Below are 144,179 nucleotides of genomic sequence, written 5' to 3' on the forward strand. Positions count from 1 at the left end.
AGCAAATGCCTCTGGCTTGCGGGCACGACTGTGCCGAAGCCGCTGGCCAGCGCACGGGGGTGATGCCATTCAGGGGCTGCGGGTGACAGGGGCGGAGGGGGAGCGCAGGGCTCTGCCTTGGCAGGGAGTCCCCGGGAGGGTCAGGATTAAACCTGAGGCTGCCCATGTCCCCGGGGCTGCGGCCGAGCCCCGACCCCTTCCCTCTCAGGGGAGCCAGGGGCCAGGGCTCTTTCCTCGGGGGTAGAAGCCGCCTTTAGAGAACCCCAGCCTGGCAGCGTGCTGGAGGGGATGGAGTGGCGGGTGGGTTGGCAGCAGCAGCAGACAGCTTCACTAGTGCTGCTTGGCCTTTTAGGAGAGAAGGCGAGTGGGTAACCACAAGGCAGCCAATCTGCCGAGGCACTCGGGCTGCAGGAGACCTGGAGCACTGGGCAAGCCCCGGATGAACAGCGCAGTAGTGCTTGTAGGGAACTGGAAAGCTGACAATTCCTTATTTAAAGTATTTATAAATGGCACTTGTGCATATGAATTTAACAATTAGGGAAATGAATCCTTTGCTTAGGAATGTGCCGACTCATACCAGTTCTTGTATTGCTGTAAAAAACCCCACACTTCAAATATTCTGGTTTTATATACAGATAGGGAAAAAAAAAAAAAAAGATGAAATTTCCCAAGAACACTCCACAATTTCTGAGCTCATACTGCATTGATGAAATAATCTGTTTTCTCTCATGCTTCCTTCTGACAGCCACATTTACAGGATGGATACAGGCAGGGAAACCACCCGTACCCATCCTGACAGCTCACCCCTGCACCATACCAGATGGTTCCCCCCTCCCCCCCACATGTTCACCTTTTTCCCCACTTTTTGACACGCTGGCAGTGCCACAGGCAGCTGCTTGGCACAGCACAGCTGCGGGGTGACGTGAGCCCGACCACGTGCCTGGGACACTGCACTGGCCATGTCTGGCTCCTGTAGGGCAACTGATCTCTAAAATGGTTGGAGGACTTGAACCAGACACGGAATTGAGCTGAATTTGGCAATTTCTGCTTCAGAGCCCTGCTGTGGGGCTGGTGGCGTGGCTGTCAAAGATGTACCAGCTGTGTGCTTTGAAAACATGGGCACGCCTGTAGGCTGAGCAGGTGGAGTTTTGGTAAGATGCAAAACTATCCAAATGGATAATTTTATGGTTTTGGAAATGCTACTCATGATAATTTCTGCTCTGCTATCCATTGCTAGTTAGTAATTAACTTCAAAGTGAAAAAAGGTAGGTGGCACTTAGGGACAACCAGGATGTGCACAAAAAAAAAAAATAATGGGGGGGAGGGGGCACTAATTATTACACTCAACGTATATGAGAAAAGCAAACTGTCCAACAGTGTTGCTACTGGCAAAACTCATTGCTGGCTCACCACAAAGGCTTTTTTTTACTCCCTAAAGGAGGGTACTCTCAGTAGCTTGTCACTGGATGCTGAAATCACACCCCGGGAGGTGGCACGGGCTAAACAGATGCCTCTCGCTCTGTGGGTGCAGGGTGAGGAAGGGCGTTCCAAGTCCAGCTCCCGGCGCCAGGCACTAGTAAAATTATTTGCAAGCAGTTAGCCTTGTAAAGAGCTTTCTAAACTATAAAAGTTTTGCCTTCAAAAGCCTTCTGACTTTTTTGTTGTTTCTGCATGTCCACTTCTGACCCTTTCCAAGGAGGTGCTCAGAGATCGTACCAAGCAGCTTATACATAGAGGTATTCATGCAAATTAAGTCTACTTTCCTTGCTCTATTTTCTGTTCTCTAGTCCAGTTCAGTTTCTGGTGCTCAGGTACAGCTGCTGGAGTAATGAAGAGTCATCACATGATTGGTTTAAGCAAGGGAAAAAGACATAGTGCAGAGGTATTTGTGAGAAAAAAAATGATGTTGGAACTGATTTTTCAGACACGACAGCTGATCCTTTCTGCCCTGCTGGTGTCTCATGCACTGGCTGGTGCAAAAACCAAGGAATGAGGTCTGATCTCCGTCACCCCTCCCTGCCTCAGCTTGTGCCCTGCCTGTGCCCCGGGAGCTCTGCCACAGGAACCCTCTGGCCAAGGGGACAGGTAGGGAATTTTCATCAGCATCCCAAATGCGCCTTCTCCTGTCGGCTCTGCATGTCTTTCCTCAAAGCATGGCAGTTTCCAGCGTTGCTTCTACTTTTAGCAAGACTATGACGTTATTTCCTCCACTTGCAAAGAAATCTGGATGTGGTGGTGTTGTGGTTTGCAGTGTGGAGGTTGGATTGTTACAGCTGCAGGAGAACAGCATGGCTGAGGTCGCTGGATGTTGGTGAGGTCCTGTTTAAACCAGAGGGTGTGAGCACCAAGGTCAGAACGCTTTGTTTGTTAGCAATGAACTGGACTTTGTTCAGGGGATACCTCCTTTTTTCACCCCCAGTGATTTATCTGAGGGGACAGCGTATTAAGTTCAGTGTGTTTTACACACTTTTTCTGCTTTCATGAACCAAAAATGGGAAGAGATCATGGAGGATGTTTTTAACCTGAACAAGTTCTGGCCATTTGGGGTTTGTCCTGCAGATGTGCCTGCCCCTGGCCTGGGCTGCTGGGGGGTTGGCGGAGTTGGGCAGGGGTAGCTCCTGTCTGGGTGGCTAATCCTCTCTCAGGCCATAAGCTCCACAAATTCTGTAGCCATAAGGGGAAATGTTCCTGCCAGATGAGGCATTTGCAAAATAATAAAGCTAATCATTGGTTTGAAAAGTTACTGTGGTGATTGATGAGTTCCTTTGATCTGTGGGAAGGACTGACGTTTTTGTTAAAGCTCTGGGCGGTTTGACATCGCAGTGTCCCTGTCGCAGCAGTGCCTTGCTGCTGAAGCTTCGCAAAGATGGGGCGCAGAGTTCTCTGCGAGTTCTTCCAGAGGAACGCTCAGAGCAAATGCTCGTCACCTCTGACAGCTGTGACTGTACCCAGGGAAGTAGGACGGGCTGTCAGCTGCTCCCTTGCAGCAGGGAGCAGCGTTTAGTCCCCTGGAACGCTGGGCTGCGGCCGGGGTGCTGCACTGATGCTGCCTTTGTCTGCAACGCCGAATTCCTCAGTTTCACGACATTTAGGCATTAAACTGAGGGGGCTCCCTGGCCACAGAGACCTGCCTCGGCCTCAGGGAGGAAGACGCTGCCATGGGGGGATTCAGCGGTAGCGACAGCGGGCGCAGGGCGGGATGCTTGCCAGGGTGGGATCGGCTCCCAGCTGGAATTCTGCCGGGGCTGGGGGATTTCCTACAGGGTCTGGCGAGTCCTGTGGTGAGCTGCATCCCAAGCCTTTCTGTGTATTTCTTCTAACGTTTACATTAGTCCAGCAGAATGTTGGTGTAAATGATACTGGAACTGAAACATGAACCCAGCAGAAGAGGAAGTAACTGCTGGGTGGAACCAGGGGCTGGCAGCAGATCTGCAACATGTGGCGTACGTCTTTAGTTCCCATTCTCCCCCACTGAATTTTTCAGAAAGTGAAACAAAACAAATGAAAAAGCATCTGTAACCTTGCGAAGTGAAATCTGCCCCACTTTTATTGCTTTAGGATTGTGAAATTAACGGCATGCATGGACGACGTGGGTGGGTAGAGCCACTTGGCATGGGTGGTTCACGTGTGTCACACTGTACGACGTGTCATCACAGACCTTGGTGCAGGGATCACAGTCCTAAGAAAGCAACATCCTGACTAACACCCCCAGAGCCGCTGTGAACGCTGATTTCTACTCAGCCAATAAGACACTTGTGTCTTTGAATGCAGCTAAGGAATATTACAGCAGGATCGCTTGCAGCTAAATTTTGCTAATTTGCAAAAAGACCCCAGAAAATAACAGCATAATGAACTCTGTAATTGCTTCTAGAAGAAGAATGCAAGTTCTCCTGCCCTTCCTCTTTTTTTTTTTTTTTTTTTTTTTAAATGATTTTTAATTTGCAGTGAGTGGAGTGACTGTTGCAAAGCCTGGGCACAGCACTTGTCCAGCTCAGCAGGCGCTAGATGGCACTCTGCTGCAGCTCTGCTTCAAGGCAGAAACACAGCTTTGCTCTGTGTTAGGATTATCATATCTGTGACACAATTTTACATATTTTCCTTCTGGTTTAAAGTTTGTTTTGGAGTACCTGTGCTGCTTTTTGTAAGCAAGTGTCTGAATGAAAGCTTACACTCTTTGGGAAAAACAATCACTCAAACCAAAACAAGAGAGGGGATAAGCAAAAGCAAACACAAACATCTGGGTGCGTACAGTTAAGATGGGCACCCAAACAGCTTTTTATTCCCAGTGGGCAGAAAAGCAGCCAGAGATCAGGGCTCAGAAGAGCTGCAGCCATGGGACTGCTGTGCTGGGGACCTGTGTGAGCCCCCGGTGAGGAAAACAAGATGCAGGACCTGTCTGGGACTGTGGGGAGCTCAAAAAAGCAGCTGGATGTGGTTCAGAAGCTGGGAGTGGGAACACCTTTGTCTCCACGGTGGCCAGGATGGTGGTGGGGAGTGACAGGCTCCTCCTCTTCTCAATGGGGATGGGACTGGCGGCTCCCTTGGACCTACCAGTCAGGGAGGGGCTGGTACCCCCCCCTCCTTGTGCAGGCTAAGCCAAGAACATCTCGCCTTGGCACTCTGAAACCACAACAGACACATCTGTACTTTCATCTCTCCGAATTATTAATGCTCAAGATGAAGTGCAACATTCCTTGTGGACATTGACTTTGTTAAAGGACAGATGCCACCACCAGCAACACCCAACCCTCAAGCAGACCAGCAGAGAAAGTGCCAGAAGTTGTGACAGGGACATTTGGTCAGTTTAGAGACCCTCGGTGTAGCAGACGGTGCCTGGGCGTTGCGCTGAGAGGGTGGGGACTGTGACTGTGGGTGGAGGGCGAGTCTCAGTTGCTTTCCTCAAAGCTGCCGCTGCTGCTGCAGGAATGAAACCTCATGGTGCTGATGGGGTCCGACACGTAGCCTGCAAGGGGCAGAGACAAGGTCACGTGTGGCTCAACGTAGCAGCGAGTTTCCCCCCCTTCCCCTGCAGTGACAACGTCAACAAAGTAACGTGCATGTCATTTTGAGATAAATAGGCACAGATCATGCTGATACCTTTTGCTGTCTGCAAATCTTTAGCGACTGACATAAAAACATGAATCTCAGTGTTTTAATAACACAGTGGAAGTTTGCCATTAAAAAAACCCCAACCTTCTGCCCTTTCCACAAGAGCTTTGGAGGGCTCAAAATAAGCATATTCTGGTAAGTGTTTCTAAAATATTTTAATTCTTGACACTACAAAACAGAAAGCAACTGCTCTCACCAGCACTGTATTTCCAACAAGCTGCTCCACCAATGCCAAAGAAACTGTTTCTCCCTTTACAGGGTGTCACTGGTCAGCTGCTCCCATGCACCTGTATTTTACTGCACTAACAAAAATCCAGTGGAGCCAACTCAAATTTCTTGATAACTGGGCATTGTACAGGGGTACTCGGATGCTCGGGAAATGAGAGAGCAGAGAAACTAGAACACAAACACCTTCTGGGGCACAGGGTGGGGTGGGATGGTTGGCACACATGGCGAAGGCTCCTGAGTGCCAATCGTAAAAGACACAGCTGCACAAAATTAAGACTCTGCTAATTACAGCAGTACTGACCACTGTGTCCCTAAGATGTGAGCCCTAAGCAACCCTGGTTAATCTATCTCCTCGTCATGACACACTGCCTCGGCTGCTGGCAGCAAAGTGTTTCCTGAGGGGAATCTCACTGCTATCCCGAAAGTGTTGGGCTCCACGCTGTGCCCGTCCTCGCGCAGGCCGGCTGTGACCGGGGGCAGCGGGTGGGGGAGTGGCGTGTCCGTGGTGCCTCAGGAGCGACTGTGTGGGACGAGGCACCTTCCAGGAGCAGGATGATGTTTGTGCTGGGCTGCAGCGCCCTGCTCACACCGGGCGGGAGCCTCTGTCGCTCCCCATCGCCTCAGGGCTGCCACACGTGGGGAACCTGCACTTTAATTAATGCTTCAGTGTTTCCAACCCCCTCACCGTATCCTATGGGTGATGCTCAGTGAGTGCACACACATCCTCGCGTCGCGTCTGGGAGCTGCAGCAGCAAGGAGAAGCCAGAGCCAAAGTTAAACTCTGTATTTACACCAGTCTTAACTTTAGAGGATAGACAGCGTTCTCTGGGCAGTGTGCATCTCTCTCGTGATTCTGCTGCTTTCAAGGCACCATTTAACTTGCAGTTTGTGAAACTTCCCCTGAAGAGCAGGTGCTTTGCTGTCAGTGAAGAAGTCAGGGCTGTGTTTACTTGTAGCATTTCTATTTTCAGATGCACTCAATGAAGAAAATTGTTCACTATCACAGAGGCTGTTGCAGGAATGGGAGCAGGGTGCTCTGGGGGCTTTTATGGAGAAAAGAAAACAGTGAATGTATTCTCTCTATTGTTTACAGACTACAAGTGCAAATCAGGGTAATGGAAAACATTAGGCAAAAAGCAGACAGAAAGAAAAAAAGATCAAAATGGACATGAATGGCGAGAGACAGCAGTGAAATTGGCTTCTGTGGCATAAATAAAGAGTGCAAATATTTGCGATCATTAGACCAAGCACTCTAGTAAAAAAGGGCTCAGGACTTGCTGTCTTCTGCTGTGCTTCACAAGGGCCTGGCCGCTGCCCCAGGACCCGGCAGCCTGGGCTGTGGTCGGAGTGCGGTGCTGGGTCTCCCGGGCAGCTGCGCTCGGGCCTTGGTGACGGGGGATGCTGGTTCTGCTCATCCTCGAGATCCGCGTCCTGGTGACGCTGCAGGGCTCCGCCTTGAGCTGCGTAACCCTGCTGAAATGAAGCGTGTGGCAAGGAGTAGCTTTTCCAGTCCTGTGGTGTCTGGCAGGCAGGATCTGCCCTTTCCTCGGTACCATCCTGGCTTTTCCATCGTTAGGCGAGTGAGCGCAAGGCTCAGCTTGGCCAGCTCTTGGCTCTGACCACGGTCCTGGTGCCCCGACCAGCCACATCCTGCTCCCATGCTTTGGGTCCCTTCTGTGGAATCTATGCGCCTGGGAACAGGTATACTGAAAATAAACCTCGAGGTCTTGTGAGTGCAGTCTGAAATCACTCGTTAATCCCACAGGTCAAATGTCTCTTCTCCACCAGCCCTTCATTCCCTTTTGTCAGTTTTTCATACAGACTTGAGAAACCCTGTCCAGTATTGCCTGGATGGTTTAGTTCACTAAACATTCCTGTTTCGTTCTTGTTTTCTTCCTCCTTGAGTTTTCCAGTTGCCAGGTACCTGATGAAAGCTGTGCCCTGAGCTCTCTGTAGCTGTGGAATCCACATGCAACAAGTAATAACAAAGTTTTGGTTCTTTTTTCAGTTTCGAAGGTCATTACCTCACTACTCATTATGACAGCAACACTGCTGTTAGCGTTGTACTCAGTAAATATTTATATGACCAGGTTTTCTCTTATTTTCACCCAGGGTGCTCAGTTCAGGGGAGGGAGTGCAAGAGTCATGCTGAGGCCCCTGAAAAACAGCAAAGCTGACGAGCTTCTGATATGTGCTTTGGGCAGAACAAAACACTGAATTCTCCTGGTGACAAAACAGGTCGGGGAGTGCAGATGTGAACAGGGCGTGTTGTGTCATTCTATGCTCCAGAAATATCTCTGTCTTGCCCACTTTCTGCAGAAGCAGAGGATGTAATGCCACCTCTTCTCCTCACTCACAGATCCACCACATCGACCGAAAGGACCCCCCAGCTCTGACGTGTTGGGGCGCAGCCACCGTGGAAGCAGCTGCAAGCTGCCGGGAGCCCCAGGCAAGACCTTGCCAGCTCTGGCTGACACGGCCAGCGGCCTGCGCTGAATGTTGTTTTCTCATGAGACTTTTTGGTACCTCAGCAAGGTTTTGGTTAACCACAGCAAGATGCTCAGAGGAGCGTTCTACATTAACTCACCATTTTTGTCGATTGGTGGGTACTGGAAGTTTCTTCTTATCTCATCCAAAGACAGACCCTGGGAAGGGTGTTGCCCAGCGCTGCAAATAATTAAATAAGAGGTGTCTGTTTAGATAAGACTGATAAAGTCACATCTCCAGACCATAAGAACTTCTTCTACAGAGTTGGAAGGAAAATACAGTAACATAAACTACATCAGCCTGATGCCCAGCCACTGGCATTTGCAATAAACAAAAACCAAGAGGAAGTTATGAAGCAAGAACTTGAACCACATGCATGCTCATGTGTCATCCCTTCTCAAAGCAGCTTCCCTCAAATACACTCTTTGGGGCTTCCCTGATCCTCGGGAGCTGTTACCTACAGGACTGTCCTCTACCAGCTCTTCTCAGGTTGCCGGCAGACAGAAACCAAGTGCACACAAAAACAAGAAGCCCAAACTGCAAGTGCCCCTTCTCTCTCTCTCTCGTGTCTACGCTAACCTTGAGATGTCACTTCCTTATTCCTTTCATGCAAATTCTTACATCCAACAGCAAAACAAAAGCCTAGCTCACATCGCCTTCATCCTGACCTCAGTGCCCCCCTCCCCGTCCTGCTCCAGCAGCGTGTGACACAAGAAAAGCGATTTACAGGGTATCACGTTCTGCCAGATGAACATCTCAGGTCTGATCTATATTTTCATGCAGAAGATTTCAGTGTCTGCAGGCGTTTGTCTTCTGCCTCCCCATACGAGCCCCCGAACAGGCAAAGGACTGATTCATTTTGCTCCCGATTGCAGCTCCCCGTTTTAGCCGGTTGTATTTCTGACTCTCCGCACCTCGGTTACCAGGAGCCTATCACCAGGGCAGGGCTTGCTCTGCTGTTACCGTTTCTGGCTGCTAAGTGGTGCTAAAGGGTAAAGTTTAGTCCAAGCTCACGGATCCTCTGGCAGAGATTAAGAGCACCATTCCATTTTCACCATACTCTTGCTCTGCATTGGGTAGAGACAGGAGATTGCTAAATGTGCCCTCAAAACCAGGTCTCCCAAGAGGTAGGGTAGACTTAATGGTACAATAATATAGACAACCCACATGTGACTTTGACTTAAAAAATACCGGGAGTTCTTATCTTTCTATGGCCATAACTTGAATATGTAGTTTTTAGGATGTACTCTGGTAGGAACAGCCCCAGCAGTGCCAACTCCCACAGATCTCTGTGAGGCTGAGACCCTTTCCTTCTTCCTTAGGGAAAAGGGACTTGGCATTAGTATCTCCTGCCTCTGTCCCTGTTTCTGTCTGCCTGTCCCTGCCCTTCTCAGCAGAGGCACCTTTGCCCACCGCTCTCGAGAAGAGCCTGAGATCCGTGGTGAGCGGGGGGGACGGCGCCAGCCTGGCCGTGCTCTCTGCCAGCAGCACAGCCCCCTTCAGCTGATTAATCATGTCACCATTTCAGATCAAGATGAAAAAAGCCAAAAACTAGAATCCAGACCTGAGAGACACAACATCAGAAGACAGCACCTCTTCAATTACTTTGCTTTTCTGCTGCAGCTGCTCTTGGGGATCACTGATCTCTTCCCATTTTATCTTCATCACAGGGTCTTATGGTTGGGGAACTGGGTGTTCTTCCTGTCCATAAAACTCCCTCTTATTAAATAAATTCCACTACTACTACGAGTCTAACAGAGGTGAGGGCATGTCAGAAATTAGTTTTCAGACACTTGGTCAGGCACAAGCTATGCACTCCGTGAGGGGGACCTATACCTATAAATGTAACAGGAAACAAACTTTCTTGTAGTAATAATGATCATGGCGTTCCAGCGTGACCTTTCTTCCCAAATTTGCTCATTTCTAGGATTTTCAGCTGGGTTTTCCCTACTCCTCCTAATCAGAAGGACACATCTGCCTTGTATTTTGGCAGAGAGAACAAGTCATGCTTGTGATACGAGTCAGCAAATATCTGCTTTCTGCAGGGCTTAGATTTCTGCTGAGAGGGGAGCTCACTGGAGAGCTCTGGCCCCCTGCAAGGACCAGCAAATCCCACCCTCCTATTCTGATGTGACACACTAACTCAGCCTTCTCTATTTTTCAGACAGTGCGGAAAGGTTGAACTGCCTCCAGTCTGACAAATGGTCTGTCGACCACACAACAGCTCCCGCAGGAGGCACGGCTTCGCAGCAGTAACTGCTGGGGCAGGTCCCCGTGCCCCGAGCGGTGCCCGCACTGTGCGGGAGCCCTGGGGGGCTCGGTGCCACGGGACCACCTGAGGCCTCCAGCCACCTCCTTTGGCTCTGAAACGCTGCCCATGGTCTAACCTGGGTTTTCCATCTTGCCACTGATGCCACACAATGCAATATTTTTTTCTTTATTTTTTTTTATCTAAAGAAAAACATGTCTTTCAGCTTTTCTTTGGTGAAATTTTTGAAAATGCCTTGTGATATAAACACTGTCCTTCCCAGACCTGCGGGCAGGTAGTGAAGGTACATCCATCTAATGACCACTTGACGCCGTCCCCTTGGACGGGCAGCCCTCGGTCCTTTGTTTCCTGTGATAAAGCAGTGGCACTGCGTGCAGAGCCCGTGCACAGTGGGACTTGATTTTCTACTATTTTGATGTTACTCATAGTGAAAAATGCAAACGCTTAGCTGTTGTCTTGGCAGCAGGATGGCTTCCACAGCACTCAGATAACCCAGACACTCCGCGCTACAGCAGTTACAGGAGGAGACAAGACCGCAGAAGTGCTCTCCCCGGCTGGCCCCGGCCGCTGATCGGCCCCGGAGTGTGTTTCTATCCTCTGCCTTCCCACACAGCCACGTCCCCGGTTGGGCACAATCCCTGCTGCAGGGAGCCCCTGTTCTGGGCACATGAGCCACGCGGTCTCGGGGAGGACACGCTCCATCCCGTTCAGAGCGAGGGCTCTCCTCAGCCCCATGTGACCAGTCCGTACCTCTGGGACCAGACGGCGTAAGCCCGCGCGTTCAGGGCGTACTCCAGTTCAAACCGACTGCGTAGTGCTGCAACGTGGCTACGGCCAGGGCCTCCTCGTGCAGCGAGACAGTCTGACGATGAGGAGGGAGACAGAGAACCGCTGCTGTTGCTGGAGGCTGGAGACATTAACTGGATTTAAAAAAAAAAAAAAAAAAAAGGGTGCCACTGTTATTACGTATTTACAAGTCTTTCCTCAGCGCCCTCTCATAAGTTGTGTGTCCCACATTTATAGTTTGGCTGAAAACAGCGGTGCCTGCTGGCTTCGGTCAGGTGAGGAGATCTGGGTGCTGCCTGCCAAATAAAGTGCTTAATTCATCATGGCCTGGGGCCTCCAAGCTGGGCTTGGATGGCTCTCCAGGAGATGGGTCAGCCATGAATTATCTGGCTCGTGAGCATCCATGGGCAGCTGGGAGACGTCCCTGCCTCCGGGGGGAGCCACGGGCTGGGGCCTTCCCAGCTGTGTGAGAAAGGCATCGGCACTGCCTGATGGCAGCGGCCTGTCCGAGCGTCCCCGGCAGGAACCCTGAGGGACGGGGCAGCGTGGGCACGGGGCTGGCACGGCCGTGGGTGTGCTTGTACATATGGACCAGCCGCACAGCACGGGCACCCGCCGCAGCAGGGACCTAGGCTGCCTGGCACAAAAAGGTCCCTGCCACTGTGCAGAAGGAGCAGGAATGATTTCCTGAGAGAGGAGAAGAAAAGAGAGAGGAAATAGAGGGAGGTGGAAAACTCCCCACCCTCATCGGCTACAGTACTTAACTTACTGGAGATATTGCTCCTTCAAACTCCTCTCAAACAAGGCTTTGTCCTGGACACAGTGGAGCTCAGGTCTAACTCCCCAGCTAGGTAATGCTTTATGTTTTTCTTTTTGTGTATAAGCTCTTGCCCCAGATTTCTTCCTGCATGCGTTGCTGCCTATGTATCATAGGAGTCAGGTCTCCCATGAGATGACAGAGTTTCTTATGATATACTGCTTCACTTTTTTTTTTTTTTTTTACACTTAAAAGCTTTCACCTACGCACAGAGCAACCAGCTGCTGTCAGAGCATGAAGAAATGTAATAGATTATGGGTGTCTTTTCTGACCCTTAAGCTCAAGAGCAGCGATCCATTTTAAAAGGAGGTTGTTTTTTTGTTTTTTATTTAAAACTGTTACATGCATACGCACACACACACACAAACACACAGAGAGAATACAATTTCAGGAATTGCATCCCTGAATCATTTACTTTCCATTTGACCACTTATCTTACACTGGGCTGAAGGCTGATACATCCATCTGTGTCATAGCCACAGTCCGAAGCAGGAATTGCCTTTGCATTTACCCTTCTTGTGTTCTCTCTTTTTACCTTTTTCCCAGGGGTCTTGGCCAGTTTGTCTTTTCTTCTTTTTAAACCAAGCAGTCTTGAATGGGACGCAGGGGAATAAAGAATTCTGCCTGGGAGGGCTGTGAAGTGCATCCCCACAGCACTAGTGATGCTCTCCCTTCAGCACCCGTATAAATCACTAATGACAATGTGCCTTAAAAACACGGCGTGCCAGCTAGCCGTGGGACGGAGCTCAGGCAGCTCGCAGGCTCCAAAGCCACCCCTTTCCTCAGCCACATGAGCTCCCGACCACGTGCAGACGCTCCGCAGCGGAGGGAAGGTCCTTACCTCAATGTTGCACAGACATTCCTCTAATTTTGTGACTACTTCTGAAAACTCTGGTCTCCCCTGCGAACACAACAGAAAAAAGCAGAGCGGTGTTAAAAATAGAAGGGGGCATATCTTCTGTGATTAAACTGACTCATAGACATGTGGCAACTCACAGCTCCCCTCCGCTTCCCTTCCTCTGGTTTCAAGGCACCGCTTTCGGTCTGCTCGGGAATCTGATGGGAACTGCCCGCTCACCTCTAAGCTGCGAAACGAAGAGGTGTGCGTATAGCAACTCTAACCACGCTATTCTTCTCTTTTTCTGTAACAACTCAATTTGAGCTCATAATGACTAGGTCATGAGATTACAAAAATACTAACAATGAATTCCTGGCTCTGCTGACACATTAGGTACGCCTCCTCTTTGCCCACACACAAGACCTCGGACACAACGATGGCTGTGAAGAGCTCCTAGGCAGCGCTGCACTGATGGCCGCGCACTGTCGGTGCACTCACATCACCCACGTGCCCCGTGCCCACTCCCCACCGCCCGCCCGCCCCGCTCCCGGACACGCGGCTCCATCCCAGTGTGCTTTATGTGCACCAGAGTCTACGAGGCCATGCTAGGGACAGGATCGGGCAACAACACACACACTCCTCCTTGGTACTGCTGACCCGTACCCTGTTCCCGTTTACAGCACGGGCCCCCCAGGGAAGCTCAGGCCTAGCTAAAGCGTTGTGTACAACAGGGTTTGACAGAGGAGGACTGGGAATACCTTAATTAAGTAACTGTTAAAGAAGCTCCTCACTCCCATCACCACATCTTCCTCAACAACATTGCCTGCAGGAGGTAGGTGTAATTGAAGAGCTTTAGGACAAAATCCTGCAGCCCTCACATCTACGAGCAGTAGCAGAGGGGTAATACACACAAATAAGACCAGGTTTCAGCCCTCTGTGAGAAAGTACAGTAACAAAACGGGTGTGAAATGCTTTTCCTTCTCAAAAGGGTAAGAAAGAAAATGACCAGTCCATTTTATGTTGCTTAGACTTGTCCTTGCCTGCAGTTGCACAGGAAAGGAGGGAGAAAAGCATGTCTGTTGGTGTCCACAGCAGCGTCCTGGCTGACACGTGCTCCCTGTGGCAGTGAGACAGCCCACATCCTCCTCTGGCACTGTCCTGCCCCGGCGCAGCAGGATCGCTCCCGCCGCGTCCCAGCAGGGCTGGCTGGGGTGCTGGCTGCCTCAGGGAGGGGGGGGAAAGGGGCTGGTCGGGGTGCAGACCTCAGCCGATTTCTCCTGGCAAAAACTACCCTCTGAACACAGAGTCCTTCCAAGGACAAGGAGTCCTCAGAGTTGGCTCTTCCTTAGCTGGGTGAAGGGAAATTCCATCCAAAACTTGATTGTGAGCTGATTTCAGTGGTTCCTTTTATAAAGGAGTCTATTATGAAGCAGTGTATGACCACATTAGAGTATCCCTGAGCTCTAGTCTACAAAGGGTTCAAGAAATACTGCGTTTAGTGCGTGTGGTAAGCTCTAGCACCTTCAACGGAACGTGACCGGAGCCCCTTGGAGCCCACCGGGTTATCCCACTGGAGACCATGGAAGAACTGGCTGTAACATTAGAGTTGTACTTAATAAAACTAAAACAATGTTTATTTTCTTCATGGAACTAAGCCCCAGGTACTATGGCAAATATTTTGACTCTAATTAAAGCTTACAGATTAAAATAGCTAATGAAAAATGCTGCTTAAGAGACGCTGTAATCTTCTAGACATCAGTTTGCTTTTGGAAACAGCTACTGTCAAAAGTTTCTGGAAAACAGATGTTGGAGTACCTGATAAATAGTAACAGTGACATGACACATGGGAATGGGTTTTCAGCTGGGATGAACCTTGAATGAAATTAAAGACAAATAAAAGGGTAAATTTTCAAATCTGGAGGCATTTCGTAGACATCCAGCAAAATCCATACAGATATACTCCATTTTCTGCCTTTTTTTTTTTTTAAAAAAACCCCAAAACCTGAGCAAACCTCTTGGAGAATTCTGACCTGTGAACACTCGTTGAGCCCCAAAATTCACCATTTTTCCCTAACAAATAACCTCTAAGCAAACATCTTTGCTTATGCATCTACAGTGAGATGCTGTAAAACGGATATCAATGCAGTGATGGTTTTTATCTTTTAGATATTTTGCTCATTCTGCTTGTTACGGTGTTTCACTAATGGCATTCAGTCCCTCCCCTGGAGTGGTATGCTCAGGAGACATCCCTGTGTCAAGGATTAATCTACATGCTCGATAACTAAGTGAGACGCTTTGGAAGAATTGCTTGTTAATCTCTGCAGTGAATCTCCAGTAGATTCCTATCGACTGTTTTAGGGTAGGCTGTTGGCTGCACAGCAAACCTTGCTGACGAGAGGGGGATCACGCTGCTTTACTTTTTTCTGCCCAGTGGCCCTCCTGAAACTATTCCAAGGCCCTCAGGAGTAACTCAAAAGCTTTGTTACTGAGAATGGTAGCAAAGTACCTTCCATAAAACTAATTTCACTAAGTTTTTGCCCACATCTTGTGCAAAGTTCAAGCCATCCACTGGTTGATTGAGCTCTCAATTGCCTTATAATTCTATCACACAGCTCTAAACCATCAGCAAGATTAAGTGATGTTGGAGTGGTACTGATGAGTAACAAAGTGCATTAGGATTCTGAAAAGATGGTTTCTTTTTATTGGGGCTAAATGAGCTGTGGAAATGCTAACAACATACGGTGACTATATCCATTACATAGTGCTTGCTTAAGTCAACAATTTAATATGACATCTTATTAATAAATTTAAACAGAATGTGATTTACATGCTGATGATTATTAGCAGCTACTTTATGGTTACATGGAGAACAAACCAAACCACACCTCTCCCCCACCCTAACATTAGCTCATGAAGTGCAAAGACGAGCACATTCAAGAAGCCAGGAAACACTAATAGCAATAAACAAACTAGTGATGAAATAAATTAGCTATGCTCTGCACTGCAGATACAGTGTATCTGCAATTCTCACACTGATATATCCCGTACATAACCAGTGAGGAATACAGGAAGGGGACAAAGCTCACTGCAGTCAATCAGTCACCCAAAGTCACACAAACCTCCCTCTCCCCCATCTTGGTAGAGCACTTGAGTGTGTGCTTTAGTTCACTGAACCAGGTCAGAAATCTCTCATGTATCCAGGACAAGGGCAGGTTTAAGCACACGATAACCAGTTTTTCTAATCTAGGGTAACTAGAGAACTCCAGGGCACAAATCCAGGGCTCTTTCAAGTAGGAAATTCAAAGTCAGAGTATCTGGTTCAGTAATATGAGGCTGTAATATGAAACAAGGCCTCCTGTACCAGAAAACGACACAGGTTCTAAAATCTGCCCCCATTCATCAGAAATGAAACTTCCATGTTGCCCAATGAAGGCCTCAAATGCCAGAATAGCACCAGAACAACCAAACAAAGTTTCCAAACCCAGAGCCTACCCCCAGACTGTGTTTCTAAAGCAGCTAACCCACTTTGTGGAGCATTTTCTAAGCAAACTGGATTTCCAGTCTCTGGAGCATATTTCTTGACTTCTCAGACAGTTTTGAGCCAGGTGCCAAAATTGCCCTGCAACTGCTGCAGCGGCATATGCAGAGGTGACATTATAGAGCTCACGGGGTCCCTCTCCATAGTCCTGTGTGGGAGGAAGGCTTCACAGAGCTGGCATTCATCTGGCTGCTCTTTCCATCACCAGGAACACTGCCAGAGCCCAGAAGTTACGAACAAACCCATCATTCTTACGCTCTACAAATGCCAGAACAGGAACACTGTCCTTAAGACAGCCCCGACTTGTCTGAGCCCACGCAGGTGCCCTCACACTCCAATACCCACATCTGCATTTCCATGTGCAAACTCTGTGTATAATCCACCCAGCCAGGAGATACAGCTGGGTTGTGGCATCAGAAGAGTGCTGGTTATCAACCCGACTTTGGAAGACTTGACCCTCGGTGTAAGGACAGAGACAAAGATTAGTCAGGGGAGGGTCACTGTTGTTCCTCTAGCACCACTAAGTCCTGCTGTGGCCCCAAAGGCTGCCAGTTTGAGGGCAACGGTGCTTTTGCAATCTTGCTTTAGTTAGTTCGTGTTCCCTTTAGTGCAGAAACAGCAACAGACTGCAAAAGCCAGCCCAGAGCGATCAATCTTTAACCACCGATTTGTAATCTCAGAAGGGAACGCTTTTATTATCCTTTATGCTGTTGCTATTGAGTTAACTGGGGCAATCAGACGGACTTCTCCAGTCATTAAAAACCAGCCACAATTGCAGCACGTGAGAAAGGTGCCGTGGCAACAACCTTACCGCAGTAACTCCTTGTTAAATCAGACTCCTCCTGCAGATGTTGCTGGGCTCCAAGAGGCAGTAATTACAGCAGATGCAACACTCGTTTTGGAAACTCACAGTACAGTTGCTTTCTATCCTAAAGAAGAGTTTATTGATTGTAACACATATCTGACATTTGTCTTTATCAGCATTAATCAGAGTCCCACATGAAAATTCCCAGGGTATCAACTGGGGAAGAAGTATTCATCGTGTTTACCATTTTAAGCCTTTCAGAAATTAAATTCCATATCATATAGGGGGAAAATTGAAATAATAGCAAGACCTATTCCAGCTGTCTAAACTCTTATGGGAGAGGCCTATTTTAGGATTAGCAGTGATGTAGCTGATGAGGATGAGCTGCTCCAGGCGGGCTGTGCGTGTGAAACACATACATCATTGGCTCGGACTCCGCCTGGCTCCAAGTGTTGTTGCTTTCTCCCTTCTCTGAGCAACGAAAAATGCATCCCAAAACAGCAGCAATGATAATAATAAGCAATGTAGTCATTTAAAAATATAATAGGACAGGTGGCTTTCAGTTTTTCAGACAAATATGTCATGTCATGGCACAGCCAAAAAAAAAAAATCCAATAGCGAGATGCACAGGAGAATTACACGATGCTTCTGATAAATGCTGGTGGGCCTGGGTAAATCGGGAGGCTGGAGGAGGGCTGGTCCCTGCAGTTCCATCCGGGTGGGACAGAGATGATGGCAGTGAGCTCTCAGGGGTCGGTGTGACCCCCGGGGCTGTTAACGCTTTGACACGTGGTTGTCTGAGAGACCCTCCACGTGCTCCTGCGCCAATGTCCCCTGTTCCCCAGGCCACAGCCGGAAGGGCCCCGCTCCGGGGGGGTGGGGCCTGTAGGTGACCCCTCATCTGTCCCCACAGACACTGAACCAGGGGCCACCAGACTGTGGCTTCGGAAAAGCACGGCTGTCCCCAGGCCTTTGGGAAAGATTTACAGCTGGCTGTGTTTGTTCTGGTTTAGTACCCAAGATATGTTTGCCACTGGATATTTAGAGACCTGTCAGCTTAGTGTGAGTACTCCTTGAATAAAGCAATATTAATTAAAGGAACAGACACTTTCCTGGGATTTCAGAAATCAAAAAGCAATGAGTAAATATTTTCCCCTCCAATAATCCAAAGGAACCACTTTCTCTGCATTAGAACAAGTGAAAAACATGGTTTGCCAGCTCCAAATATCACAAATAATATCTTTTCAGGATTAAAGCTACAATAGGAAACAGAGATCAAGAGCCAGAATATTTCTACAATTTGTAAATTATGTTCCCGTTTCTCTTTTACAGCTGCTTCTGTAAAAAGCAATATCTTAAGCATCTCTTCTGGGACGCTTGCAACAAGCCAGAGGTTCTGTGCCCCAGACAAAAGGAGCAGTTCCAGGAAATGGGAAGACCCTGCAGGATGAAGACAAAGGCCCCGGGGTGCTGGCTGAGGTGATTTCCCTGCCTGGAGCTCAGCGTGACAGCCTGGTCCGTGCCTCGGCCACCCGAGCCACCGCTGAACACCCTGCACTGACTTTGGCCATGACACCCCAGGCCGCGCATGTAGCTGTCGCTGCCACGTCTTTGAGCTTCTGAGGTGGCTGTGCTGCTTTCTCTCCTCAAATCCCACATAACACTTCGCACTTGTCACCTACATTCCCCTCTCACTTGTTCCTGTGTGCTGGCCCTCGCTTCTGTACAGCTGCCAAAAGCCATCCTGGAACAGCCTCTCTTTCATCCGAGAGCTGAAAGTTTTGCCTGCAGCCATACCGCTGCCTGCAGTCCCACCACCCGAGGCTGAGATCTCCCGGGAGCTCTCAGGCTCAGAAAGGGCAGGCACAGGCCGTGCTTGGACAAAGACTGCTGGGAAGCAAAACAAAATATGACAGCCCATCTTGGAGCCCAGGGGTTGTTTTCTTAGCTTCTTTTAAGTCTTCCTCTTGCTTGGGTTAATCATGGTTTTGCATTTATTATTGCTGCTCCTGACACCTGAGGCTTGCTCCCTCTCTCCCTACAGGCTGCAGGACCTGCTCTGAGTGTTTAAAAGACACAATATTTTATCTTTTATCCTCTACGCTGTCATCATATGCTTCCACTGAGCTCTGTCTTCTGTGGATGTGGCTTCCCTGTCTTTGGATAGATCAGTTCTACTAAGCCATGAGTCAGTAATCAGAACTATCATCTTTGAAGATAGTGAAGAAATTTTCTGGTGGAGGATTTTTCAAAACAGCAGTGGAATTCTGGTTGGCTGCTGTGGTATCCAGGATGCCAACAGCCCCGAGAGAGGCAGAGGGCATTGCTGATGAGCTCAGCTTAAGTGTGAAGCTTGGTAAAGCCTTTATGGCCTGAAGTACCTGTGAACACACTTGTTCTCACATGCAGTTGTTCAGAAGCACCATCAGGAGAAAGTCTGAGGGGTCGTTGTCAGGTGACTAACTGTGGGGATTAACAAACATGCCGTGGAGCTGCGGCTGCTCTGCCAAATCTCACCCAGTGCTGCCAGATGATCTGTGAGGTACTGCCTGTGAGACCATAGGCAGGAGACTTTAATTGATCTCATTATCCCCTCTCCGTTTCCAACCACTGTAGAGTACAAGAAAACTACCACAGTATTTTCAAAATTCTATTTTCCTAACAATATCCTTATCTATGCAATTTTGTCTTTTAAACTTGTTATTTAACTGGTTTAACTTGTTATTTGTTTAACGGAGACCAACAGGAGCTGTTGGTCTCTCTTGTCTAGTCTTGGCCGCCTTTACCTGGAAGCTTGAACAAGGTAGAGCAAGTGAACATGCATCAGAAAACTCCAGATGCATCCCAGTGTGAACACAAGCCAAGAAATTATCTCTCTATAGGGTCCTGAGCTAAGCAGTGGTTACAGGAAAGTGAAATAATAGTCATGTCTGTTGTTGGGTCTGACAAAGAAACATGCCACTTTCTAGAGGAAAACAGGGCTCATGCAATGCTAAAGGCAAATGAAACATCCATATGCTACAGACGTCGCTTCGGAGCATTGGGAGGGACACGGATCACAGGAGGAGCGGCTCATTCTCATGCCCCAAGTGCAGGTTGATGGAGTTGTGTACTCAAGAGCTTTACAGAAACGTGCCCGCGAATGATGAAGCAGAGACCCTGAGAGAGGATTTCCACGGAGCTGTTACTGACCTGAGCAGGCTGGGCCAGCGGGAAGATTTACAGACTACAGCACTGCGTGGCCTTGCAAAGACTGATAAAGGTGGATTTTCTTTTAGAAGAGAACAGAGAGGACTGTAAGGTGAGAATCAAAAAGAAATTCAAAATCCAGAAGGAAAAATAGGGTTTGATTTTCCATCATCATGGACTGAATGAGGACATATCTGAGTAAATCAGTGGCCATAAACAAAATTCAGGGACATGTTGTACCTCCTGTACGCTGGTATACATGGCTATAAAAAAACCAATATAGTGATGACCAGGTCCCAGTAAGAGATTGTCATGCTTTCCTAATCTTGCAGTCAGGTTAAAAGTAAAACCTACAGAGGAATATATTCGACTAACATGAGGTAGGGACAGGAAAGTAGTATATTTGGTTTGACTGAAAAGCAGCGGAACAGTACAAGACTCAAGATTTTCCTACTCTATCCTTCAGAAAACTGATGGATTTTTTTTAAATCAGCAACAAAATTATCTTTAAGAAAAACCCCCTCACACTCACTCAAGTTACTGACACACGCACAGGACTCCTGAGTAACGGTGTGCCATTGAGGACAGTGGTGTTTGAATACTAACACCAGAGGGGTTATCTTTAGCATTCTGCAGTACTCTCCGCGGAAGGGATCATGAAGGGGATCGTCTACCTTCTTAAGAACAAAATCAAGAAGTGTGCCCTGGTTTTGTGCCACTGGGATGATGGAGTAGATGGGAAACTTCTGCCAGAGAGATGAAAAAAAAATAATTATTTAAAGTGTTTTAAAAAGGAACCCAGATAATACACTGAACCACATTACTTTGAGTTTGAAAGAAGTTGAAAAATGAAGGTTTTATGTCAGTGAAAACCATTTCTGCTAGAGAAAAGAATCTGCTTGCATTACTCTCTCGGAGGCAAGACTTTCTTCCGTTCCACATCCCTCTTCCTGCGTTCCTCCTCAGCTCTTCTTCTGCTCCCCAGACAGGGTCTGCCTTCTCTGAGCAAATCCCCCCGAAAGTTCCCTTCTCAAGAAAATCATACCAATGTTAAACCATCCCTAAAAGTTTGTAAAAGAGAGCTGGACAGACTGTTCTTGCAGCCCTTTCAGTGCATTGCGCGTTATTTCCGAGTGCCATATGAAGGTGGCTGTCACCCGCCGCCCCCCAGCACTCCCAGATTATCCATCCAGGTTTCACAGAGCAGCCCAAGGGCATCCAGCCCATGGCCGTGACCTCCTCAGCTCCACCACCACCTCTTCCCTCTCGGCACCCGTGCAGGCTGGAGGAGGTCAGGGCGTCCCTCCCTCCTGGAGTTACCTCGGCAGAGGGAGAGGGGAAATGTGCCCAGTGCTGCCTCCTGCCTGGGACCAGGGGCCACTCGGCTGCCACGAGACCTGCGCTTCCAGAAGCGCTTACGTTGCAGCATCTTGTCAAAAACCTCCTTAACGTTTGTGATGAGATTTTTTTAAAAAAAGAATGAAAATGCCTTACTCCATCCCACTGCAGAGGTCTTCTACAAATATGGTGCTTATGAGTCCAAGTCTTTGCAATCAGATAACGCTCCCAAATATATATATATATTTTTTTTATGGTGACACACGGCCCTTTCTGAAAACGTTGCCCTTGATGTCATTCCCTTTCTTTCCAAAGACAATCCAGGTTGGTCCAATCCACCACCCCGACTGTGGGCTGGTGCAAGTAGGAAAAAGTTAGAGGAAAAAACCAACAACCTAACCCCTCCAAACCCCCCAAATACAGATGCCAAAGGAGCTGTATCAAAGACAGAACAGCACCTGCTCTGCCATAGTTTATCTGTCCTCCATTCAGTCCATCTCATGGATCCAACTCTATTATTTGATTTAAATAACTACATAAAGCAAAGACTTAGCCAAAGCTTTCTCATGAGCTTGAATCTTCATGTTTCCCCGGGCAGTACCTTTGTCCAGGACTGTTGGAGAACACCCAATATTCTCAGTCATAGTGAGAGCCATTATGAGCCAGAAGAATCATGATGAATCCTTACACAGTCCTCTACACATTGGGCAGCAATGGGACTAAAATGCTGCATTCCTGTACCCACCTCAGTCCCAGTCCTGGCTCCTGGTGGTGTTGATATCTCTGTATTGCAGGAAAGGCTTTAAAATTCAATCAGTTAATTTTATTGGGCATTATAAGGTACGGCTGTAACATGAGAGTGTTGTCTCCACAGTGCTCTAAGGTGACAACGTCTTACCCTTCCTGGGGTTAAGATCTTTTTCATCCCTACTAGGAAACAGTCTTACCTGCAAATACAGGAACTGTGATAAGTTCCAGACTTATTGTACAGGAAAAAACCCATACAGGTGGAGAAAAAACAAGAACAAAAATAAGTGGCAGAATAACAGAAGGGTGTGTAATGATGAAGAGCTAGCTACCCCTATCAGCTGGAGTCAAGAGAAGATGAATGCCAAAGAACCACAGCTTTTATGTACCTAAGCTAGCAAAGGGGATGGGTGTTACAACTGGCTCCTCTGAGACAGGATCACAGGGAAAGCAACTGCAAAGCACTGGTGTCAGACCCAAAATGATTATTTGTGAAACTAGAAGGCACAGGAGTTCAGAAACAATAAATGGGAAAGGTAAACGGTCTCCATTCAGGATCTTCCTGAAAATCAAAACTGTGTGAGAGAAGATCAAGCCAAATGGAAAAGTAAAATGAAAATAAGGGGACATGTTGACTATAAAATTCAATTTGCATCCAAGATTAGAATCCAGCCAGGCAGACTGTCCCGTAGTGAACAGCTGGAATAGAACATCAGTCACCAGCACAAGGAATTGCTGAATGAAATCCTGAGAAAACTGACAGCGGCTTTGAAAATACAACTGATGAAAGCAGAAAGAAAAATAAAGCAGATAACTTGTGCGATCATCAATTAGCACACTAATGTTCATGAAGATAAAGAGATGTACTCCAAAAGCGTTGCTCTGCATGTTGTGACAAGCAGCCACCACCGGGGAGCAAAACCACAGGAAGTGCAGTTATTATAACAAATAGATGCCAGAAAACTGTCAGGAGCCTGCAGTGTCTCAGTAGTAGATGTTTATCACCCTTCCCACAATATTTCCGACATAAGAAGGATGAAGGGTCAAAGGCAGAAGTCCTAAAGAACAAAAGCACCTTACCTCTGTTCTCATCCTCTCAGACTGTAAGAAGTTTCTCTCCTATTTTCAACCCTGAATTGCAGAATTTATCTCCCGCAGAGGGAAATGAAGGTGATGTGATGGAGGCCACAGGATTACATGAGCAGATACATTTAAAAAAAGGAAAGAAATGCCAATTCTTCTTCAGGTCTCACTAATGAACCAGGAGTGGTAAAGAACTCGCATGAAAAAATCCTAGCATTGAATTGGGTAGAGAGTGAGGACTAGTTTTTGAAAATACAGGACAATACTTCAGCCAAAGCCAGGAATACAAAATCCAGAGCAAAAATGTAACTATAGCAGAAATATCAAGGATTTGGGAAGCACATGAAAACATTCACGAGGAGGCCTGCCTGTTGTACATCCTGTAATTCAGCTGCTGTGGCCCAGGTCTCTACAAAGAATGGTACAATTTCAACACTAACGAACACTGTTCCCTGTTAGAGTCACCAAGTTTATACTTGAGTATGCTGGTTAACTGGCAGTTAACTAGAGGTAAAAAAGAGAAACTGATATTGCAGACAACCTGAACAGGATTGATAACACTGGAGAAGATGGAACAAAACTAAAGAAAAGAGGAACTACAATGCCACTTAATGAAAATGAATCGAAGTTGAAAACATTTAAGACACGCAAATATTCTCAGATACCAAAACAGAAAACATGCTACAGATTTTGGATAATGTGAAGAGCAAAATATATCAACACTATAAAAAAAAGTATCAAGTTACACCTAGTACAGCCAGCATCCTCAGTCCTACAGAAAATAGAAATATATTACTGGGCAGTGATACCAGTCTTCAAATTAACAGTGCTGTGCATACAGAGGACATGCAGAATCTGCAAGACTTGAAAAACAATCAACCTTATCAAGACAACAATGAACTCTAAGCAGCTGAAATGCCCCTGGAAGAACATGAAGAGGCTTTGTTACCAGAACAAGGAGACAGTAGTTTTGAGGCAGAAAATGAGATGCCTTTAATTCCTTGCAGGATAAATGAAGCTGAAAACTCCACTACAAAACTATATTGTACCCACCATCTGTGGGGTATGCTAATGCATCACCTTTGGAGGCAAAAGAAAGTGAGGAAAAACCTCGTCCTCGTCACGACAGTGCTCTTTTTCTTTCTTCAAACCTACAGACAGACTGACCCAGCTTTCCTGAATGTTATCAGCATCATTGTGGTGGGAAATTTCAACAAGGCCAAAAATGTAAAATAGTTTTTGATTAAAGTATTAGAAAAAAATTAAAGGTAATTCAGCTCAAGTAATTTTACTCAATTAACCGAGTAGTGGTTCTGGTAATGGGAAGAATCAGCCAGGAACCACACCTGGTGTGTCAGAGACAAACACCACCACAGAATATAAGCGAGAGGAAGATAAACCATGAATAGTTCACTGACCGGAGCAGCCAGTGGTATTTATGACCTGGAACATACAGCATGAATTTTATTCAATGTAAAAATTTACATTTACAGTTCTCAAAACCATGTCTGCTCTCTGTAATGTACAAGTTGCAACACTTAAAACATTTCTGTGCTTGGCTTATTACCGTTTGCTTGTCAGAAAGTACAAAATCTTTTTTTTATACCTGCATCTATTAAGTTCTGTCCTAATTTCACATCGCTGGCCAAGTTTTCTGGCCTTCTTTCCCTCATAAAGCACAGGTACCCGCTAAGTTGCTGGTGGTAGGGACTGATGTTTGGCTCCCGGGGCGGCAATGCCATGACCAGTCACTGCACGCTCACCAAACGCTTCGCTAGAGCTGCTGCTCGAAAACTAGATTTTAACAGGGAAGGAGTTCTGACAATATAAAAAATATTCTTAGCTCTTGATTTCCTTGCATTTTCAGACCCATGGGTTTGAAAGTTATCACTAAAAGATCACCTTACGAGGACTAGTCTCTTGGACCAGGCAATGTGTCCTCATTGGTCTTATCTACTCTGCATTTGAGAGGAGAAAAATGTATTGCTTTAAAAGCATGAAACACAATGATAAATAAATATATATAAGTGGTTTTTCACGAAATGCAAATACACAAGATCAGTATACAGAGTTTAACTTACGGCAGCTTAAAAAACCCCCCACAAAACAGTGGGAAGTTTTGGGTATTATGAACAGAGAGCAGTTGCCACGAAGAAGAAAGAGTCCCCAGATTGATCCCTCTTTCTCTCAGAAACAGGATTTCTCATGACTTCTGACTGCGTGTCCTATCCCCAACTATTCCCAGCACAGGGACTGCAGCAACATGCAGAAATGCCAGGGAGAGGAGTTCTGATTGTCTTCGGGTCACACCTCCTGTGCTTGTACCCTATTAGTGTATCACGGAATAGCCTCAGGACACGGCATAAAAGTAGTCAGAGGTTTATACACTTCCAGGGCAACTTGGGTCCTCTTTGTGATGTACAGATGTTATTTTTCACATGGAAAAAATCAAGAATTCATAGAAAATACCTACAAAAGTCTGAGAGCAGCAAGCATTTTTCTACTCAATAAAAATTCAAGTCATAATCAAAGTCATGTAATTACTTAAAGTTTTGTTGAATGACTAAACATTAATTTACTTTCCTCCTCAATTCAACTCTCTGTATTTCTTGACATACACCATTATCTCTCTGAGGGCTTTCTGCCATGGCACTTGCCTCGGGAACCGGGGCTTTTGGGGCAGCCACGTGAAGTCGGGCGAAGGGTCGGGGTTTTCTGTCCGCGCGAGGCAGAGGCACTCACCTCGGGACAGGCGTTCCAGCCCCTCATCAGCAGGGTGGAGATGGGCTTGGGGATGGAGTACCCGATGGGCGGGCGGATGTGGTGGTACGCCATGTCGGCCGCCGCCGCTGCTGCAAGCGAACAGCCCGACAGAAACCCGTTAGCACCCAGCAGTCACACACATTCCCAGGAGAACACAACCTGCTTACCACTGAAATACACCTGCCAGGCACAGAAATGCTGAACCATCAAGATAAAGACTTCTAGCTCAAAGAGACTGTCCAATCCCTTCTGTTTCTAAAGCTAAGGCAGCCCATAACCCTGAGTGGAAGCACACTGCTGTTAAGGCTGAGCATGGGTGAAGACAACCTAAATTAGCTTAACCCCCACCCCACCCAAAAAAAAGAAAATAAAAAGGGTCTTGGGGGGGGGGGGGGGGGGGGGGGAAGAGTTAACCTTCAGCTCACTTAAAAAATTTATTATCTTCTTTATTAGACTGGGTGACAACAGGTATACTCCAGTTGCAGATATATTGTCAACAGACTCAGATCTCTTAAAATAACCCATGGCTAGTTCTGTTACAGTATAAGACAAAAATTAGTTCTCAGTGTTTCTTTACTAAAAAAAAATAATCTACTGAATGCCTTTTTATAAGTGCAAGCCACTACTTAATGAAACAAAATTGCCAAAATGCTTTCCTAATTGGATTTACATGTTCAGCGAATTCAAATACATGGTTAATCCCTCTCATTGCTTTTGAGCAAAATTTTTTCAACTCAAAACAAATGTATTTTGGACTCTTATCAAAAGCTAAATAAAATCCTTTGTTTGCCTGACACTTTAAAATAATGTGATTGGAGTAGATGCGATATGCAGGGAAGTATAATATGGCAACCATGAGAGTATAACGAGAGCGGTCTGGGGTTTTTTAACCATAACCATTCTCATCACAGTATTCATCATAACAATGGATTAATGTCAGCCATCGTCTGTCCCCATTGCAGCTTTTGTCTGCATAATGATGTTTCAGAATGTTAATACCAGATAAATCCTGTGATATTGTAACTATATGTAGACAGGAGGGGCAAACACAGGTTGCCTAATTTTGATTCCACTCCGAGGAAGTTTTGAAGGCATGACTCAGACACTAGCGGATTCCTCTTTTGCCTGGCAGGCACTATGAAACGAGGGCAAATGCAAATCAGATTAAGATAGCAGTGAAATACTCTCCATTTTTTTCTGCCAAAGGTAATATAAGTGAAATATTACCTATTGGCAAAATCTCGTCTTACTAAAGTTAATAGGATTTATTCCATCAGTTTAATGGGGTCAGGATTAAAAAAAAGAGAGGGAGAAACACACCGTGTGCCTCTATACTTCTGTAATACTGTACATAGTTTGTGTCACTATTGTTTGGGCTCTCCTTTCACTGCCAGGTTTTTTTCTTCAGCTAAGAAATATAGATGTTAAAAAGTACTTTAGATTGGTTGAATTAAATGACAAGAATCCATTTTTCTCAAAAATGAGTAAAAGAAAAAAGAGTTTGGGTGGCCCCCAAAACTCTGAACTTAGTGGTGCTTTCCAGCTCTATATTGTGATATCCTTGAACCCCTGAGGATTTTCTGGTTTGACTGGTTGGTCAGATCCTGCCTTTCTTCTGGGTCAGAGCAACTATAAGCCATGAGAGGAATCAATGACAACCTACCTACAAAAATGTTATTTCAATTTGTTCTTGTTTATGGATCAGGGGAAGAAGTGTAGTAACTGCAGAATGTTAATCAGCATCTCCTGTATTGGACACCTGTGTGTTTACAATCACAACATGCCATTTCCCTGTGCAAGTGTCATCTTCACATTATTTTTGCTATCTGGGATGCAATGGCTCACTAGTTTCAGACCTATAATTTCCAGACTTCTATATCTCTGTATTTCCCCACAAAACTCTACCCAAAGCTTACACGCTGAGTTTTACTGGAGTGAATTGAATGCCACCTGTGGAAAAGAGCCAAGGAAGAGGATCATCAGGTATCAGAGGGTGTCCTCTTGTCCCCTGGGCCTTCCAAAACATCTTTTAAATGGCAGACTGCACACCAGGTCACTGCCAACACCTACCTCCACAGCGGACTGTGCCTAGAGCACAGAAGGATGCCCTTGCCGTCATGGCTCGTGCAAGCCTATGTGAGATACGTAACGCACAGATAGAGAGTGGGGCTACAGCTCTCAGCAAACAGGATGGGACCAGCCTGGGAACCCTTCATGGGTTTCTACCTCGCTGACAGACCCAGCTCAAGCTCCAGCAAGCAGGCAACAAACACGTCAGTGCATCTGCTGCAGAACCTGCACCCCAGCCGCAACATCCCCAAGGGAAAACGGTGTCAGCCACGACAAGGACCAAACACCTCACCCGCCTGCACGGATCTGCAACCCCCCTCTGGCTGCCTGCGTAAGCTGGGCAGAGGCGACGCGGCCTTTGCGAAATGCAGCTCTTGTGCCTCTGTGCACCGGCGCTCGTGCCCCGCGCTCGCCGGGGCTCAGCCTCCTGGCGCATCCCAGTTTCCTAAACTGGCTACGGGCTGCACGACACTGGCAGCATGGCCTGGGCCTTAGTAATACAATGATCCCATAATGATGGAATTAATGATCAACTGGTTGCCTAATTGCTGTATTTGAAGTATATGCAAACTCTCACACTGTAAAAACCTCAGCAAAGAAGTAATTTCAATATTTAATAAATATTGACTTTTGCATTCTGCAGTTACTTCTCAGAACCATCATTATTCATGTGTTTTCACCTTGTCTATTTTACAGGGGACTGCTGAGCACTCTCTAACCAAAGACATGCTGCAGGCTTTGGTTCCGCAGGGCTGCATGATGTGGACCTCAGCAAGCATTATGTCTGACTTAACGATGAAGTGATTTAATTGGGGAATGCACCTGCTTTAATAGATGTCCTATTTGATAAATTAAGTAGTGACTTTGATTCAATACCTATAAAAATGTTTATTCCTATTAATCAGATAGACATCTGATCAGTGGATATCTTATTCAGTATGGAGCACACCCTTATGTAATTGGATACTGCACTAGGTTCAGTAGAGAACATGCAATTGCTTCTAACGGGGTGACTACTTTTATTTCAGTGGGTGACATCTAGCTTTCATTATAATCAAATTTTATAATCATATATTCTTTCTGACACCTAATTATTGCAGTGAACTTCACCAGAATGATTTCCTGTACCTCTAAGCCTGTACAAAGGTAACTACAAACCAGAAAAAAAGTCAGTGATGCATAGTTAGAGTTAGTGTTCTGCAAATAACATACAAAATTTTCATAAAGAAAATCCCTTATCTTGAAATACATACTTTGAGAGAAATATGAGATTTATATTTAACTGAATAGTCATTATCTGAACATATATCTTAAATGGGGGACTTTCATATAGACTATAAAACATACAACACCCTCAAAGCTGATTTTTGCAGAATATACATATAAATCAGATGTGCACATTCAATATATTTTTTTGTGTGTAAATACATCTTTCACAAGCAGAACAGTTTGAGGCACCACAGAGACCAGGAGCTAGTTGTAAACCGTGACTATTGCATCTGAAAAATCACCTGTTTTGTGACCTTGTACAAGGTCTCAGTTTCCTTACCCATGGAAGGGGTGAAATTACACTTACTTAGGACACTGAGAGGACCAAAACTAGGTGCTGGGTGGGCTCACTTTAAGGAGAACAGACCTGGATCAAAGCTGAGCATTTCAGAAAACTGCATCCTCAGGTTTGTGGGCACCAACATGGTCTTTGGAAAATGTGTTTTATAACAGTATTCAAACAAACTGTTGGTGATCTGGAGATAAGGAAGGACTGATCACTACAGTGAGGACAAGGACAGGGCCCCTCCCTGGGCAGGGTGTCCCAGCAAAGAAAGAGGGACAGAAAAGCTTCTCTTTAAAGCTGCAGAAATAAAGAGCCAGCAAGGCCATGGAATTCAGGATATAGGGACCTTATCATTCAGCTCATGTAGTACATTTAAAAAAAAAAAAGGGGGGGGGGGGGCAGGAGAGAAACAATACTCCTATACCTTTTCTAATGCCTTTTATCTCATTTATGATGCTCCCAGGGAGCTTTAGGCCCTCTTGAGTCTTCTAGTCCTATCTAGACTGTAATTTGAACAGAGTGAAATGGTGAATTCAGAAGTAACTGAGATTAATGTTAGAAGTAGTAACCTTAGAGAAGGCTTTGATCATATGGACGATGGTGTACTAGAACTGCACCCAGGAATGTAAGGTTTGATCTTGAGTGACAAGGCCATGCAACAAGGACCATGGAAAAGGAACACAAACACGAAAATGATTCAGAACTGAAACTCAGGCTCACAGCTAAAGGTATTTGATTTCTAGAACCTGGAGTGGAATTGAGCCAGATGTTTGGCTTCTGCATCACCTTAGCAATAAAGAGGTATGAATTATTTAGAAAATGATATGATTTATTTAGAAATAAAGAGATAGGAAGAGCAGCTAATACAGTGTAGAAGGTCATATACAAAGCTGGCACACTAATTGCCAATGATATTCCTGACAGCTGCCTTTGCACACCAGAGACTGACCTTCTGAACACACAGAGGCATCCAAAGGAGTTTAATTGAGGTATAATCTCAAAATAGCAGAAAAGTGGATCTTTATTTAATGATTCCCCAACAGAAGCAAAAAATCAAATCAAGGAAGGAATCAATAAGTAAAACTTTACATGTATCAAAAATGACTTTGAAAAGGTAAGAGCAATGCCCTAATGAGAAAAATACATTAGATTTTATTTAGTATTTGAGTAACTTATAAAGCAATTGACCTAATAAGGGAATAGCATATTCATAGGTGCCTAAGGAACAGAATTAGACATACAGATATACACAGACACATGGATGTATGAGCACCAAAGGACATAAACATGTGTATGAATTAAGGGAAATTCACCTTTTTCAAGGTCAAAATGCTGCTATAGGCCATGCTTTCTCCAAAATTGTTCATAATCCTAAAATTGGTTGAGGAATTTTAAGTTACATAGGTCTGTAGCGAGTAAGAGATCTGATTATAGCAGGATAGTTCTATACTTTTCACTGGATGCATAATCTTAGCACTTAATAACAAACTTCAGTAAGATATTGTTAATATTATAGGGTGTAGCTACTTCTCTACTTCAGTGAAGTGTAAACATCAATTCATTGAGCATCTTACCTGGTTTCAGATGAGCGAATGGAATTTCCCCTGTTAACAGCTCCCAGAGGCACAAAGCATAGCTGAACACATCGGCTTTGATGGTGTACCTGGTGCACTGGGTGAACACCTCCGGGGCCATCCAGCGCAGGTTCTGTGCGTCAGCAAACACCAGTAAAACGTTAGCAGTGTTGACTGCCTCATACGTGCGCCTTTTCCTGTATTTGCGTTCCTTTCTTTTCTTGCTTCCTTGCCTCCATAAAATAACTGGTAAGTTTGCCAGGAAAACTTTTCACCTCACTTACAAAATCTAGGCAGCACATTATTGCACATTCTATGTAACAGCATTAGTACAGCAGCTGTCTCAGCCTCACAAAGCCAGGCTGATCAGGCTCTAACCACTAGAGCAGCACTAGTATAAAAGCAAAACACCCAGCCTCGAAGTCTGGAGACCATGTCAGAAGGTCTGAGCATGCCATATAATACTAATTAACTACTCGTCCAGCTGGTGGGTAGAAAAACTAGACAACGGCCTTGGGTTGGTGCCTTCTCTCTCGGGATCTCGCTGCTTCTGCAGAAGCCCAGCTCTGGGGCTGCCTCACCAGCAACCAGCCTCTCACTGGTGTGATGAGTTCAGGTGTTTTGCAGATTTCTTGCACCTGGGTAACTTAATTTACATTCTTTAAAAGACAGCCCTCCTCAGTAAGACGTCATCAAACTGCAGCAGGACCCTGGTCTGCAACAGCTGTACTCACTTCTCACACAGCGAGTAATTTAACTCCTCACAGGAGTAATTTAACAAATTACAATTTGTTAAAAGACCATTGCCAAACCCTGCTTTTAGCGTTACCCTGCCTATTCCAATTAGTCATGATGGTGACACAAACTTCCAGGACTGTGAAGCGACACACAGAACGGATGCATCTGGGCTCAAACTTAGGAAAACAACAACACTGTCTTGTAATGCTGACTCCGTGAGCAATAGGCTTGTGCTGGAGAAAAGAACTCTGAAAGAAAATCAGCGTGGAATAACTAATTCCTTATTAGAAATAGGAACGACCTGTCAGCAACACGTATGTGTGAGTGGGGAAGGCTGCATTAAAAAAATGACACTTTACTAATGATTTGTGGGACAATAGAGCTCCAAAGACAACCTTATAAAGCATTATTTTCTGTTGCAGATGTTATATATTCACTCATCTTTGTTATTAAAGAAGCTTAAAGGAAAAATAAACACTCACAAAGAAACTTTAAGAGCAAGAAAATACTATACCTGTCCACCTTTTCCAACAAAAATATTTCTAATGTAATTTTTTTCCTAAACTGAGTTTGCCTGTATGTTTTGTACTAATTATGTGGAACAAAACAAGAAACAAACCCCAGGTTGTTTTGTCATATTGTCTTCATCCAGGGATTGCAAAAATCTAGATTCTGAAACACACAGAACAAAAAGAAAAATTACTGTCAAGCCGATACAAATACCCACGTTATTATAGAAAAGTCTTGGTAAAAAGTGTTGGGGTTTTTTTGAATAACTCCAGGGTTTTAGAGTCCAGAAGAACTGTGATAGCTGTTTTTCAACAAGGATGTGTACAGACAATGGGGCTTCTGAAGCCTGCATGCCAAATTCAGTGCTGGCATAAATCTGCAAAGCTCCATCGACATTAATAGCAGTTTACAGCAGCTGAGGATCCAGCTCAGAATTTGTGACCTGATGGTTATTTGCACTGGTTAATGTAACTGTATCTAGATTTACAATGAACGGTCACCGAGCCCTGCATTAACTTGCAATCCCCCAGAAGCCTGTCAGTCTTATTTAATGTCAGAAAAGCAGCCCACCTAAAAATGACAGGATCTTGCATGAATATAGAGAAGGTGGTATGTGCTACATTCTGTGATACGTAAATAAGTCCCCAGGCAGGACTTAGATGCCTTTGACACATCAGAAAAATACACTTCAGTGTGCATCTGTATGAATAACTCTTGTCAGCAGCACCCTGGAAGAGCAGCTCCTGGCACGTGGTCCAAGCCTGGTGCTTTCTCCTCGCTCCCTATTGCACAGGGACAATGGCCATGTCTCACGTCAAGTAGTTCCTGAGGAGTTAGGTCAAGCCTAGCTGCCTATACTCCACCCTGCACAGGGAATGCACTCCTGTGCAGCTTGACTGATAAACACCAAGACAATGCACAAAATACAGATTCATAAAGTACAGCCTAGTCTAATTTTGAACACAGTTACTAAGGTCTGTAACAGAGATAATGAGTGACATTCTGCTCTTTTAACTAAAAGGAAAGAAACCGGTTCTAGTGCCATGGGGCTTGGCTGCCCACAGGCAGACTTGCAGTGACACCCTCCTCAGATCCTGAACACTTGCCCTGAAAGAGGAGGGCACACCTTCCCTTAGGGGCTTTTTCACTCAACCTCTTCCTCTAACCTACTGCTAGAACTTACACAAACTGCGATGCACCCATCTCACTCTCATCTGGGCTTCCTTCTCAGGTGAAGGGTAGGGTACACCCCAGCAACTTAGACGAGAAAAAAATAGGGGTATTCTCACCCCTAAGAGCCTTTTGTGTCCTTTCATAATAATAAAATGAAGAGCAACCTCCTCAGCCTTTTTTTTTAGTCAGCACATGTTTAGTTTTAGAGAATGTGAGGTTAATTTATAAATGTTTCATAAAAACTCCTTACCTCCAAAATCAGCAACAACTGCATGACCATCCTCATACAGAAGAATATTGTGACTGGGGAAAAAAAAAAATATAGGAAATTGTTTAATAGTGTCTTAAAGACGGTGAAAATGTTACACTTTTTGGTTCACAGCTAAACTCTTGAGGAGTTCAAATCACCTGCTTAAGTAGATAAAGTCTATAGGTAAGGCACTTTTAGGTATATCTCATTTATTGTTATAAAGTACAAATTAACTCTGAGAACACAAACCCACTATCTTCATAAATGAGAATCACAGAATCACTGAGTGGTTTCAGTTGGAAGGAACTGTAAAGCCCATCCTGTCCCACCCCCTGGCCCAGGCAGGGACACCTTCCACTAGCCCAGGTTGCCCAAAGCTCCATCCAACCTGGCCTTGAACCCTTCCAGGGAGGGGGCAGCCACAGCTTCTCTGGGCAACCTGTGCCAGGGCCTCCCCACCCTTGCAGGGAAGAATTTCTTCCTTAGATCTAATCTAAATGTCCCCTCTGTCAGTTTAAACCCATTACCCCTCGTCCTATCCCTACACCCCCTGATCAAGAGTCCCTTCCCCCTTTCCTGTAGCCCCTTTCAGTCCTGGGAGGCTGCTCTAAGGTCTCCCTGGAACCTTCTCTTCTCCAGCTGAACCCCCCCAACTCTCTCAGGCTTTTCTTTATATGTGTCTATTTTTGCAGTTGGCTTTATTCACGACATGACAGGGCATTTGAAAGGAGTCTGCTTGTGAGCCCAGTGCCTTCAAGCCACTTGGCTAGCTCTAGAAAGCCAACAGCAGCACTCCAGCATGGCAAGGGCTGCCCGGCCCAGTGTTTCGGGAGCCTCAAGGCAAATGCAGAAGGGCCCCCGCATGCCCATGGCAGCCCCCAGCCACTGCGAGGAAGAGGAGGGTGGTCATGCCTCCGCCGCTTGCTGCAGGGGGTTACGGCCGAGGGTGAGCCCTGTGGCGGGTCAGAGGTGTGTGAAGGTCAGAGTTTGCTGTTCCTCCAGTGAAAAGCAGTGTGGAACTGGGCCGGCTCTCTCCTGTAAATGTGATCTTAAAAAAATGAGGCAGCAAGAAGCAGAGTGCTGTCTGTTCTGTCACGTGGTTATAGAAAATCATCTGTGCAATTCTCACACATTTCTCTTAGAAACAGAAATAGTGAGAAATGAGGTATATTATAGAGATAAAGATGATATAAGAACCTGACTGCAATTAGACATTCACTCTGAAACTCTTCTGTAAATTCCAGTTATCAATTGCTGCTTACTTAAGAAATGAAATCTCATTTCTATTTTTTTCAGTTTGGGGTTTTTAATGAAACTGCTAAATGATAACTAAGAGCTTAGGCAGGGCTGGAAAGGTTAAGTTTAATTTGTATAAACTGATGTTGCATACTTAATTTGATGGCTCTTTGTTTACTCTTAAACTATGGAGTATGGCAGAGACAAGATTTCAGCTATTTGGGTTATGGCAATATCCTTCTAGTAACTATTAAGGAATGAGATACCGTTGAACAAGAGTTTTACCATATCCACTTTGGAGGGAAGTAAGTTCCAGCTGCCCTATAGCTCTGAATCTTTTCCTATACAACATTCCTGAGGGAGACAGAACCAAGAACTTGGAAGCCACTTGCTTAAGTATCTGTAGCACGTTGATAGCTTCAGGGAGAATACAGCGTCTTCTTCTTTTAGGGTTAGATATCATCATTATCAAATGAAAAGTAAATTCTCAGAGAACAGAGAGTTCAGCAGTGCCTGGACAGACAGAGAATCCAAAGTGTCCCCGGTGTACGCTATGGACTGTACATGTGGGCACCTTTACAACACTCTTTCTAACTTGAGTTCAGTCCTGCAGTGTCTCAGAAGCTCTGCTCTTAAATGTGGATAAAATTCAGCCCAACTCTGCTTTTCCTCCTTTGATGAGCTGATGTTTGTGCTATGCACACTGGCACGCTCGTTTCCCCCGAAGCCCTTCCTCTCGACAGTGGTCTCATCCTTGGAGATCCAGAGCACGTCTGTAGGCCATGGCCATCCAGATGCCAGCTGGTGCCGGAGACGTGAGGCCCTCGAGCTGCAGGTTTCAACCAAGGTGCAATGACTGCAGTGACTTTAGAGGAGCCTTTGTTTTAAGCTCTATATATTGCTCCGAGGGAGAAATTCTTCCCTCCTCATCGAAAACATAAGTTGGGTGCTCACGGTAAATGCCAGCCCTTGGAGCACATGCGTACACCCGCTTCCCCGCTGCAGGGGTTGGAGCATCGCCACAGCTCTATGTGCTGATATTCTCCAACTGTCGATGCATGTAGACACAGAGACCCATTGATCCCGGGACTGGTTCCAAGTCCCCTGATACATTAATTGAATTGAAGTCTCCCTGGAAATGCCAAATACATAGGGGTGGGGTTTTCCCACCATAAGTTCCTACACAGCCAGAATTTCTTCTTATTTCCATTCTGCTTAAGCAGTAAAGTTTATGGAGACTCAGCCTCACTATTTAATTTTCTATCAGCACATATTGTTTCAAACATTAATTTTCAAGTCAACAGAAGGCATTTCCAAATGCCAACCCCATGTGAAAGATTCCTGAGCTCGTTGCAGGTGAGCTGGTACAGCTGTACCAATCACATGCCCGTACTCCTGCATGAGAATACCAATCCTGAGCCAAAAACATTGGCCTGTTGTCATGGCAGTCTGCCCAGAAGACTTATCCCTGCCCCTCAGGAGGGCTAATTAGTTCAGGTTGAGCATCCCTCCAGAGGATATATTCTGCTTGCAAGGCTGGGAACTTCTGTCTTGTTCACTTGCATTTAATCTACTCTAAATCTCCAGAACTCAGGAGTTGATACTTTTTTCACTCGTATCATCTCGTCTTTTATCTGTTCAGTCCAAGTCCAAGAATAAAGTGCTCCCAAACGAGAATTCATTGTTTTCCAAGGATAATGTTACTTTTTTTCTCTTATTTGAAGCCACCAAAGTGAAAATGTGTAATAAATGCCCATTTGGTTCTTATCTAATCTGAATATCTTCTTTTTCACAATTTCAGTGTTAGAAATACTCTAGTTTGGTTTGGTTTGGTTTGCAGCTGTCCTGCGTACCTGCTCACAAGATGACACATTTATAAAATAGATAAGAAATATTTATAGTCTTATGTAGAAATCTTTTTGTAGTTATTTTGTTCATAGTTGGAAGCTTATTTTTTTAAGTCCTCTAATTAATAGGAAGGATACATACCCAGGGTTAGATTTCCTCCCAGACATTATCCATATCCCTCACTATCTTTGAACAAATAATATGTAAATAAAGCTGAATTTTCTTCACATTACCTTCAATAAATGGGTTTAAACCACCACACAAATCTCGTAATTCACCTCTGGTTCTAGTAGTTTTAGGACAAATCCAGTAGATTTAACTTTAAGCCTCAAAATATCTCTGCTAACAATCTAAGGTAAAGTTCTGGTTATCCAATCCTTTACATTCACTGAGGTCTGCAGTTGCTATGGTTTCAAAGATTTCAGAGAAATCAAAACACTTTGATAGGTGTCAGTACAAGCAATTATCTTTGATAAATGATTTTGCTGATCTCTAGTTGTCCTGACAGAGAACGCCTCGTACACGTGCTGACCAAACAAGAATTCTCCTGCATTTATTCCTTTCTTCCTAACTCCAGAAACTGTCTGGGGCAAAGATGAAGACTTTATGTTGGAATAAAAATCTAACATGTAGGTCTAACATGAATATCACGTTCTCCTGGGATTTCTTGCTGTCTGCAGAGCCTCCCCCGGCTGCAGTACACCCGAAGCCGGGGGCACTTCCCGCGGTGCAGAGGCAGCTCCAGCTGTAGCACCCGGGCTCGGGGTGAGCCGCGGCGGGGAGCAGGCACGGGTCAGCCCTGCAGCCTCGCACGGCACCTCCAGCACCTCCCGGAGCGCTGGGCTGCTCAGCGTTCCCATCTGCAGAATCCTGCCCGCTTAAACCACAGCTCCAGCCTCAGCCCTGAGCCGTCACCCTGAAGCCCTCCTTGTTGTTCCAATAATGAACAACACTTTGTGCTTGCGATTACATCCGTCAGACCGTGACAAGGAATATGCATTTCATGGGCAGTAAGGTGAAACTGTAAAAAATCACAAAGCGCTCCAGACTTATTAAGCAGATGGGAATCTGCACTTCACCTGAGACCCAGCTCAGGTCCAAAGTAACGTGGCACTCGCCATCAGCCACACTCTGCCAGCTCTCAGAGACGCTCTAGAAGGGCACACTGTGGAGCTGGAACACAAACGAGGGCAAGACTGAATTCCCACCCCCATCGACTGGCAAATCTCCATTAGCGCGAGCAGAGGGAAGCTTTCACCCTCGTACTGAGATAACTACAGGATGAATGATGTGTCTTCTTTTCATAAACAAAGGGAGGTATTTTAAGAAACAAAGTACCTTTGTCTCATGAAAGTAACATTTGTATTATTAAGTGTGGTTATTATATTGATTAGGATTTATTGTTATGTCATCATTTTTCCCCCAGCTTAATGGCTTTCTCATGGCTTCTAGTGATTCATTCTATATGGACTCTTCAGATCTGTTGCTTGCCTTCTATACATCAGCATAAATTAGGAATTACCGCTACGAGCTCACACTTACGTCAGCCTTAAAAGAGAAAAGAATCAGTCTATGTAATTTTATTTAAAAGCCATCACTGTGTTTATATTCAAATACCATCTTTTTCACTTTGTCACTGAGATTCAGTGCACATATTGAATAAAGCTGTTATACTTGATCTATGGCTAACTAAAGAAATTGTTTTGCTCTAGTATTGATTAGAAGCTGACATTTGTGAGGGCCATGAAGAAGATCAAGGGGCTGGAGCACCCCCCTGTGAGGACAGGCTGAGAGAGTTGGGGGGTTCACCTGGAGAAGAGAAGGTTCCTGACTGAAAGAAGAAGGAGCCTCAGGAGGGCAAGGGGACAGACGGGGTGTGATTCAGCTCATCTGGGGTGGCGTGGAGCTGCACCTCTTGCACCTGCAAGCACCGTACCTCACCGCTGGAGGTGGGGGTACCTCCTAGGCTGACAGGACGGGGAGGCAGCACGAACCCATTTCTGACAGCGCATTCACGAGGCTGCAGCGGCACAACCCTCCTGCACGCTCAGCAGTGTGTCGGCATCGGCTGCCAGGGTGGCTGCTGATGGGGACAGAGCTGGGCGCCTCTGGAGTGCAGTAATACTTGTTGCTCTAGTTTGAGTGAAGAAGTCTGGAGAGTCTGGCTGGGTCTGCACAAGCTCTGCTCACCAGTGGAGCCGCCTGCGGAAGGGGCATCCTCTGCCATTGCTGCAGAGAGTTCTGTGTGCTGCTCTCCAGTGAAACTAAATTTGCTAAGCATTATTCTCCTGACTAACGTGATTGACCAAAGTGGGAATTCTGTATTTTTTAGCTGAGGGAGTATCTGTATTGATAATCTTTGCACTGCCTACTCTTTGTTTCAAGAAGCAATACAGTTCCCACCCCCCCTCAGCCCGTTCTCTCCGCTACAGCCTTGCCCCAGTCAAGAAACGTGACCACTAATGAGATCTGGAAGGGAGGAGTGTGTCTTTCAGCACAGCCACATCTTGCTTCGGCCGCATGTCTATTAGCTCAGGGAGCATTTTGACTTTTGAAGGTCAGCAGTAGGACAGGGTAGTTCTTGGCAGTGTTTCAGCTTGTTTTTGAGCCCAGATCTAAGGGCCAGATTGCAGCCCATTCACTGCTTTCCCAAATGATCCTGGAGGGGCTTGTTTGCCAGAGTCCAAATCTCCAGCAAAACAGCTTGATGTAGCACTTAATAACTAACACATGATTTTATTTGGAAGGTTCAGATAGCTTCTTTCGGTGGTAGAAGTGTTAAGAAACAGTTACTGCATTGGTATTCCTCTGTCAGCAGTTTGTAGCTCAGTAGCAAATGTAAATCTGGGCTGAGCTGTGCTTTGCCAAAGGCCAGCCACCTGAACAGACTTGTTCCTGTGGCCTGCCTGTGATATACATAAATATACCTGTTGGTCACGATGGTGTCATAATCAATGTTAATGTATAAATTCAGAACCACAGAATTATTGATAATTTTAATTAATCAAATGCAACTAGCTAATACTAATTTTTTACTCAGTGTCAGGGATTTTCTCAAAAATAGACTCGCGAATAGAAGTGACAGAAACCAATTTACAATGTGACATTTAAAACAAGACTGGATGAGGATTTAGGAAAAAGACAACAGGCAACAAATCTGCCATGACCTACAGCATTGAGCTGATCTGAACTCCCGCATGACGCAGGGCATTCAACTCCTCCAAATCCGTGCTTTGATGTAAGAATTGTGGCTGAACCGGATCATATGTTTTGGAAGAAGAAGATGTGTTTCTTATTGGTGAGACAGTTACTTTGTTCTGATGTTGAAGGAGCCAAAAGGCTCCTGGCATAATCTTCTTAATGGTTATGGCATAACCCACACCACTAAGATTTAGCCCTCTCTGGAAGGCTTTTAGCTTGCACGTGCCCAGCACATGCATTAAATTTGTAAGTCAGAGTAAATCTGCAACTGGCACGTCACCACAATGATCCACAAACCAGAATTCCTCTAGCTGACTGTGGTCGGAAAGTCCAAGAAGCTCATGAACGATACATACACAGTCTTTCAGGTAATCCTCTACTTACATCTATTTTATAAATACTCCAGATGTTTCGTATCACCTTCTCAAACCCTGTTATCTCAACACAACTATCTAAGAGGAACACAACAGCACAGGAATGACAAGAAGCTCAAGGACTTCTTGCTGATTTTCTGCTACCCACTCAGATACATCCATAAGATATGTGTGTGTTAGAATTATTAACAAAAGGACACTGGAATGGAGGCATTTGCAGCAAATTGATAATATACAAACAGAGATAACACACAGACAGAGACTGGGTTAATGTCCCAAGAAAAATTAAACCTCAAAAGTCTTGGAAATAAACTCATTTAGTAGAGTGGGTTAGGAAATAAGCCCAGGTATTTCTGGAAATTTTCAAGATTGCAGCTTTTGATTTTGTCATTAATTAAGATGGAAAGCAGACATTTCATAATGTGCTGTGCAAAGAAAATGACATTTTTTTCCCCTGTAAGTAACAAAACAACCTGACTGAAGTGTTCCATTCTGAATTTATCCTCTAAACTGGACTACATTATAAATTACGATAAATCCTAGGAGCCTACCTTCTTCAACTATCAAACAACTGCATGTAAAAAGGAAAATTTTGATAATTCCAGGGATAATTTCCATGAACTACATGCCTGGCTGAAAATAAAGCAAAACCATAACTTCTCTGATAGAAAATACTTCAGGTGGACAGTTTCCAGTCAGCCCTACCAAGGTTTCTATGCAGACTGGTCACTAGAGGGGGATGCAATGCACAATTTGTAAGCATGTCGCATTACCTCTGAATTTTCTTTCATTGTGAGTCTCTGTGATATGGATCAATTATACCCTCTGGCAACACTTGTTTTAGCTTAAACGCACATGTTAATTCTGGAGAGATAATTCAAAATATATTTACTTTGCCAAAAGTATAGAGAAAAAGAGCAAACAGTTACAAAGGATGGTAAATGTTGGAGTAGATAATCCTTCCTTTTTGCCAACTGTTATCTTACATAGCACTAGAAATTAAGATATTTTTGTATGTTTCTTGTGCTTGTCAATATGTTGTGGAACTAAACCCTTTGGGAGTAATAGGCTTTATCAGGTATACACCCTTTTTTAAGTCTTACTTTATTTTTTGTGTGCCCAATCCTTAATGGACCAAAAAAGGAATAAGAAAGAAAAAAGGAGAGATCCCTTTCCCCCTCTCACAGTATTTTAATCCCCAGTGAACGGCAGTGAGCATTAAATCAGAGCAGTTTCTCTGACATCTCTCAAAGACATACATGTTCCCATGTCATTTAGGAGACTTTGCTGGTTTTACGAGCGCTGTGACACTGCAAATATGGCTTAGTGAATCTTCAAAACCTTAATCTTGAAAAACCTATCTTTCTCCTAATACCAGTCCCCATTTCATGGCTTTTGACTGGACTGTGGAACTTGAAATTAAAGCTGTTGGCAGCAGTCCTTCCTCCTCTGTGGTACTTCTTTACGGAGGGATAGAGAAGCAAAGGATTGAAGCTCTGTCAATCAAAATGACCAAAATTGAATCTAGTCCAACATGTCTTCTCTTCTGTGTTTTGTAAGGGGCTCAGTCTAATCTACTGGTAGGTTTTGCCATATGAAATTAAATATTCTGACAGAGATAAGGTTTGAAGCCAGCTTTGTGCCCTATTACTAGATTTCCTATAGGCATTTCAATTTGAAGTCAGTCCAAGTTTGGGGGATGTTTTGGACTAGATGATCTTGGATGTCCCCCCCAGTTTAACTATTCTATGATCTTATAAAGCGTAGCTTTCCAGTGGCCTCTCTTTAATCTCTCTGCATGCAAGCAGCAGTTTGTGAAACAAACTACATAGGGATCTGCTAAGGGAATTCATTAATTCCCCAAGCATTGAGTAAACACCTATATGCATATTTATACACATATGGGCTTTTACTTCTGCGGATCCATAAATGTCTTTTGAATGCACTTATTTCCTCCTCCTCTTCTTCTTCATACCATACCGAGTATACAAAATGATGTGTCATTTTACTACAATGCTGACACATTTGACGGCATATCGATATCAGAACTGAAGTCCTCCCTCCCCATATAAAATAAATTTTAGCCACTCATGCTCAGAAGAGGCTATAGGAAGACTCTTTTGATGCCAGCGTAGCAGATGTGAGCACTTTTGCAGAAGGTGGCTCACCAACAGCAACGAGCCAGCGTCTCTCGGTTCTGCAGGCTGGAAACGCAGAGATTTCAGAGGTCTTTCTCAGCACCGAGAGGATGCGTTCGGTGTAACAGAATCTCGGTGCAGTCTGTGCGCTACTGCTTGAGATAGTCCATAACCATGGTTTTCTTATGCACCATAAAGACAGACAGTTGCATTCTTAGGATGGCAGTATTCTCACATTGCCATCCACCCGAGCTACAGGACTTTCACTTGGGAAAACTGGTGCGACTCATGTTCACAAGGTTTGATGGAGTTGTTTATAATTTGGAAAGCTGAATACAAACATGTAACATCTATTAAATATAACAAAACTGAGGTCACTAAAGAGTTAGGAACAGAAGCCATACTCACAACACCCTGTGACTTCAAACTGGAATTAGGGTTTACAGAGGCAAAAAAACTAAAGCAAACACCTACACTGTCGTCACTAGGATGAAAATACAAAGCTTGTCTAAAGAGAGAGAACACAGTGGTTTTGGAAGGCACCTACTTTATGTTGAGATATACAAGTCCTATGATAATCCAAGAGAAAGTGAAGAGGCCAGTTGATAGGTGTGGTAGATCTGGGGCACTTGCAACTTTTAAAGAGAAGGTAAGCTATGAAAAGGTTGATGGATTATCTGTTCCCTGAAGTCTTGAATATGTAGTGGCGTTCCAGCTGAAATGGATGCACTAGTCAACCAGAATTACAGCCCACATTATATATACCAGGCTCTGAAATGGTTGGTCCTAACAGCAGAGGACTGGGTTTGTTGACTCACATAACGTCTCTCAATCCTAAACTGAATGATGACTAAAATGATTCTTTTTGGTTTTATTATCTGCAGAACAGGATGAACAAGAGACTAAGCACGGTGCTTGAAAAATACTCCCCATATGAGAAAAATGATGCGCTTCAATTCCTGGCTGTATAGAAACAGACTATTTTGAATCTAAACCTGTTTTCCAGTCCTCAGAATTATTTCAGGTTCATGTCTTGTTCAACATGACACTCTCAATTGAAGGTTTTTCAGAAAAGAAGCTGAACTGTAAGATATGAGGGTTTGGGAAACCGTAGTTTGAAGCCACTAAATTGCAAAAAAATAAGGGTAAGAGTTTTCAAGTAAGGACAGCTACTAGTAAGACTAAAAGGTGATCTGATTCACTCCACTCTACTTACAGCTTCTGAGATCCTTTATTCTTAACCTCAGAGTGGATCATTGCAACATCAACGCGAAATTATAAATGGTTGTACCCTGCAATGGGATTGATTCTAGGGGATATTACTCTATACAAACTTCTGATGTGAGCCATAGTACTTATTGATTTCATCAGTGTCAAAATTACTTTTCTTGTAATATTGACTTTTTTCTGCAAAACCATATACATGTGAGCAGAACAGTCTTCACATTAAAGAGTCTGGCTTTCAAAGCAGTTAAAAACATTTCTGTGCTGCCCTTCCAAACCCTGAGCAGTGTTTCTGAATCACGTGTTACCAGGCTGTACGTACCAGAGAAAACAGGCTAAATAAATCATGAGCCAATACCTGTCCTTTGACTCGTGTGCAGGAGTCCCAGCGAGCTCCCTGCAAATGGAGGATTTCAACACCTCTCCTAACTGTAGTACTCGTTCAGGGGTAGAAATACAGATTTAATAGTTTAACACAACACATCCTGACTTAAAACCCTTGTTATGATTCCCTGTTCTCTCTTCTGTTTATAGAAATATAAACCCATCAGTGTACCATAAACATAATTTCTCAAAGTGCTGAGCTGAGGCCTGAGCTGATGGTTTCTCAGCCTCATTCAGGACTCGAGACAGAGGCGGTGGCTGAACAGGGGACCCTGGCGGGTGGCTCCGGGAGGGAGGGAAGTCCTGGCGCTGCTCCAGAGCAGTGTCTCTCCAGGCAGATGCAGACAGATGTTCTCCGGGCAGGAGAGGGGCCAGGGCCGGGGCTGTGGGTGCAGCACTGGGATCCGCAGGCTGGGCCCTGTCAGCAGGCTGCTCGGCAATTCCAGCAACCTTAACCCAGAGACAAAGTCCTGTCTGTCCACACCTGCGGGGAGGCACGTCTGGGGCAGCTCCTCGCCTTCCTGCCAGCCATAACAGGGTCACATCTTCCTCTGGTCAGGACGCTGCCCCTTCACCTTCCCTCTCCTCCTTCCCTCCTGCCTGCTCCTGTCTGATCCCAGGGTCATACACGGGCCAGCCACTTCTCCTTCCTGTGGGTGTAGGGACTGGCATCACTCCTCTTCATCCCTTTTGACTTTTCTGACAACTTCACTAAATTTTATTCCAGGTAATCACATAGCTGTGACCAAACCTGGAAGGCAGCATTTTAACGGGTGGTTACATCCCCCTTTTCACGTAGGGAGACACAGCTAAAGGAAGATGGCTGACCAGAAGAGCCCATGGTTGGCATGAAGACACAGGTACTTCATGGTTGGGAGCTTTTTTTTGTTTGTTTTTTTAAAAGGAATTGCTCAAAAAAACCCTCCTAACATGAAGGATGCCCCAGCCAGGACTCCCATCCCCACTGTCCTGAAGCTGGGGGGCTCTCTCAAATCTCGGTGTGACACCAGGCAGCGTCCTTCCTCCTGGGAAAACCAGTGGCACCAGGAGCAGCGGAGAGCAGGAGAAGCCTGGTGCTGCCAAATCAGTGCCACTGAGCAGGGACCTGAAGTCACAGGTACCCCCCCAGGGATGCTCTCCTTGGCTGTGCCCTCCCCTGCTCCGAAACCCGGCATCCCCAACACCCCTTCGTCACCACTCACGCTCAGTGGAGAGGGAGCATGGTTATGGTTCAGGATGTACAGCAGAGCTAACATTTATCTCTGGGTTCTCTAAAAGGGCTCAGTAAAATCCATTTATTGTGACAGAACACTAACAATGGTTCAAAATTCATTACTATGCTAGAAGGATGTCTGGAGATGTAAGCTTTTCTTTCAAACTTTGAAAAACCTTTATGGATCTCAGTTTCCTGGGAGAGACTTTGTATTAAGTACATAAAATGGAAAATGGAAGGCAAATTTCTGAAGAACAGATACCAGGAATTAACAAAACTGAAGCTTTGATAATTTTTCTTTGTTTCTATGTTTGATCAAGATGAAGCACAGCCAGGAGCCAAGTGAAAAGGGAACTCGGTGTGTGTGTTCTAAACAAAACATTACATTTACCCTGATTTGGAAAGATCAACTCAAGTCCGTCAAGATTTTGTAAGTCAGTAACACTGAGGTAGTGATGCAGCGTGATGCAGCACAAATTAGGATTATTTAGAAGGTATCTGTGAGACTCTAATCAGCAGGGAAGGATCCACATGCCTAAGAGGAGTTAGAACATCTTTAAATGTGGGGGTTAGGAGAGTAAGTCCGCACCACAGAGCGCTGCTGTGAGCACGTTTTTGCATGCTGGGGGATGCCATTCCCCTACCCTGCACAGCCCAGCTGCACCAGTCTCTTCTCCTGACAGATCCACAGCCTGGGAACCAGCTGTACCTTTCCAGGCGGCTCAGAAATAGGCTGAAGTGTGGTGAATGTCACTTTTCTCGGAGGAAAAGAAAATCCTGAGTTTTTACATGCTAATTCATTTGTTTTTCAAACCATGGTGATACTATCACAGAATGAAAATACATATTGCTGCAGGGACAAGAGATCTGCCATAGGTGCTGGCAACCAGAAAAGCTGAAAAGAGCTGGAATAACATATCCGTGTTTAATTAGGTCTAGCTTAACTGAAACAGCACAACACTGTTTGATTACTGTCACATTTGCTAGAGAAAAGAGGAAGTTCTGTACCTGGTACAGAAACTTGGTAGGAGAGGAAACATTTAAAAATAACTGGAAAAGTGAGGTATTGCCACATTTACAATCTTTTACAGCTCTATAAAGGTTAGACAGAATCAAGCTTAGCGACAAAGACAAAATACTTGCTGTTTAAATGTTTGCTAGCGAAAGACACGTACTATATTCAAGATGCAGTACAAGAATATAGATCATGACCATGCAGGCAAAATACCCTTTGACTACTGCAAAATGTCATCTAGCAGGAAAACTGTATATAGAATCTATTGAAAATCGATTTACTGATTCAAGGAAGCTATTGCAATTGATTTAATTTTCAGCAAAGAACACACAAGAGGAAGTAGAAAACCACCAGTTGTGTGCGACAAATACAGAGCAAGGCTTTTAGAAATTAGCATCACAAACACAGAGTTTCAAACAAACTGGGAATGTGGGGAAAGATTCACAAAATGCTTTAGGTAGGTCAAAATCTTCCAGTAACTGAAGATCAAGATTTTCATACACCAGTCACTATGCCCTCACTGCACATGGCTTTTGGAGGGCTGAGCAAATTACAACATAAAAGCGTATGAATGTGGACACAGCAATGCTTACATGAGATTTATCAAAATGTTGACTGATCCAAGTAAATTTAGGAGAGTGAAAAGTATATGAAGAACAGAAATGAAAAAGTTGGCAATGGCTTACATGATGAAGGGAAAATGAAAGTAATATTGATGGTCTCAACAAAAAAGCTTAACTTGCCCGTATTAGAGCTGTAGATACGAGCAAGAACAGTCAAGTGAGGAACACAAATTTCACCAGATAATAGTTTTTAGGACAGAAAAATTTAAGGTCTCCCAGCCAGGACTCCCACAAATCACTGTCCTCAAGATTTCTAGCTTCACCTAAACCCAAACCTTGGGATGATAAATTGAACCATAAAAGTGTAGTGGGTTCATACAATGTAGCCATGACTCTTTTAGTTTATATTTAATCTGATTTTAGCACCCATATATACTTTCCTTCAAGATATGTGATTTGAGTATGACATGTGGAATTGTTTTGAGACCCCCACCAGATGTCAAACGAAAATATTAATCAAACGCAAGGCTAAACTAGAGGGACTCTGTAGCCTGGGCTGAATGTAGGCACACAAATCACACAAAACTACAGAATTTTCTGTGGTGTTTGTTCAGATTTGACCTCTCTGAGTAGGGACAAAAATCATCACCATTTCTCAATGTGGATAAAATGTATTGAGCCCTAACTTCAGCTTCAGTCTACTCAAGGATTGTATAGACCTTGAATAAACCCAGCGTAACAATATGCATAGCCAAGACTTGGGTTGACAGTTTTTATGGAAAAGATGAGAAATCAATAACCAGACCCTTTCTATGCAAGGCGTGCATAAGTCTTTCTGACAAAACAATGCTGAAATGCCCATCTTGGTGCTGAGAGTATGGACATAACTGAAAGCAGGAGCTAGTCTCTGGAAGGGTTTTGTCAGTCTGGTACCACCAGTGAACACTATAGTTACTAAGTTTTCTTCTCTAAAGTTAAAAAAAATCATCCACAGAAATAAGGCTTGGAAGGTACAGCTCACAAATGTTATTACTGCCTCAATGGTACTTGGAAATTTGAAAACTACAGATGAGAAAGGAACTCTTAAGCCTCTGTTTTGAGAAATACAGCAAGATAGATCTGACAGAAGGTTAATAATGAGTTCAGCAGAATCAGAAATTAATTGTCTTCTGTTAAGGCCACACACAGTTTGAAATGGTGAGACCAAGCATCATTCTCTTCATGAAACCATGGAAGGGAAAAAAAAAAAAAAAAAGAGCAAAGAATCAGAAGTGTGTAATCATCCTGGCTTTTACAAAAGCAAGTAGTTCTGCGAGCCTGCCAGATGCAAGGGCTTCTCCCTCTCAGGGCAAGAGACAGGCAAAGCATATTCGGTGCGTGTCCCTTTCCCAGAGAACAGGGCCATGAAAAGATCCTTCTACCTTTAACACACTGTGGGTTTAATGAAAGGCAACTGCTATTTTAAGATTTCATAAGGGATTTTATAACAAAGAGGAGTTGCAGACACCATCCCCATTACCACCAGGCTTCCATCCTCTCTTTCATCTTTCTCACTAAGCCAGCTCTGAGAAACTTTTACAGATAGTTAGAGCCATCAAATGAAGGTTAGTCGCTCAAAGGCTTGGTCCAACCATGTTCAGATATTATGGCTTAAATTAAATTGCTACTAAAATGGTCTCTTTTTTTTTATTAAAGTGCTATAATCATTGTGGCTACAATCCCTCACCATGGTATAAGTAGTAATAAGCTGATACATGTCACCATTGCTGATAGCAATGAACTTCTTTTTCCAGAACTGGAAAGCAAAATAAAACTCCCAATTATTCTTAAAATGGAAAGATAACCCCTTTTCCAGGATAAAGATATGAAAGATTCATTTTCTTCTCTGTTCTGTCAAGCCATATTGCAGATTTATTTAATGCATTATGTGCATTGTATTAGATTTCAGAACTCACAAAGAGGGTTACAAGCTATGTGAAAATTTAAGGTAAAAAATTTGAGGCTCCTGTGAAGCCACTGGCAAAACTTAACACAGAATTTCACTCTTGGTCTTTCTCTTAAGTTGTCGTAAAGATTTTCATCTGGTAATTGTGCCCGTGGGCTGACTGGGACTCACGCTGGAAACACGACTTCTGCTCTCACACTGAAAACTTTCAGAAGTTAAGCTACTCTCAGCACCGCACATCAACCACACTGATGTCCTTATAGCAAATCATGTTTTGACCCTCACAAATATGATCTGGTAAAAGTTCTGTGAGGCAATGATATGCTTTTTGGATCTCTAGTGAGATACTGTTTTGGGTTTTCTTTTGTGGAAAATATTATTTAAAATCCTTCAGTGCAGAACTATTTTTCTACCAGCCAGTAATGACAAGTTGAACAATAAGGTCTGGATCTTTGCTGTCCTAGAACAGTACCACGCACTGCGGCATTCAGACATGGGGTCTCGGCTTGCACCACGACTGAGGCAAGAATGACAGCTCCGAAAGAAAGCATCTCCCTTGGAGCTTCACAGCTTGGTGGCCCGAGAGGAACCTGTGAGGGGAGGTGGGTGTATGAAGGGGACTCAGAAAGTGGAGGATGAGTGAAGTCGGAGCCAGAGGGGTGAGAAGGGAGCCTGGACTGCAAGGAGGAGGACAAGAGGTGGTAGAGATGGATGGTACATGATGGAGAAATGAGGTGAGTACAGTCATGAAAAAAGAAAAATGGGGTAGCGAGAAGACATTCTTCCAGCCTGTCTTTTTTTCAGGTTGATATACAGGTTGCTTTCTGCACAGCAAATCCGATTCAATCCACCATATACTTAAAAAAAATGGATACTCACTGGTGTCTAGCCTAAACAGCTTTTTTTCTGTAACATTTCCAAAAGCCTCTAGGACTGGTGGAGGCACATTGCTCTTTTCAACAGCTATTTATTTTTTTTAGAAAGAAAGGTTAATGTAGAAAAGCTCTGTCCAGTGCCAAGCTTTTCCTCACAATTTAATATACTGAAAGTTTGTAGTATCAATAGTTTCTCTTTGCTCTGAATCCAGACTTTGTTGTACAAGATAGGTTAAGATCAATTTGCCAGAAGAGTAGAGGTACCTAATTAGAAAGTGCCTGCAGTCCTGACTTGGGCCAGAATTGCAGAGCTGAGTGTCCATCTCAGCGCTCAGGACTTGCAAGGGCTGCCTCGTACAAGCAGAAGAGACGACAGTCAGAGGCAGGAGGCTGCTCGTTCAGAGCCGCACACAGCGGTGCTGTGCAACAGGAGAGCCCAACCAGCCCCGGTTCCAGTGATGTGCTGAAGGCCCAGCAGAACGAAGAGCTTTGTCTTTAGCAAAAGGATCATTTTCATCTAAACTCTCATGACTCAATACAGTTCGGTATTTCACCACCCTTCACTGAAATATGTGCATCAGGAGACTATTCTCATAGCTAGAACAGCAAGAACAGATTTTTCACTGCATACACTGAGGATTCAGGGCTTCCACTCATGCCACCAAAGAAATGGAATGAGTGCACAGTCCTAGATTTTAGCCCTTAGAAGTGATGCAATCAGGGATGCTTTTATCTGCAATAAATGGGCCAAACAAACCAAGAAACAGTCAGATGAACTCAGTGATTATGGGAAAATATTAAAGTAAAAAAGGCAAAACAAAGGAAAGAAGATGAAGTAATAAGAGAAAGTGACAGTGTGTTATTTGAAAGCACAGTGTTATGCTGAAAATAAACTGAGGCTTCTCAAATGGAAAATTAAAAAACCCCAAACAAAGGGGCTAAACAAGTGTTTGTATCCGTCCTTGCAGGACAGTAGAAGAAAGTATTTGCCTGTGTGGGAAATTCAGTCAACAAGGACAGAACCCAATGAATTAAGCGTTTGGCATTTCATCGTTTCTGTTATTAAAAAATTGGAGTCTTCATAACAAGAAGATGTCAGCACACTCTGAACTGGGGAAAAATAACACTGGGAGAGCCTCCGGGGGACCCCCCACCGCACGGAGCCATCAGTCCCTGGGGAGCACCAGGCCTTTTGGGGAGCCATCGCCACCCACCTGGGCTCAGGGGTGAGGGCTGAGGGGTCTGAGCTGAGCCTGCTGCTGCAGAGGGGAGGAGGAGGAGGATTCCCTCGTGCCATGGGCAGGCATCGCGTAAAGCGTAGTTGGGAATAAACAGTCGGAGCTTCCCCTCCCAGGATTTCCCCAAATTCCGCCCAAATCGCTCAGAACTGGTTACGACAAAGTTTTGCAGTCAAGTCACTTGGTAATGAATTGCAATTAGTTCCAAATGTATTAGAAGATAATTTGAATCGTGCTTAAGAGTTTGACTGTCCTAATGGCTGCTGCTAATTAATGGAACTGTTTGAATAAGTGATTTTAATGGACTGTTTCATTTTGCATTGACTCAGAACATTTTATGGAGCTTAACATTATTGAACAAAAACTGGGGAGCAGACATTCCTTGTCAACAAAATGTTACTTGTTCATATGAAGATGAAACATTCAATTTTAAACTTTCATTTTTTTGAGTTTTATCTGATAAGTAGAATTATATTTTAAAAACTTGGAATTTGAATTAGAATTAAAAAATTAAAAACTAGGAGGAATAGAAAAAAATAATTTAAAAATGCCAAAATAAAGCATTTCAAAGGCCGCTGAAATGTGGGTTCAGGCTTTCTCAGGCTAAAAGAATTTTGATGTGACAGGGGTTTGGAAGTATTTAGTCAATCCAGAATGCATTTAAAATACTCTTCAACACACAAATTTTATGTAGTTCTACTACAGTGAAATTGCAGGATATGGCTTATATTAATATACTTAGATTAAGCCTCCATATAGTCATTATACACGGATGAATATAACACATCAGCAATATCCTTCCGAACATCATACATTTATCATACCATACAGAAACACCATATCTGCACATTTAAATAAAGTAATTTGGTATGTAATTGGCAATGGTTAACAGTAGCCATTTTTATGTGCTTGTAGCAGTTTTAACACAAGCAGATGGATGCACTCATACATTGGAGTAGACAAATATAGCAAAGTCTGCTAAAATTTGTGGTCAGAGTACAAAGCAGAATTTGTGCCAATATTGCTAACCTAGGGCTCATAAATCCCAGCAGACTGGCTTGAGGTGATATGGTTTGTAGACTGCATTTTTCAAACTAAAATAAAGAAATGTGCAGTTTCTTTTGCATTAGTGATATGATTTTCTTCTTCAGTCTGCAAGGATATTTTTTCTTTTGTAACCACAAATAGAGTTATTCTTTCATTTAAAAAATGGCTTCAAGAGCAGGTACTCATTTTTGAAAGTACCTATTTGAACCCAAGAGTTCTTGGGCACTGAGTGAGAATTCCAGCCATTGTGGTTATGCACCTGCCTGGCCCTCAAACCTCTCACTGTGGGCTGCTGCCAGAGGCAGGATGCTGAGTTCAGCGGGCTTCAGTCTGCACCCTCTTCTATACAAACATGCTGTTATGCTTTAAATCCCAAGAAACCTCCCATTTAGAAGGGACAAACTACACTTGGGGTCCCTCCCTTCACAGGTGCCCTTTGCAGAGCTGTCGCTGCAGGTGCACTCGGAGCAAGAAAACAGAACCTGTCCCATGTGCAAGCCATGCTGGTCTCCTGGAGATGCCAGCAACAACGTCCAGAAAATTGCTGCTGCCTCATTTTTATTTTTTTTTTCACAATTTCATACCCTGAACCCTGAGCTGGGCATAGTCTCCCAATCAGTTTACTACTTTGCTCAGCAAAGGGAAAAAACCAGCTCCTTTTCCCAAAAGGATGTGTGTCTTTCACAAGGAATCTTTCACTGCAGCTATCAGTGTCACTAGGAAATGAAAACTTACAGCAAGATGCAGGAAAATGTTATTACATCACTGCAGCTTTATAGGGCTGGTCACCTGAGATATAAACAAAATGAACATTTCTGTAATTTTTTTAAAAAACAACTGGTTAAGCCTGTGGAAAATGAAGAGGTGTATGTCTGACACTGAAGAAAACCCATTTTGTAACTCACTTCATCCTACGTTTAAAAAGTCTTTTCTGTGGAAGCTTTCTTGTCGCAGTGCTTGTACATATGAAGGAGCTGTTTCCAAGCAAACTACTGCCACTGAGAAGTACAGCAGCTGTTCAGCACTAACTTTCATTACCTGGTTGCTCATCTTTAAATACAACTACAGGTGATTTTGGTTAGTCCACTTCCAAAGCAGAAGTTTGTGCAGAACGGCTAGTCTGAGAGATTTCTGAGGCAGACACGACACAAAAAGTTTACACTCAGCAGAGAAGATGCTTCTCTGTGGAAGCGTTGATGCGAGGAAGCACTGGGCTTCAGCAGCTGCACCCTTCAGGGACAATTCTGGTTCAGCAGACATGACCTGTAGCAGTTTGTGGGCCGCCAGCTGACTTCTGGGCTGGGGTTTGCCCACAGTACCTCTGAGTGTCAGCACCAGGCACGGCCTGTAACAGCACAGGCCCACCCGAGGTCCCTCCCTTGTCAGGACAGGCACCTAAAACAAAGGGGAGGGATTCCCTTCTGGAAGGCTTCTCGCTTTTCTGTGTCGACCTCAGGGGGACTAGTGACCAGAGTAAATCAGGCACTGAATTCTTAGAGGGGCAAAAGTAGGTGAAAAGAATTGGATTCAAGAAATTATACTGGGGAAATGAAGTAGATAGTATAAATCTGGAAAAGGCTATTCCACAGGACTAAAGTATGCAAATATAAATAATATTTCATAAATCTCAGATAATATATCTGTCAGTGAAATTATTATAAGCATGAAGTTGGCTACTGTCTGTTAAGTCATTCAACCAAAACGTATTAGAGCCTCCAGTGAATGTCAGACACCACGCCATGCTGCGAGCAGCCTCCCTCCGGCCTCGCCGGTGTTAATGAGACACCGCGCACTTACAAGAGTCTGCGGGTACAGGTGGGACTCAGACCATCGCTGTTGCTCTGAGGCTTCACAGTCCCTGAATTTTTAGGATAAAGAAAGAAACTTACCTGTTCAAATCACGATGTATGATTGGTTGTGTGAGGTTGTGGAGGTACTCCATGCCTTTGGCAACATCTACTGCGATGATCAATTTGGACTGCAGATCAAGAGTTCTGTATTTTGAAAAAAGATAGAATATTACTCAAAGTTAATAAACAGAAAAAAATTATCTGCAAATTATTCTTATCTGTAAATCATGGAGCCTTTAAAGTCATTTTAAATACAAAATAATGTTATATAATCTATGTAATGTAAATGTATATAATGTAAAATAATGACAATAACAATTTTAGGATTACTTATTAATTTGCCTCTGAATCAAAGCTAAAATTTTTCTAGCGTGTTCCTTTCTCTATTGCTTTATACTGAAAGGAATAACATTTCGTCAGCATAGATTTACTAGTCTTCCAAATGCTGTAGCCCAAGCCCAAGAAGAGCAGCAGTGGAATACCTCTTCTGCTCGTGGAGCAGGGAGAAGAGCGATCCTCCGGAAATGTACTGAGTGACTATAGCAAACTGGCTTGGGTCATCTAAACAGGCTCCCACAAACTGGATAACACACGGATGATTCAGTCGGCAGAGAATGGAAACTTCACGGCAGAACATGTCCACATCAGATTTGGAGCAGTAGGTATTGGCTCGGTAGCTTAGAATTTACACGAGAGATAACAGTAAGGCAAAAATATCATAAAATGTGGGGGGGGTTTAATACTTCAAACAAGGTTATTAACCAAACAAGATGGAAAAGTCTGATAAACTTACCGTTTGATTGCAACAATTTTGTTTCTGCATCGTCCCTTATATACTTTTCCAAAAGACCCTAAAATGATTCAAAATAAATAAGCACAAAGATATTTATTATGAACATCAGACATTTAAAATGGATGTATTCTTATTCCTGGTACCTGAGCCGATAATCTCATGGAACTCTATTTCAGAGAGCTGAAGATGGAAATGTGATGGCAAACCAGCACGGAGGAGGAGAACATCTGCCTTTTCTGCAAAAGAAAACACTTCTCCTTCTTGTAAAATGTGGGGTCACAGGGAAGGACAGAATAGAAACATTTAACTTCACAAAACCGTTGTGCAGTAAAAGCTGATTTTCCTCCTGTAAATTGGTTGACGGGTAATCGTCTTCCCTTTTTGTTCAGTAACCTCAGCAAACCCCAATAACAGACAAACACTTGCAGTACTACAGTTGCCTTGGGCTTTCTTGGCCTTAAAATCTTATCGCTGATGAACACGGTCCCCTAAGCGTGTTCTGCTCCATCATGGGATGGCTGCGTAAAACTCTTTATACGGAGAATTAGTTCCTTTTCCTCTGTATAGCTAATGCTTGTTACGAATGCAGGGGATGTTATTCCAGATCTGACTGACTCTATAGCGACAAATGGGATCTAAATTTTGCGACGTAATTTAGTTAGCAAACCTCTCTACCTTGTTGATCTTTTTGGTTTATTACTATAAAGTTTATCAGAATATTTCTAAATGGAACATTTAAATGCTGCCGTGTAAAAGATGTAAGGGTTTGATTATATCCAGAGTGAATGTGTGAAGTGGAAAATTGAAAGCCCCACAAAAAGTGAAATATTTTGAAGTACAAATATTCATCTGAATGTTTTATCTATATGTGTTTCAGATGAGCACAAATTATTTTTGGACAGAATTTTTCTTGTAAAGAAAATCCAGGCATTTTACAGTGGAATTCAATATGGTATTTGTTTGCATTCATGGATATATGTGTATTTCATTAACACAAATTCCCAATTACATCCTTTTCTCCAAGGAAATAAAAAAAAAATGTATTTTTTAAAGTAAATGAAAATAAGATAGATACAGAAATTATAATGATGCTGAGCAGCAAAGCTAAGTAGATTGTCTCCTAAAACTATCCTAGGGAAACATAGCTGCTGCTTGTGCACATCATTACGTTTCTGAACAACAAAAATTCCAGGAATAATGAATCTTGTGTAGTATGTTTATGCTGACAAACACCTTGGGTAAAAAGACCATAAAAGTTCAAGTTTTCTCTTGCCATTGAAAATACCTTTAGTCATGCTTTTAATCTTTCCTAGAGGGGATGGAACTGACACATAGGAACCATCTGAAATAGAAGAACAGAATGAATCTCATGGAATTCAGAGACAGTATAAGTGTCTGTACTGATAAATTCATGAGGCAATGATTGCTTAAAGAATGAATAATAAAGGGGTGAAAATACACATCAGAGCTAAACAACACTGAGAGAATAGCTAAACAAGGATGTAAAAAGGTTTGAGTAATGATTACTAGGGATTGAGCTTCATCTCAGAGTCTTTAGCTTTTCTTTCCAGTGAGTAACATGAAGTGACAACTCTATTTTAAGATAAAGGAAGACTTTTGACATAAATAGAGGGTACCTGGAAAATGGCGATTCTCATGACACTAATTTTCTTTGTGCCAGACAGAACTGACCCAAAGCTCCCTGACATCAGTGGAACATTTCCAGAGATTTCAGTGGTCTTTGGATCAGTCCCTGCAGTTGGAGAATAAAGTGGTTTCTCAGACTATACCTCCTCCAGGCTGTGAGTATTCATTACAGGGTGATTCATCCTGAGGTCTCTTGTAATGCTTCAGAAGGGTCACAATGGCATCATGACCTAAGAAAGAAAGAGGATATACAAGGATTTGCAGGTAAACGCAGGGGATTTTTGAAAAAATGTACAATGTGCCTATAAAACATGTAAACAAAGATACAGCAGCACTAATCTGAAACATACAATGATTCTTAACTACAGAAATACAGGGAAATACCTGCCAATAAACCCAAGTGTGTTACTTGCGGGAGTCCACCCCTAATACTGAAATGTGATATATGGCAATAGAAAAAACCCTGCTACAGAGATCTCGAAATGGAAGTTGACAAAAGTCTTCAATAGGCCTTACAAGAAAACCAGTGCCTGAAAATATTTCAGTTTTGGTGTCCTAAACCAGACAAAATTTGTACACGGTATTGCTGGGGACAGGTGCTCTACTCGTCGTTCTGCCTCGCGAGGAACCAGAGCAGCACAGTGTAAGGGCAAGGGGCTCGCACTCTCCGATGTTTGACACACTGGGTTCTGCTTGGTGATACGAAAAATTATTTTCTAAACCTTTCAAAGATGAGTTTTCCCTCAGTAATTTCATACAGAGTATTTTGCCAATATCAGGTTTTTGAAAGGCCTTTACTATATTACAGTCATTCTCATAATAAATGGTGCTGCAATGTTTTTGGAGGAGGGGGGAACGTCTCAGAAGTCACGGAGTCAAAAACAGGGCAGAAGCCCGACACATTGCTGTACATGTAGGACAGTATAACAGCAACCATGGAAAATGCCTCGCTTTGACCCATATTTGCAAGAATTTAAGATTATTGACTCTGAATCATCACTCCTTGTAGGGCCTCCTTCAGTAATAAAATTAAAACTCATGCACATACCAGAGGGAAAAATAGCCTTTTCTGAACAGGCTGTATGTTTTGTATTTTAGCAGCATATAAATACTCCCGTCCTTGATTTTGTGTTGAATTAAACTGATGTTTAACAGAATATCTGAGAAGACAAATAAAAGGGCTGGTTTTTATAATCCTTCGTGTCAGGGACTGGAAAGCAGATGGTGAGAGCTCTTAGTCTACAGGCCCTGAGGGGGTTATTTTGTAGTGTTATCTCCTTCCTGTACTGTTCCTGTGGATTTTGTAGCAGAAACTAGAAAATTAAAATACCTTTCTCATAAGCCCACATCAAACAGGTCTGCTCATCCTTTTCTCCACTGGACCTGCTGGGATCACAAGCTACCAGATTCATATCGGCTCCATTATCCAGCAGAAACTGTACAAGTCGAATATGACCATGGTAGCACGCGCAGTGTAATCCTAGAGCACCAGAGAGCACGGTAAGCACAACTGTCAGGACAGCGTAATAGGACTGGCAGCAAATTGATTTCCTCGATTAAGGAATTTATTATAAAAAAACCACCTGAGGCAATAGGTGAAAATAAAATATTAATGCTGCAAGAACCAATCTATTGCCAGCTACACAACATGTCAGCATTTACTCTACCACCTGCAAATCACATTTAACAACTTTGTACGTGAAGAAAAGCAAGTAGAAACAAAGGAGGCTGTTTTTTTGTTGCCTGCCGTAGGGACACGGCAGCGTGCAGCCCTTCAGACACCCTATCCTGTATGCCTAGTCCCTACAGAATAATACTTGGGCCCAATTCTAAAACCTACGACAGGACAATCAGTTTACATCGGGTTTTGTTACTCATATACGAGCTAACGAGCCTGACACATCCTCACTGAACTCTTACCACTTCTATGCCTGCCTGCAAATGTACTTCAAAAAGGCTGAGGTATGACTGAAAGGGAATTGGATGCTGATCATCAGTTACCATGGGAATTACTCTGGAAATCCTGAGCCTGTATGGCTTCCAAATTTTTTGGTGCTGGTGTATGCACTCATACACATCAAGGATGATGATGTTACCTGTGTGTCCATCCCTTCCTTGGTGATTGATGCTTACAATGTTCTGGTCAAGAAGAAATTTTACAAGTTCTATGTTCTTTCCATAGGTGCAAGCACTGCAAAAATAAAGGGAAAAGTGAATGCTGTAGTCCATAAAAGGACAAATACTTTGGGTAGCCAAAAATTTAAAAAGAATTATACAGAGATAAAAATGTAGTAATAAAGGAACTTTAGAAATGTGTGAATGCATGATTAATCCACCAAAGCATGTTCACTTCTGTTCTTTCAAAAACATTCTAATTATGGTCGTGTAAATTAATTTTGCCCAGCTATGCAAAATTAATAAAGTTTATTTTGCAAAGTGCCTCTTAAATAACAGTTTACAAGCTCACAGCATTGTGACCAAACTGTGTTCTGCCACCTCATTTCTGATTTAGAATACCTCGGCTCCAGAGGTTTGGGGCAGAACAGGCTCTAGGCTCAGCTTCCAAACTGCACAGACAGAGAAGCCATTGTTCACCCAGACGCTGAAGAACCCGAGGCCTGTCCTACCTTCCTCTCCCTCGCTCGCTCTCCCCATTCACTACCTGGTTCTACCTCTTACTTCGTGTCCTCTCTTGTATCTCAAGATACAAACTGAACATCCCCGTCGAGCTCACCACTTGCCTTGTTCCACATCTGGCTGCTGGCGGGACATTTGTGATTGTGGGTGTTGTGCATGTGTGCAAGTGGCATTCTGCTGCTGATGGCGTTTTAAACATCTCACCTGTGGAAAGCCGTTTCACTGAATATATTTTCTTTAGTGAGACTTTCTGTTCCTGAGAGCTGAATTATTTCCTTGACAACTTCAAACTTGCCGTTGTAACATGCACTGAAGATGAAGTCAGTAAAGAGTCGTTAACAACAGCAGCTTTCTAATTAGGCCCAAACCACATAACACAGAGCTTCCCCGCGTGACTCACAGGTGTAAAGGTGTGTCTCCGTAGATATTCACCACATGGGGCTGAACTTCAAAGCTGCTCTGCAGTAAGAACTTCACAATTTCATGGTGTCCAAATCGACAGCAGAAGTGCAGAGGAACATGATCTTCGTTGTCCTGAGCATTCACTGCCATTTGACCCAGAAAGAGACCAAAGAAAGTATTTTATACTTAACACAACTTGTTTTGGATACTTCATGATGCTTTATGTGTTATGCCCATATGTTTTGAAACCTCCTGCTAAAATATTTATGGTCCTATTTCTTTAAAATTGAAATTTCTGTGAGCTTTCATATATCAAAACTGCATTACTCAGTGCCATCTGTAGTAGTGTCAAGACGATTTTTTGAACTTCGGGTATAATTGCTTTCCTCCAGTAGCAGATATATTGAATGTTTTGATGTAGCTTTCCATGAATGAATCACGAGTTATAAATGACCATTAGAAAGAGCAATTGCTGTCAGTATATTACAATGTGAAGCAAAGGTAAAATACAGTTACTATATGCAAGAAAGCAATCCACTGAGTTATTCCAAATGCATGGAACAATAGTTATTAATTACAAGTACTAGGAAGAAACCTACTTCATTGTTGCTCTTAGGAAAGGAAAATCCAGTTGGTTTTAAGGTTTATGTGAGCTTCCTCAAGTAGCAGGATCAAGGATTCTTGATATAGTTATACAGTGACAAAAAGGAAATTTTAAAAAAATGAAGGAGACATAAGGATATATTTTTCATAGTCACTATTAAAATATGAATACAGAAAAGGCGAGAAAGGAAGAGAATTCATTCAAACATCTGGATTTCCAATGTTTTCATTTCCCTGCAAGGTCCTTGGCCCACAGGGGGGAACTGTTTGAGACTGCCCGTTATACTGGGCCACATCCGTGCCAGGGAGCATGGATCTGCCTCTTTACAGGAGAGGGGATTGCACCCCAGCACCCGGGACCCTTCCTCGGCGTGCCTGAGATGTCTCTGGCACACCTTACACGGCTCCTTCTTGTCTAGCAGGAAGCAAAGAAGAGATTGGACAAGGCTCTAGGCAGACTTCTCCATTGGTACAGACACATACAAATGCTGTGTTCATTATCCAAAAAAGGGTCTTTATTCAGTTTTAATAGACAGCATGTATTTCTGTGATTCTTAATATATTTCTTTCTACATTTAAAGATAGAACAAGCACAACTGGTTGATACCGTAACTGATAGAACGGACAAATACAGTTGACTTTGGGCAATATTTAGTTCTCAATTCAGTCAAGCACTAGATCTTTGAGACAGTTCACAAGAAATTAATAGTCTACTAAGGAATAATCTGTCATTAGAGGTGTCCAAACTTGTACTACACAGGCCTTTAAGCACAGCTTTGACAAACATCTCTCAGCTCCTATAGCTGAGCCTCCTTGGGACAAAGGGTAAACCAAGCACATTGTGAGGTTCTGTCTTCTCCTGATTTTCTGTGGCTATAAAGAACAAGGAAAATTAAAATAAATCTCTGTTTTAAAATCTTTCTGAAGTAATGCTGAGTGCTCACAGAAATGGACAGTCCTTTAAAATGAGCTGAACTTATACCTTCACTGATGACTAGTGACAGTTCCAAAGATGAATTTCAGGCCAAAAAAAAAAAAAAGGGAACGTCTGTAACTTATATTAAGCTTATGGCCCACAAATTTCATTAACTGCTCCCACTAACCCTCCTAGCAGACTTATATTAAAAAGAGTAAAGATAAGTAAACTCTTTTATTTGTCTATTCTAAAATAATTCTTCACTTAATAGATTAATGTGACATGCCTTTATTTTTTATTATGATGCAGTACCAGACACAGATTCATTCTGAAATGCAATAAATAAGAGGGGAATAAATGTCAATGTTTTATCATAATAAATGTCAGCGTTTTAGAATATGTACCCACAGAATGGCCTGAAGGACATCAGGGGTCTCAGGGCCATGAGCTTCTACAGCACAACAAGGTGTAAGGTAGAGCAAGGAAGGAAACGAAGATATATGTCAAATACTTGCAAGCCATTTCCTTTGCCTCTGGATGGATATATAACTACAACATGGGATGACGGTTTTTGCTTTAATTGATAGCTTTTTGATTTCTAAATGAAACACAACAGGTACACTGGAATATTGTCTTGAAGAAGTTCAGAGTCAAAACAAAGAAAAATCAGTAAAAAAACACTTTAGAAGAGAGTTATGGCAAAGAAGTACATCATATTGATTCAGGAATTACTAAAGAAGAGTACAGGAGAGTTCTTAAAAATGAGATTTTAAAGTATTTTTATATTAAATTTGGGATAGAGAGTACAACTGTCATGGCAGTCAGATTAAAAATTGAGGTTGCCTTACAAATAATCAGTAAAAATGAGCAAATGTTAAGTTTTTGTCTGGAACAAAATGGAGTACTGTAGAAATTATTCTTCGAACTGAGACATTATGTAGGTAGAAAGTAACAAGTGAAACTATTACAGTAAGTAAAAGGATGAAAAAAAGACAGTGCAAGTCTGTTTTAAAAAAATAAGGGCAATTGCCCAAGTCCCAGCGAGTGATAACTGTTTAGTATTCAGAGAAGCACAACCGAACGTGCCTGGATTTTTAATATTACACTTTGGTTTTAAATTTAAAATTGATTGTATTTGACAGAGGTGACAGTGACTTTCAAAGATACTTGAAAAAGGGGGACCTGCAACTCATGGTGGCTCAGTAGCCCTGAAAGCAGGCAAATTTTATTAAAAGACCATAGGAATTACAAAGACAAAGAATATATTTTATACCCCATGGTCCCTGAAAGAAACCTCCAGGACCACCAGTTTGAAGAATAGAGAGCATTTAGCTTATCTGAAGCAAAGGAAACATTTGTTTCCTGGCCACCAACTAGTTTTCTAGGTTTGTAGATATTCTGTTTCTTAGCTACCCCATCAGCCTATAAAACAGTTTTTTAAATATAATTTTTTTCTTTCATTTTGAAAGGAACAGTTTTCAAAGTCATGCAAACATCTACATTAGAAGTCCTACTTCTATATTTAAACATTTGAGAAGCAATTATTTCCAGGCCCTCCCTGATTTCAAAGAAATGGAACATAAAAAAGGAGTGGAACATACTGACAGTTCTAAATTACCATTACTTCTTAAAAAACCCCACCTTTCAGTCACCCTTTCCTTTTTTCTGCTGGAGTGTTGAGACACCAGCAGCAGCGAGTGTGGCCATGCAACCAGGCCAGCTAGTAACACAACAGCAGGTGAAAACCACAGCTCTTTATTTTCAGCAATCAAGTTCACCTGCCTTCACATAAGCAGCAGGTGAGACTGAGAAACAAGTAATTAGATGATGTGGGCTCTGGGTCAGAAGTCGGTGCTCCTGAGACCCAAATGTGTAGCCTTCTGATTACCTAATGGGCTCAGCAGCTCCACAACACACCTCTCAAGGTCAAGACCATAACCAGGCAACTGCTAAAACCAGCAAGACTATGAAATGAGGGAAGAGAATGGCTAATTAGGAATAATGATGGTTTCTCATTGTAATTAACTTCCTTTTTGGCTTTACTTTAAGAAAAAAAAAAACCCTTCTCTTTGTTTTGTTTATTACAATTATCCTAGGAAAAAAACTACCAGATAACAAGAATGAATCAAAAATTATGAAGTGACACTTTGTGCCCCATTCTATGGTTTAGATATTCTAAAATATAAAACTGAATTTCCTGACAGAATATATATGGAAGTCAGTAGCAATTATATTGATTCAGTAATGCAAAAAAATCTCTAGGAGTTTGGAAGGTGTGAAAAAAGGAAGAAGGAAATAGAAGTTGTTAAAAACAGAAATGAGAAATTCCACACTAAATCAGCTTGTAAAAATCTCAAGATAGTTAAGGCACTTTAAGTGATAGCAGCTTGTAATGGCATGCTGGTCTTTGAGAGATATTAATGATTTCAAAATGAATTTGGAGCTTAAAGGAATCTGATCAATACCTCAAGAAATGTGCTTGAAACGCCTTATGTGATTTCTGAAAATACACAGAATTTACTTAGTCCTTCCCTACAGTGTTTCTGTTAAAACAGATTATGAGATCAGCATCTGGAGAACTGTCTGTACTTGTAACATACTGGTTTTAAATACATGCATATGTAAAATATGAACTTTTGTGATGATATATACATGGGCAGTATATTTCTTTTATGTTTCTCTTATGTATTGTGGTTGGGTTGAAGAAGAACTTCGGCTGTTGTTAGACTGCAAATGTTGCTATATTTCACCAGTATTCTGACCTCTTCAGTCTGATTCAGTGATCACTGTCTGTCTTCAGTTGCCGTGGGCTCAGAGCGGATCAGGGAGTCAGCCAGGTTATGTTAAAAGAAACAGTTCAAGTTCATGACACCAATTACCAGGCTGCACACAATACTGCCAAAATTTCTTCAGGTTATTTCACCAATTACTTTCATTCCTAGGCATTTAGGAGTTGTTCCTCCCCTGCTGGGTTTATACCGTGTTTCAAAGTGTGCTACTTTGTGAGTAAAAGACTCCCCACTTCCAGTCTGCTTTTTCTTTTTCCAGTGGTGAAGATTCTGGTTTTAAAGAAAAGAATCTGAAACAATATGTCCCAGATTCTTTTCCTTTTGGAATAAACTATCTAACTAATAGTGAACCTCCCACTGCCTTGTTATGGTAAGTGAACGCCCCTTCTTTTCACCTCTTTATCACAATTATATCAGTTCAGTGCACACACATCGAGAGCTCACTATTGACAAAAGCATTTACAAATCTGACTCCGTTGCCCTCCACGTTTTTTTTACCGCGCGAGTAGGATGTGTGTCCTGTAGGCAAGACTCACAGAGAATGTGGTAAATTTGTACTGTTAAAATCTAGCAAAGAAGAGGAAATTGGGGAGAAACGCAGTCTTTGTGCCACTAAAGGAACAGGGGTACATGAGTGCTGCTGCTTTTGGCATGACTGGGCGTACTGGGCAAGGAAGAGGGCTCATGAGCTCTTGTCCCTGCTTTTACAATTATTCAGGAATGTCGGGGCTTTACAGAGCCAGTGCTGAAGACTGCAGCCTGAGAACACAGAACTTGTGCCAAACGACCGCTTGACTGTCCTCTCCTGGAGCCAGATAACAGGCATGGGGCGGTGTTGGACCAGGTGAGACGAGGAAAGATCTGAGTCTGGCGATTTAACACGCTTTTCAAACGTGGCTACACAACCTCCCTTCTTCACCTGCCCCTGTTGTGCTCTGTTGTTTTTAATTCATGAATAGCTGCCTGCATAGCCTGGAACCAGGCATCAAACAGGCTACTAGATCAAGAACTTCAAGGGGACCAAGATTTTACCTTGTATATTGTGGATATAAGTTAACAACAGTAATGCTGTTGTCCAAAGATGTGTTGAAGAGCAGTGCTTTTGCAAGTAACGTACTGTTCCTTTTCAACAACATTCTCTTATTCTGAGGATAAGAAATTAATTTCCAAATAATTTTAAAGTTGTTTAGTATTTAAGAATCTCTGCATTAGTAATCATAATATGCATAAAATTTGACCTCTAAGTTTCAACATTTATAAGAGTTTGTAGGATGTGGCCGCAAGCGTGTATGCACACGCCTGTGATGCAGTGTCACCGCGGTGAGAAAGGAAGGCTGGAGCGTGGTGTGGTTTGTGCCTTCTACAATCCTGAAACAACATGGGAGAGGGAACAAAAGAGCAAGCGTAAGAATTCAGCAGTGCTACTACTTGCATGCTAATATTAATTACAGGGAAAAATACATTAAATTGCGGCACATGCAAAATATACAGCACTGAACTGTAATGTTAGAGTCTTACGGCATCAGCGTGGGATCACCTGTGAAAAGAAGGCCCAGATTCCTAACGCTCATGGAATACCAAAAGCATCAGAAATGCTGATAGACTTGTGTACCTGTCCAACCCATGACGTCTCACACACGCACTGTCCCTTGTGGAAAGTGTGCCACAGTGAAGCCTATGAAGCTCGTGAAGCATAATAAAGCATGTGCTAAGAAGATTCCATTTTCTGTGGAATTGTTTGTGAACCATTTCAATTTCTCATCTGAATCATTTTAAATTACTTGCTGTATAATTTTGACTTAAAATCCTTCATCTGTATCTCATTCACCAGGAGTTCACTATGCATTTAAGTCATTTTGATTGGAAATACGTACCACACGGTCACGTGTTCTCTGATTGCATGAAGTCTCAATAGTAAGCTACCTCTGTATATTAATCTTAATTCTGTTCCTGCTGCTGTTTTTCACCTCTAATTTATTAATGGAAGCAGAGTGCATGTGAGATGGCAAACCAAGCATACTTAAGAAGTGAAGGAAACTCTCCAACTGCTATATTTTTTGTTTCAGTTGCCCAAAGATGATACAAAACACACACAGAGTACGTGTTAGGAAGCTAAATTCAACATTCAAGGCCTGACTGTCTATAAAATACAATGTTGAAGCTGATTTTTAAAAATATATTTTCTTACCATCAGCTTTGCTTCCCTCTTCCATCAAGAGCTTTGTTATGTTGAGAAAGCCTTTGGCAGAAGCCAAATGAAGAGGTCTGTCCCCAACTTCACCACTTGCATTCACATCCGCTCCAAACTTTAGTAAGAGGTGGGTTACCTAAATATTTCATTAAGGCTAATTAAAATATCACATGAATATAAATCTTTTGAGAAAATCAGATAGAATATTGTGTTGGGTAATAGTATATGTGGGCATGTCTCTGAAGTTAAAACAGGGAGAGGAGATTCAATAGAAAACTAATTTTTAAGTTACATATCTATAAAAACATTAAAATTCTCAAAAGGAAGTGCTCATTCATTCTCTAAGTTGCTATGTATGGTAAAAAGACACACGTAGCTGTTTAACTGACCAGTCAGCATCATAAAGCAAATGCCAGAGCCTTGGTTTCCTTTCTGACCAGTCTTATCACAAGAGCACCGCAGGAGCTTTTCGCACAAGACTCTGACTATTTGTTTAGATGTGGCTTATGGCAAATAAGCAAACTAGTCTCTCAGCCCAACATGCGAGGAGATTCTTAATGTTACCGGGTGATGAGGCACACATATATGAAAAGAAGCGTCTCAGGAGCACATCTGTGGCTCGCAGCCTTGCTGCCACCGGGCCATGGAAGTAGAGCATTTTCAATCATCTCATCTCTGTTCTTTCGAAAGCTTTGCCTACAACAACTCCTCAATGCACTTGAAGTAATGTGTCACTGTAGTGAAAAATACACTCTACCTGCAGGTCATCCTTTAAAACTCGAAAATATCCCAGAACACATGCTTTTAGCTAAAGAAGGGTGTAGTGAATGACTCTCATAAGCCAAAATAGACCCATTATTACATTTCACATAAAAGAGATATTCAGGGCAAATGACTGGACTGCTAGATTAACTGTATGTCAATTATACTTCAGTAAAAGAAAGAGAATTGGGAGGTTCAATGCCAACTTTGGTCAGAACTTCAGATTAGGTTTCATAAGTCCGTGATCTGTGTGACTGAAGGAAGCACAGCTGGGCTTGTATGTGCACAGTACCTCGTGGAAGGTCCTGCTCTCTAAAGGATCATTTTTTCCATTAACTTAAAAGTGTTGACAATTTAGTTTGTGAGTTCCAAGGAAAACCAGTAAAATCGCCATTTAATTATTACTGAGAAGTGATGTTAATTTCCTTGGAGAGGTTTAAGAAAGTATACTCACATTCCTTATGCAACCTCTGAAAGGTGGGATGAATAAACATCAAATGAAATATGCCTCTGGGTCCAAGTCTGTTTACAGGTTATCAAAGTTAACTAGGCAATCATTTGTTTTAAGACGTCTAGAGGGGAAGTCACCAATTTTTGCTGGGGTCTAGCACAGAGGATTAAAGTGTGGAAATTTCCTGTTGATATTCAGACTCTTAAGGCAATCAGTAACTTCAATGTACGAGGCCTTGTCACAGTAAGACCCTCTGGAATGTAAAGTAAAAGCATCTAACACTAAACCTATAGTTGTCTCAGTGTTCCACTTCTCAGCTTTCTGAAATCCCCCCATGTTGTTACCTGTTCATGGCCATAATATGCAGCAATATGCAATGGGGTGAAAAAAACTGCATCCTGAACATTCACATAAGCTCCATGCTGCAAAAGAATATCAACAGCCTAGAAGGACAGAAACAGAAAATTGCAATTAGAAGCACTATATATGTGTGTGTGTGTGTGTGTGTGTGTGTATACACATATATGGTCAAGTAAAACAAGATTTCAAAACCTTACATGACCAGTTTAAAAAAAAAGCAAAAAGTCACAAACAAGCAAATAAAGCAAATAAAGGTGAAGAGCTGCACACAACATGTTAAAGTGATTAACTTACAGTACTTTAACTGAACACTGAATGTCACTGATGCTTTATAAATAAGCCTGAAAATCTCTTTGCCAGTAAAAAGACTGATTTATGAAGTAAAAGGCACAGAAATTACTGTCTGGATTTTCTCAGAATAACCTTTAATTTTCTTTTAACCATTATGAACAAAGAGCAGTAAACATATCAGAGTTTTTAGAAGTAAAAAACCCACCAAAATGAAAGATCCTTTTAAATGTAAATGTGTGAAGGTAAATCCTCAAGCATAATTCCCTCGGTGTGTAAAGATTTCTTTGTATTTTGGAAGATAATAGCCCTTTGGCTTCAATAAATAACCCTAAGTGTTTTCTTTCAAATTTCCACTTTTTTGGTCTTTCAGCAGGCCAATGTTTTCCTGGACAGCTATGAATTATCAAACATTGGCTTTCTGAATAGCTGTCAAAATAGAAGTCGGAATGAAACCACTTTGGATTATATATTGAAGCCTCAGGGCTGCTAATTTTTCTGAAGCACAAGGGAGTCCTTAGGCACACTAAGGGGCTTGTACCGTGGATTATTGGAGTAGTTGTACATACAATTGTGATGAATGCTAATTTTTGAGTCTAACGATGATGAAAGACGCTGAATGGTGAGTCACCCACAGTACAGTGAGCAGCTGGGATGCAGCCCCGTGGCAGTCGGAAGAGATGACACAGAGGGGGAATGGGCAGCTTCTCTGCTATGCTGTTCATACCTGCACCTCCCCACTGAGCCGCCCGCTGGAGACGCCAATTAATGCTGGCTGCCATGATGCACATTTCTGTCAACTGCTGCCTAAGCTGAGGCCACCACATCATTTCACACCCGCAACAATGGGGCCAGTCATTTAAATCCGTGTCATTCTCAAGTACTCCGAGAACGAAAACCTGTTACCAAGCAACATTAGTGTAAAGGGATTATTTCTTTACACAATTTAAATTGAAATACATTTTTTCCATGTGACTGCCTGAATACATTTCCCATGTAAGGTCCATTCCCTGACATATTCAAGTGTGTCTACGTCCCGTTGGTTTTAACCATTTCACTACGGTACCAGCTGTAAGCCTCCCCTGGAGGCAGCACTGCAGGGCCAGTTGTGTCTCTTCAGAACCCGAGGGTTTCAACAGGTCCCGCACATTATAGGAGGCACCTAAGTGTTGCAAGGACAAATAATACCAAATCACATAGCCCTTGAGGTTGAAAGGGAGATCTGGAGATTGTCCAGCCCAGTGCCCCTACGTTAAGCAGCGTCTCCTAGAGCAGGTCTCCCAGGGCCACGTCCAGTCAGGTTTTGAACACTGCCCAGTCTCTAAGGATGGAGGCTCCACAACCTGCCTGGAAACCTGCTCCAGTGTTTGAGCACCCTCACAGTAAAAAAGCCTTTTCTTCTGTTTAAATAGCATTTCCTGAATTTCAGTTTGTGCCCATTGCCATCCCTCCTGTCACTGGGCACCTCTGGGAAGAGTCTGGCTCCCTCTTCTTTACTCCCCGCCCTCAGGTATTTGTCCACATCGATAAGATCCCCCCCGCCCCGAGCCTTCTCTGCTCCAGGCTGAACAGTCCCAGCTCTGTCAGCTTCTCCTGGTATGTCAGATGCTCCAATCCATGAACTGTCTTCATAGCCCTTTGCTAGACTCACTCCAGGATGCTCGTGTCTCTCTGAGAGCCCAGCACTGGGCACAGAGCTCCAGGTGCTGCTGCCCCAGTACTGAACAGCGGGGAGTAATCACCTCCCTCAGGTCAGCCCCCAGGGAGAGTACAGTTCACATTTGAAAGAAATAGAGAGAATGAATCATAGGATGGTTGAGGTTGGATGTGTCCTCTGGAGGTGTCTAGTCCACCCTCCTGATCAAAGCAAGGGCTAATTTCAAAGATCGGGTTGCTCAGGGCCTTGTCCAGTTGAATTTTGATTATTTCCAAGGATGGAGGTTCTGCATCCTCTCTGAAACCTTTCAGTGGTGCACCACTCTCATTGTGATCCCCTCGCCCCCTTTACATACAGTCAGAATTTCACTTGCTAAATCTCATGTGTGTTGACATCCTTTTGCCGTGCATCCTTTTGCCATGGATCTCAAAGAAGAGGTTGACTCCATTAAAAAAAAATTATGAAAGATACCCTGAGATCTTTAGAGAAGCTGCCTACAGTTATGTCAGCTGAAGAACAGCTCTGTAACAGCCTTACCCCATGCATCTACTGGATGAGTGCTAATGTGTTCAGGTAGTAAATAAAGAACACGCTCAGTTACTCCCTCCATCATGCATCCCCTGTCCAGACAGTTTGCGGGATACTAGTAGCTTGGTGGACCAGAGGTGGGGAACACAGAGCCAGTTAGTCTGTGATTTACTGGCTTGGTGGCTTTTGAGTGATTCATCCTGGACATCTTTCAGCAAGCTACTATCATAAAACTGAAGTTGTTGGCTCTGAAAAGAGATGTTTGGACCTGTAGCTTTTATACGAGTGTGGTTGAAACTTCTTTGGATCAGTCTGGTTTTAATTTAGGCATACAACTGTGAGGATATAGCACACTCAGGGATGTGACCACAACTCCCATTCTCCTTAATCTCTAGCAGTGTGGATCCACCTCTGATGATAAACACAAAACTAGAGGATTTTTGACACACTTTTCCAGGCTGTAGAATCGGCAATCATGCTAGCTACTTTGTGATCTCCTGATAAAAAGAATTCTGTGAGTCATATTAAGCCAACTCCTCTCAACTGTAAATGATGAGAGGGGTACAGAGACAATCTTGATAGTTTCACAGACAAACCAGCTTTCCAAAAAAGAAGAAAGGAATCTTAGAAAGCACTGAAATAGTTGTCATAGGCATTACAAGTAGGTGGATATGCTGGAGTGATGCGTAAGGATAAAACCACTTCAGAATGTATGGGGAAAATTTCTGATGCAAAAAGAGCTTTACATTCTTATAGGAAGACCAAAAAAAATTTTTGATCCTCAGGAGACACACTATGACTGCAGATGCAGCTGGTGGCCTGGGGGAAGCTCTCGAGCTGCAGAGAGCGCAGCTCCCAGTGCCTGCTGTGACTGGGTACCGTCAGCACGGCTCTGCCCAGGGACGCCTTGACTCACCAACCTGCTTGTCCTCGGTGCTCGAATGACTGGATTTCTGGGTGAGGGCAGAACAGTGGATGCCTTTTACTTTGACTTCAGCATGGACTTCAACACTGTCTCCCAAATATTCTTGTAGCGAGGTTGAGATCTTACAGTCTGGATGATGCCAGACTGGAGTGTGCTCTCGTCGCATCAGCAGGGGACATGGAGTTATATCCTCGGTACCCCTGGGGGGGAGCCGCCATCCAGAGGGGCCCAGAGGGGCTGGAGGAAGGGACCAAGGTGACCCGTATAAAGCTCAACAAGGACAAACCCCAGCCAGGCCCCAAAAGTGGCCGGCGGCTCCCCGGGCCAGGGGCACAGGCAGGAGAAGGAGGGAAACAGCTGCTCCCCTTTTCCCCACATAATGAATTTTTAATTCAAAACAATACTTTGAACACTTTGAACAATACTCTTACTTTGTAATTTTTCTCAAAATTCTCTTATGAAAGGTTTGTTCAGAAGCTTTTTGAACATTCAAGTCAATTATGTTCACTTCAAAGACAACTAATTAAGCTACTCTGAAGGTTAGAAGGAGTCAACAAAATAAAACATGAGAGAGACTACATAAGGACTTTGTCTTTTGGACAAGGGCAAGATATAAGAAATCCTCTAAGGAAATAAGATTAATGATTATTGACTTTTTGGCAGGTAAAATTTAAATGAGAAGACAACTTCAGCAATTAAGGCCTTTGCACCAGTGCTAGCCTCTGTAGAGCCTTGCACTGAAATATCTAAAAAAACCTATCATGATTTTCAGAGTTCCTTTATTAATTAAGATGTTAAAATAAAAATATGATCAGTGGAAAGCATTTGCCTAATTCCCTCCAATTTAGCAAATGTAGATATGATCAGTCATGTCCTGCGAAGTGTTTTTGCATTAAATTATTACAACTCCTAACTCTCTGCGTATCTGTAAGAATTTTAGAACAAACTTTATCAGACTGAATTAAGAAACTGCTAAAAGGGGTTCTGAATGTTTGAAATACAACTTGTTGATGAACTACAATGGATTGTCTTAGGAAAAAGTCTACTGAAATATTTAATATGTGCTCTTCTGTAAGACACGAGGACAGACATCAGACCAGCAATAAGCTTTTGCACGTTATTTTATCTTATCTGTTCCAATCAGACGAAACACAGGGCACAGATATATCATTAATGAACGATGCAGGTACTGGTGTCTTGCAATATAATGCTCCCCCCAGGATTGCTTTTGCTACAGGGCAGCCAAAGAATGGGATTTTTTTTTTAATATTTTGCCGGTCTTGGGAGATGCTAGACTCAGAATATTTTGAATGTTTTTGTGCAATATTACTAAAAGATAACTGTTCTGGGCAAAGAGCTCCCTGGAAATTTAACAATACTATAATTTCAAAATGTCACATTTACTTTGACTTCTAGCTTAAAAGTGGGTCATGCATCAATTTGATGCACAGGACATTCTTGGCACAAAGCACAGTTGGAGAAAGTGTGGCCAGAGTTTGTCACTGTTTTCAGACAAGTTAGCATCACCAGGGTAGTGTGAGCTCCTCCACTGAGCTGCAGCTCAATGCTTTGTCACTTGTTCTTGCCAAACACCTCGTACTCCCGCCGTGGGCTGTAAAAGGCTTCCTTCGCTTCATTCAGCTGGACAGTTTGCTGGTAGCTGTTAGAAATAGCTACTGAATTCAGAACTCGCGAGTTCCAGTCCTCTTCATCACTGGTCGGATCCTCAGGGAGAGGCAAATTCTGAGGATTTTCGATTCCCCATTACCTTGCAGCATGTGTAGTCACGTGTATTGATGCTGTGTGAATACCATTTCTGCATTCCTGGTTCTAGAATGATTCTGAAAAGGTCTGAAAAATTGGTGTCAGGTAAAACAGGGGCTGGGAAGATGCAGCACTAGCATAAAATGCAGGGAATGAAAGAAGAAAATGGGAACTTTGTGGACCACTTAAATAAGCTCACTTAAATTTTTCAAGGCTTCTTAAATCATTTGAATATTCTCCTATTACCAGTAAAATTCCTGTGAAGACAGGAGGTGACAAACATGCTGATGTAACACATGACTTGTAAATGAAAAGGGATTTATTAATGTAGAAAATCTGTAAGATGGCGCTAAGTCCCTCTTCCCCAACAGGTCCTTGCTACAAACACATTCACACTTCAGATTCTCAGGTTTGCAGATTGCAAAAATTAAGTAGCACTGGCTCATCCTGCCTGCAACCCTCAGTCCAGTTCACACATCCGCAGATGTTGTATCTCAGAATGGCAACTTTAATTTACAAAATGGAATAGAGAATGATACTGGTTTTCCGACGTGATAGTACTGGACAACACATAAATGTGTATGAGGCACATGCATTATTTATTTAGCAATACCCACCCTCGGCTGGAAACATTTAATGTTTTCAAAATAGCACACTTAATGAGAGATTTATTAAACTTATTTGGCAATGTTTTTAATATGGTCATCAGCTTATTTTATAGTTTTTCATCAATTTTTCATTCTTCCCGTTGAGAACTGATATTTCCATTAATAGATAAAATAAGCAAACGGAATAGTTTTGGTGGTGGTGCTAAGTCATAGAGCGCATGAAATATTTATACACCACACCGGCTCAAATGAGTTGGAACATCCCACTGACGCTGATGGCCTTCGGTAACCTCATTTCAGAGAACCGATCACTAGTGGTTTCAGGTGTGGTGATGGAGTGACAGCCATAGCCTGACTCTTCCGGGAAATGGGGAACAACGCAATTTTTTCCCCAGTCCTCTCTATCTTTCTTTTAAATATAGTCAGTCTTCTTCTGCAGTAAAAGACTATGTTGCATAGATTGGTATGTATAGCTCTGCTATTTATTTATTTAATGGTATAAATAATTATTTATCTTATTGGAATTAGCAAGATGAGCAAAAATTTATTTTCTCTTTCTTAAATTTATTCTATTTTTTTGGGGGGGTTGAAAAAATTATTCCATATTTCCATGAATATTAATGAAATTTTGGACAAAATAAGTTACTGAATCTAGCAGAGGAGCTTCTAAGCTGACTGCAAATTTCAAAGCTATATAAAGAATGAAAGGAAAAGCTTGCACTTGGACTGTAAATCTTCAGTGCCCAGACCAACAGATGAACCAAGTGAGTTATATAGAGTCCCACTCCATTTATGGAGAATACTTCTGATAAAGATCTGATCATTCCCAAGGAAGAAATAAGGGGCTTTTCAAAACCACTCACAATCAGTTATTTCTTATCAAGTTAATGGTCTTATCCTTGTCAGATTCTGAGCACCCTTATTTTTCAGTAACCTCAGCAGAAGCTAAAGACATGAGACAAATAGCAGGCCTTCCTTTGGCATTTGCAGGGCACGACTCAGACATTTTAAAAATTACTTGAAACCCCAATGCAGAGAAGAGTACTTTGTATTTCCCACAGAGGAAACATTAAATACATAGTCCATAAAAGCAAAAAGGGTCATTGAAGAGTTAAGGCTCTGGTTAATATCTCATTATAACTCTTGTGTGGAACAATTCGATGTGGTGGTTCCTCATCTGTTTTTCAGCAGTAGGATACTCAAGGAAGGCTTTCCAATAAAGAGCTGTCTGTGCGCTCGAAGGGAATGAGCGGGGCCCCGTGAGCTCAGGGATGTAATGCTGTGACGCAAACACCCCGCTGCCTGCTCGTCCCCAGCCTCGCTTGTGAGCCAACGCACCGAGGGGCCCGTCCCTGCCCCCGGAGAGCTGGCCTTCAGAACAGAGGGGGTCAGCTGCCCCGGCCCACGCGCTTCCTCGCGCCGGCTTCAACAGATGCTGCGGGTTGATTTGTCCCCTGATCACTGTTGGAGTCGCTAAGGTTAACAGCTTTTTAATTGAGTTCCTTGGTGTGACCACCCGTAAATTGTTTTAACCTTCCTTCAGCTTGACCTCCTTCCACACAGAGACTCTCCAGGTAACTCAGGGTTGTCACCATCTGTGCCTTTACGCATCTTGTCTTTAACTAGAAGTGCAAACACACCTGTTGGATTTAAATCATTTTGGAACCGTTTTGGAGGCTGCAAGGTGAAGCTAAATTCACCAGTATCCCCGGTGGCCCACAAGCCTGGGAAGGGTCCCCAGCAGACAAAGTATACATCCATGCACACACACATACACAGTCATATACATACGGGCTACATATATAGCCCCGAAGAGGTGAAACTGTGTAACGTCTACTTCCATTAGAAACGGGGGCAGCTTTCCATGGACACAACTTCTCCCCCTCATGGGTCTTGCCATGCAATTGTTACACCAACCAGCGCTGGGACTGTTGCTCCAGTGAACCTCTGCCTCCCTCACTCTCACAATTCGTCAGCCTTCTGCAGCCAAGCTATAGCAGAAAATTCACTGCAGGTACAGAGCCTTGCACTTGTGAAAGTTCTGGTGTAGAAGCGGTTCAGAGCTCTCTTTGAACAAATGGCTTCGTTCTGCTGGTGACTACTTTGCTGTTGGGATCACTATTTGCATCAGTGTCCACAGAGCAAAGAATTTAGAGCCCTGCGATGGCTACTGTGCTGTTAGGTACTGCTGCTACCTGTGTGTACGCGCAGTTAACGCACAAGGTGAAATACTCAGAAGTATGAAGTGCAAAAATTTGCAAAGGGTGCCTGGTGCAATTTTCAAAAGCTTCAAAGTAATTCAGATATGTAATTAACTGGAAATTAAAATCCTGACTGCAAATTCCAGTAGAGATCTATCAACATCTTTGAAAGCCTAAATAAAATAGAAAATCTAGTGTATTGGTACTGACCCAGAGATCTGATAATTTCTTCACACTAAACAGAAACATTACGTTAAAGAAAATCTAAACTGCATAAATTAAGAAGTATTACCTTTCCTCAGCTGAACTGCAGTGGCTAGCCTCATAGTTTCTCAGACCGGGTATTTAAATGTTAGCAGAATCCTTGAGATAGTATAGAAAATTTCTAAAGATTTCCAACAGAAAAAAAAAAAAATCCAACAAAACTGCCGGTTTGAAAAGAAGTGTCTTTTCTCTCTTTGAATATATAATTATGTAACTATTTCTATATGCATAGTAAATTGTGTGTGTGCATAAGTTGGGTGACTGAGAACATAGCAGAAGAGATGGCTTTCTTTACATCAGTAAGCTCAGCGACTGCTGTGACTTGGGAGTTCCCAAGATGTCTCTTCTCTCTTGCCATGTGCATACACACAGGTTCTGTTGGAAGCTGCACACACGATTCCTTCTAGTCGTCCAGCCAAACTCTCCTACTTGAAGTAAATTTATAAGTCTAAGATGCACAACTAAATTCACAGCGTAAAAGCAAGTATTAATATCACTTATATTTCCTTCTTTGTACTTGGTTATTTTTTCTTGCATTTCTTGCTGATTATCTCTCTTTAAAGAATTCTGATGTTTCTGTCTCCATCAATTAATCCAGCACTCTGTATAAGTTAAAACTTTTACTCAAAGCAGAGGACAAAATCTTTGCTTGCTTAATGGACCCAAAGGCGATAAAAAGCAAAGTACCTGAATTCATGAGTACGTTTACAGTCATAAACCCTTCATTACCAAGGTAATTTTGCACACCCAGTACTTTACGAAATTAAAAAAATAAATAAATTACGCTGAGTGAGCTGTTGCCAGGGTGACAGAAATGAGATGATGTGTGAAATGACTGAACTGAAGTGGTAAATGATAAGAAAACAGATTCATGACTGACAGCATGTCTAGAAAGGGAAGGGCCTGATTATAGGCATCTAGGGAACCTCATCCCTCTCTTCCTTCCTCTGCTCCCCGTAGTGGTAAGTCTCCAACCACAGGAGACTTATCAATATGGATGCTTGAGGTTCATGCTAGACTTACCCTGACAACAGTTTTCTCTGCACTAATCCAAAGTATAAAACAGCTCTAAACTGAGACCCTCTGTCCCTTTCTGAAGTGGAAATCACAGAGCTATGAAGCAGAGCCCGTGACACCTAGAAGAGGGAGTAAAACTCCTTTACTCCTTCACACTCAGGAGGACAGTATTTGGGAGCCTCACTCCATATCCAGCTTCAGAAATCCTGACATGTCTGAGGGAGCGTGTTTCATCACGTATCTATTGGGTAACATTTCTCATATTTAGGACAGTGCCATTTATGCCAAGACTTTAAAGACGTTTATGTAAAGGTGAGAGATGTACAAACAGATCTATGTCCTTTGCACATGTTTGTTCAATGTAAAAATATACGCACAGACGTGGTTTTCCCAAAATGTTCAAAAAATTAAATAAAATTCAGCTGTATTTAACCAGTTCCGAGTTTTGTTTTGAATGGCGTCAGTCTAAAATAAAATGACCTGCTAATATTACCCCTCACTTATATAATTTTCTGCAGGGAGAAGGAGAATCGTACCTTGTGATGGCCGGCGATGGTGGCGATGTGAAGGGCTGTCAGAGCCCCGTACCCGACCTGCTGAATGTCAGCTCCGCCGTGCAGCAGCGCTGTTAACAGCTCTGCGTTGTCCTAAAAGGCAGCATTTAAAAGATGTTATTTCTGGGAGCCAGCCCTAACAGCTGCAGGCAAAGAGAGGCGTGTAGGCCTGGGCCTGCCCAGCTATCACACTGCTGCGCTTCAAGAAAAGGCCGTGACCATGACCGTGACCTCAGGAGCACAAGAGTGCAAGGAAAGGAGTGGAGGGAAGACTTGTCCCGGGCACCAGAAGTCTCTCTTTTGATATACTAAAGCCTGTATCTTTAAAAAAAGTCTCTATTCTGATTTTATGATGTCTTTAAAGATCTCTCAGTCTCCAGGCTCACACATTAAGTGCTCACAGAGACTGTTCTGTGTGTCAAAACATTACAGCAGCTAACACAGAAGGAGGGCACCTGAGGAGTTCCCAGGATGAATAGATAGCACGTGTGCCAAATTCTGAACTGTGTGCTTATTTTTCATATCATTTCACTTCTTCCCTGTCAGGCACACAATTTTTGCTTGACTTCTTCCAGGTATAACAACAGCAATGGGCACTATCAAATGATAGTAATATAAATAACCTTGAGAAACACATAATGCCCAGGCAACGCAACCATTAATAAGTTCTAATTTACAATTAGTGAAATTAAACCCAGAGAAGTGAAATGGTTGGTTTGGGGGCAGTGACAGAACTCGCAGGAGAAAGCAGGCCATCTTTGTCACCACCACTTGTTCTAACTGGACCTGCTAGAGCTAGCATAATTTTCCCTTCTTGGGGATCTGCCTCCCATCACCATCCAGCCCAGAGATGAGCCTTCCCCAGTTCATTGTTGTTTCCTAAGAAGAAATGCGCACACCTCAAGGGCAAAAGAGATACTAAAAGCTCCAGACTTCCCCATCGTTCTCCACCTATTCAAAGTAGACATGAAAGAAGGGCAAGAATGAATCAGTGGCAGAGAAGCAGCAGTTAAATTATGTCTGTGAAAGCAAACCATTTGTTCATACTGAAATGTTTTTCCTATTTTCAAGAAATATTAGGAATTTCTCTTTGATAATAATGGACAGTAAAGTTTATATCACTTCCTATCAAATAGTTTTAGAGCTTGAAACATGGCATTTGGCTGCATAACGGATTGGATATTATGCAGCCTGGGAAGACAGGCTGAGTTTGAATTATCTTGAAATGTTCTGTTCTAATTAGTGACTCAGTCCAGTCGTCCTAGTCCTGTTTTATAAAACGCCATACAAAACTCAGAACACAGATGTCAAGGAATTTCACAAGAAGCTGCCCTGTCTCAATATACATTGTTTTATTGTTTCTGAGGCATCTCTAGGCTCCTCTATATTTTATTTGGAAAGAACAGTAATGCAACAAAATCTGTCACTGGGTAACTCATGGTAAATCTTTAAGTCTTAAATGTCACTTATGGGAGAAATGTTATATTGCGTCTTATTTTACATCCCAAAATTCACACTAGTTTGCTTAGCTTTGTGCAACCTGAAGATACTGGATCTTGTATCACATGACCTGAATGATTAAATAAGTTGCTGATATAGTTCTGTGCCTAAGTGGATGCAAGAGATTTATTAACTTTACAGTGCAGGGAAAACAGACAAAACAAGATTTGATAGCAAAATCGGAACTATTCCCAAGTAATGAAAACATCCTAGAAATCTGTTATAAAGCTCTTTTTAGACAAAGGATTTTTTTTTTCCAGCTAAATTATTAATTGGAAACCATTTACTGAGATTGACATTAAATAAAGACAGACAAATTCTTCTAGGCAATTGGCTAATTATTGGCACATGGGGGAAAGTTTCTTTTATGGTTGCTGTAAACTATCACTTCATCCCATGATGTACAAGATTTGATTATTGTCTCATTTTATAGCTTGCATGGATAATTGGTACCAGTGGCTGTAAAATTAAACTAACATAGGAATTCCAAGACATAATGTAAGATATAGAAAGTGCTTGTATTATAGAATCACAGAATCACAGAGTGGTTTGGGCTGAAAGGGACCTTAGAGATTTTCTAGTTGCACCCCCCTGCCCCGGGCAGGGACACCTTCCACTAGCCCAGGTTGCCCAAAGCCCCATCCAACCTGGCCTTGAACCCTTCCAGGGAGGGGGCAGCCACAGCTTCCCCGGGCAGCCTGTGCCAGGGCCTCATTATCATATCCAGCAGAGGAAGGTGGCTCACGGTGCGAACACACGGAGTTAAGCCATGGAGCTGCAGAGCATAAGGCATCCCCAGCATTCCCAGCATCTTGTAACTTTTAGGCCTCTGGCTCTATGATTGAGTCTTCAGCCGATTTAATGACCACTCTCTAAACACACCTGGGGCAAGTTCAGAGTTCTGGTGGTGGGACTGATGAAATCCAGGCTGTGGAGCCAGGAGTTGGCTTAGCTAGTCCATAGCAAACCCTGGGAATGGGGCAGGGTCTTTCTTCCCGCCTTCAGACAAAATTACACAAGCTGCTGCTTGCAGCTCTTCTTTCTTTCCACTCCTACTCCCCCCACAATAGCTAAACCATGGCTACACTGGGGGTTTGGTGTCCTCCTCACACAAATAATGCTCATGACTGTGCGCCCCGTGGCCCGTGTTAGGCTTCCCCTTCCCGCCCCCCATCCTCACACTCCCTGTTCCTTTCCATGGAGCGCTGGTTGCATGCTCGCCCCGGGACAGCCACAGCTCACTGACTGGCACTACCAGTCTGAGTTCTCCTCAAGAGAGACTTTGGTCTTCTCTCTGGACAAATACTCTAATCAGCGGGTTATTTCCTAATCAAAGGCAAATGGTCTCCTCTTGCGGAGGGGAGCTTCTGGAGGAGAAGGAGTGTGACTGTGACGATTCCTGCTGCATTTGGAATTGGGTGTTGGCATTAAAGACCATCGACCACATCTGTGTCCTCTTGCCACAGAGGGAAGAACTCCACAGAGGTGCCGACCTACTCAACCTGCCCAGGCTTTGCACATGCAGTGGATCAGATGGTACCTGCCGTGGGAGCTCTGCAGGGGAGAGGCTGTTATGACCTCGTGGCATAAACTCTTACATTTGATCTGAGCTCCCTCTAAAAGCTAAGTGCTCCTGGGGCTAGTCTATGCATGGATTAAGTTTCTAAGATGCTGTCTTTGTCCACTTTATTCCTTGCTACTGTTATTGTTGAGTCTTAAAAGATAAATATAATAGTGAAGAAAATTAACATTGAAGCTGAATATGGAACTTGAGGAGGAACAACAAAAAAGAAGCAAAAAAGAGAGAAATTGTAAAATAAAATCCTTTGAGATTGTTTTATTAATAGCCACAGTAATAAAAAGAACAGTCCTCTATCTTGAGTTGCATTGCACGATTTCATCAATATTTCCAAAGCAGTATCATATCCTCATGGATGACACTGCAAAAGCACATGCTGGTTTCCTGTGCACGGGCTTTTATAGGCCATTTTCCTACGCACTGTAAATGTGACATATATTTTTTCACCAGAAGTAGCAACTAGGGAGTTCAACTAGATAATTCTGACAAATAAGCTGCTCAGTTCTGATTTCTTTTCATCAATTCTATTTGAAATAATTTACCTTATAGGCTGCCAAGTGCAGAGCTGTAAATCCATTTCTGGTTAATCTGGATGGGCGCAGTCCTTTTAGCATAAGAGTTCTAATATGTGACTTGTTACCTTTAGGATGAAAATTGGAAAACAAAGTAATTTACAGAAAAGAATGTGCAGATGAAGTAGGAAACTTCTATGTGAGTTTGAAAGCAAAAAGAAATAGGTAGCTCATCTGCTGACCTGGGACAAGTCATAAAATGTATCTTGTGAAACCTCCAAAAGGAATTGGGCACCATCTCCTTATCCGCTGGGACAGCTGCAGATCTGGCCATCTACTGGCTCACTGATTGTTGGCACTTTAATTAGGATTTGTTAAAATTCTAAAGATGCAAACTCCTTTTTTAACACCCAGACCATGCAAAGAACTCCAGAAATGAGCAGATGCTTCCAGAATCTCTGGTTTCTCAGACACCTAACCTTTTTGTCCATTCAGAACTGAAGCACTGCTCTCCCCCTCTACCTAACATTCTTACAGGACAGTGGTTTTGAGGGGGGCTAATGAACATCAGCATGGGCAAGTAGCCCTACTGCTACCTTTCCGATGCACAGTGGTGATATAAAAAATGTATCTGCCTTCTGAATACTTGTGACAGTAATCAAGGACAGTGTTGGATCTAACAGCTTCTCTCCCTCCTTGGAGAGTTCACATACCATCCCTAATTAATTAACATTGTATGTTTTCTTAAACTTCCTCTCAGCTATCCCACCACTCACTCTAATGTTGACAGGTACCAATGTCACCTTTGGATATGACCATGCACTCTCTGAAATTAAGAGTAAAGATCCACTCGGTTTTCAGCAGTGCAGGATCAGGTCCTCCTTCAAGATAGTGTCTAAGATTGAGCAGCTCAGGTATGATGGTATTAGTAAGTGCTTCGCAGAGCTGCAACCTCAGGGTAAAATTCTCTTTGCCTCTCAGCCAATTTCTGCTGAAAATTGTATAAAAATTGCAAAGTGTGTGCATGAACTAATGACTCACTATGTGGACCCCAGAGCAACAGTGCAATCGGAGTGGAAAATTCCACCATTAGGGTGTTTTTCTGAACATCTCAGAAGACATCTTGCACTCTTTTTGTACTCTGATTTGCTGTCTGCAAAAATTCTATCAGCTGATATTTTTCACCAAAGCGTTTGAATTATTCTTTTAATCACCGTGAAAGAAAGGTATTTTCATTATACTAGAAAAATAGATATAGTATGTATGGCAAAGTATTGCTACAACTGGGCCCCTATCCTGAAGTCCCTAGCATGTACAGAACACAGAAATGTGGAGCAATACTCTGTGATGAGTAGGGATTGATTAACTAATACATATGGCAAGTCATTCTGAATTAGATCAACATCTGCAAATAGTAAAACATGCTACTTTATCAACCAAAACTTTTCTTGGACTGAAGCATCAGCACAGTGGTGTTCAGTGTGACTTGATTCAACCCCCTTGGCAACAGAGTTTAGAGTAACGCTTACAGCTGCTTGTCCAGCTGTCAACAGGGGCAACGCAGAAAGAAATTCACCGGAAATACCATCTTCCTGACAGTTATCAGTCAGAACAGATCAGGAGCCATGGAAATAAAATGTTTAAAGAACATCAAATTTCAAATACATACCCCCACATATGGAACATAAATGAAGAAGAGAGAGCCCATTTTCTGTGCGGTAATTTAAATTGACTTTGCAGAAGGCTTCATCAGAGCTGAAAAAAGAGATTTTACAGATGATTACTGTTTTCATCCTTTAGCACAGTTTCTTTCATTCAGAAAAAAATTAAAAGAGAAATCTCAGTATACTTTTTTTTCTGACAGGGCTAAATTTATACCCAGTTTACACACTGTAAATCTAGAAATACTTTACTGATGTCAAGTGAGTAGTCCAGATTTATTATTTTCTGAACAATCCTGCTGTTCAGTCACAGTATATACATTCTAAATTCAGCTAAACTAGAGAAAAAAGAGGAAAGACTCTTTAGAAACATAAATAATTCATACAAAAACAATTTATTGATGCAATAATAACTAAGAAGTGTTTTAAAAATCTATGTATTCTTTCTAAAATGACGAGCAGGACGTGCACAGAACTAGAGGCAAACAAGCTAAGTAAAAAGAATAACCAGAAAGAGCCTTTCAGAAAGTAAGTTTATGCTCCCCAAATGGGATCATAGAGCCACTGTACACAATCAATACATGGAAACATTTACAGGAAAACATTACGGAAGCACATGCACAGAAGGGAGGTAACCAGGGCTCAGACAAAAATTTAGCACCGGTTAGAGGATTTGTGGTTCTAATGGCAGACTAAGCCCTGAGAAGGTCTGTGGGTGCCTGAGATGTGAGGGGGCAGGAGGGGGCGGCTGGAGCGAGGCAGGGGCGCAGCCAGGCCCCCGGGGCTCTCTCAGAACACCCATCGCTGGCCGCTGCTTCGGGCTCCGGGAGGGACACGGAGCCTGCGACGCGCGGCAGGCTGGCGTGGGGTCACACCTCTGCTCTTCTGTTGGGTTTATTGCACCGCAACGTGGTGTATTAAAATAGAATTTAAAAATAACTTACAGATCCTCAGTTTCATGTCCCATTAACTTGTAGTCAAGTATTTCTGATTTTGATATAAACAATTAAAATATTAGTTTGCACTCACACCCTACTAAGGAAAGGCACTTTTGCACTTCAGATTGTCAAACAACTAAATGTCACTTATGTATTGTGACGCTGACAACATGAAGCTCAATTTAACATTCAATTTTCTCCCACATTTTTGGTACAGTGTTACATTTTTATATAGCTTAATGATTTCATAGTGCTTCCTGGGCCACGCAAGGATGAAATGAATAATTAAAATGAGTTAATTATCATTAATACATTTCTAATATAATAACTCTTAAATAAGATCCATACTAAGTCTTATTAAAAAAAGACATCCAGCATTTGTATTTGATTCTCTGTTCTTTTTTAGCACAAAAACCCCCAGATATAAAAATGTCACCACCTATGCAATTTTATAATTCATTAATTTCTATTTTCCTTTTCCTGTCATACAACACCTGTCAAAGCTCAAAAATAAAGTACTTCATCAAATAAAGCTAGAAAAGCTGGCAGCAAAGGGAAGGAATAGCAACCCAAAGATGCTTCTAGTTTTACAAAGAAACATGAAGAGTGTCTTTGCACAAGCTTGTGGAGAATGTGCCCGGACAGCTTTATTTCCCATAGTTAATGCCCATGAGATGATGAGAGCAGTAACCTCCCACAGCTGGAGCTGTACCCACCTCTGGTTATAAATCCTGCCCAAACACGCATTATAGCTTTACTTGAAAAACTCAGAATGCCTGAAGTGTCGCATTAATTTTTTAAACAGTGAAGAAAACCTCTGGAGAGTGTGAAGGAAAACGATCCCTCTATTGTTCCTTATAGACCGTTAAATGATCACTAGACTTGACCATTTTAGCTTTTGTCCTCAAGTCTCTGTTTTCCCTTAGCACAGATTGACTTGTAACTGCTCTGTCAAACATTCTAAGTAATTACATTTGTTGAAAATTAAATACACGTAGCAATTAATATTTTTGTGGAATATGCTGATTTTGGTCTGTCAATAGAAGTTTGGTTTTTTTCCATTCAGCATCAGTAGAGCAATGATCACGGTTCAGCAGAACACTTAGATTTGTGTATCTACAGTGAGTAGCACTGTTAAACATATTTAACAGGTTTGCAGTTAAAAATAAAGTCTTAATACTACTCTCTCCTTTGAAAATATAAACCTCTGCAAAGCTCCCTTTAGCAAGATGACCCCTGCTAAGCAAGGTGACACTTAGGCCTTTTCTTTCAATAAATATTTCAATAATTTATTCTTTAAATAGAATTTAAAATGCAGACAAAGCCAGAGACTTGTCTTTGCTTCTGTTAAGTCTATCCTAAAAGAAATCCTGCTTGTTCAATGTGTGTTATCATTCTAAACCAGGAATAAACCCCATGTTTTCATATTCTTTTTCATGAAGTGTGACAGAAATAATTTGGAAATGCTAAACCACCACATTTTCCTGGGTTTTATTTTGAAAGAAACAATTTTAACTTCCAGAATGTGGAGGTTAATTTTCCAGAGTAGCGGGGCGGTTTGAGAGCTATGGAGTCGCCCAGTGACACGCCGCGAGCTGGGTGGTGGGGTCTGGGGCTGAGGCTGCTCTCTGGGGGCAGCCCGGACGGGTCCCCTCGGTGCCGAGGCAGCCAGCGCCGTGACCCTGCCACCGCGAGGGACCGGGCTGGCCGAGGGGCTCCCGCGCAGGAGCGGCCGCCCACGGGACAAAGTGTGAGGTACAGACGGACCAAGGGTTGTGCTGGTAAGTCAATAATCTAAGGATTCAAACTACAATTAAATTAAATTGTCATTAAGTATTAAATACGTAAAAATTAAATATTTTCCTTGTGAGAAATTTTGACCATTTTTTTCTCATGAAAAATAGCTTTTTGGAAGACACTTTTTCTATCAGCAAGACCACTCTGATGGAAACTTCTGACTGCCTGTTGTCAGTATTGAGTGTTCTATAATGTTCAGCAACAGTGCCTGATTTAAAAAGGATATGGGCCTGATAAAAATAGAGCATGGCATTTAATTATAAAAGCAAATACTGAATTTATTTTGCCAAAACTTTTGCTTCAGTGAGATGATTAATTCTTACATCAGTCTAGATTTTCATATGCATTCCTTAGAAGGGTTTCACGTATGAAGGAAACTCATTTTTTTATGTCCTAAACGTAAACTGCTTTTTTTCACACATTACAGTCACATTTACCTTTGTTTGGTGACAGCCCTGCATCTACCACGTCCACTTTACTAATGTGGAAAATGTTTTGCTCAGTAAAAATAAAATCTCATTCTTCAAATGTGTTTTATCTTTGTGCAATTCTTCTCTGACATAGTGTGAATAATGATAGTGATATAAGGCTCATCTGTTCTTCAGGTTTTCCTTCAGGGGCAATTGAGGGAAAACATAAATCCCAGGTTCTAGGGAACAAGTCCTTTAGTTACCTTGTCTTTGCTGTAACACGTTGGGTTCGTGTGGACGCACGACCCCACGCGTCGATGCCCTGCCGTGACCGCGTGGTGGAGTGGGCTGCTTTGGTTGGAGGATGAATTCTGCAAGTCTCAAAATCACTGATTGTTGTCGTGCTCTAAAGCCATTTCTCCTGCTTCAATTTTCGTCTTTAGAACTACATTAAAAATTCACATTCCTAGCGCTTAATGTGTGGTTAAAAGCCCAGGTTTTACCTTTTTAGCTATATACTTAAATTTTCCTCTTCTCCCAGTTTCAAAAATAAAAAGTTTCAGTTTGTTTTCTTAATGACATTCAATTTTAATATGATTTGACTTCTTGTAAACTGGCAAAATTTTAATGTTTTTCTGGGAAAATATTTCAAGGAAAGTTTTATATACTAAAAGCAGCGATTAAAAGGGCTACACTGAAACTGAAAACTAGCTCAAATGACTGCACTCAGGCTCAGTTTTAGCTACCTGTCCTCCTAATTCCTTTCTTAAGAATTAATTGCATGTTTTAGGGAAACAAAATTCTTCCTTTTTATTTTAGGGTGCTCTTTTCGGTAAAGTATTGCAGTGATAGCTCAGAGATACAGGAGTAGAATAGGGACAGCTTCTACCCAGGAAGCGACAGGTGTGGCGCTACTTAGAAATTTACTTTTGACTATTGGAACTGGGTTTTTCAATGGCACTGGACAACAACCCCATGCCCTGTGAATGCACTCCCTAAGTACAAATGGGGATGCTGACAGGTCTTTCTTCTGCTGGGCTTTGTCACTTTTGTCCTGCTTATGTTCCAAACCTTTCAGAGCAGGGACTTTAACAGCTACTTATTTCATTTCCAACAGGCAAATTACCTCCTTTGCCTTATCTTCCATTAACGATCCGGTTTCTCAGTTCTAAATTTTTTAAATAAATGGGTTTGTTTTAACAATGGGAAAAAAGCCTATTAATTCCTCTGCTACCTCAGAGATGAGAGGTCTTCCAAAAATAACCACAGCTGCTGCAGGAAAGTTTCTCATATAGTCAAGACTGATTTTTTACACAGGCCATATCTGGATTTTAGATGCTCACAAAACCTGACTGATTTCATTACCCATGGATGAAGGCAGCTTTTGGAAATGAAATCACTGGCTGATTTCCCAGGCCTGACTAAAAAAACAGTCTTTCCAATGCAATGTAACTGGTACCATCAGTTCCCACTCCTGTGGAAAAGGGCAGTGCTCTCTCCCTGCGACGGAGAGTTCGGCTGACATCCTGTCAAGGCTTAGGTGGGGCAGTAAGACAGACAGATAGGCTGAGCTGCCAAAGGGCTGCTAACCTTGGAGATAATTTTTTCTTTATTCTTATGGCTAATGCAGGAATTAAGCACTTTCACCGTTTACTCAGTTGTGTTGCTTATCTAAAATAAAGAGTACTGAGGCTCCAATTTGTTAAGATAATTAGTTTTACTACTAAACAGGCTTAAAATGAGGCAAGTACCTAGTACTTTCCTGGATCAGAGCCAAAGCAGCCAGCACATTGCAGGGAAAGGCCAATGTCGTCTTTCATTTAACAGGCTCAGACAGTGATAATTATGCTGGCAGAAAGGAAGCATGATGAATAATTCATACCACCAGTTTGGCTTTTTTGAGCTTGTGATTTATTTCTGATTAGAATCCCTTATTTTTTCAAGTGGTTTCGATGTCTGAAATTATTTACCTGATCATTTTCCTTACTTATTCACAGTCAATGTGCTGGGTGTTTTCTGTATTTGAGGTTTTCAGATACTGAACGTGTAAGTATGTTACTTGGCTGGGTGACTTGGGTGTTAGCATGTGCTGTCCTGAGAAAGTGATTACAATCATGAATTTGAAATTCACTTTCAGAAGATAATCTGCTTTTGTGTTTGTTTAAAATTTGTTTCCTCAGCAATATTCCTGTCTGAAGAAACACATTAGCAAAACCGAAAAACACACAACACAGATGTCCCATTAAAGCTAATTAATTTACAAAAATATATAGGTGTTTGTTGTAAAATATTGGCATTAGTAATTAATGGCCACTAATTTTGGTACAATACTGTGGGACTCTAGCCCAGAACTGTAATGACACATTCCCCAAAATAGACATTAAAGAACATGCATTCCATATGGGAGAAACTCCTTCCATAAGAAAACACCTGAAACTGAAAATACTGTTTAATAGCAAATACTAGTTTGAAAGAAATTAATAAACAGATTTCCAGCATATTTACCTAAAGACATGCTTCAGTTCCGCCAGCTCCTTTTCTTTGATTTGCAGGTCATCTTCTAATCGTTCTATGATTATAGCATACGATTCACTCACTTTCTTCTTCCATTCATCTAACAACAAAAAAACCCCCTGATTCATAAAGCACTTCAAAACCTATAGAAAACAGGAACTCAAACCATAATATCCCAGTAACCAAAGCACTTGCTTCTTAAACATCCAATTGTACACTGTTTCATATATTTTTATATTAAAGTATGAAAGTTTAAAATATTACAGCTATTAAACCATTCTTGCTGCAACCAATATAGACATATATACACTGATTTCATAGACAACCAATACATATGAATCCTTATCAGAAATATTTTTAACTTGAGCAAGAGAAAACTTTAACCTGATGTTGCATTTTGGTAGCTCTTATATCCTAAATCTTAGCATAGAGACACAGCATAAAAAGGTTGGAAGTTTAAAAGTTTTTCTAATGAAGTATGAGTTAAATCAAGATAATAATCTAAGTTAATATGATCTTATACATTTGCATAGAGAAATTTAGTTTCCTAGCTTTTTGTCTTCTTTTAGAGACTGCGATTTGGGTTAAGCCATTCTTCTTGTAAGCCAGGAACAATACAATACCCTATCCTTGAACACACCAGTAAATTAGCAATGAGTTATTTCCTGAAATATCATTTGCTCCTTGTAGATGCATGTATGGTATATTGCATTTAAAAAAGCAACATTAATTACCAGTGCAAGTTTGGGTTGGTCTAGATTTATAATTTCCCATTTGTCCAATATATCTTCTTTGTTTCAGCAAAGTTCTTGGAGTAATATGATTCCTTGTTCAAGAGCAGTGAGAGTCCTACTGAAAAATACTTTTGATAGTCTCTGGCTAAAAATAAACCCTGTGCCAAATGGAATGTCATGCAACAATGACACAGAGCAAAACAGTCTGTGCTGTCAACCGTAAAAAGATACTAAAAGCAGCTAATCAGCTTGCTTAAAAATCTACTGTCTGCTTCAACAGAAACATTTGCTTTATTCTGTTGAATACCTAAAACTGGTGGGAAGCGGGTAATTTGGCAGCTTGACACCAATTTTATAGAGAAAAAGGAATTTAAGAAGCTGAATCCTGAGCATACTTTCAGGATCCCCGAGGAGTGCTGGGGGTCCCCACTTTGGAGAAGCCGGAGATGATCTCAACCCGTAACGTTAAAATGTTGGTGCCGGCTTTGGAGCATCCGGGTGTTTTCCTTAGTGAGTGCAAGCCGTGCCGCAGCAGAGTGCTGACTTTTTGCAGTTTGGTAATACTTGTACATGCTGTTATTCTAAGGAAGTCCCACTGCATTAGGGCAGGCAACAAGCCGGCTGTCAGGAGCTCAGGGCATTTCCTCTGCAGGCACACCCAGCGCCACGCAGAGATTCACCCTCCTCACACTAAAACTGCCTAAACCAGTGACCAGAGTGTGCTGGTGATGGACGAGAGCTGGAGGAGGCCCGGCTGTCACCACCCGCGGGCTCACGGAGAAGGGAGGAGATGCTTGTGGTCATTTTGCTGCTGCTCCGGCTCTAGGTGGAATTTGTCCAGAAATGAATGAGGACACAATCATGCTGCTTTCTGCATATTCCACACAGACCATGACGTGCGGAGTCACGACTTTACAACCAGTAAGGTTATAAAGAAGGTATGTTTATTCAGCGCTGGGTGCACGGGGGATCGCTCCTCCACAAACGTGCACATTTTGGAGCGAAAAGCAGCTCCTTTCTATAGCGTAAGTGTTTACATATTCATGATAATCTCGAGAATAGGGAGAGATATTACAATTAGTTTTGAGAAATCATTATCATAAATCCCGCCCCAAGTCCCTCCCCGTTGCGCCTGCGCAATGTCTCCTGATGGTCTTGGGCAGGGGTCTTCAGGATGAAGATTGAAGATTCCTCTTCTTCCTCTTATGACTTTTCACACAATTAGGTCTCTTCAGCATGTCAATTTAGCATTCTTTGAATTCCCCTTCCTTATCTTGGGACTCAGTAGTTGCAGCTCCTCCCTTATCTCAAGAGCCCATCCTGCTGAGAGGCCTGCATCTATTTTGTTAAGGTTTCTCACTTCAACCATGTACAGGACAGCCAAGGTCCAGAATCTACATAGATATGTCACTAAATCCTACGCTTGGTCTGATCTGTCCTGTTTGTAGGCATTTGATCTCGGACCCAGTGTCACAGTAAGGTAGTAAAAACCCCACGATCTGGCTAGCTGGAAGGGTGACCCGAGCAAACTGGACTCTGTGTGTGTGCACACACATGCAAACAAACCGTGGCAAAATTAATCTCGACTGTGTGCACAGGTGCATTCCTGTAAGAGTCTGTGCCTGAGAACTGTGAAAGATTGGTTAATAGCAAAATAACACTGCTTTTCACTTGCACAAACTGCATCTCCTCAGGAATCTGGTTAGCACAGATCTGCTCATTTATTGTCTACCCTTTTCATATCCATTTCCCTGCGTTTTCTGTCAGATGGAACTACTTGACACATATTGTCCCAGCCAGTTATGGGATTCATGCTGGTTTCTCTATGTGTCCCTTTTCTTCCTTTTATTTATTTTTTTATTTGTATACATATACTTGTATGTTTATATACACATGTATATTTATACAATATTATATATATTTATATATTTCAAGTGTGCTGATTGACCTTAGCAGCTGTTCTGTTCTTAGTTTCCTCAGTTAAGGGTTTCAGGCACGAAGATATGTAAATATAACACAGATATATAAAGTCTTCAACATGCTGCATCCCATTGTAAACAAACTTGCGCTGCTGTGGTAGTTCCTGACACAGCACGAGCTCACCCATTTATTTGCACTGATATACACATAAACCCAAGGATGCATTCCAGAAGACTTTGAACTGCTTTGACAACATGCCCTGTGATATTCAACCAAATATTTGCAAAAAGGCACCACCAGCCTCGTGAGGGATCCTCCACATCTCGTTGCCAAGCAACTGGAAGAGCCGGCAATGCAGCGCCCCGCTGCCTTCATTAGCCGAGTGATGTTTGTTTTTCTTCAAATACCTAAAATGCAGCCGTGGTTGTGCAGCCACACACAAGTGTTTTGGCCACCTCCCGTGGCCGGCAGAGTGCCGGGGCCAGCAGGCCTGCGGGGACACCTTGGGCCAGCACTGTCCCCCAGCAGCCCGGGCTGCAGCAGCAACTCGGCGACGGCCGTGCGTTGTCCTACGGCGTCACGGGCAGGAGATGACACAGCTCTGATTTTTCGCTTTTCCACCGTTGTGTCACGTGATCTGGGTAAAAGCACTTCAGTTTTCACCGGAGCGACAATAAAACCAGTAGTATTGTCCTTTTTTTGTAAAAGTTTTGAGATTTATGAAAGAAACCCTTAGGTCAAGGCTGTAAGGATGTAACTGTCTCCCTCTGAGCCCCTGGCCTCACCAGGGTGGACCCTGTGGCTTGATGCCCGCCTGCTCCTCTGTCCTCACCAGGCTCATCCCCACGGAGCCACTGGCTGACAGCAGCGCTGCCCGCTCTGGAGGGGGACCCTGGGCCCGCGGGGGAGCTGGCAGCACCCCGACCCCGCTGGGGGACCTGCTGTGGCTGTGACTTGGCTGCTCCACACACATCAGGACTTCAGAGGGGCTTGGCTTCAGCCTGCTGTCACTCCGGGGCCTGGATGCACGGTAACAGTCCAAACTGGAAGTTTGCCAGTTTGGGTAAAAATCACAGGATTGCCTCAAACTCCCCGGGGAGGCCCCTTTTCTGTCCGGCTTTGGTGCGGCAGGTCCCGCCATCCCTGGGGGAAAGGCAAGGGGTGCTGCCAGCGCCCAGCGAGGGGCTGAGCCAGCTCTGCCCCGCTCCCCCAGCCGGCGGGGTGCTGCCTGCAGGGCAGGCACCCATCGCTGGTTTTAAACGTCCTTCACAGGGAGGCTTTGCAGGATTAAGTCTTTTGACATGATTTTTATTTCAAATTAATTAAAACATATCTACATCGTAACTTTGAGAGGCTGCAAGTTGGTCTTATACACTTCAAAGTCATTCTGGGGATATTCAGATATGTCACAGAAAGTGAAATGGGTGTTACAAGAAAATGCATTTTAATGAAAATAAAGTACAAGTTGCTCTGTAGCCCATATAAGGAAAGAGGTGTTTACAAGGGCTTCTCTGTAGCGATGGATTAAAAGAAGCCTACAGATGAACAGTACTGCTATTTTTGTTCTCACAATACTGCAGTGACATTTGCACAGGGATTAATTTTCCACATGTGCAGAGAGCAGAAAATGAAGCTGTTGCATCAGAGATTTAGGAACGAGGAGGCTGGAACTGCTGAGCTCCAGTACAGACAAACTCCCTGTCCGAGTCAAGAACATTTCTATGCAGATCCAAATGATTGTTGGAGCTTACTTTCTTTCATCAGTTCCCCAAATCCTTCTGGCACAGATACCTTTCAGCTGCTCATTTTTATTTCAGCTGCCTTCCCTTGTGTTCTTTTTTAAGTGCCCAATTTCTCAGATTTCAATTTCCTGCCTAAAAGGTTACTGAAATAATCCTCCTCTCTCAAATTTCATAGTGTAATATATACAGTATAGCTAAATCTCTGTTCATTATAGCATGCTCTCAAAGCATTCAGGGAAATCATTAAGATGATGTTCATTATGAGACCTATTATTGCACTACACAGCAAAACTAATTAAATAAAGAAAGCTGACATGAATAAAATCATTAAACACTCATCTTGGCTTTACTTGAGACTGTACCAGCCTGAGCTGCATTTCAGGATAGATGGAGCCAGGCAATGATCTAGAGGCCCATACAAAAACTGCATCCATCTCAGAGTCTCGATAAGCTTTAATCAAGATGAAACTCCAAATTTCAGTAGTTGCCTCCTGTTCTTACAATGTCCTACTCTGGCATTTTCAGCGTTGCATCCCTTATTACTCAGACTGGAGGAAAATCATGGGCCAGGATGCCACAATGGTCTTGTTTTCAGAATCTGATGCTAGAAACCAGCAACCCCACAATTACTATTATCTTGCTGTTAAGTTTTACCGTGTGGCCTCGCACAAGTCTTTCACTTGGGACCGGTTTATCCCAGCTGGTTGTAGGAGAAAATTGTTGTCATCTACCTTAACAGCAGACTGTGAAAAGGGAAGATTAACTAAAGTTTGTAAGATGCAATACAAATAAAATACATACACATATTGTGTACATCAAACTTAGATTATTACTGTCAGGAAGTGTCCAGCCTGAAGTCTTTTCGATTTTAGTAAGATCTGTGTGCAGGGTTGGGACACTCACTGTCGGGGTACCCAACAAGAGCTCTGCAGCCCTTTTCTTCTGCAGATTTCTATCCCTCCTGGGCTCTAGAAACCTTTGCTGCATCAACATGCTTGCCAGGGGCAAAATCCTGGCCCCTGCTTAAATCGAAAGTAAAACTCCTAATGACTTCAATCAAATAGGGTATTCATTCCAGGTTTTCAGATTTTAATCTGAAGCCAGTACGGGAAAATCAACAAAACTAGCTACTTTCTGTAGCTTGACAGGGTAAAGCCATGTTTCAGCATTTAAGACTCACAGAAAAGCCTGCAGAAAAATATGCCTTATGTCTACCAAATCTTTTCAACAGAATTCATCGAAGTGCAATGGATGTGTATTTTAATTTTTAAATTCCACCAGCCCCTGACAGATGGATGCCTGGATTGCCAATACCATTATCAATCTTTATGCACTAATATTCTCTATGGCACAGTCCATTTTCTCTGAGTATTTCCATAAACTTTCTAATCTTGTACTTCACAATGATAATTTTATCGATAGTAAGAAAGACCACAAAGGATTATGGATGCATTAGAAATTTAATGGGCAAACATGCGCTTCCTGCAGCTCAGTGGAAATTAGTGGAGGCTCATACATAAAAGTGTTTATTCCTAAGCGCAGAGTCTAAGGATGAATTTACAGAATGTGTGGGTGAACATGCACACACATAACCCTACATGATATAACAACATGGGGAAAAATAATTAATAGAGCTCTGTATTAAATAAAATATAATTTTTAATGCTTTTCATAAAATATTACATTAAACTTGATTGTCATTGAAAAATGAAAAATAGTACAAATCCAGCTCTCTCATCCCTGTGGAATGAATTCATTCAGCCTGCTGACATTACCTATGGCTAATATTGACCAACATCTGCTTTCTAAAATTTGAGACAAAAATACTTAGTGCAAAAGGAAAGCGTGGAGTGGTGTAAAGACTTGAAGGACTCTAATGTTTCATATCTTGTAAATCAAATCTGTGCTTATTCCATTACAACAGATTTTTTTTTATTAAGTTCTCTGCCTCAAGATCCGAATGTTTTACTTCCTATCAGGGCAGCTCACTGACATGCTGCTAAGAACTTACATGGGGCTGGACACCACCTGCTTCACGGGTTTGCAAAAAAGAGGTATCTTTGGCCTTTATTGAGAGGTTAAGAAAATATTTCTAGCTCCTCACTGACGAGTTTAGCCACAGGGTTTTCAACTCTGTCACATACTTTAAGAGGTAGAACTGAAGCAGCATCTGACGGCCCCTTGGGAGGGTTTAACCAGTGGCACCGTTTGTCTGAGCAGCAGCCGAAGGGCTGCTCCCCGCACGGCACCGTGGAGGAGCAGACGGTGACCCCAGCTCCCGTTCTGGGGAGTGCCACCACGCTCCCTGGCTGAGGCTGAAGAGCACTTCCAGCAAATCCTTACAGAAGTTTCCCCGCTTTGGGTCCCTGGCAGCAGGACGAGGCGCAGCGAACGTGTTACTGCCCTGGGCAAGGCAGCCCGGCGCGAGCTTCCCCTCAGTCACCTGTGAATTGTGCAATCGGGGTTCTGTGAGCATTTACTGTCTGCAAGCGCCAGGCTGCTCTGTGGGTGCTCAGAGCACCCCGCTGGCTCCCACCACCGACCGCAGGAGCCTGAGCTGGGGTTAGTCAGGCCTGCTGCTGCCAGGTTAAGGGATTACCGGTGGGGATTACTGCCCCGCCAACCGGCGCAGTCACTCAGAACAACAGAACGACAGAGTTTTTGTGTAACACCTCCCGTTTCCTCGTACCTGGGATGGCTCTGTCACCGCTACGGAACGACGGTAAGGGCGGCGCGCCCCCGAGGATAATCCCTCCTGCGGGGTGTGTGCAGCCTCGGCTCACCCATCGTGGTCACAGCCAGGCCAGCGCATCTCGGGCGGGACCGGCAGGGCAGCAGCACACCGGGAAAGGACAGCGGAGAGAAATGCTCCAAGAAGCACCTCTGGCCTCTCCTTGCGCACGTGGTGAACCGAGAGCCCAGGGCAGCTGCCGACCCAGGGGCCAGGCGCAGCAGTGTAGGACTACGAGCAGGATTTCCCACTCCTGTCCCCTCCCCTGTCTTCGGAAGGAACATCGCTGCCGAGCCCACCGCAGCCGCGGCCTGATGGAGCCTGCCCCAACACTCCCAAAGCCCACTGGTCACTGTGCTTTTCCTCCTTCTTTTTTCCCATTACTTATGTGTCAGAAGCAAATCCATTTTCTATTTCTGTCCAGGTTGCTTTCAGCAATGAAATCAATACATGGCACTCGGGGAACTTAGAATAAATGCAATTGTAACAGTTAATGGGAATAATCACGCTAAAAGAATGCAACTTCATTTTATGGTTACTAACCACCCAGAAAGCTTGTCTAGCAGCTGAAGCAACCATCAGGGAAGTCTTTTCAGAACAAAGTTTGGCCTCCAACTGAAGATGCAAAATCTCTGTCAACCCTTTGTTCTTCCCCAAACGCTCTGCCTACTCTAACAATAGATGAACAGATTATGCAAACAGGATGATACAGAAACCACCACTCCATGCTCCACCTTCTATGGCTGTTTTTACTTTGTGACTTTATGTATTTGTCTTAGACCTCAGTGTTCTCAAACGTACTGCTGTTTCTGCTGTTAAACTAGCGTTTTATAATGACTTTTAAAACCTCAATTTGCTGAGAAATTCCCCTTATTCCTTTGAAGTCAACCTCAGCAATTCCCAACCTCCATGTCTAGCTCCTTTGTACTTCTTCTTGCTCAGAAGAGATCTTCAGGAAGAATACTAAGTCTCTTGCAGCCTGGTGAAGGTTAAACCAGCTTGGGTAACATTCAGGAGCCGTTACACCACTGCCTTGGAGGTGGCATTGGGGAGTTCAGTCAGTAGGGAGATAAACACTGTTATAATGAAACACTAAATAAAACATGAAAACCCATAGATAAATGCCAGAGAAAAAGATGCGTTGTGTTTACAGTCAAATTACATTGATATAATACACAGTGCATTCTTAAAAACAGCACGAAATGGAAAAATTAAAAATGCAGGCATTATAGAAGCAAAATTAAAAATAAATGATCTGAGCTAACTGAATATAAACAGCATGAACAAGCTTTTTCCCACCTGGTAGCACTAAAGTATATACCGACTGGCTGAAAAAGGATGGCAGAGCTGGACAGGCTCGCGTGGTCCGCAGCCTGAGCCAGGGCACGGCGCAGCCTGAGCCAGGGCACGGCGCAGCAGCATCACCTCCTGCACACCTCCTATGCATTTGAGAAGGGGGGGTGGGAACAGGGAACACAGAAAAGTCCATTTAAAATTGTACACATAAAAAAAGGCACTTCCCGTTTTGATCAGGCCTGACCAGAAAGTGTAGCCGCATGCTTCTCTATTTGGAGCTGGATCTCTGGCACCTAAACCAGAAAGAAACGCAGGTCTTCATCAGTAAAGAGTGGGGAAGGGGCAGAGAGACCAGATGCTGCTGTTGCTCTGGAGAGGTGCAGGGTGGTGCCAGCTCACCAGTGGTTCACCTCTCTGCTGGCCCCTCCTCTGTCTGCACGAGGGTTAAACCTCACTCCAAGGACTCTGACAGCTCAGCTTAGAGAAATACCAAATGTAGGTTTCCACGTGGCACACATCAGCAAATCTGTGGGTAACAAAAAGTTGGTATCTGCCCAATCAAACTACCAGCTTCCAAACACTAATAGTAAAAACAAAATAATCAGTATGTCTTGATAACAGGTTTTGACCCCAATAGTATTAGTCACAAGGGAAAGAATGATCTCTCATGCAAACATTTTTCCTCTGATGAAAGCCGAGAAAGTGTAAAAAAATTACAAAATAAAGGAAAATAGAGAAAGAAAATGATTAATGCTTAAGACAGGATGTCTTGATTTAAAAAGTACTTTTAATGATTTTGTCTCTACCTGTTTGAAACACTACTGTGAAAAGGCAGCACGAAAAGAGAGAAACATGTTATTGCTGTATCATTCCATGTTGCTGGAGCTAGTGTTCTACTCTGGAAAACTTTTAAAGCAATTTCTAATTAATTTGTTCTGTATCATATTCTTACTGACAAAGACTACAAACCATAATAATAGGCACCCCAAGAAAAGTCAACAATTAGTGTTTTCAGAGATCTGGAATATTTCATTACTTCTTTCATCAAAAGAAGTGTTTATCTGCATTTGCTGCATTATTAGTGTTATGCTACAACAACATTGTTAATGCAATTTCATTATTTCTACGTCAACGAAATCAGAGAAAAGATCTGTGTACTTTTTTCTCATGATTTTCACAAGCTGGGAAGTAATCAATCATCCACAAATGAAGCCAGGAAATTTGTTCAAGTACTGTTCATTCTACAAATCAGACTTCTCTTTCTGTCTCTGTAGACAAATTTCATCGTAAATTTGCTTCCTGAACTTCAACATGTCTTCTACATCTTTGTAGGTGAGCATTTCTTCAACAGACAAGAGCTGAAAGCCACTCAATTCAAAAGCTGACATGTGCTGCACAGAATTTAACATTTTTAACGACATTCTAACTGATTCACTTAAAGTAGAACAAACAGGAAAAATCCTAGCAGTCCACAACCCCAAGTGCGTGTTCTCACCGGAGAAGAGCTGCTCTGAAACCTTTACACCCCAGAGGGCCAAGCATTCCAGTAAGCCGACGCCAAAAAACTGGAGTGAATGGATATCTGACAACAATTTCACGCTCTTTTTCAAGTCGTCTTCTACACCAAACGCCATACTTACGTACTTTACCTGACCATTAATTTTTATACTTAATGAACTCAGGAGACAGCTAGAAGGCACAGCTGCTCTCACATCAATGTACGCTCCACTGACGATGCTGCTCTGCCCCACCGAGACTTCGGGCCCGATTCGGGAGTACTCAACGATGGACCCAGGCCCGATCCGACAGCCAGGCTCCAGGACGCTCTGAATGACACTGGTGGATCGGCCCAAGGTCGCAGCTTTGTCGGAAAAGGCGCTAAAAGCCACAGAGAGAAAGTCAAGCTCAAATTTCAGTTTGCTATCAGTTGTAAAATGAAACAAATACTCTTGAGTAGTTCCAATGTGGTAGAACTTAGAGTTGTTTAAGACGATGACATTGAGCGCAGTTCCCCTCAGAAGAGAGTACAGCTTCTGCCGCACTTCTACCAACCCCGACTCCTCTTTTGTGATGTTACTTGTATTTTGTGTGTAATCTTGAGTGGCTCCGGGCCCCAGGGCCTGGAGGAAGTCACCGTATGCATCTATTTCACAGCAAAGAGCGCCCATCTCCTTGTAAAACGTCAGCAGCTGTTTTGCAACACTATGATCGATGTAGAATATACTGTCTGTATACACACACTCCGAGTCCACCTCTGAGTCACCGCACTCCCCCGAGCTCTGCCGAGCAGAACCCCCTCTCACGCACACCGCGCCGCACCGGCGCATCGTCTCAACGTCGGGCTTGTGAAGGAAGTGACGGCAAGACGCGTACTCCAGGCCTCCCTTTCCTGAAAAACTGGACTGATCTAAAACAAACACTCCGTGAGTGGTGCCAACTGCCAAATCTGAAGGGTGAGCTAACGCCGTAAACCCGGGTTTATCAAACGTGATGGTTTCCGTAACGCCAGTGCTGTAAAGCTCTATGTCATCCGAACACGTCACGAGAATTCCGGGTTTCATGTGGCGGGGGAAATCAATGTACATGGCGAGCTTCAGCTCCAGCATCTGGTAAACGGGATCGCCAAAAGGCAACGCTGTGAAAATCTTTCCCAGGGCACTTGCGTTTGGTAAACGTTGACTGTAACCACCTTGACGAAAAGACATTTTTAATTGTACAGAGATGCTGTGCACAAGTAAGCAAAGCCTAAACCTGTACAGCTATTTCACATACACACAAAGGTATAAAAAAAACCAAACCCAGCTTGGTAACACACTAAGTGTTCCTCAAAAAATGACAGATCTAAAGAAAATCATCAATCATTCTTCCAACATTTCTCAAAGCAGATCTGACTTTATGTCCAAAATTCAGCATGCCTTAAATAGCTTATTTTAAAATTGTGGCTGATTTCATTACCTTTAGTTTGCTTCAGAGCTGGAACATGGACCACTTGTCTACAACTAGAGAAGAAAGCAAACGACGCCTGCTTTTTGCTTGAAAAAAGGAGGATCCCCGCACCCTTGCTCGGAATTTTAAGTCTTGTTATCACCTGGTTTCTCTCTTTCTCCTACACAAAACTGATGCCCCTTTTGGGAGTGTTCTGCCTAACCTGACAGGACGGCGACCGTTCAGTCTGCCTGCAGCGACAAGGCACCCAGCCCCCCAGAGAGGGCCACGCTCCCTCAGTGGGTATTTCAAGGCAGAAGCTTCATTTGGATACTCTGAATTACACTTCTTTCTCCACTGTCTGATCAAACAACTTAAGTGCTGAGAAGAAATGCTTAAGTGACAATAATACCTTTTAAGCATCAATCTAAATTCAAATGACCGGACCAGATACACTTGGGATTACTTTTCTGAGGGAACCGTATTTCAGAACTCTGACTCCTCTGCCATCATATTATTTTTAGAAAGAAAAAAAAAAAAAGGCATAGCATTTACCAGAATGGATTAGCAGCACAATAAAAGATGTCCATTTATCACCATACAGATCCTCCAGGCACCGGAGAACGTGAAGTGTTGATCCACCATTTCCTAAAGAAAAAATATTTTAGTATCTGCTGAGAGGAGAACCAAGACCACCTGCACTGATGCGTGAAGCGTACTGGGCTCTGGCGCTGCAGAGGGGTGATCAGGGAGCACGTTTTAAATGCTGCCTTCTGCTGCAGAAAATAAGTTGTCATTTATTTTTCAGAAGCCGTTATGACTGCAGGGATGATCTTTTAAACAAACCTGAGTATCAGCGGATGCAGAGATACCTATCGGAAATTTCCTAAACCAGTTCTGACAGAGCGGCCTTTCCACTGTACCGTGTTAGATGAAATCAGGCAGAGAGGCAGACGGACAGTCCCTCTGGAAGCCTCGAGCGCTCGCAGCGAGGGCATCTAGAGCAGCCAGCTCCTGGGAAAAGACCATGTTGCCCCCTCCCAGTCATTTAGTGAACAGCCCCCACGTTTGATGCATTTCATCATTCTAAGAGGCCGTAACTTAACCATAAAAACTAGCTCCAGCAGGAAATAAGTCAGACAAAGCTCGCTGAGGACTTCAAGAAAGTGTTCAAAAGTACTTCTGACATTTACAGTATGCAAATGAAGAAGCAGCTTTGGGATATGAGGCAACGGTTTGGGATATTTTTATGTGCTCCTACAGCTTAAAATTGCTAGATTTCCAAAAATTAATCTCTGCGTATTATTCTACACTGCAGATATGACTGCTGAGACTAGTTACTTCCTACATCAAAGTGAACAGGAATGAAGAATTATAGGATGGTATTCTGGACGGTCAGACTACTTCCAGGTTTTTGCCGCTCATTGGGTAATATATTAAGACATATTCAAATTGTTTAAATTTGAACAATCAGGTTAAGTATATGAATTTACAAACCCCATGAGTTAGTGTTATCCTGAATTCCATCCGAACCGCTCAGAAGAGCCATGCAGTGCCACCAGCACGCACTTACTGACTGTCACATCCCAGACGTCAAGACGGGCAGCGCGAGGCCCAAACTCAACTTACACTGGGCCCAAAAACTGGCCAAGGCGCAACGCTGGCAGCGCTCAGCTGAGTCACACCTGGCGGCCTCAGCACCTGCGCTTGGGGCTTCACTAACGCCGCAGCCCTCGGCAGCGCTGCGGAGCCCTTCCGCTGCAGGCGGCGGCTGCCGTGGCACAGGGGTGCGATTATCGGGGTACGGGGGCGATGAGCGCACACACGGCCTGTGCCGCGGGCGGACAGGGCGCAGCGGGCCCAGCCCCGCGCTCAGGCCGCAGCGGCTCCTCCTCCTCCGGCCATCGACGCCCGAGCCCGGGCCGGGGCCGCGGCCGGGGCAGCCCGGGGTCGGCGGGACGGGAGGGGGGGCCTGGCCGGCATCCCCAAGCCCCTCCGCCCCCCGTCGCTGCCCGCGGGGAGCCCACGGCGGCTGCCCACCGATCTTGCGTCCCGGCGGATCCACGAAGACGTGGTAGCGCGCGCCCAGCGGCAGCTCCTTCCTGCCCAGCTTCTCGGCCAGCTGCTGCCGGTAGCCCCGCGCCTGCTCCGCGTCGGCCGCCGTCACCGCCACCACGTCCCAGAACTCGCCGGGGCGCGCGGCCCGACCTGCGGGGCACAGCGGGGCACAGCGGGGCACAGCGGCGTCAGGCGCGGCCCCTCCGGGCCCCCGCGGGCCTCACCGGGCCCCGCCGCCCCCCCGCGGCCGCCCCACCTCTGAGCGCCGCCAGCCGCACCAGCCGCCGGCCCGTGGCCTCCCGCCGCGCCGCGCTGCGCTCCCCCGCCGCCGGCATCGCCCGCCCCGCGCCCGGAAGAGCCGAGGCGGGGCCCGCCGGGGCAGGCGGGGCCGCGGCCGGGGCCTGGGCCCAGCGCTCAGGGCGGGGCCTTGCTCGGGGTCGGGCCGGGGCCCGCCTCGGCCGCCCGGGGAGCGGTGCCACGCCGGGAGAAGGCGGCGGCTATCCCGCCACCGCGCTCGCTTCCACTCGCTGCTTTTATTTTGAACCTTTCGGGGTTAAAGAGGCCCCGTTCCCTCAGCTCCGGGGCCTGGCGGCCGCTCGCCCGAAGGTAAGCGCGGCCCGCCTCGCTGGAGCCCTGCCCGGAGAAACTCTTGTTTGCCGTGGCCCGTGGGTTATTTAATGCAAACGAGGGTTTTTAAGGAAAGAAATCCCTTTCCCATTCACTTTAGTTGTACAACTCGTAGAAAATACGTTCCTACACGCAGTCTCAAATCCGGGAGTGCTTTGCTGCCTCAGAACGCAGCTCCGAGGCGGAGGGCCCGGTTCCAGTGGGGCTGATGCCTGTGGGCTCTGTGCTTGTAGAAACTGGTTCCGGGCATGTTTACATTTCAGTGGCGGTCACAGGAGGGAGCAGGATGAGTCAGGCTGCTGGCTTGGCAATCTAATTAGGAACAGAACCCTAATTGCACACGAACTAGTGCGCTTCAGTGTTCGCCGTGCACCCCTGAGCTGTTGGGGTGTGCTGGGGACGCCCCAGCCCTTGCTGAGCTGAGGGACCCCCCCTTGCTGAGAGGGGTTTGGATTCCGTGAATTGATGCTACAAGAACTGACTGCCCGCTCCTCTGCTGTGTGCGATTGTCTCTTATCTACTGGCAGTAGCTCACGCAGCTGAGAGTTTTTCCTGCTGCAGATCTTTGTCCTGGAAGTTGTGATTTTTGATCCGTGGATTTCATCTGTCCCCCTGAACTTAGAGTCAGCCGAGACTACGGATACCAAACACAAACAGGTGAAAGTGAAAGGAGGGCTTGTTTTGACAAGTTCTCATTATACATAAATCTTACAATAAAAAGTAGCTGTAAGAGCACTATAGGAGCAACTGAAAAAAATAATTTAGGAAGTTAAAAAAAGTCACAAAAATCCATAGTTTTTCATTATTGTAAACCACTGACAGAGAAGATTAAGAAAAAAAGATGAATACTTCGCTGCTGCTTTGTCAGTTTGAGACTCTTCTGTGATACATGTGCTAACGGCTTTAATCAGTGTACAGCACAAAGGTCTGTGCCTGCCTCATGTTCTCTGTTTACTCCTGTAAGGAACAGTCTATTTTGTTGGAACTCTACTTTTGCTCTTTTCTTTGTGTTGAGTTTTCATTGTTGACAACAACTCTATTGAGAAAATGAGAAAAAGTTCCTGGATCCCAAGTCCAGCTGTAAAGACATAGGTTAGTTACAACAGCTGACGATTCACTGCTTTTCACAGGGTTTTTTAGTACAGTTTTCCCCTTTCTTACCTGCTGGTTAATGTAGCGTTAGTGATGAATCCTATCAGTCAGCTGCATTTCATGAACCCAATTAAAAACTGCGTCACCCCAATTACATTAAAAAGTGCTCTAGACACTGAGCAAATATTTTCTGTTTTAAATCAAAAGAATGAGTGATACTTAATGAAGCTGGGAAGCCTCACACATTAACCAGCCAGTCTTCCTGTGTCCCGTTCCTTAGGAGTAATTATTTGCCAAGGGAGAATTCCTAGCTTTCTGAGTTGGAAAAAAGGAATTGAAGTTGGGAAATCTTTTTATTGTGTTATGGTAGATTCCCCCTTACTGACTGTGCTGTTAATCTCTGACTCATGTGTCTTATGGCACTGTATATAATAAATACAGCTCAGGAGAGGTGTCTTTTGTAACTCATATGTCGCTGAATACTGACACAGTTTTCACAGGGTGATTAGAAATACATGCTAATTTACAAGTCATTTAGGAAACTACTAGAGATACAAAGTAATTAATGGTTTACTGACAATAATACCAATTTCTTTTTAACTGCAGCAAGCCTTTGAAGCTATAATTGGGACCCTAATGCTTGCGATGAAATACTGCTGCAGTTCAACAGAATTTGTGTTTTGAACTTTTCATCATTAGTCAGACTTCCTAATGCATACGCTGCTGTTTGCACCCTCTAAGATAATCCAAGTCTAGAATAATTATTGGATCCAACTCTTCATGGTAATAATTTATTTTAAAATTATTTCAGTCGTGTGGTTATTTGTACTTTTAATAGTAGTATTTTATAATCACTTAACCTGATAGTTGGTTCCAGGAAATAATAGATTTTCGTCAATACTGCATTGCAATACTGCAGAGATACGCGTTTTGTCCGAGTGCTGAAAGCAGAGGTGTTCACTGGTTGTGCTTAGCAGAGACTCCTAGGAGAGCGATAGCAGAGCAAAACTACTCACACCGTGGTGTATTTAACTGAAGTGTAAGTCCCCACATTGCGTTTTTCTATGGAAATTGTGGTTACAAAGCAGCAGAAAGCTCCCACGTTCTGTGTGCAGCTGACAGCCACCTCACCCCCGTCTGGTGGTGGTGGTGTCCTTTCTCCTTCCGTGCTCGGGGTGAAGAGCCCGAGATGCGGCCTGGGGCTGCGATCCCTCTGTCAAGTAGAGAAAATGGGTTAGTACACAACTCATTGTGTTTGTGTTGAACATTTGGTTGAGTAAATAAAATGGGAGCGTTGTGGACTCGTGCCAGCGGTTAGCAGAGTACTTTCTGTGACCGTTTGGATTGCAATGTGCCGCGTACGGTATGTTGGGAGCACAACACTACTTCTTACTTAAACAATTAGTGCCACTGGAGTTTGTTCTACCCTGTGGGCATATGGTACTTCATACATAGTATTATAACAAATACCTGGATTTTTTCTTTGGTTATCTGAAATTCTCCTTTTAAAGCTGAACACATAGCCTTTCATGGAGTCTTTGTATGCTTCTTTTCCTGGATCTCTGAGGGATGACTCAAAGAAGAGAGCTTATCAGGAGGAAGTTAACTGAATACTGAACACCTTGTTTCTGCTTCAAAAAATCTGATACTTGATTGTCGACAGACTGTTGCTCAGAGTCTGTTGCAAAGAAGTTAGAAGGTCTGGTCACAGTTCAGTTAAATGGGCTGTATCTAAGGAATGTGGGGCATTTGCAGTATTGTTTTTTCACTTAAAATATATATCCTCTGAAATAATGATGTTATGAATACTGATTCACTTGGTGTGCTGGAGCTCCATGCACATCAGGTGAATAATACTTCGTGAAGATGCAAAAATGAAGTTGGTTTGTCTTTACACTTGTGTAATTGTATTCCTTAGGAGCAATATATATTTTGAATAAAGTATGAGTTCTTCATGGAGGAAACTCTTCTGAGTGAGTATATTAATTTTTTCACTAGGAACAAGCGGCTACATCTTGGGCTCACAGAAGTTTTGCCGTCTGTGATAAAAAGGCAAGTGTTTTTTCCGTGCCTACACTGCTGCTTGGTGAGAAGGCCTGATGCCAGGAGTTTCAGTGTTTGAGCTCTCCCTTCCTTTGTAAATGAGTGGAAAGGATGATGGTGATAACATGGTTAGTTACGTGTGAATTCAAGATTTTTCAGTATTGAAATACATTTGGCTTAAGGGCTGTAGCTTGAAAAAAAAATCTTTGCTCTATGGAGAAAATGATAAAACAACTTCTTGTGGGTATTTTGTACATGCTTCAAATGACATAAATAAACAATAGGAGAAGTCTGTACGACAGCTTACATATTGTAAGCTGGTAATGATTTATTGTTCCTGCTGTGCGTTGAAGTGCTTCATCTGTCTCTCCTGAAATGGTTAAACTGGGGAGGCATCTGCTGCTTCCCGTATCCCCAAATTTACTCTGAAGGTTTTCCTGTAGATATTTGGTATATGTTTTCCCATTCTCAGTTTTAATCTACTGTTAATCTACTGTTTAATCTTTCAGTTCATGGAGCAAAAGCTGAACTTTAATCTGCAGTTTCACATTTGATCCCCTGATCTCTATGTGTGCTGGACATAAAATGAGACAGAATAAGCCAGAAACAGAAAAATTCTGCAACGCTGGTTAGAACAAGCTAATCCAAAATTCCAGTGTAATGAATGGTTTGCAGTCAGTCCAGCTTTGTTAGGTGTGCAGAAAGCTGGCGCTGCATTGCGTGGCTCGGGGTGCCTGGTGTTTGCCAGCTGCTGTGGTGGCCGCTGAGTTTCAGGTGATCATCCTGCAGCTGGGAAGGCCGGGTTCAGCCCTGGGCTAGTTGGTAAGCTGGCTTGTGTTTATTCCAGTATTGAGCTGGCCTGTGTATGATGGTTTATAATCTTAGGTGTTGATAAATTAAGTTTTCCTAAAGGGTGAATTTGCATCATTATTTCAGATACGGCATGCTCTGGGTCTAGTGTTTGGGAAGGCATGAAGGAATTAAGTCTACTGTATCTTCATGATAATGGAATTGGAAAAATGGCTAATATGCATTCATTATCTTCCAGTCCTGATCTGAAAGGCCTCACCTTGTTCGATACCCCCCTGAACCTGAAAATTGCCAGTAGGCATATTGTTGTTAATGGCATTTCCTCCCTCAAAGCACTGGGTTATTATGTAATTTCTGATGAAGAAATCGTTGGGAGCTGGAAACTTCTGACAAATCGTTTTGCCATTGTCTTCTTGACATCCCTCCTGTCACTAGAGAGGGAAGCCAGCCCGTAGCACGCTGTTCTCTAAAAGGTTCAGTTGTGAGGATGATTTCCTAATTGCTTGGCTCTTGTTTGATTAGAGAGTCATTAACATGATATTTTTTTGAAATGTGTTCAACCTAATAGGATTAAGGATCTGTTACTGTTACCAGAAATGTTTATTTGATGTGGCTGCGTAATGTTTTTAAGGTGAGGTAGTGGAATTGCACAGTACTGTTTTTTCAGAAGCGTTTATGTATTAAGAACAATGCTTAGCTGAATAGGTGTAGTCCACTTAGCTCAGACTAAGTTCCTAATTCTTTTGTTCTTCATGTTTGTTAGCACCTCCCGGTACATCCTTTGGTGGAACAGGTCATCTGTGACCTCTTTGTACATGTTAAGCCAGCTGAGCTTCCCAGTTTGAGCTTTTTGCAGAGCTTGCACCAGGTTGCAGTTGTGGGGTCCCCTCTCTAGATGCAGGGAAATGGCCCTTGCCTTCCAGTGTGCCGTTAGAGCAGCCTGCCCGCCGGCTCTCCCGGGGGCTCTGCTCTGAGCCGGGCTCAGTGCTGGGGTCTGCTCTGAGCTGGGCTCAGTGCCGGGGTCTGCTCTGAGCCGGGCTCAGTGCTGGGGTCTGCTCTGAGCCAGGCTCAGTGCCAGGCGCTGTCTCCTGTGGTGCCTCCTGAGAGGTGGATTGAGCAGGCTGGGGCCATCGCCGTGGCCCTGGGGCCAAGTGGCAGGCACAGAGATCTTTTAGGAATCATCTTTAATACTTCATCCCTGCTCACTTAATCAGACAAGACACTCGTGGATGTGGACAGAGGAAGCCTGTGCTTTATCTGTGCGGGGTTTCCGTCTGGCCCGGGTCTGTATTGTCCCGTCTTTCCCTACGCCTCTTTGTCTGTTTTCCCCAGGACTCTTCCAGCATGCCTTTTCTCATCTGGGCTGGATTTACAGCTAAACAAAATATTTCTTGTTTGCTACAAAGTCATACTAATTTGTTTTCCTCTATAGTCAAGGCTTTCCACTGGGCTTTTTAAAACTTCCCCATTTATTCTTTGTGTGAGCCCTTTCTAAACATTTTCATTATAATTTCTGTTACTTTGTCTTTGGGGAACCTGAGTCCTTTGCCTGAAAGCTGATAGGGAAAAACTCATTCTCCTGCTTCTGACTGTTCTCTAAGCCTAGTAGTTATTGTAAAATATTTTCCATTTTCTAGGCCAGTGGGCATATGATAAATCTTTCATCAAAACTGGCCACTTGGAGACACTTAATGATAAAGCTATTTTTTTATTAAAAATGTTCATCAAAATCCATGACTTAATACAGACAGGGTCTCGTACTACTGATTGCACATAGGACAGTATTTTTTCATAGGCTATTTGTAAATTGATTGTTGCCTTGGTGACTAAGGATAGCAAAGACACCAGCAAAAACATTTAAACTGTTCTTTAAAATTTCTGACCATATTTTTGTAAATGATCACTCAGTTTTACTCAGGTCCCTTTTGATGTAGCAAAACTATTGCTTTTGGAAGTAATTTCAAGGGCCTGTTAATAGTCAATCATTATTTAATCTATACGGTTTTAAATATGCTAGTGATTTAAAAAAGAATACTTTCAGAAATAAAAAAAAGCATGAAGAATTCTGTGCATAGAACAGACCATGCTCTTACTTAACATAGCATAATTTTATAGGCTATGTAAATCCACTGATGTTATGAGATAGGAAAATTTCTATGTTATTTGCTTCTCCCAAAGCACAGTAACACGAGACACTACCTCAGAGTAAACCCTACACGATGGCTGCACTGTGAGCCGGAACATGGGATCTGCCCAGCTTGGGACTCGGTGCTGTTCAGACCGTACGCCTTCAAGGACGTTGTATTCCAACTGTATGTGTTAGAATTACATGCACACTGCCTTCAACCAGCTATTGCTTTTGTCATTGAGGATGAGTCTCGGCATTTGTTTGCTAATAGATTTAATTCAATTTGTTGAAGTCAGGTGAATGGCAGAAAACAAGTACTGTAAATAGCATGTCTGCTGCGGATAAAATCATTACTGCATTTTCATTTTATCTCTTACATTGTTAAGAACTTGATCCTATTTCATTGTGAAGATGTAAAATAACTACATTTGCATATAAACCTGCCCATACTTCATAACTACAAGAGCAATCACTCCAGTAATAATATTAAAAAGTGAAAGTATTTGATATCTATATTTATTCAGTTGGATGACTTTATCAAAAAGTTCATATATCAGGATTGTAGTGTTTTGTCAGATCCCAGTGCTGAAACTATTTCCAGAAGCTATCCAGACTTCATGGGTTTTATTTGTTTGGTGGAGTTAGTAGATGTTAATAGATGCAGTTCTGTTGCTCAAAACATTTTTCCATTCAAGCCTTTTTTGATAAGTCAGTGTAGAGCATCCTGACTTTATTTTGTGTGCTTTTCTCTCTAGCTTGGATGTGTAGCTGTGCTTTTACCAGCTACAACAATTTGTGCTGTTCCCCACCCTTACTTGTGTACTTGGATTGGAGTAATTTTCCTGGGCCTGGGAGGCTTTCTGCAGTTTGTTGACGTTTTAGCATATAGTTGTTTTCTTATTATTTTCATGAAGTAGGCTATTTTCTTGCCGCTTTCGAGAACAAGGTTTTACCTCATGCTTTTTCGTTGCCATCTCTCCTGTCTAGTATAAGAATGTATTAATGGAACATCAAAGTACTAGTATTCTTCAAAAGGGGGAAGAGGGGGGCTGTGTGCATTTGACAGAATTTACTTCTGATTCTCACAAGCTTTGGTAACCTGTAATATATTTATGCACTTTTCCTTGGAATGAAAGTGTGTTCTTGTGAGCAGGTGAGGCAGAAGTGCAGAGGGATGCCTGTGGAGGAGGTGAAACATGCAGTTACCGAACGTTGTTCAACATACAGGGCGGGGAAAAGGGTGGTTTTGGGATAGATTGCTCCTTCCCTCCCCAGAGCAGGTGGTGGGTTCAGGGCCACCTTAGCTTTGGTTACCGATTTGTGAACTCCCCCCCCCTTCTAGTTGGTATAACCAGAACTGAACAGTATTCCTGGGGAGAATATTCAACTGACCTTAACAGTGTTACTGTAGCCAATTTAATTTCTTTGGCACCCATTTATTACCTATTGTTGTTACATTTTTTCATTGATGGTGCACTGTTTCTTTCCACCATTTTATGGGTATTTCAGAAATCGGTGAAGTGTTCTGGTAACATCATAGTATCAGAACGTATCACTATTATCAGAATATTCCTCTAAATGTGCCTTACTTTGCATTTATCAACACTGAATTTCACCAGCTGCTGTTTCGTTTGCTTACCTCTGTTGGGTTCCTCTAAAGATCCTCTGGTCTGTATTATCTCATTAGTTTCATGCGATGTGCTTTCTGCTGTTTCACAAAATGACTGTTGTTAAAGATGGTTAATAAATTGTCCGTGGCGGTCTGGAGAGCATGCCCTGAGTTACACCGACCGTGTTTGCCAGTGTGCTGCCCTCTAAAATGCCAGCAGAGAGCAAGGAGGCATTTTTCTTTCTGCTCAGAAACTTTGCTGCTTTGTTCCTAATCTATGGGAGCTGTTATTTCTGTTTTAGTTTCAGTCATTTTATTTGGCACTGAAATGGGGCTCGCTAGTGGCCCTGAATTTGCAGGGTCACTGCTGGCACCTTAGAAAGACTTGTGGCTTTTACCATACACTGGCACTCCTGTGTAGCCACTGATTTTAAGCAAGAAAGAGTATTTTCTGTTAGCACCTCGCCCTTGGGCTTAAACGTCCTTCAGAGAAAGCCCAGGTTAATGCTGCAGCTCTGGATCCCGTGGGGTGAGGTCCTGCAATTGGTTTCGGTGGAGAAGCCACGCTGTGCGTGTGGTGAACCCCGGGGAGGGCGAGAGGGGCGTAAAGAGCTGCGGGTTTCTGTGACAATGAGAGTGGGTAAATGTGGGACCAGGGAGCGGGACGATTTCCTCTCACTGCCTGACGATGGTGCTACAGTGCTGTGGGAAGAATTGTTCCCCTTCATGGTACATCTCGGATTCAGTTCTGGTTATCACCTGTCTCGTTTCTTGGGCTGTCGCTGTATGAGGCTGGTTATGGCTAGTGCTGTTTAGGTGAGAAGGAATGTATAGCTTGTCATACCTAAGTAGGATTGTTGATTGCAAATAGGTAAAGAGAGAGGAGACTCAATCATGCTACCAGAATACTGTATTATTCGTGTTGACATCCATAAAAAGAAAGTAAACGGTATGACCAGCCGAGTGGTAACCCTGGGGCAGGTTCCCCTTTTCAGTAGGCGTGTTCACCTTACAGAAGGCTGTGCAGTTCCTAGTTTGGACGGGTCTAACCTTGACTGACACAAACAGAACTTTCCGTAGCCTGATTTCTTAGTCACTGATGGCAGCCAGTCTGTGCACCCCAGCTTGGCAGGCTTCTTGCCCAAAGGATCTGGGAAGACTCTTGTGTCTGTATTGGCTCTGCAAATATCCCTTCATATTATATAGGAAAATATCCTTCATTATTTGTCCATCTTGCTGAGATATGTTAAATAAGCTTCGAGGAGTTCAAATGTGGATTTTCTTAAATTTTCTAAAATTTCAGACCAGATATTTCATTAATATTAAATAAACATTTCGGTATGCCAGTCCACTTAATTCAATTCCACAAAAGAATTGACTGTGCTCTATTCCAATTTTGAGTACTACCTACTTCTTTATATACTGTGAAATAGTCACAAAAGTTGTTTTTACAGTAGAATTCCTTTGCCTGAACTTCCACTGCGGAGACATTACGTCAGAGATGAAGATAAACAAATTAACAGTCGAAGCACACCTTTCAGCGTGTGATAGGAAAAACTTTATGTACCACATCATTAAACCAGAACAGAACAGTGAGGGTGGAAAGCATTCATCTGGGAAACGAGTAAGTGCACTGTTCAAAACATTTTTTTTCTAAGAAAAATGAGCTCTGCGAACAGAGGGAAGAACCATTGTAAGTGTTCTGGGGAAGTCTGTTAAGAAGAGAGCTGACATGTGGGACATTGTCACAGAACCACGGGCCGGTGGAGGCCGCGCGGGACCTCTGGGTGCTGTCGGGTCCAGCCCCCTGCTCAGGCAGGGCTGCCCGGAGCTGGCTGCCCGTGTCTGGGCGGGTTCTGAACATCTCCAGGGATGGAGACTCCACCACCTCCCTGGTGGTGCTCGCTCACCGTCTCAGGGAAAAAGCATCTCCTGGTGTCCAGAGGGACCCTCCTGCGTGTCCGGCTGTGCTCATGGCCCCTGGCCCTGTCCCTGGCACCGCGGGAAGAGCCCAGCTCCATCCCCTCTCGGGTTGGGCAGTCCCAGGTCTCCCTGCTCCCGGCCCGCCAGCACCTTGCTGGACTCTCTCCAGCATGTCCACGTCTCCCTGGCACTGGGGAACGGGCCCCAGCAATGCTGGCAGGGGGACAGACCACCTCTACCCGTGGGCAACGCTCCTCCTAACGCATCCTGCTGGCGTTCTGACCCCTGTGTCACGTCTGACGCAGATACAAGATAGAGGTAGATCTCTAGGTTTAAATACTGTATTTATGTATGTGAAATATGAAACCTTGACAAGTGAACTGGCCTTTAAATGTCCAGGTGCTTGAAAGTACCTTCTTGAGGAAGGGGTGGGGGAGCTGAGAGGGAGGGGGGTACAGGGACTCCGGGGCTGGGGTGACTGCAGGCGGGTGACTTTGGGGGCACATTTGTTGTCCTGTTACTGCAGTGTGATCCCATTGCTGCTGCACCTGAGGCACAGGCACATGTTACATATTTTAGGTATGCCCCCACTGCAGTCTCTCCAGGCTACGTCTGTGTGCATCCTGTGCTTTGCTGTGTTGTTGTGGCCCAGGCGAGCTCCTGCCGCCGAGCACGAGGCGCGTGTTTAGATGCTTCATCTTTTATAATGCTTAAGCAAGAACTGCTCTACTGTCTTAGTCATATCAAGTATAAAGAGCATCAGAAAATCTACTTTTATGAATAGAAGAAAAAGCTTGCTTCCTTTTTAGATAGAACTTTTCTGCTTTTCTCTCTGTCCAACACCTTTTTGCCCTTCACAGTTTCAAGGTAGGATGGTATTGTCCTACTCTTCTCAGTTAATGATAATTTTCACCTCAGAGAGCAGAGCTAGGATATTTTTCTTTTTAAGTTTAAAAATAACAAAATTATACCATGTAGGCCATGTGGCAGAAGAAGGAAGTGAGAAAGATGAAGGGGAGTTCAGAGCAAGGGGGTTGGTAGAATTGTGGGATTTTGTCCTTTCTCGTTGCTGTAAGTGATTTATCTACATTACTCTGTCCCTTCTTTAAATGGGCTTATATTCTACAATTTTAATTTCATAATGACTTTCATATGGAAAATTCCTGCCATAATGGGGAGTGAGAATATGATTAGTTTTGAACTAACAATGCTGATTATTTGAACCTGAAAAGCAAACTTTGCTGAAGAGGTGGATTCAGCTGTCATTTCTGGAAATCAAGTACTCAGCGATAGACACGATAAAGTAACCACTTATGTAGTCTTTAAAGTTTGGGTTTTTTCTTGTCATGTGTCTTTCCAGAGAGAGTATGTTACATTTCCTTCCAGTGCTCCAAGAAGAGCAGAAAAGCCCACAGAGCATTTCTTCCAGTGCTTTGATAAATTGTGAAATACCTGGCCTTAATATAAGAAAGTTTTTATTAGGAATTTGCTCTTTCTTTCCCTAGGTTAATTTCATGTATTTTAACAAGAGTGTGATGAAGTATGGGAGGAGCAGATCTGTGCATTATTCTGATGAGTCTGGTCACTGGCTTCCGTAGATCAGGCTCTGACGTTCAATCAAGTGACTCAGAGGTTTCACGTGTGTTGCCCTGCTCTTAACCTGCTGTTTGTGGCGTGTGTGCTACAGCTGGAGCTGAAGTACAGGGCAGAGAGAAGCAAAGGAACAGCACAACTTCCCCGTGATGCGCAGGGCTAATTTCTGTGTCTCTGTTGTGAATTGTTGGAGTTTAAAACTGTCACTTTTCTTTCAGTGCAGCAAAAGGCCTAGAATCAGTGCAGCGAGTTTCCATAAACAACATAAACTGTAACTAAATGAAGTTTTGAACTCTGGAAGGGAATAGCTTGGCCCCTCGTAGGAGGTGTGCCACTGAGGTACTGCTTTTGAGTAAGACATTGAGAAGAGCCCTGACAGCTTGCCGCCGCTCCAGGAGCACGGGAGCAGAGGGCTGGAGCTGGCTCTGGTGGGTGCACGGAGATATTTGTTCATATTAAATCCTGTAGCAATAAGGGCTTTGAGGATTTATAAATATAAATGAAATAGTCTTTTGAGAAGTTTAGTTTAAATGTGTGGAAGAGTAGTTGGTGTAACAGGCAGGTACAGTGTCTTAAAACAGGTGCATACAGGTTTAGTTTTATCATAGCAGAAAGTGCAGGATTTTGTCAGGGGAGTGTTTTATAAAGGGCAGTTACTCCTCAAGTAAGATCTGAAATGCTTTTTCACCAGACAGTCCTGATCCAGCATGGAGATACTTCACGTTTGCATTGGTTGCACCAGGTTTTCTTACAACGTCTCTGCCTGTGTGTGGGAAAGGCCGGCCGTGAGACGGCGGGCAAGGCCCTACCCGTGCTTCCAGCGGATGGAAATCCCTCTGCGGCTGGGTTAAGCTTTGGCAAACACAACCTTTGGCATCGTGGCATGCTGTGTCTGGCCTGAGAAGCGTTACCCCCAGAAACGTCCCCATGCCTGGCGTGTCCTGCCTCGCACCATCCCCCTGCGCCTGCACCGGGCTCGCCCTGACGTGGGGCTTGTCCTCATGTCCCTGTGCCACCGCTGGCATGGCCAGGGCTGAGGGCGTCCCGGTGTCCTGCGCCTGGTCCTTGTGCTCCTGCAGCAGAGGAGTTTCGTTATGTGGGCTAGAAAGAAAGTTTGTTTTGGAGCTGATGGCACTGATAGTTTCTGAGTATTGTGGCCTTCGACATTCTTTATGTTCTGTTAGTGAAAAGGAAAACATTTGGATACAAATATGACAATTGTGCTGATGCTTATAAAACATACAGCTGTAGTTACATAAATGTTGAAAAGATGATAATGATTATCCTTTCAGTTGCAAAAAAACGACTTTCTAATTGTGTTTTTAGTTCTTAATACCCATCTTCATATTTGTGCTTGATGTGTGTCACATCATGCATCCTCTTCCAGGGTAATGTAAAACTGTCACAGATAACAGTTGGACTCTGTGATCTTAAAGGTGTTTTCCAACCTAAACGGTTCTGATTCTGTGTTAGGGAGGTGCTTGGAGATCCGCAGCAGATAGCAGTTAGTAAAGCGACACTAGCGAGGGTGCGTGTGGAGCTGTTGGGAGCTCCCACGTCAGGACTGATGTTAGCTAGGCCCTCACTGGGGATGGATCCTCCTCAACATCCCCCTCCCCGCAGCCCGGGCTCTGACAGCCTCTCCCTCACCTCTCCCTCTCCCCATCGCCGGTGGCCCCAGGGACGGGATGTTGAAGTTCCCCCGCCTGCAGCACTGTGCCGTATTCGCAGGAGCCCGGTGGGTCCTTTTGCCCAGCGTCCCTCCGTGAGGGAGTGAAGCACACGGAGCCTCCTCCTGCCCGGGGCTGCTCCCGCAGCGGCTGGCGGGCACCTTCCAGCAGAGCCCGCAAACCTGCGGCAGCTCGGTGACGCCAGTAAATAGCGTCCTGCCACCGGGCGAAACCTGAACGTGCTGCGGACGCTCGGCCTGTCTCATCTGTGTGGCGTTGAAGGAGTAAATGAAGCTGAGCCTAAGCAGGCGGAGCCTGGGGTTCTCTCCGGGCTGGCAATGCTCTCTGGGCAGCCTGCGGTGGAACAGTCCCAGCCCCAGCTTCCCTCCGCGGCAGGAGAACCCCCGGTGGGGATCCTTGTACCACGAGGGGAAAGGCCAATCCTTCTGACTTCAGCCTTGATTAATTATTCACGCTACCTCCAAGGTAGTATCAGTGGAAAGCACAAAAACTCAGGCAGCAGAAGGATGTGTTGTAAGTTTTGGAGTGCTGTAGTTTGTGTTGCTTTTTATTACGGCGCGCGAGGAGAAGAACCGAGGCTTTGTAACAGTCTTAGAAACAGAATGCTCATTTTGCAAACAGTCCCCTGCAAAAATAATTCACAGTCTTGTATCTGGTCATGCTGTGAAAATTTTCCTTGTAAATAAAGTAAAATAGACACTATTTTAGTCTGGTTTATATTGGAATTATAAAAATGGGAAAATTGGATATTACGTATTAATATAGTAGATGGAATATACGTTTTCACATAAATCTGATGCATAATTGAAGCTTGCAGCAGTAGAGAAGGAATACATTTCAAATATAGACATGCAGAAACATCATTTGTGTTATCATCTTCCAGTCATATACAGTTTTATGCAGTGAACTTTGCATTGTCAGAAGATTTAAAAAATCTGTTTAAAAAAGCAGCTATTATAGGAAGTTGTGAAACTTTCAGGAAATTATTAATTTTTTCTTACTCTGTGTTTAGAGTTTAGGGTCCAGAAATTGGTTATTGAAAGGCTTGGTTTGACTCCAGTGGAACAGCACTGGGCTTCCCCTTGACAGTCAGAGCGAGCTCTCGTGCTGCCTCAAGGGAACGTCCTTTCCAGCTTTGTGCTTTGAGCCGTGGTGTAGTTTCAGCAGTGTGTTGGAATGGGCAGATTCTGGGAGGCGGTGGCCTAGTATATGGAGGACAACCTGTTTGAGTCGTATTTCAAAGGGCTATGATATTTAATTCAACACAGCAAGACAGTAACTTGTCTTACACAATAAATCTGTTGTCAGCAAACACCAAATTCTAATAAAAACTGAGAACAATTGTAACTGTACATTTTTCTATTCCAAAGACTGGATTTAATGCTATAGTCTTTTCTTCATCGGTCCACTGAAAATGGAAAACACTGATACAGAGAAACAAACAGAAATGAAATTTGGCCTTTCCAGCTGTACGAAGCCATTCCAGCAGCGAGGGGGGAGCCGGCATCGCCGCGGGGTGAGGGGCTGCCTGAGCTGCCCCACGAGGCTCATTTTCACAGTTGTTCTGCTCCATGGGATGATGCCAGACACCACCCAGTTAGCTCAGAAAAGAGTGATTTTGCTAGAGTGCATGGATGGAGAAGATTTGCCCCATTTCACTTTGCTGATAGCGCTACTCAAAGAATGAACGTGACTGCTATGCTCAGACGCTGCCGGGGGTTACACAAATGTAAATCGACGCAGGGAAAGGTAGCCGGTGTTTGCAAGAGTTTCTTGAAGATAAACAATGCAGAATTCAGAAAACATGTGAAGAAGAGGTCTTGAGATCTGAAAGAGCTTTACAACAGCATCACATGAAAAGATCAAGATTATTGAAGATGTGAGGCAAAGGCATACTTGGAAGCAAGAAACAAAAACCATTTGAGTGTTCATTAGGTCAAGACTCCAGTGCTTGACCTGTTGCTTTGACACGGGCTTGGTTAAGACTTGACAGATGGAGGAAACGTGAAGATACCATAAAGAAAAGACAAAGAACTGGTGAGGAAAATAGAGAACAAATGAAGAAATGTTAGCAGTTGATCAAACATTTTCAGGATGAGTGGTATGTCTCTTAACACTCCATACTGTAAATATTTTTGTAAATTATTTTTGTATACTTAATGCATCTGTGTGCTTGAAGGACATTTTCAGTAAGTACTTGTTTGTTGAATAAACCAAATCACAGATGAATCATATTCAGCTTCACAAATAGATCAAAATTTGGATTATAGTATCGTAAAGAAAAAGCTCTACTAAAATAAAAACTGCAGACCCAACAGAAACTTAGTGTTTTGTGCTCCTCTGGTGAACTGGAAGAGTGAGATCGGCTTAGGACTGGAGTAGCTGGTGTAGCCGTGTATTGGAACACCAGAGCCTGCACCGCGGCGGCTCCCAGGCGCTGGGGGAGTGGGCGGGACCCTCCGCACTCGGCCCCTCCCGGCAGAGGAAGCTGGGGCTTCCCTTAAAAATAAAGGAGGTGGCTCACGCTTTCCTTCACATCTTTGAATAACTGAAGATAATCATGAATAGTTATACCCTGCCGAAAAGATTTGCTTAGTAATATCTTGCTTAGGTTAGACACAATCGCTTTAATCTGTTTATGATGTGGTGCACAGTGCATTGTTAAACTGAATGCTGAATTGAAATTAGTGATGCCAAATTTTAAGTGTTTTCTAACTTGAGCCATTTTGGGTGCAAAAAAAAAAAAAGAATCAAGCATGTCACCGTGTATTTTGGAATATATCCTGGTTCAGTTAGGATAAGATTTTGAACCAGAAAGGTTAATTTTTTAAATGAATGGTAGAAGTAAATTGCCTAATACAGTTTTTCTCTATACCCAGAAATTGCTTTTTTATCGTTTTATTTATAAGTATTATTTTCAAAGGCACTTTACAAGTTGCCATTTGCTCTGAAAATTGACTTAAAAATAAATGTGAAGTTCCATGTTTGTTGGATCTGAGAGATGAGATAATCCATTTCCATTCTGAGTTTCATCAGTGTTTGTAAGGGTTCTGTGGGATGAAGCTACAGTGGTGCCACAGGTCCCTCATTTTGTCACCTCTGTGTCACCCAAGCCCATCGACTGGGCTCTTTTGATTTACGCTTGTGATGAATAGTAAATTAATAAATGATGCACAAAACATAACTGAGTGCTGCTCACCCCCCTTATTCTTCAGGCCAAGTGGAATAAGAAACAATAATGGGGTTGTTAAAGATCGATTCCAGAGAGACATGTGGATTGACTGGGTTTGTCTTGTTTGTCCAGGGGACGGTGAGGAGATGGCAGGATCCTGGTCTGTCAGAACCTTTGTGGAGAATTTCTTCTGTGACTGGAAGCTGGTGCTACAGGCGAATTTGGAGAGTAAGTTAGTTGCAGATATTTAACAGCCAGTGCAATTTGCTGTAGGAACAGCTCGCTTAGAGATGTAGTCACTAAATCAAATTGGATGGATGTCTCTGCATTAGTCAGCCAGAAATTATGGGCTTCATATGGGAATCACAGAATGAAAATTGGTTATGTTATCTGGAAGGTCAGACTAGATAATCATTATGGTCTCTTTCTAGCTGTAAAATCAGCAAATCGGGAAATGCTTATTTTTGTCACAAATGTCGGTGGGTATGATTCTGAACACATACATGCTGCAGCTCTGAAGAGGAAGCCTTGGTCAGGCTTCTCCCACTGCTGGGTTGATCCCTAAGCAGGCGTTTTACTTCACTAACTGTTGTACTAGAATATAATAATTAAAACAAGCGCATGCATGATTATTCCACACAGTCAGGCTAAACCCAAATCCTATCGAGTTGTGCTTTCCTGCCTTTGCAGTATGAGAAGCAGTAACCTGTGCTTCCTGTGGCAGACACATGGTCGCTCTGATGCCTCAGATGAAACATGTTCAGACTCAGAATATTTATGGAAGTGCTGAAATTTGATGTCACTTTTATAATTTGAGCTGAGCTCTCATACAGACAGAATGAAAAAGCACTCATTCCTAGAAACGACAGAACTGTAATACTGGAGCCACTGTTCAGATTTGCCTGGCTAAAACAGATAAAAAATTCACCACCACACTGTAGTCTCTGATTTAGCTCAGATTTTTTTGTAATCTCACCTAGAACAGTAAATATCTGGTATTTCAGATTGAGTGGTGTGGCATTAAATATTTACGTTGATAAAATAAGTGCTGCAGATCTGTGCAGCTACCTGTCCTTTTTCTTAGATCTAGATTTTTAATACTGCCTAATAACGGGAGGAAAGACCTACCTTGTGACGGTGGCCAAATGTAACCCCCAGCCGTGCCCAGAGGTCCCGCCATGCCCTTGCCGGGGGGTGGGTGCTCAGCGCCGTGGTGTCACCCCCCTGCCCGCGGCTGACACGGCGAGTTCTTCCTGTCTGCTAATGAACGCGCATCCTGCTTCGCTTTCCCTTGTCGGGGTCACCATTAGCCGGGGTCCTTATTTCTCCGTGCGGGAACAGAAACGACGCAACACCAATGTGATGATCAGGTCGTCCATCTTTTTTTTATTATTCCTTTTCTGGTTACATTTATATTCTACTAAGTTCCGTACACGCACTCATCTATCTTCTAATAGGCTACAGGTCATCTACACGCGCTGTTCACGCGCCTCTACAAGCATTTGCATTGGTTAATTGCAATTAGCACGTAAAGCCCAAAACTTGCCAAAACTCCCTTATCTCATACCCTGTTTTGCTCAGACTTGTGTGCTTTTGCTGACCACAGGTGTTTCTCACTTATCTGCTATCTTGTGTGTTTTTGCCAGCCTTATTTTGCTGGCCTTGTCTTCATCCTTGCATTCTTCTGTCTGCACTAACTTTCTCCCAGTGCGGCCCAGACTCCTATATTCCCTGTTCTCATACAGCGACTTATGCTTTGGGTTTATTTTGCTTAAATTATTTGTGTATCTGTGTCACTGTGGAAATATACCTGCCGTGTGTTGGTGGCCATGCTGCAGAAATCCTCCTCCAGGCCCTGGATCAAACCGTGGAAAAATAACTTATGTGTATTGTTGTTAGTATTAACGCCACTGGTGGTGGTATAAAGAAAGGGAATGCAGTTCAGAATATTTGCCTGTAAATAGCCTTCCCCCTGCCTAAAATTAGTCTTTCTGGGCAGAATCAGTTCATTTTTTAGCCATACATAATTTGGTTAGAAAAAGCTTTCACAAAAATAAAGATAATTTTTTTTATAAAAGTTGTATGTTAGACAAATGTTAAATATTTTACAAGCATTTCAGCTTGAAACTTCTTTGCTTAGTTACCAGCTGAAGGTAATATCTGTAATTTATTGGAGAAAAAGCAATTGAAATACTCAGCATAAGATAAATGATCTTTTTAGCTGGAGTATAGAGTCCATAATTACAGTATGAACAGATTAGGAAAAATAACATTCCATCATATCTCCTGTTCAGCATTTACACAAATTCTGGGTATTTATTTAATATTTAAATAGCCCATCTCCAAGAATGTTTTCATTGTTTGATGTGGTCGAGCAGTTCTCTGACACCCTTCATCATTCATCTAGATTGTTTTTGTAGGCATACAATATTTTAAAATTCTGTCTTTTTATCTGCCGCGTATTTTCACCCAGGCATTTTGTTAAACTGCTAATGAGTCCCACAGGGCAATATGTTTAAATTAAACATACATTAATACCTGTTATAAATTAAAGAAAAACAAACATCAAAAAAATTTCTCTGTCTCTCTAAAAACAAATCCGAAGCTAAGCTGTACTGTTAAATAATAGATGAGGAGCGGGGCTGGCCCTGGGAGAAGCTTTAGCCCATGAACTTCGCCCAAGCAGCAGCTTGGCCGAGGGGCCCGTGGCACCACGTGGCTCCCTCGGGTTTGTGCAAGGACCTTCCACTCGTGTTTTCTGGGCACGAAGGGCTCAGTTCTGGCTCTTGCCCCCACCTCACCATGCTGCTGGCGCGGTGCCGGTGGCGGTGCCACTCCCCTGCAGAAGGGAGGCTGGTGGGTTCACCTCAGATGGGCCGTTTTGCCTGGTGTCCCCCTCCTCGCGCTGTGGGAGGGCCGGGAGGTCTCGCCGAGGCTTCAGCTGCATCTGAAGCAGCGATGGCAGCAGCAGCAGCACTTGTGCCAGCTCTCGGGACGAGGGGCAGGGATGCAGCTGCGTGGGCATCTCCGTTATCTCCTTATTTCCAAGTTCACAGGCTGACCTGCTGCTCCTGTGAGCTTGGAAATGAAATGAAATCCCACTGAGTAGCTTTATCTGTGAATATGAAGTTGCTGACAACTTCATGAAGGACAGGCAAAGTTAATTTTCAGTGGAAAATAGTCATAACCGTAAGTCAGAGTTTTTAATCCTGCAGTTCGATAGCGTAAGCCACTAAAACCTCTCCACGGTGCCTCCTGCCTCAGGCCACCTCGGCGTTTCAGGTCCTGTCGTTAGCGCTGACGGGGCGGGGGGTGCTGACGCCCCGGCGTGGGGGCGGGGGGTCTGGCAGCGATGTGGGTGCCCATGGACACGTCGCAGGACACCAGGTAGGGTTTGCTGCTTGTCAGCTGGCTCCAGGGCGCTGCCCTGGCAGTTTCGTCAGCTGGGAAGCGCTCTCCGGTGACACCAGCGCTGTCTGTGCTTTTGGAGAGGACGAGGGCACTCACGCAGTGGTCTGGTGGGGAGGGGAGGGCCCGCTCAGGTGGGCACAGCACTCTCATGTGGGATTTATGTGAGATTTTACATTCACACTGCGGACAAAGGGACGGATGAGTACAGCTTGCTAGGGACTGGCCTCTACAGACCCCTCCATATTTGGAGAAAATGAATCCCTGTACTTTGCTAGTTAATAGCTGCTTGCTTGTGGCAGTTTTCTTGGTCATATTTTTCCTTGAATTCTTCAGACAACAGTTTGTTTTCATCTTCTCAGTAAATCAAGTTACCTGGTAATGACATTTTGAAGCTAAATCATGCCTAGTTTGTTCTAGCTCTCCAATGCTGCAAAGATAATTCCCTTTTAAAGAGTGTTAGGCCAAATGTTTGCCAAGACCCATATTCTTTCTTTACCCATTGCTCTTCTTCAGCATAAGAGGATTTGTTCCTAGACGCTTGCTCTGCAATTCCCATGCTGCTGGTCCTGATCCTTGTGTGCTGAGCCAGACCGGGCCACTCTCTCCCGCTGCATGCCCCGCACTGAGCCCTCTCGGCGTTTCTCCCGTTGGGCACCGCCATCACTTTGCCATTTACTGGTCTCCCATTGGTGCCCCTCCCACTGCCATACTGGGCTGTAGACTTGGTATTCCTAGATGCTGTCAAAACAAATTTTACCCGAATAACCTCTGTAATCATCTAGCTGTGGTTACTCAGCAATGAATCTTGAAGTGAAGGACGTCTTACTTCCCTTTGTACTTTTCCATCTTTGTACCTCATCCTCTATTTCTTTCTTCCCAAATTTATTTGACAGAGGTTATTCTGTTTCTTCCCCAGTGCTGTCCTTTAACAGCTAAACTAAAAGCTCGGATATATATTCCAGGAAAAAAATGTCATTTGCCTATTTTTCCTCAATAGCGACAAGTGAAAACTTGCAGAAGGTGCAGTAAGGGCCTCTGCAGAGTTTTGCTCCTAGTATGGGGCAAACAAACCATTGAAATGTATTAGGTAATTTTTTTGTTTACTGTTTTAGATTATTTTTCACTGTTTTAAATCTAGTGTTATATATATGCTTAATGTTAAGCAACAGAATCAAGCAGAGCAACTGTAGGGAAGTAAAGTTGATCCCTTCTCAAGGTTTTTGGGGAAAAACATTTAAATTTTAATTTTGCTTGATTAAGTTACTCTTTCCAGTAGATGGCAGCATATATTCAGTCTTTATTTAAAAAAAAAAAAAAAAAAAAAAGTAAAATCTTTAGAAAGTGTGAAGGAAAGAAGTCCAAAATATATTCTTTACAATGTTGTTTACAAGTATCTATTTTTGATGTAATCACTGAATATTTGATAACTATTGGTCCTAATGTTAATAAATCCTTTCAGAAATTGCTGTTGAGACACACGCTGTCGGAGCTCAATAGAGACAATTCAGTGAGGTGCACAGCAAGCAGAAGAAAGTCGCTATTTGGGACTGTAGAGTGCTTTGCAGGTCTGAGAAAGACAGGGGTGTGGGACTGTTTTTTCCTGCAGGAGGATGAAGTGCTATGACCCACGCTTTAGTCTAAAAATAAGGATTTGATTCAAGTTCCCTAAGATCAAACACACCTCGAGAGTTTTGGTTTTTTTATAGCCGGTGTTGCGGTGCTATTTCAAGGCACCCGAGGATGGCAGCTCGGGGGTGGTTGCTGTGGGTTGCCGGCCGCGGGGGGATGCTGGGGGGCCCACGGTGGCCCCGACACGGAGGCATCCGGGCAAGGCCGGCTCTCGGCATTGCTGGGGACTCTGTTTGTACTTGTGTGGAAACGAGGGGGTTTGTAACAAAATCTCGTGTGCTTTGCGTTCTCTAGGTATACTCCCTGAAAAGTGATGCTAATGCAGGAAGACATGAGTGATTATTTTGTACTGTTCTTGGCAGTAGTTTCAATATTCTTATTTTCTGTTTATTACTAGTACTTCCCTTTTCCCTTTGCAATACTGTACTTTTTTTCTTTAATACATGGCTTTTGTTTCTCTTACGCTTATTATAAATACATTATTCTGCTATTGGTTACATTAATGTCTTTTGGGGATTTTTTTCTTCAAAAGAAAGAGGGAAAGAAAAGACTTTTTCTTCTGCTTTTGGGGCCGGTCAGTGCTGCCTGCAGAACAGGTGCCTTGGCAGCTTCTTTTATGAGGAGCTCCTTCAAAAAAACCCCACTTCACGCTGCTCCCCGCCAGCAGCTCTGGCTTTCGAGGCTGCGGGGAGGCTGCCTAGATGCCGAGGTGTGTACTTGGTTTGATGTAAGCCCGTGCTGGTGAGGGGGTCCCTTGCACTGATGGGTGATGGCGCAGCACTGGGAGCAAGGTCGCTCCCAATCCCACGTGTGTACGCTCATCCCTGCCCTTCCCGTGTGTCCCAGCACAAGCCCAGCCCAAGCCTGTCTTGTCAGGGCGACGGGAGCCCAGTGGGCACAGGCCCCTCTGGCCACACGGTGCTTTTCCCGGAAGCCACGTGCGATCTGACCCTTAGAGGAGGCGCGGGGTTCTCCTGCGTGTTGGAGACCTGCCTGCGCCCGCTGCGTCGGGGCACTTGGCCTTCCCGACCCCTGCAGACGTGCTTGCAGGGCCTGTGAGATCACTCCGATGTCGAGAGGAGGGAGAAATGAGGCAGGGACAAATGTTGGTGTTGGCAGGATGCAATGGTTAGGGTTGATATACTGTGGCTGGCTAATACCTGGCCTGGGGAGTTAGAAGCAGCTTGTGTCTTTATTGTTTGTTTTTATTTTATAGCTTTTGGCAGATACCCAGAGATCTAGATGAGTCCCTTTTTTTGTTTTCTCCTGTTGCAAAAAAATCCAACCACCCCAACAACCCTATGCTATGCACCACTGAGTGTATAAATATAAAAAATAGCCTCTGACACCAAGCAGTGCTCTGTTTCTGCAGGAGTGCTCTGTGCTTCTCGTGGGAACTGGGGCAGCGTTGTCATCCCCTGCTCCCCAGTGAGGAGTGGAACCCCCGGGGCGTCCGGGCTCTTCCACACCGGATCCCCCTTAGAGCAGGTTGGGGCTGGGCCGCACCCGCAGCGCAGGAGCCAGCAGCTCCTTGAGGCTCCAGCAGAACCTGGGGGCCGATGAACCACATTTGAATTGGGTTTGTCATCCACAGGCGTTCCCTCTGTGTGGTTGTTGTCTGCACACCGGGCAGACGCGAATGATCAACTCTGCACGAGGGTGAGTGGTTTCGGGTGATATAACCGGCATTTCTGTATTCAGTTTCCGTGAACTCACATTCCTCCCTAAAATGCTGGAATTCTGTGAGCAGCATAGCCCAGATAAATCTCAACATTTTCATGACTTTTCTCAAAGAGTTTTCACTAGCACTTAGACCAGTAAATGTCTACATTGCTTTTTTTATCTTTATGAAAAGAGTCAACGTGTTCACCCCAGCTCTGGTTCTAGGGACTTTTGACTCTTTTGCATGTTAAGCAGAGAATTCTGGGTTTCTTTTTTTTTTTTTTTTCCTTAAAATCCCCTGATTAAATTCAAGACTACTGAAGCAGGAACTTCAGACCAAGAGACGTGATGGGGGTAGCAGTGAACCGTGCCATTGAGTCGCCTGTTCCTCCCACGCTGGCTTCAGGTGCAGACGGGGTGTGGGTACCGCAGATGCTGCCCAAGGCTAGCCGGTGCGGGTGGCTGTTCTCATCTTCACCCACCCTCTGAGAAATCTCAGGGGTATAAGAAACATTCCAGTGCACACCTAAACAAATCCGTACTCTATCATACAGGCATATGTGTGTGCACACATGCACTAGCTGCCTCCCCACTCCTTTGGGGCCCTCCTGGTGGGATCCTGACGGCTCCCTGCGTGGAAGGAGCCCCAGGCGTTACGGTGTGTTCTGCCCACTTGAGCCTGCATGAACTGAACGAAACGGATGGTCCGTTACAGTGCTGAAACGTCAGTGCAGAGTGGTTTGGTGTGCCCGCAGGCAGCGCCACGTGCAGGACATGGGGTCCAGCTCCTGGCCAGCCACATGCCTTCCGTCACAATGGGGAGCAGCACGGGGCAGTGCTCCCGAGGCGGGTGCAGTGCCACATGATGCTCTTGCTCTTCTCTATTTTTCCCTAAGAAAACATAAAGCTGTGAGGTGTATTTTACACACCTGTCTGGAGGGGACGTCGCCCTCGTGCTGTCGGGATTTCCGCTGGCTGCTGGAGCCGGTTCATAGCCGTCGGGCTTCTGCAGCCTGTGGAGGCAGCGTGCAGCGTCCTGTACGTGACAGATAAGCCGGGTTCTCCCTGAACTCTTCTTGAGCAATTTCTCTAATGCATTAAGCATAAACAATCTTTCTTTCAGAGTCAGGCATGCATGTCTCAATCTAATTATTTTTTTCCCCTCTAACCCGTTTTTGTTCAGGTTGTTGCCACAAGCAGTAGTGATAATGTTCTCTTTCCATTGTTACTATAGAGAGAGGATCTGCTATAATTATTGCTTAAACTGAGTTTTTCTTCATTGAAAATGTTAAAATATCTGTGGATGCATGATAATGGATTAATGCATCTACCAAACATGCCATTTTCGGGGCAGGCAGAGATGCTCCTTCCACCTCTCAGCCACCCTGCTGCTGTGGGTGTGCAGGGCTGGGTCCGGCCACGCCGGGGGCAGGGACCCAGCCCAGGCAGGTGCTGCTGCACCGGCCGCAGCAGCGAGTGAAGTGCTGCAGCCTCAGCGTGCACACAAAGAGCTGCAGTGCTCCTTGTCCTCTCCAGAGACAGTCTGATCTCTCAGGCGTTGTCATTAGCCAGCGGCAGGTAGCTTACCTCTTCTTGGGCACCCTTCCGGAAGCACAGCGTTTACACCACCAAAAGACATTCGGGAAAACACTGGTCCCGCAGTGCTGCCTGCTCGGTGGCTGAGCCTATCCCAGCGCTCAGGCTGCTCAGTGTAATGAGAGTTAAAACTACGCTGGCTGCTCCCAGTCGGACTGTCACGGGTCAGCTGTGCTGCAGTGTTTTACAGGGCTACAGCGGAGCTCTGACGGGCGTCAGGTGTGTTCATATCGGACCAGGCCTGACGTGATGCTATTGGGAGGGCTATCGGCTTTCAAATGTGGTTTAGTGTTGTCTGTTTTAAACACAACTGTCCTTAAAGCCGGGTTAGCTCGCTGCCAGCCTGGACAGGGCTCATGTCAGCTCCCGTGCCAGCTTCTAATGCCGTGAGCAGTTACGAGCATGAGCAGGGGAGGCAGCTGGAAGTGGGTGGCGGCAGCAGAGAGGAGAAGCTGATGCTGCTACATCAGTCAAAACGCTGCTTTGATGAGGCTGCAGAAGGAAAACTTGAGCAAAGAGAAAGCCATGGGCCAAACTATCATTTGATCGCATCTGTTTATCCTGGGGTTCTTGTTAGGACCTTTTCTCCCTTCAGAGTCCCTTTGTTTCCAACTACAGAGAATTGAGAGGCTTTTCCTTGGAAGCTGAAGCTCTGCCCATCGATTGCCCGCAGAACTGCTGAGGCGCGATGCCACCCTCACCTCTGCTGTCTGGGCACAGCACCGCCTGCGAGCGGGGGGTAGCAGGGGTGTCCTGTGCAGCTTTGTGGGTGCTGCTGAGGGGCCTCAGCTTCAGTGTGTCGGCTGCTCCCTGTCAGCAGCAGGAGCCGTGGTACCGCCCTTCCTCCTGGTTACTCACTGCGAGGGGTGTTAGGTGGGCACCCAGCCAACACACGGGATAACGTGCTTTGTCTTTTCCTCTTTTAGCTGGTCTCCAGTGTGCCCCAGTCACAGCTGAAGCCACACCAGAGGGTCCTGGGCTTTTCCCACGAGCCCAGACCGACGTTGACCCGCTGACTGTGCTGGGGCCCAGGCTGGGTTGTGGCTCAGCAGCCTTCACACGCTGTGATGGCACTTCCTAAAGCACCCTGGGGCTTGGGAGAGCCACCGCGCCTTTGTGTCTGTAAACTGCGTTCCTGGGAAAATGAGATTTAAACACTGGTGTGCTCTAGTCATCTGGGTCTTTCCCAAAGGTCTTTGGAAGCTCTTGGCTAAGTCAAAGTAACCTTGAAAAAAGGCTGGAAATCTTTGGATAATCACGCACCTGCTTTCAAAAACGGGAAGCTGGGTGGGTGGGAGATGACCTCCGCTCAGCCAAATGCTGATACATTTATCTTCTGATGGAATTAGACCCTGAATGTGACCCAAATCCATGCACACTCGCAGTCAAGCCCATTTCAAACTTTTTGGTGAATCTCCTGTTTATTTGAAAAAAAATTCATCTTGCTCTTGCATCAGCAGCAGAAGAAATCTGTCTGGTCTGTATCTGCGCCACTGGGAAGACATATGGAAACACTTCCACAGCAGCTACTTTTCCCTTTAAAAGAAGAAAAAAGTAAAAAGAATTACAAATAATTCTCTCTTTTCCTAGCCCCGTCTTTAATAAAAGTCTAATGAAACTGTGTCAAAATGGGTGAGTAACTGTTAGATGTATAATTAAACCTTCCTGTGTAATATGGGGCACTGCAAGATCAAATGAATTATGAGATTTCCCTTCTGGATATATTACCTTACTGAAAGCTGTCAATATTTTTTAACAAGAAAGACTGAAAGGATGTGGGTTTTTCAAAGAATGGGAAAGTTATAAGCTACTTAACTATCTAATATTAGCTCTAAAAGGAAAAAAGTGAAGTCTATAAAGAAATATTATTGGTTGTATTGACACCTGGGAGCAGGCAGTGTCTCTAGCTGGCTGGGTACCGTATTTCTTAAGTGTTTTGTTGTTGTTCTGAGCCCTTTGTTTACAAATTCATTGCCAAGATTTAGTCCTGTAATGGTTTCTGGTTAATAAAAAGATGAAGAATGTGATCGATGGTGTTTTAGATGCAAACAGTGGCTGCTTGATTCTGCCCTCTTTATCTCGTCCTTAAGGGAAGAAGAAAGAGGTGTGAGGAGCCCTTCACAGTCAGGGAAGGAAATGAGGCTCCAGGAAGGCTTCTGAATGCAGCTCTAAACAGATTCCAGACGCTGCAAAAGAGCAAAGCGGCTTCTAAAGTGCAGGGAAAAATAAATATTTTTAAAGGATTTCAGCATATTTAACATAAAACATACTGATTTATAAGAGTCTAATTATTACAATCATTAAAAGACCATGATTATCATTAAAAGGCTATTATCAGAAATGAAATGGTAAAAACAAATGGTATATATTAAATAGGATCATACATATTTCATAAAATATATTATACTGCAAAATAAGTTGTCACGTAGCCATGGCAATGACTTTTAAGTTACCCTTTTTGATGCCTTAATGCACCGTTCTGCATCTTTTAGTGTCAAGCCTCTGCATATGCCCAGCACTCAGAAGTTCCCGCTGAGAATGACTAGAAGGGGTGATCACCCATGTAACCGGCCCTTGCAGACGTCAGTGCTGCCCGCTGGCCTAGGACTCGTCCCTCGGCGGTGGGGGTGGCCCCACAGACGCTGGCAGATGTGGGCGATCTGGCCGGTTTTTGTCCCCCAGGACCTCAGTGGCAGCGGCGGGTGGCAGCTCCACTCTGCCAGCCCTGTGGTGACCCCGGGCACTCGTCCCTGCCCGAGGGTCCCCCGGCCCCCCTGGGGCCAGCTTGACCCCCCCCGGGCTGGCCACCCTGCCGGGGGATGGACACTGCCATGCGCTGGCCACGGCGGCTCCGGCTCCCCCTGGCCGGGCTCCCTAAAGCCCAGCCACGACCTGGCTGCCTGCGCGGCACAGCTGCAAAAAAAAAAAAAAAGTTCATGTTCTGGCTAGTTAGTATTCAATGATTTGGTGCCTTGTAAGCTTAACTTTCAGTATCAGGTTTTCTGTGGAGTTCTCAGTACAAGGCATTTAAGCTTCAGTTGTACGTGCTTGGATCTTACAAACCACACGCAAACACACGTATGAGGACCTAGGCTGTCTGCACGTCTAAATGCCCCCTAACTAGGAAAGTTTTCAGAATGCAATTCAAATGCAAAGGCCAATATTGATGTCTCAATTAAATCCGAGGCCAGGACAGGTAGGAATGGTTTTATTGTGGGCAATGGGGCTACTCCCGACAGTCTTTGTTCTGAATTGGACATCTGGCTGCAACAACTTTTTTGAAAAAAGTGGAGGTTCTGACATATACTTGTGCATTTAAAGTTCGTAATAGTTTTACAGATATCCTCTTCCTTTTCATTTTATGTCTCTCCTTTTATTTTGAGTGTTTTCTTTGATTTTGTGTCAAAGAGCTGATAGGTACAGCATGTCTGATAAGATCCAACTGAGTTTAAAATAAATTCTGTTTTGCGGTACAGAAGAGAACAGTTTTTACATATCAGATCTCATAAAAGCAGAAGGGATGTATGCGTGGTGGGTGCTGAACTCTCATTTACCCTCTCATTATATATCCTGGAGCGGAAGCTGGTGCTTGGTCCTGATGCTGCAGAGGCCATCGGAAGGATTTTATTACAGCGTTTGAACCACCGAGCTGTTTCTTTTGTCACAAACACTTCCCTAGCGCTGAGGAGTCAGAGATGTAATTATCCACGTGAAGCTCTTGCTGACGGTGTGGAATTCCTTGCAAACAGCCTCTCCTCCATCACACCAAGCTTGGTTTGGTGTCTCTTGTTTGCTGTCTCCCGCCTGACCCGGCGCATAGGACGGGGATGCGCGCCGGGAGGAGCGTGGGGTGACATCCCAGATCACCCCCCGAGGGCTGCAGCCTCATGTCCTGGCTGGCGTCGGGCAGCACGCTTCTCCAGGCTGAAAAGAGAGAGAGGAAAGAAGAGAAAAGCCACCAAAATCTGCCTCCTTTTCACCCAGCCTCTGTGTATCGTGCAGACTGCGGTCATTCACTCAGGATTACCAGGTCTAAGCCTGAGTCAACAGAGCAAATGGAGTGTTTCCGAGTGTGTGAGTGCACGTGAGGGAGGAGTTCAGGTGGGAACTAAGCCCAGAGTGAGGAAGGTGATTTCGGTTCATCTTTGTTGTTAGCTTTGCTTTGGTTGGGGGCTTTTTGACACCTGTAGGTGAAACAGCGTTAAGCCACCGCAGTGATCGCAGCGCTGCCTGCGCCCAAGCGGCACACCCCACGCGGGGGCCATGTCGCAGTCATGTCATTGTCGCCACCATCACAGCGCCTTCAGCAACCTTCAGGTGACACCGTAGTCACTCAGAAATCACACAGATGCGTTAGACGGTGACATTCGTGTCATCCTGACACAATGGTGACATTAGCATCTAATTATCTTGTAGTCAATTTAACATCAGTCACATCCTGTAGATCATGTATCCTACCACCTTGACTAACTGAATCTCCCAGGGACGTTAAATAAGTTCAGATCACCAAGAATTGAGGTGATCGAGGAAGCGTTCCATAAATGCGACAGGGATTGTGGCACTGAACGGTTGGCAGGGCGGTTTGCTGCTGTGAGGCCTGGGTGAACAGAGATGCACATAATGGTGAGAATGAAAGGAAAACGAGAAGCCTGGGCTCGGAAAACCAGGCAGGAATAGTGTTATGGCCGTCTGGCTTCCAGAGCCACTGGCTCGCTGGGGCCTGGGGTCTGCGGGGCGCAGGGCAGAGGAAGGGGCCTGCAGGCAGCGCAGCAGAACCTGGCTTTGCAGAGAGGATGGTCCTGGTGATTAGCCCGGTGCAATTACAGCTGACCTGACTGAAATCTGCTCAGCTTCTTCCTATTGTTAGGGCATCACTAATTTCTCATTAGCACCAGCTGCAGCCGGGGTTGTCACAGCATTACTGCGTGAGGGGGTGAAGCTTCCTTTGGCTGAGCAGAGGGTGGGGTGATCGTTACTGCAGACTGATCATTTTGTCCAGACATCGGAGATGTCACTGAGGTTGGTCAAGTAAAAGGAGAAAACAGTGAGTAATATATACCACAAAAATTCCACTGTGAGCGAGATAAACAACTGGCATTAAATGATTTGGCCGGTTATGCGGTCCTGAGGTCTTCAGATTCTGCTCTCCTGTGAGGTGTTCGTTGTCTCCAAAAGGGTGAATTGTATTGAGTAGTATGGAACTCTTCTGTAAGAGCGTGCACATTGCTCTAAAGCAATACTGCTGTTCTTACTAATAAGCGTTCCTGAAGAACAACTGTGATGTTAGGGCTCTGGCAGTCTAGCCACCAGAATGTTTTCCTCTATTTAATTCCTAACAGTCAACGTATTTCAGAAATAATGTCTCTCCCTCCAGAACCTATTGTTGTGTCAAGTTTTCTGTTTCTCAATTACCCTTTTTTTTTTGAAAGCATTTCTGATTTTGATTACTCTTCAGTTGTTATTAATGCCTTCCTGGCTGTTTTATCCAGATATGAGAACTATAAATTCATATCTCTGAATGTAATCATACCTGTAGTACAGGCCCATCACAGAAGACAAAACAAGAAGATGAATGCATCTTTACATCTCAGTGTTATTCAATTGAGTTCTTAGTTTTCTTTTTGTATGGGTGACCTGATTTGGGGATAGTTTTATGCATGTTTGTTGCATAGTTGATCACATTTAAACATAATCTTCTTGCTTAGCACTTAAGGTCACTTAAGGTAATTGCAAAACTTAGTTTTAATGACATGGGTAGTAATGAATTGCATTGGCTACCCAGAGCAGTTGTCCTGATGTTATCTGTCAGCTGCTTAGATATTCACAAGGGAAATCTTATCGTTATTCACAGAGATAGAGAAACAAACATTAAATTTAATTGCACTACCGAGCACCAGACTCATAATCTTTATATGACAGTTAATGCTTTCATTACTTATCAATTCACTTATTATGTGACTCTTTCAAAAAGCTAACAAATCTAACAAATAGAAGTATATCTTTCTCTTCTACATATGTAAAGACAGGGTATGAGTGAGTAAGTATACTGAATAATTTTATTTTGTATGAATAGTTTTACTAACTCCTGATGGCATCTTTATATATCTTGTTAAATACATTTCCCTTTCAAATTCAGAAAAAAAACTTTTCAGCCATTTTATGTAGGCCTTATTTCAGCAAAGCCTGCAGTACCTCATTAGACTCTAGGCAGTTCCTAAAGCATATCCTTCCCTCAGAAGCGTTCTCGGGCGCAGACCGAAGTCGTGCAGCTGGGATTCACAGTGTGCCGACTCTGATCCAGCAGGATTCCTGCACGCACAATTAATGTTACGTACATGAGCAATCCCCTGTGTGTCGGCAGTGTTTCTACATGTTGAAAATTAGTTGTGTCCTTCAGTACCCTCCTGATTGTTTTCCTTGAATGCACTTCGTTAAACGCCTGTTTAGATGTTTGGAAGAATAAAGTCTATAAGAGAATCAAAGAACAGCAAGAAAGTCACAGAGTCATATTGAAATTTTGCTGCTACTTTAATGAGTTTCATGGAGTTTTTGCATGCAGCTGTTTTATGTAGAGCCAAGCTGTAGTGGCCATTCCAAACTAGTGTTATCAAAGAGCTGGTGATATCCAATTTGCTTAATTGTCAAACTATATGTGATAACAAAAGCATAGCCCCCGCTTGATGAGGCTGTGTGGACCCCTGGAAGCAGCTGGCGGAGGGCATGCGGGGATGCCTGGTACTCGGTGCTGTTTGTGAGCCCCACGTTATTGCTGCAGTGTAGTTGCCTTCAGTGCAGTCTAGCTCCTCGCTGAGGAAATAGCACAAAGAGTGCTTGAAAGTTTCTGTTTGATATCTGGAAAGAAATTAGATTTGGCCATATTTTTTACTACCCATTCAGATATGCATGAGTGAAAGAGGCAAATGCAAACAGAAGAAATACAGCATCTTATCAAGCTGCCTGCCCAGTGCTAAGGGACACAGGTAACTGCCGAGCCTCTTCGTTTCATGCTGGCATCAGAAAAGCTGTATCCATAATTTTGCCTTTAATTCAAATCGGGGGTTGTTTAATTTGTTCCCTGCAATGGTATTGGAGATGTATCCTGCAGCAGGCACAGCACAGGCCAACTTCCTTCCGATCCAGTAATTCTTGCTATGCACCTCTACTTAATCTCTAAAGCCAAAACTCTTCAACAGTCAAAGGCTTTAGCTTACTTTTAAATGATTATAGTGCTTGTAATAAACCTTTCACGTGGAGTAAGAAGGAGATGAACATTAAAATAGTCAGGTGAAGTGGCACAATAATTGAACCTGCTAACAAATGGGGGGGAAGCCCTTTTAGTAATAATTTCTTTGCTTTGCATAATATTTGAGTCTAAAGCAAACAGGTTTTTTTCAGTGTGCTGTTGATGTGTGTATACTTGATGTGCCATGTTAATAAAGCACATGAAAATTGAATAATCGGCAGGTTGTCCTCTTAACACACAGGCTTGCCATTACCCAGAGTGCGCAGAGCAAATGAAGAGTTCAATAATTCATAAACAGTGCTTTGTATTTGGCAGAATGGAGGAAGTGAGGGTAATCCTGCCTTATAATGCAAGATCACCCTGAAGTAAAGCCCTTTAGGAAGAACAGACCTTAATAAACAAAGTGTCTGGAGCCACTGATCTTGCTGATTCAGACAGCCTCTGCGTTATTGCTCTCCAGACTCATTTGATCGTTAGGGCTTGCATCGCTCTCTTCAGGCCTGGCATCCTCTCGCCGTGCCAAGGTTTTGTTCCTACATTCGCCTTCACCGTGCTCCTGCTGCCCCTTTGCCGGGGGTGGGTGATCTGCTCCCGGCCCTCCCGAGCCCGCGCAGACCAGGGCTCTCTGGCTACGTCTGCCCGTTTGGGGCTCCCTGCGCCCCTCGGCCCGGGGCACTGCCGCACCTTCGGGGGGGTGACGCACCGCTTTGAGGGTGGCTCAGGGTTGCTCTTCCAGGGGCAGCAGTGGGGATCGGGATGAATCCCTGTGGGTTGTGGCTTCCTCAGGCTGCCCACTGCTGCCCAAAACGTGCTGCGACCACGTAATCATTTCCCCATCTGATTTATGTTTCTGTGCGTTACCTACCAATGTAGCCACCTCTCGGCGTCTCTGCGTTGCTGTTTCTGTCCTCCCCATTACTCTCTGCAGATGCTGGAGTGCACAAACAACTTAGTGAAATCACTCTCTTAGTGCAGGATCCGATGCGTTTCTGTCATTTTTAATACAGCACCCAATTTACAATCTTCGGCACACTTATGAAGCAGTAAAACGATAACAAATTACCGACCTCATTTATTTTGTTGCATAGTTTGTTTTGTAATTATCGAATGATGGTGGTTGCTGAGCGGCAGGGCTGGTTCTTGGGCTCCTTCAGGGTTGTGTCTGTCTCCGGTGAATGCTCTGACGTGATGTGGGGTGTTCAGTCACCCATGGAGGAAGCTGGCAAAGCCACTTGGGTGTCTCTGGTTGGACGGAGGGCTGGCCGTGCCGCTCCATTTTGTGTTGCTTCAGGTGAATCGCCCCTTGATCCTGAAGCTGTTGCTGAAAGGGCTGTGGCCCCCGGTGGCTCTGGCCAGAGCGGTGGCTCTGGTGGCCTCGCCTCCATGACTACTGGTCTCCGGTGGCAATGGCCACCCCTGGCCCAGTGCTCCGGCAGCGCCTTGGTGCTGTGGAGAAACCAGTGCCATGTTGCAATGGAGCGGTGCGCTTCATTGTAAGAGAGAAGTAGCAATATGTTTATTGATATAAAACGGTGATTTAACAAGGTTTGATAGTAAATGTGACAGTGGTTTAACAAGACTCAATGGCAAAGGTTCACTTGGTGTTTACTGCAGAGAGGAGAGGGTCAGACAAAACTGTCAGGGAGACTCCGTTGAGTCACGAGGTTCAGAAAGGACCCCCCTGCGCTCCAAGCTCCTCCTCAGGGAGGAGTCTAGGTGGGGCTGGATCCGCTCCTAGTCCCAGGCTTGGTCAACGGTTTGTATCTAAAGGATTATGTGTGCGCAATCAATCCTTTAGATCACTTAGTTAGGATTTCAAAGTCTAGCGAGCTGTTCATCACTTACCGAGATTCTGTCAAGGCAAGGACTCTCTCAGCCTCGAGGATTAACCTTGAGAGACGTCCCTGCTCACGGGGAGGTCCTGGCGCGCGGCCCGCTGCCCTGCAGAGAGCTCCATGGGCCCTGGGCTGTCCTCTATTTAAGGAATAAGATAACTGACTTTTAGTCATGTTTACATACAGACTACAAAGGTTAGTTTCTTCCAGATTTGTCTTGAGTCGGGTGCTGACCAGCACGGTGGTCCGGCGGGCTCACTGTTCAGATTAGCCCTTGGCTGTTGTGGTGTTCCATGTCTCCCTGAATCCACGTTGAGCCAGATGCAGCCGTCACACCAGACGCCTCCGTTACAACCCCACTGGGGGGGCTTCCTGGGCTGGGGGTACAGGACACAGGTTGGGACCCTGCCCAGCACCGGCACACGGCCCAGCTCCAGCTGCTGCCTATCGGAACAGCTTTGCTGCAGCAACCGGTGTCTTTGCGGTGGGGGTTGATGTTTCTCTCTCGGCCTCTGCCTGGTGTGGTGCTTGCCTCAGCTCCCAGGGCCGGCGCTTCTCCGGTGCCAGCCCTCTGCGGGGGAATGGCCTCTGGCCTGGCCTCTGTGCCGTCACCCACGGCCCACCCTGTGCGTGACTCGCTCAGCTTCAAGGTTTAACCTGGTTTTTAAGTTGTTAGCACAGCTGGGGCAGTTGTGGCAGCGTAGGTAGTGTACAATTTTTCCCACCAAAATGGTGCTTGAGTGCTGCCGAGGCAGCGTGACTTATCGGTGCTATACTTTATGCATTGGCTTTTAATCTACAGGATTTAAATGTGCCTCTTAATTGTGCGTAAGATTTATGAACGCAGTGTTAAGTTGCACGTCTGGGAGGGTTTTTTTAAAATAACAAAATGTAAATTGCTGAGCTTTTTTGAAATTTACAAAATACTTATCTATAGGTCTATCAGCTTCCTACCAAACGCCAGTCAGACTTGTGGTACTAATCATCCATCTGGGTGGGGTACTGGGGGAGAATGTCCAAATTAACAGTTAACGTAGATTACTTAATGCATAAACTTTCCTAGGCAGAACTAATGTGGCTTTTCTTTGCCTTAGTCAGTCATTTTTCAGTGTGTTTCCAGGAGCCCTGGGGTTTGCTTGGGAAGCGAATCCAGGAGAACCCTGTTGTCCGCAGTGGCCTGCAGCATCTCCCTCCGACAGTTCTGGGTGCCCACATGTCCCAAGAAGGCTGAAAACTGCCAGTTTAATATAATTTGTAAGGGAATTAAGTTTAAGGCTATCAGGGGAATTTTATTTCTGAATAAAAGTGTCTGCGCAAAGATACAATGACGTTTAAGTGATCTGCGCTAGATTCACGGCTCTTGTCAATTTAGATGGGTTTTGCCGAGCGCCTTCATGAGGATGAGCATGTTGGGGCGGGGAGGGGTTGAGTTTGCTGGTGTTTTGTCCGTGGGTCATTTGCTGCCACTTAATTATAAGTTTCCACCACTTAATACAGCTGTCGGAAATCTTTCTGCACGTGACTGTGGTGCTTGTGTCCCACTCTCTTCGTGGCGGGGCCTCCTCAGAGCCGTGCCTGCTGCAGGAGGGAGTCTCCGATGCGGTGTTGCCGACCTCGCCCGCAGGTGCGTTACACGAACACCCAGCATGGGGAAACTGGTCGGACCCTGCTGCCTCCCACGCCCCAACCCCCTCGGCTATGGGGAATCCAACCTGCCAGTCACACCGGGAGTGTGCAAGGAGAAAAGTCACATGTCTTATTTTTTTTAATGAGTGTTACTATTGGATTCTTCAGCAAAATGCCTCTTCAGGCTTAATGAAATTTGCAGCCTGACCATGGTCTCAGCCTGGTTTGTAAGTGATGCTGAAGGTTACGTGGTTAAAAAGTTGCCACATCCTGTATATTGCCAGTGATAACTGAGACTGTGAAAGAAAATACAAACAATACCTGCATTAATCAGCAAATGAATTTGCTCTGCCTGTCCTAATACTGATTTTTTTCCTTCACTTTTTGCAAACGAATTTCCTGGCAAGAGTGCTTGCCAAGAAAGAAAATTTTGGTCAAATGCAGAATTTTGATGGCATATAAAATGAGGGTTTAGAGCCCAGAGTATATTTGCTAGAAACCAATTCCCATCTTGCCAAGAAAAATATGAAATATCATCTGACTTGCTTGCAAACAGGCAGCAGACAGAATTACTTCCAGGATGTATTCAGTGAATGGCTTAAAAGTCCATAAAAGAGAACCATGATCTCTGAGGAAAAGGCTGTTGAATAGTTAGAAGAGTTCCTTGCTGTATTTTATTTACCTAACTCCCAGTGCACATTGTGACCTCTTAGAATTTCAGAACTGAACACAGCTCAGGAGCTTCTGCTGTAATACTCAGTGCTTAAAGTCAAGCTAAAAGAAAATCTTGTTTAATTATAGCAGTGTTACGGCCCATCTCCTCCATGGCAGGGTGACTGAAGGCAGCGTGATCAGTGCACGTCCGACGAGGACGTATCAGCTCACATCAGGTCACCCCTCCATCTCTTCCTCCCTAGAAGGTCCCAGCAGCAGTCGTTGCACCTCTCGCCTCTCCACGGGCTGGGAGCAGCAGCAATAGGTGACTTTTGTCTCGGTGCCCAGCACCTCCCAGCAGCCCCTCCCAAGCACCGTACAGAGAAGGCCGGTGGTGTGAGCTCTGTCACTTCCAGATGGGAAGAATGAAGCAACAGAGCTTGTGGCCAGAGGGAGGCATGGTCAGGGTCTGAATGAGCCTCTGTTGCATTTGATGTCATTGGAGTTATTTTAATTTTGAGCTAATTTTTTATATTGTCAGACTCAATATCATCAGTGTCGCTACCACGCCTATCTGCAGCAAGGCCGTTGCTGCTGCTGACACCGTGGTCATGGTGTCACTGCTGATAATTTAAGTCTGACATTAGAAAGATTAATTTACTATGAAAATGACCCTCAGGAGACTAGTTCAGACACAGGATGAATCATATTTGAAAAATTGGATGTCTCATTGTTTCAGAAGTTCTAATTAACTTTTTTTTAACCATCAAAAGTAGCGGATACAGATACATCATGGCTGCCCATTTCATTCCAACGGGATGGCCGCAAGGAGTCAAAAACCCTTTTTACCGTTCTATGGTAGGTGGGACGACTTCTGTGTTATGCTGGAGCTGAATCAGACTATTTCCATCTCGTGTGTTTTCACTGTGAGGGCTAAAAAAATATGTCCTGGATAAATTTGGAGTTAAGTTTTTTTTCAAACATTTTTTCATCTTTTTCTGGAAAACCTAACAATCAAATATAGGTGCAAATCTTTTCCTGCTCTTTGTGAGTTCATGTCAGATACTCGGTCTCATCGAGTGCTCGTAGCTGCATGTGGTGCAAGATGGAGCAGAATCAGAAGAAAGAGTAAGTTTTTTCCAAAGGCCTTGCGAGGACGGGAGTATTTACCACATCTGAAGATGTCAGTGTTCAGCACAGATGGTCTCCAGCCAGAGGTCTGTGAAGCAGCTTCCTTCTGAAAAAACATTTGCACGGTGTCCCTGTTATAGCGGGTGGTGATATGGAGAGTTAAGAGTAGAAGACTTAAAATATTGGTTTAGAAGTGCACTGTTATGAGAATCGCCAGCCCCGCGCTACCCGCCAAAGGTGCATGGTCACTGGCTGATATCAGAGGCTCTGTGTGGGACCAGTGAGTCTGGAGAACAGGAGAAATTAAACCAAACTTATGTTTTAAATCTGTTATTTGCTAAGTTTTCTGATAAATTATCTGCCTTTTTTTTTGCTTTTATGATGTTCTTCTCGTTTTCCTCACTGTTTCTCCTGATGACACCTTTCATCCAATATTCTATAAAACAGGATGACACAAAACTCTCAAGATGTGGAGGCTGTAATATGACCCAGCAGCAACTCTAACTAGGGAATTTTGACCTGTTTTATATGTCCTAGCAGCTTCTTTAGGAAATTTTGTGTCTCATCTGTGCAGGAAAATCTGGGATATCTCTAAGATATGTTTGAGGTGAGCTAATATGCTCGCTTGCACACAAAAGGTGTAGGAAGAGAGAGGATCTGACCCAGCCAGCAGCATGAATTCAGTCTAGTAGTCTGCTAGCAGTAGATCAAAAGAAAAGAAAAATGTATTTCCCTCTTTATTTTCTTGACTCCAAAACACCGTTCCTTACATATTTTCAGTCTGAGACTTTGGGTGCTCAGAGCACTTCTGCTGCAGACCCCCAGGGTTCGGTCTGCCTTGCTCTGCAGAAAGGCACATGTCTACATCCTTGGCTCGGTGCTGTTAACTGTCCAAACCATCATCTGAACATTAATAATGGATTCTGAGTAAGCTCTCCAGAGCAGCGATAGAACGGTAAAAACCCCCACATTTCCCATGCACTTTCCTCTCTCTGTTCTGCCAGGATCAAAAAGCATGAGCTGGGCTCAGTGCAATTTGTGTGCCAGCCCCGGGGCGCGTTTATGCGAGGTTGCCCAGGAGTCTGCTAATGCTGCTACTGAGTTGGGTTTGTGAGAGCCCAGGTTGGTTTTGCAAATCCTCGCGTCCTCTGCAAATTGCCATATTTGCTGAGGTAAGACAATAATTGAAAACAGTAATTTCTGGGTTCGGATGCCAAGGTGCTAGGAGCAGGGTCCTTTCGTTGGGAGGTCTCTGGTGTGAAATCCGCTCTTTAGGAAGGGCCGCTGGGCTGGCTCCGTGCTGGTACCACTGGCCTCTCTGCTGCGAGTTACTCAGGGATGTGCAATTAAAGGAAGCTGCGAGCGTGCTCTTGCCAGGGCTGCTCTCCCCCTTCTTGCCTCAGTCCTGCTGCGCAGCCGCGGGTCAGACTTCAGGTTCTGCTCCTTCTCCCACCAGCACGAGTCAGCGCGGTGCTGCCGATGCCAGCGCTGTCAGCCATGCCCACGAGCTCGCCCCTCCCCGCCGGTTCGGGGGCATCGGGGGGATTTTTGTTTCATTTCATATGTAAAAGCTCTGTCTTGAGTGTATATGGTTGAAAGCTTCCTGATGGCTCTTGCTTGGAAACTTGGCACTGAGGAAGTTGGAGGACAGACAACTCATGCATTGGATTTCATAGAACAGCTTTCCTGTTTGAAAAGAAAAAAAACCCCCAAAAACCTACATTCACAAAAAAGCATTTGGTAGCATGTGTCAAATCCATCTGCACATGTAAAACATGGAAGGGAGGTGTAAACTGTTATTAAAATGTAAATGCCAAAATTCTGTAATAGATGGGAGATTCAAATGACCTTGTTTCAGCAATAACCAACCATAAAATTCCCAATTTATCGGTCTATGTGTACAATAAATACGTCTCATTCGGCAGGGGGGAGCTCTGGCCGACATTTGAGGGCCACCCTGACACGGTGCCTGGGCTACTCACATCCCCTGCTCCTAAACCAGACTGCGGGCTGGCAGCCAAGGGATGGCAGTGACCTTCCAAGCTCATTTGCTTGTATTCACTAAAGCAGCTCCATTCTAATGCAGCTTTTCCCTGGCCATCTTCCGTGGAATTTTATCCGGGGTTTTGTATGGGTGTGTTAAACAAAGGCAGACATTTCTTGTCACAGAGAGATGTTATTGAAAAGATGAGAGCCTCCTAAAGATGCAGCTAGGTGCCCACTAGGATTTTCTCAGAGCTTATTTGTTCTGGAAATATGCTTAATTCATACTAATATCAGTGTTTTCCTCAGCTTCAATTTAAGCTGGGCATCTAGGCAGTTTGCAGGTCTGAGTGGTCGCGAGCATGTGTTTACACCCCAGCCCCCTCAGAGGTCAGGCCTTTGGACCTTGCCGTGGCGGGTGCCAGTGGTAAGCTCCTGACCGGGTCGTTTCTCTCCCGGTGTTTGCCCAGGCTCGGCTGCTGCACGGCCGGCTCTCCCCACCGCGTCTGGAGGTGGGGACGAGGCAGTGGGAGCTGTCGGCTGGGTCTGGAGAGGTTCCTCCCAGGCTGGGGAGCGTCGTTTGTGTTGCCATCTGCTAGACCGAGAAGCTGTTGTAGAAGGTCTTTGATCTGGGCACCCTTTTAAATTCCTTACTGTCAAAATAGCTGCTGTCGTGGGGATTGTAGGAACCAGGCACCCAACAGCAGCAGCAGTACCAGTACTGGGAGCAAAGATATTAGTGGACAATGTAATAACGAGCGAGCAAATGAACACCTCGGGCCATTTATCATGAGCAGATACACAGGCAGAGTGCTCTGCAGCTCCGTTAAAGAGAGAAATAGCTCCATGACAACTTGTCTGTCAGTGTCAAGGAGACTCTCTAATTTACTGACGTCTTGAGATCGCTGCCTCTGGGGGAAGGCAGCTGGTGGTTCTCTGCTCGGGCAGCAGCCGGGGTGTGGAGCGAGCCGTGCGTGGGGCAGGCGGCGCTGGGGTGGAGGAGGAGCCCTGCCCGGTATGCGGGTGCTGGACATACCTTCCTCCAAATGCCTCTGGAGACCTGCCCAGATGGTATCCGACAGCTCTGCCTCCAACGTGCCAATTAGCATTGGAGCAGGCAGCGCCGATGGTTACTAGTGCTTTCTCAGCGGCTCCGGCGTTGGGATTTTACTACTTGCCTTTAAAAAAATTATTGGCTGCTACTAGCCAGCTGCCAAGTGCAAAGCCCAGCACCTGCGCTGCTGGGTGGTGGCTGAGCAGGGAGCAGTGGGGGGACGGAATGGGGATGGAGCGGGAAGGGTCTCCCAGGGACGAGGAGCATGGCGGGGGTGACACGGGATGTTCCGCCCTCCGCAAGCGGGCAAGGGAACGGGGTCAAGTTGGGGAAAGGGTGTTCCTGTTTGCGTTCACCTGGGCTCAGAGGGCTGTTGGGAGGGTGCTCTGAGGGGATGGAAAGGCACTTTGGAGTGGTTTTGGATTGACGAGTCATGGTAGCATGTTTAGAGGTACAGATGGGAGAAAACGCAACCACAAAAGGGAACTCAATTTTATTTATCATTAATTTTGACTTGCTTCAGCAGATGTTTGCTGGGAACTGTTTTAACCCGTTTAATTTGTCTCTGTGTAATGGGAAGCAGATAGCCTCAATTAAGAGACTGATTAGTAAGTTCCTTAATGACTTTCAGTAGTTTTAGCCATTTTTGCTGATACAGGATGCTGAATCCTGGGAGCTGGGATTTAAATATTACATAAAATGCCAAAGACATCACAGTTATTTGTATACAGTGAATTTGCTACTTGCTTGTTTCCCCTCTTGGCTGCGTGGAAAGTTGCCAGGTATTTGCTGTGCGTGATCTTTAATTCTGAAGTACGCAAAACGATTTTGAAATGTGTGATGCCACCCACTTACCTGTCGGGCACGGCAGAGTGTCCCCTCAGCCCTCCTTCAGTAATCCCCTCGGGGAGCTAGGATGAACCTCGGGGGATCAATGGCAGCAGCTCCCTCAATAGAATTCTAAGTAAAATGTTAAGACTAACAAACTGGGGTTGTTTCTTGTTGTTTCTTGAAGCACCTCTAGTCAGGAAGTTTACACCACAAACACAATGCAGTAAAGCCTCATGTGAGTGAGTGTGTTTCAAAGGATGTATTACACACAGCCTGTCAGGTATCTGGAATGTGTACGCTTGCTTTTTTTAATACCAATAACATGCATTTGACACGTACTACTTACATTAACTGGGTAAATGGCATAACTCCGTGGCTGTTGCATTTATTCTGCATCCCCTAACGTTGTTGCCTGCATCACCCCGTTAACCCATCCTGTCTGGGACTGTCCTTAGTGTTTGCAGACAGCTCAGGGCCTTCCACAGGCTCCCGTGATTGCTGGGCAGGAATTACCCACTGCAGACACCCGCGGGGCGGCATTTCCTGCGCAGAGAGGTTTATAAAATGGACCAAGTCCTAACCAGGAGTGGGGCACGTTTTTGGTTTTGTGGTGTTGATGAAAGGGAAGTTCACTGAAGAATGTTACTGGAAATACATCTCTGAAATGTCTCGGGCTGGGCAGACCACTGACAGGCCAAAGGGAGCTTTGTGGGGCCGGCAGCCGCGCAGCAAAGGGCAGCCAGCACTGCTGGAGTGCAGCAAGGGGACCAGCCCTGCTTCAGGAGAAAAACATTTTCATCTCTGTTTTCTGTTCTGCAAGGAATTCTGAGATGCAAACCTTTTTTTCTTTTCTTATTTTTCTCTCAAAATATGTGAATGAAGTAGTTGAGACAGATGTGAAAGTTAAAAAATAACGTTGAAGTGGAAGATTAATGTTCTCTCTTGAATGTATATATTCAACACAGGGTACTTTGACATTACTGAACTGTTTTGTTCAGTTTTATTTTTCTGCAGCCCAATTTCTTCAAACTTTACGTATTTCCCATTGTTCATACAAATGACATTATGAGCAGAAAAGTTTCAACAGAAAATTTCCAAACAATGCAGAACATGGCAACAAAGCACTAATATGTTGGTATCTTAC

The 144,179-nt window shown here is 44.2% G+C and overlaps 2 protein-coding genes across 11 annotated transcripts; both read right to left on the reverse strand.

The window, feature by feature from the left end:
- Positions 1-3,516: 3,516 nt before the first annotated feature.
- Positions 3,517-89,144, reverse strand: TNNI3K (TNNI3 interacting kinase). 4 transcript variants are annotated; one of them, XM_074875753.1, is made up of 25 exons: positions 89,021-89,144; positions 88,278-88,386; positions 82,636-82,721; positions 80,997-81,094; positions 77,358-77,468; positions 67,554-67,652; positions 65,994-66,132; positions 59,496-59,640; positions 59,300-59,404; positions 58,555-58,649; positions 57,789-57,938; positions 56,602-56,688; positions 56,097-56,153; positions 54,955-55,047; positions 54,812-54,869; positions 54,501-54,695; positions 54,058-54,162; positions 33,868-33,920; positions 32,554-32,606; positions 31,197-31,329; positions 25,977-26,086; positions 12,538-12,597; positions 10,844-11,013; positions 7,925-8,004; positions 3,517-4,963 (listed from the first exon to the last, which is right to left on the reverse strand). In XM_074875753.1, the coding sequence occupies exons 1-25, from the start codon at positions 89,058-89,060 to the stop codon at positions 4,887-4,889; spliced, it is 2,508 nt and encodes an 835-aa protein (XP_074731854.1). In that variant the 5' UTR covers positions 89,061-89,144; the 3' UTR covers positions 3,517-4,886. The 4 variants fall into 4 exon arrangements, with proteins under 4 accessions (XP_074731854.1, XP_074731853.1, XP_074731852.1 ...); XM_074875752.1 differs by having other exon boundaries at positions 54,955-55,062; XM_074875751.1 differs by having other exon boundaries at positions 54,955-55,068.
- Positions 89,145-97,476: 8,332 nt separating this feature from the next.
- Positions 97,477-102,057, reverse strand: FPGT (fucose-1-phosphate guanylyltransferase). 7 transcript variants are annotated; one of them, XM_074875755.1, is made up of 4 exons: positions 101,949-102,057; positions 101,675-101,842; positions 100,190-100,282; positions 97,477-99,398 (listed from the first exon to the last, which is right to left on the reverse strand). In XM_074875755.1, exons 1-4 carry the CDS (start codon positions 102,025-102,027, stop codon positions 97,951-97,953), a joined length of 1,788 nt encoding a protein of 595 aa, XP_074731856.1. In that variant the 5' UTR covers positions 102,028-102,057; the 3' UTR covers positions 97,477-97,950. The 7 variants fall into 7 exon arrangements, with proteins under 7 accessions (XP_074731856.1, XP_074731863.1, XP_074731860.1 ...); XM_074875762.1 differs by lacking the exon at positions 101,675-101,842 and adding an exon at positions 99,665-99,708 and having other exon boundaries at positions 101,949-101,973; XM_074875759.1 differs by lacking the exon at positions 101,949-102,057 and adding an exon at positions 99,665-99,708 and having other exon boundaries at positions 101,675-101,922.
- Between the last annotated feature and the right edge of the window lie 42,122 nt (positions 102,058-144,179).

The sequence above is a fragment of the Strix uralensis genome, chromosome 8 (genome assembly GCF_047716275.1).
Source record: "Strix uralensis isolate ZFMK-TIS-50842 chromosome 8, bStrUra1, whole genome shotgun sequence".
NCBI classification, from domain to species: Eukaryota; Metazoa; Chordata; class Aves; order Strigiformes; family Strigidae; genus Strix; species Strix uralensis.

Bases quoted from the DNA above. Each gene is read 5' to 3' on its own strand.
- TNNI3K (XM_074875751.1), bottom strand. From the start codon at position 89,060: ATGGGAAATTATAAATCTAGACCAACCCAAACTTGCACTG. The intron at 54,870-54,954 runs GTACCAGGAATA...GAATCATTTTAG, and splicing joins CCATGAGATTATCGGCTCAG to GGTCTTTTGGAAAAGTATAT. The intron at 31,330-32,553 runs GTTTGTTTCTTG...GCTGACGCACAG, and splicing joins ATATGACAAAACAACCTGGG to AACCTGCGCTGGATGGCCCC.
- FPGT (XM_074875755.1), bottom strand. From the start codon at position 102,027: ATGCCGGCGGCGGGGGAGCGCAGCGCGGCGCGGCGGGAGGCCACGGGC. The intron at 101,843-101,948 runs GTGGGGCGGCCG...TGTGCCCCGCAG, and splicing joins GCGGCTGGCGGCGCTCAGAG to GTCGGGCCGCGCGCCCCGGC. The intron at 100,283-101,674 runs GTGGGCAGCCGC...TTTTTTCTTTAG, and splicing joins TCCGCCGGGACGCAAGATCG to GAAATGGTGGATCAACACTT.